This window comes from Pongo pygmaeus, chromosome 3 (genome assembly GCF_028885625.2).
Source record: "Pongo pygmaeus isolate AG05252 chromosome 3, NHGRI_mPonPyg2-v2.0_pri, whole genome shotgun sequence".
NCBI classification, from domain to species: Eukaryota; Metazoa; Chordata; class Mammalia; order Primates; family Hominidae; genus Pongo; species Pongo pygmaeus.
In genome coordinates, this window is record NC_072376.2 from 60,622,975 (window position 1) to 60,744,870 (window position 121,896).

At 41.9% G+C, this 121,896-nt stretch overlaps 2 protein-coding genes across 5 annotated transcripts; both read right to left on the reverse strand.

Moving 5' to 3' along the window:
• Positions 1-39,852: 39,852 nt before the first annotated feature.
• SPMAP2L (sperm microtubule associated protein 2 like) lies at positions 39,853-119,407 on the reverse strand. Of its 4 annotated transcripts, none has more exons than XM_054484674.1 (10): positions 118,783-119,343; positions 103,723-103,848; positions 102,288-102,321; positions 98,498-98,560; positions 86,960-87,088; positions 69,559-69,696; positions 59,870-59,984; positions 47,854-47,985; positions 43,410-43,585; positions 39,853-41,304 (listed from the first exon to the last, which is right to left on the reverse strand). In XM_054484674.1, exons 1-10 carry the CDS (start codon positions 119,273-119,275, stop codon positions 41,190-41,192), a joined length of 1,521 nt encoding a protein of 506 aa, XP_054340649.1. In that variant the 5' UTR covers positions 119,276-119,343; the 3' UTR covers positions 39,853-41,189. The 4 variants fall into 4 exon arrangements, with proteins under 4 accessions (XP_054340649.1, XP_054340650.1, XP_054340651.1 ...); XM_054484675.1 differs by lacking the exon at positions 103,723-103,848 and adding an exon at positions 116,484-116,582 and having other exon boundaries at positions 40,532-41,304; positions 118,783-119,336; XM_054484676.1 differs by lacking the exon at positions 103,723-103,848 and having other exon boundaries at positions 40,532-41,304; positions 118,783-119,407.
• Positions 48,321-51,811, reverse strand: LOC134739415 (glycine dehydrogenase (decarboxylating), mitochondrial-like). Its single transcript, XM_063663669.1, is given in 2 exon segments — positions 48,321-49,336; positions 49,339-51,811. Coding segments are annotated over 2 exon segments (3,060 nt in total). The 3' UTR covers positions 48,321-48,749.
• Positions 119,408-121,896: the final 2,489 nt, after the last annotated feature.

Genomic DNA, 121,896 nt, shown 5'->3' on the forward strand with positions numbered 1-121,896 from the left:
AAAAATTACACATGATCGGGCTCCAAAAATTAGGGAGAGGGAAACCCCTGCCTAATGAAATTAATAAATGTTTAAAACACTGTAAAAAATTACCCATGATCCCACCACACAGAGGTAACGTCTTATTAACCTTAATATTATGCTAGATCATATTGGGGGAAGGCATGTTTTCTATGCATAAATACACATGCAACAGGGAGAAGAACTTAATTCAGAAGCTAGCAGCAGATTGAACCATTGTTCTGAGAGGATGGAAGGATGCTTCCTAAGGAAAAAATTGACTGTCTTGTTCAGGAAAGCATCTTTTTTTTTTTTTTTTTGAGATGAAGTTTTGCTCTTGTTGCCCAGACTGGAATGCAATGGCTCAAATCTCGGCTCACTGCAACCTTCACCTCCTGAGTTCATGCGATTTTCCTGCCTCAGCCTCTCCAGTAGCTGGGATTATAGGCACGTGCCACCACACCCAGCCAATTTTTGTAATTTTAATAGAGACGGGTGTTTACCGTGTTGGCCAGGCTGATCTGGAACTCCTGACCTCAGGTGACCTGCCCGCCTCAGCCTCCCAAAGTGCTGGGATTATAGGCATAAGCCACCATGCCCGGCCTAGGAAAACATCTTAATAGTTTTGGGGGCTGTGAAATATAGGTCTAGAAGATGAGGAAAAAAGAACTCAGTGGCTGTGCACAATAAAATAGCATTTGTCCCACGGAGATTCAGGTAGGATGATGTTTAGGATCCATGGGCACTTGGAGAATGGAGAGGTAGAGGAGAACGATCTGGTAAGGGAGGGCAGGCACAATGTCAGCTGACCCAGAAGAGCACCAGTGACAGGCTGGTGGACTGGGCTTAAGAACTTTAAAATATCAAATGTTCTATTTTCAATGACTATCTATACAGTGCTGGGCTTGCTGTCGCTGTGCTGTAATTGTTTTTTGCTGTCTTCAACCTTCCCAACAGCTCTGTCTCACAAAATGGCCTTGTACTGGTGATGCTTTAGGGAGTTGGGAAGGATCTGCTTGAGCCGCGCTTGCAGCAGGCCATAGACAGTGAAAGTGCTTGCTTCTGTCTGCCTCTTTTCTGGTAATAGCACCTTCACATTTGGGGAACTACTTCTACTTCATGTGGTCATGGTAGAGCCGTTAATCACAGTGCTCCAGATTTCTCCCCCTATGACAGTTAGACCCAGGCTGGCCAATGACAGCGTCATATCCCTTGGCATACATGAACTGAACCAAGTATGGGCTCTCGACCTCCCAGGTTCAAGGGATCCTCCTACCTTAACTTCTCTAGTAGCTTGGGCTACAGGCATGCACCACCATACCTGGCTAATTTTTTTTTTCTTGAGATGGGATTCTCACTATGTTGCCTAGGCTGGGCCAAAGTCCTTTGCCAGAATTGTTGCAATTGGACCTGGAGAGATGGTTCTATGTTGTCACCTTTCATGGTGAGTTGTGAAGATGGAGGGCTGGGGCTGCAGGTAGCCTTTGACTCGGCCTCGTGGAGAAAGCCATTCTGTAAAGGGAGGGAATGAAGCCGGGCAGATGGGAATGAGAAAGTCCCGAGGCCTTAGTTCCCACTCTTCCCTGGGCTACCCCAGCCTTCCTGGCTCTGTGAACTAGTAAATCCCTTTCTCGATGTATCTGTCATTTGTAATAAAAAAGAGCCCTTACTAATGGGAGAGCAAATAAAGGAAGAGAGAAGTGCACGGAGGGAGGAATCTCAGTCCCTAGTGTAATTAAGAATATAGGGGAACCAGAGATTCATAGTAAGAGGTAACCAGAAGTAGCACTAGATTTTTCTCAGCCAATGGGAACTTGAGAAAAATTATTTTTACATACTAAAAGAAAAGATAACCCCTGACAAGTGGAGAATTTATGGACCTCAAGGGATTACATAATTTTTAAAACTATATACAAATGTATGGCAGATATGTTACCCTCTTTTTTTTTTTTTTTTAAAGAGAAAAGGTCTCAGCTGGGCGTGGTGGTTCACACCTGTAATCCCAGAACTTTGGGAGGCTGAGGTGGGCAGATCACTTGAGCCCAGGAGTTTGAGACCAGCCTGGGCAATAGTGAGACCTCATCTCTATTTCAAAATTTAAGAAAAAACGAATAGAGACAGAATCTTGCTTTGTCACCCAGGCTACATAGAATATGGTGGTGCAATCATAGCTCACTGCAGCCTTGATCTCCCTGGCTCAAGGGATCCTCCTGCCTTAGCCTTTGGAGTAGCTGGGACTACAGGCACCTGCCACCACACGTGGCTATTTTTTTTTTTTCTTGACAGCCCAAGCTGGTCACGAACTTCTGGGCTCAAGCAATCCTTCTGCCTCATCTCCCAATGTGCTGGGATTACAGGTGTGAGCCACTGTACCTGGCCTGTTACCTTCTTGGAGACTTTTTGCTACTCTCTCTCAACTCTTGTCCTCATGTGTAAACTTTGTTCCACATCTTCTATTGTCCACTGAAAGGTCCTTTAAAAACCTCATATCAACTGTTCAAATGTATCTTTGTCTCAACTCAATGTCAGAGTGACTAATAACAATTGTGGTAATAATACAAATAATTTGAAACTTCACATTATTTTCCCATGATGGACGTGCTAAGAGGTAGTGAAGTGGACACAAGTCAGGCAAGGATCTGGGACATCAGCCACAGGTTATATTGGCAAGGCAGGAGATAAGATTTTTTGGTTTTATGAAGCCCGGCATTATGAGCCTGGTGAGCTCTATAGAAAAAATTATAGAAACAGAGGAGCAAAGGTTCCTAGAGACCCTCTCCTTTACCTTCACCAAGACAATTGTATCATTACAGATAGTGAGTGCTGCTGCATGAGGAATGTGCTCCTGTAAACAAATTTCAATGTGGCTTCTTAGAAGAGTCTGCCAACTAAACTTAGAAAAACATAAGAAACGTTGATTTGAATCTCAACTTATATAACTCATCCAACTACCAAATGCAATGGCAAACTGACTCATGGTTCATATGAATCATCCCTAGCGTTCTAGATTAGTAATGCAGAAGGCGTTTCTTTCTTCTTTCTTTCTTCTTCCAGATAGAAGCTCCCTCTTCCCACTCCTGTTAAAAAAAAAAAAAGCTCTTTAGATAGAAACTTGGCATTCTCTGGGAGTGAAGAAGGCAAGTGTCCTGGGATAGTGACCCTAAGAGGAAGAATCCTCAGGGGCACAGGAACTGTAATCCAGAGGCATAGTTTCATTTCATGTATTCATGTATGAAAAGGAGACTACATATGTGTATTTATGTAGCTAGAAGGGCAGGTTAAGGGAGAGAATTCTGACTGTCCCCTAGCCCTTCTTCCCTTCTTTCAGTAGTTTTATCTGGGAGATGGCTGCCTGCCTAAAGGCTACGTTTTCTCACCTATTTTATAGTCAGGTTTTTAGCCAGCCCCCAAGATGCCTCCAACAATCTCTGCCTCCTGGTATTCACACCTTTGCATAGTCCCTGCCCACATTGTGCCACAGAATTGGTCTGTGTGACTAACACAATTAAGCAGAAATAATTCTAGGTCATTTCTGAGATTAGGTTCTAAAGGACACTATGCTTTCTCTCTATCTCTCTCTCTCTTCCCCCTGGGATTACTTGCTCTGGGAAAAGCCAGCTGCCATGTTGAGCAGCTCTACATGTTGAGAAGCTCATGTGGCAAAGAACAGAGGCCTCCTGACAACAGCCAGTGAGGAGGTGAGCTCTGCCAACATCCATGTAAGTAAGTGTAGAAGTACATCCTCCAGCCCCTGTTGAGCCTTCAGATAACTGCAGCCCCTTAGCCACTACCACTCAGCTAAGCTGCTCCTGAAATTATTTGATATCATAAATGTTTGTTGTTTTAATCTGCTACACTTTGGGATAATTCGTTATGCAGCAATAGATAACTAGAACATTACGTGTGGCCAAGAAAGTAATATGTGCACTTCAGGATCATGCCTCTAAAAGGAATAAGTATGCTTTCTTGTTTCTCCTTCCCATTTCCTAGAATGTAAGCATAGTAATGAGCCATCTTACCATCAAAGCCACATGGGTGACAGCAACACCTTAGGGTTGGAGGACAGCCATGCAGAAAGAGCCTGAGTCTCTGCATTATTCAGGAAATGCTAGGTTTAGCTGCACTAACAAACAACTTCCAGTCTCAGCATCTTCAAAGCAGTGGTTTATTTCCAACTCCCTCAAATCTGCTGCAGCTCTGGGCTTCTAGAGTTGCAGTTTAACAGTGACTACGTTCTTCTTCTCAAGACAATGGCTTCTATCAGGAGGGCCCTCTACACAGCTACAGGTCTCTCCAGCTTTTGGTAACATCTTCCCCCCCTTGACCCTCCCTTTGACCCAAGCCTAGAGGTGGTAACTGTTGTTAGCCCCAATGCTTCACTATCCCTTGTAGGTTTCCCTTAATATTCTTCATACCTTTGTAGAATTCCTTCATTAAACTGCCTTCAATTACCTCTGCCATCTATTTTCTGTCAATATCCTGACCTATCCAATCCTTCTTCATCAAATGATAGCTACTAGTCAAAACAGCCAATAACATAAGAAATGGAAAGACATGTAAGTCCCAAAGGATGATCTTTTAGATTATAAGCAGAGCGAACATGCACCAGCACCCAAGTCTCACAGTGCATAGAAAAGATATCCCCCTTTGTTGTCATCATCAAGATAGTGAGAAGCAGTGGCATCCAAAATATTTGTGAATCTAGGCCAAATCATTCCAGTAAAAAGCTATTTCACCTACTTATTCCAAAATTAAAGCTTATTCCAAAATATTTTCAATATTCAGTTCAAGTATAATTGACATACCAATTAATTCCTCAGCTGGGCTTCCACTGAGTTCAGGCAGAAAGTTCTAAGTTAGGGCATGAAGTTTGCCAGGTTTCTGTTTTGAACAAGTGTATTAGTCCATTCTTACACTGCTACAAAGGTACTACCTGAGACTGGGTAATCTATAAGGAAAATAGGTTTAATTGACTCACAATTCCACATGGCTAAGGAGGCTTCAGGAAACTTACAGTCATGGCGGAAGGCAAAGGGGAAGCAAAGACATTCTTTACATTGCGGCAGATAAGAGAGAGCTAGCAAGATCAGGGAAAACTGCCTTACCAAACCATCTGATCTCATGAGAACTCACTCACTATCATGAGAAGAGCATGGGGGAAACCAATTCCATGGTCCAATCACCTCCCACCTGATTCCTCCCTCAACACCTGGGGATTACAATTCAAGATGAGATTTGAGAGGGACACAAGGTTCGGGGAGGCCTCCAAAAATCTCACAGGCCACAAAGTATAGCTCACAGCCCAACTCATTGCATGGTAGGAAAAAAAAAAAAAAAAAGAAAAATGAAAGAGGAGGAAAGAGAGAGAGGAGAGAGGGAGGCTTATTAGGTCACAGAAAGAAAGATGACTGTTCAAATGAGGAGACGCCTCTTCTACATTAAAAGCAAACAAACAAAAAGCCTCATTTGGAAGTCCTCCCTGAGGGGCCACAGGTAGAGGACCTAGAGAAAGACAATCTCATCCAGAATAGAGAATGTGACTTTGCTCCAAACACATCAGCTTCCAATAGGGAATCTGCAGTGGCCAAAGGGGCAGCCAACAAGATAATGGAATATGATTGTTGTCCACAAAGATGCCTAGGACAGAAATTCCTGTAGGATCAACAACACAGCTAGGAAGAAAATGAAAAAGTCAGATTCTCCATTCATTTATTGAAATATTCACCAAGGCTGGGCATGGTGGCTCATGCCTATAATCCCAGCACTTTGGGAAGCTGAGGCAGGTGAATATCCAGAGCTCAGGAGTTGGAGACCAGCCTGGGAAACATGGAGAAACCCCATCTCTACCAAAAATGCAAAAAAAAAAAAAAATTTAGCTGGGTGTGGCATTGCACACCTGTGGTCTCAGCTACTTGGGAGGCTGAGGTGGGAGGATTGCTTGAGCCCAGGAGGCAGATGTTGCAGTGAGTCGAGCTTGTGCCACTACACTCTAACCTGGGTGACTGAGTGAGACCTCATCTCAAAAAAAGAAAACAAAGGAAAGAAAGAGAGACAGAGAAAGAGAGAGAGAGAGAGAAAGAGAGAAAGAGAGAAAAAAAGAAAAGAAAGAAAGGAAAGAAAGAAAGAAAGAAAGAAAAAGAAAGAAAGAAAGAAAGAAAGGAAGGAAAAAAATTCACCCATTCTAATCCACAACAAACAATGAAAACAAAATCCAAAATCATGCATACTTATTAGGATACTTTTTGCTACAAGTGACTGAATATTCAACTGAAAGTGGCATATCAGGTTTTTTGTTTTTGTGTAGGTCATTCCAGGTTCAGTTAATTCAACAGCCTGACTAGGCCAGAGCTCTCAGTCATCCTTTCTGGGATTCTCTTCTCTTTCTCCTCATGGTCCTAAGATGATTGCTCCAGTTCCAAGCATCACATCCCACATGACATCATCCAAACACAGGAAAGGTCCTGGCTTTATTTTCAGTCATCTCTCATTTTATTTTATCACAGAGGAAAAGCCTTTTCCCAGAAGCTCCTTAGCAGTCTTCCCTTACCTCTCAGTGTCTGGAGTTGGGCCACATGCCCACTCCATGCCTATAATTGGTAAAGACAGTCAGCACTTGGAAGAGACTGGCACATAGCAGGAGCTTATTAAATATTTGTTGAATGAATGAAAGGTGGATTGGATTACCATAGTTGGCTTAGACCAATTATAGCCCATTTCCTAGAGCCCATTTTCCTAGAACACATTGTTGCTTAATGGCTGAAGAAAACTGGCATTTTCTTATCAAGGAAGAAGGAAGGAACGGCTAATGGGCAGTCAATAGTGTATGCCACATTATGCTATTTCTTAAAGCAGGGAACCAGAGCAACCCATTAAAAGGGCTTATTGTTTTCTAATGGTTACCTTGTAAAAAAGCATTTTTGGATTTAAACAAAATGTTCATGCAAGGGGTATCTCATTAGCGAACAAGTTACACTATTCTAAAGAGAAATGAACTTTTTTTTTCTGCTCCAGCTTAGACATCAGTTCGTACAGATATTCTCCCTGTCTAAACCCCATCTGGGTTGGGTATCCTTCCTCTATGTTATCAGGCACTCTACCTCCCCATGTTACAGCAGTTACCACACTGGATTATATCCACTTATTTATTCTTCTTTCCTGCAGTACAGGCTGTTACGTGTTCACCAAATCCTGTTTCCTTTTCTTGTGTGCTACCTTTCTCAATCCTCTTTGCAGTTAGGTGTGGCCATGTGACTGAGTCTGGTCAATGGAATGTGAGTAAAGTAGTGTATACCACTTCCAAGCTTGGCCATAAAAACTACCTGTGCAATCTCCTGGCTTTCTCTTTCTTAATCTGCTGGCTTAATGAGAAGACTTTGTGGACATACAAAAATATGGAAGGAGGCTGGGACCCTGAATGACTGCATGGAACAGAATATCTGTCTTCTCAGCAATACACACTATTCTAAGATGAACTTCATGAAGAATGCATTTTTTATTGTGCTAAGCCACTGAGAATTGAGTATTTATGTGTTTTTGTTATGGTCATTATCTAACTCTAACGAATACATTTCCTCATTAGAATAAAAACTTACTGAAAGTAGAAACCTCCTCTGTCTTGTTCACCATGCTTTCTTGCCCTAGCACAGTGTCTGTCACATAATAGGCACTTAAGACACTTTTAAAAAATGAAATAAACGTAATTCTCCCAACTTGTATCAAGTATCTACTAAATGCCAAAATAGCTTGAACTTTGTAATGCCATTTAAAAAACCTAAAATATTTCTCCCCAAAATTTTGAGGAGTTAAGTCAAAGACACTGAAAACACAGAGGAACACTCTGCCCCAGCCTCCATTTTCCTGGTGGCAAACTCTTCCTTCCTTACTGGGGACAGCACTTGCTTATGGGTCCAGAGAGGGCATCAGCAGGCACCAGAGGACTCAGGGAACAGATTTTATGATCTTCCCACATTTTCCTGCCCTTTAAAAGACTGGAACCACTCTTTCCTTTGTCTTGTCACCGTGCAGGATTTATGGCTCTTTGTTAATATACTATTTAATCTAGGCCCCAAGCTAGCTTGAGAAATACTTTTAAACTGAGGCCTCTCTTGCAGCATCCACTAATGAGCTTCTGCTTGTTTTCCTCTTTTTAATCTGACTTTGTTTTCAGGAGAGTGTCTCAACTAAGAACCTAAAAGTGGGAAAAAAAGAAAAAAAAAAAGAAATTGTGTTTTCTCCCTTACACTATATTAGTAATTTTTGATATCACTTCATAGCTCAACATAGAAACAAATGTCAACAGAAGAATGGTGAAGTTCATAATTCAGAAAGGAGTTTTATTTCTCTTAAAAGTTTGCATCCTGCAGGGTGGCCATTCTTATGAGCCGGGAGGCGTAGCATCCAGCCAGGGCCCGGAAACAGACACTTCAACAGTGGAAAGAATAAGACAGGAATTTATGCTGAGCAGGGTGGCCAAATATATATATTCAATGAGGTATAGGAGGAGTGATGAATATTTATGAGAGGAGGAACATGCGCATGTGCAACTGAGCTTCACGCCTCTCCATGGGAACCACGTTCCCAAAACGGTGGTGTTAGCATTGATACAAAAATGGAGTGTTCGTTTGTTTGTTTGAGACGGAGTCTGGCTTTGTCACCCAGGCTATGTTGCAATGGCGTGATCTCGGTTCACTGCAACCTCCGCCTCCCGGGTTCAAGCGATTATCCTGCCTCAGCCTCCCCAGTAGCTGAGATTACAGGCACGCACCACCATGCCTGGCCAATTTTTGTATTTTTAGTAGAGATGGGGTTTCGCCATGTAGGCCAGGCTGGTCTTGAACTCCTGACCTCAAGTCATCCACTCGCCTGGGGCTCCCAAAGTGCTGGGATTACAGGCGTCAGCCACCGCATCCGGCCCAAGAATGGAATTTTCAGTCCTCTGAAGTCAAAAAGTGGGGGAAAGGTCATGGAAATCCTCACCGCGCATTCTCCATAGACTGGACAGAGCAAATCTGTGCTCTAATGAGGCGTGTCCGACCTCCCCATACAGTCTTGGCCGAGAACGCAGCTTCCAAGGTTTCACTGGAGTCCCGTTGGCCAAGAAATAGTCCATTCAGTCATTTGGGAGGCTTAGGATTTTATTTTTATTTCTCATTAACAATAAATCCCTTAAAAAGAAGCGCTGAGAATTATCTATTGTGATTGTCCTTTTTGGCAAAAAGGAAGGTAGGAAAAACGCTGCATCTCATTATTTATTTATTTATTTATTTATTTATTTAGAGACGGAGTTTCACTTTTGTTACCCAGGCTGGAGTGCAATGGTGAGACCTTGGCTAACGGCAAGCTTCGCCTCCCGGGTTGAAGTGATTCTCCTGCCTGAGCTTCCCGAGTAGCTGGGATTACAGGCGCCCACCACCACGTGGGCTAATTTTTGTATTTTTATTAGAGACAGGGTTTCACCATGTTGGCAGGCTGGTCTTGAACTCCCGACCTCAGCTGATCCGCCCACCTCAGCCTCCCAAAGTGCTGGGATTACAAGCATGAGCCACGGTGCCCGGCCTGCATCTCGCTTTTTAACTTGTAAGTGGGACTAAGAACTCCAGGGGACAAAGTGGATGGTGGAAATTTTCCCCCAATTTTGGTGTGTTTAAGAGGACACTTGTTAGCGCGTTTGTTGGTCTGTGGATCTGTCTCTTGCTTCAACGATGTTTGGATAAAACGGACCCGGGACTCCCTTTCTTCTAGCTTCTGACTGCCCTCCCATCTCCTCTCCACCTGCAACCTCCAGAATCACCTTCTCCACCATCTCCCGCTTCTGGGGCTGTTGCAGGACTTTTCCTTAGTTCAGCTAAAGATGGGAGTCATTGTCCCACAGCCACAAGAGTTTAGGCTTGAAGACGGTTTGAAGAGTGAGTAAAGCAGAGCTTTATTGGGTGAAAAGGAAAAAAGGGGGAACAGGGACTCTCCGAAAGGCCACAGTTCCTCTTGGTGCTCTTCCTGCCTCGCAGTTTGAATCCCAGGTTCCACACAGAAGAGGAGGGGCCAGGCTCTTTCAAGCTGCAAACTGCGTGAACTTCTCAAGGCGCCACCCTAGCGCACAGGCTAGTTGGAGTTTTTCTGGTAACCCTTCCCACCTGACTGTGTTAGGACCAGCCACACCATTTTTGTGGTTAGCTCCCTATTGCTGACCCACCAACCATGAGCTCCCAGATTTAGCAGAATTATTCAACGTATGTGGAGGCAGCCATCAACTCCATCTGTGGGCTTCCTACAATTACTTCTCTCTGGGCTTCTATTTCAACCATGATGATGTGGCTCTGGAAGGCGTGGGCCACTTTTTTTTTGGTTGAGGGGAAGGGTGTTCCTCAGTCACCCAGGCTGGAGTGCAGTGGCAGTGGGACAATCATGGTTCACTTTAGCTTTGACCTCCTGGGCTTAAGTGATCCTCCCGACTCAGCCTCTCGAGTACCTCAGACAACCGGTGTGCACCACCGCACCCAAATAACCTTTTGTTTTATTTTTGTAGAGAGTGAGTCTTGCCCAGGCTGGTCTCGAACCCCTGGGCTCAAGTGATCTTACTGCCTCACCCTCCCAAAGTGCTGGGGTTGTAGTCATGAGCCACAGCACCTGGCCTACTTCTTTCACAAATTGGCAGAGAAGAAGCACTAGGGTGCCCAGTGTCTCTTGAAGATGCAAAACCAGTTTGGCGGCCACGCCCTCTTCCAGGACTTCCAGAGCCATCTAAAGATGAGTCGGGTAGTCCAGATGCAGTGCCTCACATCTGTCATGCCAGCACTTTGGGGGACCCAGGTGGGAGGATCTCTTGAGGCCAAGAGTTTAAGATCAGCCTGGGCAACATAGCGAGACCCTGTCTCTACAAAAAAAAAAAAAATTTTAATTAGCCAAGCATGGTGGCATGCACCTGTAGTCCCAGCTACTTAGGAGGCTGAGGTGGGAGGATTGCTTGAGCTCAGGAGTTCGAGGTTACAGTGAGCTATGGATCATGCCACTGCACTCCAGCCTAGGTGACAGAGTGAGACCCTGTCTCAAAACAAACAAAAAAAGTTAAAAATACAAATCAAATTTTTTTGCTACCACTAGGATTATTAAATTAGAACCTCTGCAGGTAGGGCTTGGGAATCTATATTTTTAACCAGCTCCCCAAACATTCTGATGCCCAATGAAATATGAGAAACATTGCTGCCTACCTTGCCTATGTTTGTGTGTTTTTCAGTAAGTTAATTGAAAACAGTTTTAGCATCTCCCATTCCATCCCCTTCCCTTTTAACTAGCTAATGTCCATGCTAGGAAACTGCCTAAAAATAGCTTAGGGTTTCCTTCCTGCTGGCACTGGTGGGGGTAAGACAGTTACAGGCTTTCCCTCTCACCTCTGTTTTTATTGTTTGTCTTTCATCAGTCAGCTGCAAAGCATTACTGGCTCCATATCTCACAGGTCCCTGCAAATTTCGTGCTGCCAGGACTTGGCCAATGTTAAGGTAGCTGCTGACTTTCTTTTCATCGCACAAATGACCACTAGAATTCTCATTGTTGGTGAAAGTGTAAAATGATACAATTTATTTGGGAAAACTGTTTGGCAATATCTACTAAAGTTAAATATGTACCCACTCCATGACTCAGCAATTCCACGCCTAGCTGTATACCCAAGAAAAGTTGAATGTGTACATCCACAAGAAGGCATGGACACCAATGTTCACAGCAGCTCATTCATAATAGCTGCAAACTCAAAACAACCCTTCTGGGTTTGTCCAGTAACAGGAGAATGGATAAATGTTATGACATATTTATACAATACTATATGGCAATAATTTAGAAAACAATTGATACATGTAGCAATATAGATGGATCTCAAAAACATGTTATGCAACAAGAGCCATCTGCAAATGAGTATATGCTGTATTATTCCATTCATATGAACTTCAAGAACAGGCAAAGCTAACCCGTGGTGATAAATAAGAATAAAAGCTACTTATAGGTGAGGGGAGGGGGCTTTTGAACTGCACAGGGTATGAGAGAATTTTCTGGGAAGATGGAAATATTCTATTGATAAATCTTGATTTGGCTGGTGGCCTCAGAGGTGTATTTGTGTAAAAATTCATTGAGCTGTACTCTTAAGATTTGTACATTGTACTGTAATTCCAGATAGATGGCTGGATTCCATTGCTATCAAAGGACAGATCTAAAAGCACATGCTTGTTACTTCCCCACTCTTTCTTATCTGAATTTCTTCCACTCCACAGGCCTCTATAGTTTTTTGTGTTCTTACGTACTTGCCAGACATTTCTTGTGGCCACCAGTCTTTTCTCTGTCTTTCTTCTAGAGTTTCCTCTCCTTGCAGTCACCATGAGCAGCACCAAAACTGATCCTCTGTATCCACCCCCTTTGCCTCCAACCAAGGGAGCCAAGGGTAGGTCACTAACTAGCTAAAACCCTGCTTGCTTGGCCCTTCTATAACCTGAAGTAGCTGTTGCCTTTTTGTTTTGTTTTGTTTTTTGAGACAGAGTCTCTCTGTGTTGCCCAGGCTAGAGTGCAGTGGTGTGATCTTGGCTCACTGCAACCTCCACCTCCTGGGTTAAAGTGATTCTCCTGTCTCAGCCTCCCAAGTAGCTGGGATTAAAGGCATGTGCCACCATGCCTGGCTAATTTTTTGTATTTAGTAGAGATGGGGTTTAACTACATTGGTCGGGCTGGTCTTGGAATCCTGACCTCATGTGATCCACCCACCATGGCCTCCCAAAGTGCTGGGATTACAAGCATGAGCCACTGTGCCCATCCACTGTTACTACTCTTTATGGCTCTTTAAAATCTTCCATTTCTATTTCTTTGCCCATTTCCATCTTCTTCACAAATTGGCTCCAGCTTCTGGTGATGAATGAAAACATGTTCTACTTTGGTTGGTAGATTTAATTAGGACTGCTGTGGTTTTGGACACAATCCCAGATAGATTTATCAAACAGAGTGAATGTGACAGCAAAGCAACTTGGTGAGCTGCTAACAGTGGAGGATTTAGAACACCAAAGCTGGGAGGCCAAAATTAAAGACAGTTAAATGAACTGCTAAAGTTGGATGATCAGTGCAGAAGAGAGAGCACAGACGTGTGTAAAAGCCCTCACATGTATGTTGTATCTTAATTTTTCACTCAGAAATTTACAAATGATAAAATTCAGGTTTTTCAGAGCAGAGGTGCCAACATATTTGGACAGAATCTGACTTTTGTTCCCAAGTAGAATGAATGAATCTCTGCCCACAGTTGAATCAACCTAATCCAAAAGGAGAAAAAAAACTGTAAAGCTAAACTACTGAACATTTCTGAGTCACCCACAAAAATGAAAGTATCAGTTAAACAGGAGAAATTAAGGAGCCATTTCGTCTTGGAAGGGGAGTCTGTTCTTGAGGGCATGCAGTTGTCTTTGTAGATTGCTGTTCTTGGATAAAAATAGACAGGGAGAAAGAGCAGTCACTTCTCAAGTGACCCCAACCTGTTAAGAAGGCATGATGCTCTAGGCTGGTGGTGTTTAACCTTGGCTGCATCCTGGAATTACCTGGGGAGCTTTAAAAACCACTGTGGCCTGGATCCCCCCCCAGAGATTCTGATTTAATTGGTCTGGGGTGTGGCCTGGGCATCAGGATTCTTAAAAGCTCCCACATGATTTTAATGTGCAGCCAAAGTTGAGAACCACTACTCTAGATTCTAGAACCTGGACCCAGCAGGGCACCTCATAGGCTACTAAACATTCAATAAATATGTGTTGTAATAGTAATAGTAATAGTAATTTTAAATGTTTTAAGTTGAGATATAATCCACATAACAAAATCCACCATTTTAAAATTTGATTTGCTGATTTTTTGTCCATTTTTCATGTCATACAACAATTACTCCTATATAATTCCAGAACATTCCCATCACTCCTGCTATAGACTAAATATTTGTGTCCCTCCAAAATTCATATGTTGAAATCCTAACCCATAATGTGATAGTATTAGGAGGTGCCTTTGGGAGGTGACTAAGTCATGAGGGTGGGGGCCTCATGAATGAGATTAGTGCTCTTACAAGAAGAGACACAAGAGCCCTCTGCTCTCTAGTATATGAGGATACAATGAGAAGACAGCATCTACAAACCAGCAAGTGGGCTCTCACCAGACACAAGATCCACCGGCTCCTTGATCTTGGACTTCCCATCCTCTAGAACTGTGAGAAATAAATGTTTGTTGTTTAAGGCACCCAGTATATGTTAATTTGTTATAGCAGGCCTATATTAGGCCATTCTTGCATTGCTATAAAGAAGCACCTGAGACTGGGTAATTTTTAAAGAAAAGAGGTTTAATTGGCTCACAGTTCTGCAAGGAAGAAAGCTTCTACAGGAAGCATGGTGCTGGCATCTGCCTGGCTTCCAGAGAGGCCCCAGGAAGCTTACAATTATGACAGAAGGCAACGGGGGAACAGGCACATCACGTGGCGAAAGGAGGAGGAAGCAAGAGAGAGTTGAGGGGGCAGGTGGCACACATTTTTAAATGACTAGATCTCATGTGAACTCAGAGAGAGAGCTCACTTATCACCAAGGGGATGGCCCCAAGCCATTCATGAGGGATCCACCGTTATGATCCAAACACCTCCCACCAGGCCCCACCTGCAACACAGGGGACTACAATTCAACATGAGGTTTGGGCACAACATCCAAACCAGGTCACAGCCAATATGGTTTGGTTGTGTCCCCACCCAAATCTCATCTTGAACTGCAGTTCCCATAATTCCCATGTGTCAGGGGAATGACCGGGTGGGAGGTAATTGAATCATGGGGGCAGTTACCCCCATGCTGTTCTCGTGATAATTAATGAGTTCTCATGAGATATGATGGTTTTATAAGGGGCTTCTCCCGCTTTGTTCAGCATTGCTCCTTCCTTCCGCCGTGTGAAGAAGGACATGTTTGCTTCCCCTTCCGCCGTGATTGTGAGTTTCCTAAGGCCTCTCCAGCCCTGTGGAACTGTGAGTTAATTGAATTTCTTTCCTAATAAATTATAATTACTGCTGGGCAGTTCTTTATAGCAGTGTGAGAATGGACTAATACACAGCCCAAACTAAGACAACTCCAAAGAGAAACCCTATACCTGTTAGCAGTCAGTTTCCATTCTCTCCTCCCCTGAACCCCCAACCACTTATCTACTTTCTGTCTTTGTGAAGTTCCCTATTCTGGATATTTTATATACATAGAACCATGTGATACATTGTCTCATGTCAGGATTTTTTCACATAGTATAATGTTTTCAAGACCCATCCATGTTGTACACCACAAGGTCAAACAGCAACCATTTGGAATCTTTTGGAGGTTTAGAGAATTCAATTCCTTTTCAATTAGGTGTTAAACAAAGTTTATAGGAAGGCATTGTTTTGGACTAGTCTCCTGCACTAGGCTCCAGCAGACCAGACCAAACCAAAATGGAACTGTTTATGTTAACTGAAGCAGGTAAATCCCCAAATGGACCAGCGTTTTCCTGAAAGCAAGAGATTCACAGCAACTAGAAAAAGCCAAGTTTGCCTGAGTCAGCATAATAAGGAAGTCCCCTCTGCTTTAACCCTTATAAGAAGTGACCTGTAGTAAGCTTGTGTTAACCAATCTACTTTTTAAAATTATTGTTTCCTCTGTTCCAATGATGCATTCTGAAAAAAGTTTTTAAAAATTATTGTTTCCTTGTTCCCACTTACAAAATCTATTCTGCCATGCCCAGGAGAACACTCATTCTATTCTATAGATTGAAGTGTTGCCCAATTATAGAATAGCTAATAAAATTCACCTAGATTTTTAAACTAAATGTGTCATAATTTTATCTTTTGACATAAGTTGCTCCATTTGTACCAACAAGTGAGAATTGTGAGTGAAAATCCCACCAATAGTTTTAGATTCTGCAATTAGTAAATAAGTCGTAGACCATCTCCAAAGCCAAGGAAGTTTCAAAACAATAGCAGCAACCTAAGAGGCCCTGTTTATAGGGTTAGATGAGCCTAAATAAGGATAATAATCAGGGAACTTGCTTTACACTGTTGGGGGAAAAAGCCACAGTAGGGCCAGATTTAACACATATGCCAGAGAGAAGGATTGTTTTGCTTTAAGGAGCTGAACAGCTAGCCAGAAGGAAGAGAGAACCTTCGGTATTTTTTTCCTGCTCTGGCCAACATCATCATTCCTTTCATCTTCTCTCATAAGGAATCTACTATGTTGTCCAGTCCTGGTACAAAATACTTATTCCATAAAAGCACATGAGTCTCTAGCCTGACAATCAGAAGGGACTTTCCCTTCAATCTCTCCTCTTTTGTGCTCTGCACTCCTTAATGCTTGGGGGATGTGGAGAGCAGTAAGAAAAACAAAGCCAAAGAATTATGATCCCTGGGTCATTTAATGAAGCTAGTTTATTTATTTATTTATTTTAGAGCCTGAGATTTACTTGGGGATATTAAAAAGTCTGATAAAGTTGATCCAAATTCCACAAATACAGACTAAATGCAGTTTCATTTCAGTACAGTAAACACTGCCAGAGTGGCTACAAGGTGGCAGACACAGGGCTGGGCACTGGGGTCCAGAGACGAATGAGGCCTTGACCCTGCTCTCACTAGATGGGTTCACTTAGCATCCAGCTCCGGAATTTAAGCAGATCTCCCAGGGGGCATGTATGTCCGTCTTATATAGTACAATTAATTACTCTCCAAGTCTGCATGCACCTTCAGAACTGAACTCAGGTTAAGGATCAAGCAGAAGCTCAGATGTGGTTTGAATAAGGATGTTGGCCTTCATGGTTAAAGGTGTAAAACCAGATGTGTATAAGCTCACCCTGTGATGAGACATCCCTGCAGAGCCTCCTTAGCTGGTTTTCACCACATTTTGAGATCAGGACATCTTAGAGTTGCTTACTCAGGAGGCGGAGAGGGAAAGGCTACCTCCTCCTGCCAATTGCTGCACTTTTCATTCCCAGTGGGTAACAGAAGGCTGGGCACCCAAACAGCTTATCTAGGCCCAGCTGTGAGGCTAAGATGACATATTGTCCTCTCTGTATATAGGAAATGCTAGAGGACTAGAAAGGCTGACAATAAGACTGTTAATGACTTTGAAAAGATTTAAAGCTGCAAGGAACTGTGGAGAACATTTGAGTCCTGAGCAGTGGAAGCAAGAGGGGAGTGGTGAACAGAATGGCCACTGGAGCAAAGAGCTTGTTGTCATTGTCCTTCTTCTCTATGGGTATGGTGCCTCCCAGCAGTGGGCCACCCACCTGGGCCCTGGGGCTCCAGCCCACATGAAAAAACCTGGAGCCAAATACTGCCATTGCGGCCTCCCTGCTTAGATGAGTAGAGACTGAATAAAGGTTTCATCAGACAACTCACAAAAAAGAAAGTCAATGGGCTCACACAATCCCCTTTCCACAGAAACAGGGCCTATCTTGGACAAAATTATTAATTTTGGACTGGTTTCTGAGGTCTTTTTCTAACCACCCAATGGGTTCATCTTGCTGGCTGCCCAGATACAGCCAATTTATTAGGACAGAAATTGCAACAGAGAAAGAGTTTAATACATGTAGAGCCACCTAACCAGAAGGCTGGAGCTTTATTATTACTCAAATCAGCCTCCCTGAAAATTTGGAGGCTAGGATTTTTTAAAGATAGTTTGGTGGGTGGGGGCTAGGGAATGGGTGCTGCTGATTGTTTGGGGATGCACTCATAGGGTGTGGAAATGGTCCTTCTGCCCTGAGTCCACTTTTGGGGAGGGGCCACAGGACTAGTTGAGTCATGAGTGGACTCATCAGGTTGTCAGAAATGCAAAAGTCAGAAAAGACATTTCAAAAAGCGAATCTTATGTTCTACAATACTGAGGTCATTTACAGGAGTAGTAATATGGGAAGTTACAAATCTTGTGACCTCTGGAACAATGGCAGGTTATCATTTAACTATGCATACATCTTAGCAGAATTCAAGCCCCTCTTGTAATCCTAACTTTGCAGACTTTAGTTTAGTTTTGGGGAGGGCTATTATTATCCTTGCTTTAAGGTTACACTATAAGCTAAATTTCTCCAAAAATTAGCTTGGCCCATGCCCAGGAATGACCAAGGACAGTTTGGAGGTTAAGGCCAAGATGGACTTGGTTAGGTCAGATCTCTTTTACTGTCATATTTTTCTGTTATAATTTTTACAAAGGCAGTTTCACTTTCATATTTTATTTCTCATCCCAGTCACCCATGGGAGACTATGGCCTTTTCTTTTCCTTATCTTCATCTTCTTCCATTGAAACTTATCTGTCCTATGTCTCATTCCTTCAGTTTCCTTTCAGCTGAACTGTGTTGAGAGGTATCCAATGTCTCCAAAGGTGACCACATATGTGATGGTTGGCATCGGCTGGGAAGGGAAGTCTTATGACTTAGCAGCAGGGACCAGTATGGCCAACCTACAGGGTAGCCACAGGGCTTTCTTGAAAGCTTCTTGGAGAAACCCCAGAGATTGTCAGGGAAACACACCTTCTGACTTCACTCTGTTGAGAAATAACTCCTGCTATCTGGAAGCTGAAATTTTACTAGGGGAGATAAGAACTACATGCAAATAAAATATATGGCCTGTATTAGTCCGTTTTCCTGCTGCTGATAAAGGCATACCTGAAATTGGGAAGAAAAGGAGGTTTAATTTGACTTACAGTTCCACATGGCTGGGGAGGCCTCAGAATCATGGCGGGAGGTGAAAGGCACTTCTTACATGGCAGCAGCAAGAGGAAGATGAGGAAAAAGCAAAAGTGGAACCCCCTGATAAACCCATCAGATCTTGTGACACTTATTCACTATCATGAGAATAGCACGGGAAAGACTGGCCCCCATGATTCAATTACCTCCCCCAGGTCCTCCCACAACCTGTGGGAATTCTGGGAGATACAATTCAGGTTGAGATTTGGGTGGGAACATAGCCAAACCATATCATTCTGCCCCTGGCCCCTCCAAATCTCATGTGCTCACATTTCAAAACCAATCATGCCTTCCCAACAGTCCCCCAAAGTCTTAACTTATTTCAGCATTAACCCAAAGTCCACAGTCCAAAGTCTCATTTGAAACAAGGCAAATCCCTTCCTCCTATGAGCCTGTAAAATCAAAAGCAAGCTAGTCACTTCCTAGATACAGGGGGAGTACAGGTATTGTGTAAATACAGTCATAACAAATGGGAGAAATTGGCCAAACCAAAGGGGTAGCAGGCCCCATATAAGTCTGAAACCCAGCAGGGCAGTCAAATTTTAAAGCTCCTAAATGATCTCCTTTGACTCCAGGTCTCACATCCAGGTCACCCACAAGAGATGGGTTCCCATGGTCTTGGGCAGCTGCACCCCTGTGACTTTGCAGGGTAGAGCCTCCCTCCTGGCTGCTTTCACAGGTTTGCATTGAATGTCTGCAGCTTTTCCAGGTGCACAGTGCAAGCTGTTGGTGGATCTACCATTCTGGGGTCTGGAGGACAGTGACCCTCTTCTCTCAGCTCCACTAGGCAGTGCCCAAGTAGGGACTCTGTGTGGGGGCTCTGACCCCACATTTCCCTTCCACACTGCCCTAGAAGAGGTTCTCCATGAGGGCCCCGCCCTGCAGCAAACTTTTGCCTGGATATCCAGGCATTTCCATACATCTTCTGAAATCTAGGTGGAGGTTCCCAAACCTCAATTCTTGACTTCTGTGCACCCACAGGCTCAACACCAAGTGGAAGCTGCCAAGGCTTGAGGCTTCCACCCTCTGAAGCCACAGCTCGAGCTCTGTGTTGGCCCTTTTCAGCCAAGGCTGGAGCAGATGGGACCCAGAGCACCAAGTCCCCCTAGCATGGGGACCTTGGGCCTGGCCCATGAAACCACTTTTTCCTCCTAGGCCTCCAGGCCTGTGATGGGAGGGGCTGCCATGAAGGTCCCTGAAATGGCCTGGAGACATTTTCCCCATGGTCTTGGGGATTAACATTAGGATCCTTCCTAGTTATGCAAATTTCTGCAGCTGGCTTGAATTTCTCCTCAAAAAATGGGTTTTTCTTTTCTACTGCATCATAGGCTGCAAATTTTTGAAACTTTTATGTTCTTTTTTTCCCTTTCAAAACAGAATGCTTTTAACAGCACTCAAGTCAACTTTTGAATGCTTTGCTGCTTAGAAATTTCTTCTGCCAGATACTCTAAATCATCTCTCTCAAGTTCAAAGTTCCACAAATCTCTAAGGCAGGAGCAAAATGCTGCCAGTCTCTTTGCTAAAACATAACAAGAGTCACCTTTGCTCCAGTTCCCAACAAGTTCCTCATCTCCATCTGAGACAACTTCAGCCTGGATTTCATTGTCCATATCATTATCGATTTTTTGTCAAAGCCATTCAACAAGTCTCTAGGAAGTCCAAACTTTCCCACATTTTCCTGGCTTCTTCTGAGCCCTCCAAACTGTTCCAGCTTCTGCCTGTTACCCAGTTCCAAAGTTTCTTCCACATTTTTGGGTATCGTTTCAGCAATGCCCCACTCTACTGGTACCAATTTACTATATTAGTCTGTTTTCATGCTGCTGATAAAAACATACATGAAACTGGGAAGAAAAAGAGGTTTAATTGGACTTACAGTTCCACATGAGTGGGGAGGCCTCAGAATCATGGTGGGAGGTGAAAGGTACTTCTTACATGGCAGTGGCAAGAGAAAAAATGAGGAGGAAGCAAAAGTGGAGACCCTTAATAAACCCATCAGATCTCGTGAGACTTATAGACTATCAGAAAAATAGCACAGGAAAGACCAGCCCCCATGATTCCGTTACCTCCTCCTCAGTCCCTCCCACAACATGTGGGAATTCTGGGAGAATTCAAGTTGAGATTTGAGTGGGGACACAGCCAAACCATATCATGGCCAAATAATACTTTGAAATGTGGATTTCTTTCTTTTTCTCTCTCTAGGGCTCCTCTCCCTTCCTTCGAGAAGGCTCTTGGCCTCATTGCCTTGGGGAAGGAATGTAGCAAGGGAGAACACAGATAAAGCTTGAAAGTGTTTTTTTGCTCCTTGTTCCAAAAGCTTACACACCCTTAGGGAATCCAAGAGGTGCGGCATTGTGGAGGAGATTAAAGAAAAAGAAGCTGTGTCATCCCCAGACTGGAAAGAGTTTTCCATGGGTGGGGGTAAAAAGAAAAGAGGAGAGGCTGTGGGTTCTAGGAGCAGAAAGGATAGTGCCTGGCTTTGCAGCACGGTCACTATTTAGGAAAGAAAACCCTAGAGAGAAAATGGCTGTGTCTAAGTAGAAAGAATTAAAGGAGCCTCGTCAAAGGCTCCTGCATCCTGGGCAGGCTAGAAAGGCAGCAGGAAGCTGGAGGACCCAAAGGGAACATATGGAGGAGAAGAACACACCCTAGCAGTAACCCGTGTGGACCAGGGCCCAGAGGACCATCCCAATCTGCCTTCCCTCCCATAATCCCCTAACCCCAGCCCTCCAGCCCCACCACTCAACATCTTAGCACCTGAAAATTCAGAAAGGTGTGAGACTGTTTTTCTACCAGCCAAGTGGGGGGGAAAAAAGCTCAAAGTCAGAAAGCAAGCTGAATTATGGAGAATAAAGTCATGCTTTTCATACACCTGAGTTTACGGCCATGATTCAAGGCAGAGAAGGCAGTGTGCGGCACGGGGGAGAAGGATGTAGGTGGCTCTTGTGCTGGAGGAGGTTGGAGTCTGATTGTGGAGAGCCAGTTTGAGTTCTCCTGGATTAGCCAAACTCCCACCACAGGGAGGGAGTTGAAGACTTGGTTCTCTGCCTGAGCAAAACCTGTATGTTCTCAGAACAAAGTGAAATGTGTTATTGCTGATCAATAAGATACTAACAATAAAGCACTTTGTTAAACACCTTCATATATGTTTGTTAATATGGTGAATCCTGTAGTGAGAATTGCTAAGATACAGTGTTTACTTAATAAATAAGCTGAGGGAGATTTGGAACTTTACCTATAAAGGGTGAAATAGATTCATCTGGACAGATTTAATGTTCATGATAGTTAACCAAATGACAAAGTTTATTTTGGCAATGAGTGTGAGGTATTTTTATTGCTCTCATTTAGTTCTTATTCCTTATTGCCTTTGCAAAATAAATAATGCTGCTTCATGCAAAATAAACTTCAAGCATGTTTTAACCTGATTTGTGTGGATGAGTCAAGATTTCCCCAAGAATCTATCCTGCAGCAGTCCCTTCTTCCACTAATTTATTTTTGTAAAAAAATTAATAGACTTTCTTTTCTTTTTTAGCATTTTAGGTTTACAGAAAAATTTAGCAAAAAATATAGAATTCCCATATATACCTCTGCTCCCTACCCCGCCCCCCAATTTCTCTTATTAACATCTTGCATTAGTGTGGTACAATTGTTAAAAACTTGATGCGCCAATATTGATCATTATTATTAACTAAAGTCCATAGTTTACATTAGGGTCCACTCGTTGTGGTGTATATTCTATGGGTTTGAATAAATGTATGATGGCCTATTTCTACCATTACAATATCACACGGAGTAATTTCACCGCCCTAAAAATCCTCTGTGCTCCACCTATTCATTCCTCTCTCCCTTTCCTTTTCCAGCCCTGGCAGCCACTCCAATTTGCTTTTATTAATCACACAAACAACTATACAGCAAATGAAATGAGAATCCAGTGAATACACATTTACATTGTATATCTAACCTTTTACATCAGTTCACATTGTCTCTATCTTTATCAGTAGGCAAGTTTATATTTTTCCATAGCTATAATAACTGTGCATATTATTTTCAATTCTAATTGTGTTCAATCAGCATCACTTCATAGATCTATTCCTATGTACAAGCAGAGTCCACACACATATCATCTTTTATCTTGCCATAATGTCTAAGGATGAATTACCTTATACTTGCTATGATTTTTCAGGATAAACCACCTGCCCTGCAGTTATGAGATGTTTGCTCAAGTTCTAGCTCTTCAACATAAACAACTGGCATTGCCATACAATTTGATTCTTGTGAACTAAATGGTGTCATACAGAAAGGGTCATTTTTCTTCAAAAAACAAGTTTTTGGAGATCTCTCATAATTCAAGATTCATTTTTCCATAGGAATAAATAAAGAGTATGAGAGATGCATTCTGGGAGTACAAAAATCTATAACTATTGGAGGACATTTTTGCTTTCATATTGCTTTTCATTTTTTAGCACTATTTTTAATTTTTCCTATAGTCTCCTAAATTAATAGGCAGTCTCCTAAATTAATAGTACAGTAATAATTTGCCTTATTCATACCATTTTCTCCTATCTAAATTTTATGCTGGACTTTCTGATTTATGGTTGCATTTTTTTTCAGTCTAGTTTTAGCAACATCATCACTTGAATGACATTTTTATAAAATTTGTAAAATCTTTCAAATTATAGTAACAGTCAATATTAGAATAACAATATAATAAATACTAACCTCACAGAATTTCAGATGTCTTTGAATAACCATGGTTCTCCTGACATGGAGAAAGAAGAGGATTACAGTTTGCTAACTGAAAGGGCACTCTCAGATGCTAGGCAGCAATTGAGAACAGTTTACAAGTCACTTCCTTACAGTGAGACTTAAAATTTTTATATCATGCTGCATTACATTACTTTAAATAGAGTATTTAAACTATTTCCACAGCAGAATGCATGCAGCCTGCTGCTGGCCCTGCTGAATTGCATGCACCTTAAAAACAACTAGAAGGAGGTCGGGCGCAGTGGCTCACGCCTGTAATCCCAGCACTTTGGGAGGCTGAGGCGGGCAGATCACCTGAGGTTGGGAGTTCGAGGCCAGCCTGACCAACATGGAGAAACCCCGTCTCTACTAAAAACACAAAATTAGCTGGGCATGGTGGCGCATGCCTGTAATCCCAGCTACTCAGGCAGTGAAGCAGGAGAATCGCTTGAACCCAGGAGGCGGAGGTTGCGGTGAGCCGAGATCGCACTGTTCGACTTCCAGCCTGGGCAACAGGAACGCAATTCCGTCTCAAAAAAAAAAAAAAAAAAAAAACTAGAAGCCTATTTTGTTTCCTTTAGGCTGCAACTCACTTTTTATCTTATCATCCAAATAAACCAAAAATCTCTTTTGGAACATAAGCTTGGGGTTTTCTTTTCTTTCAGCATAAAAAACTCCCAAGGAGCTGGACAACAGTAACTCATTTAGAGAGGTTTCATTCTGGCTATGCAAGCCCCAGTCTGATTCTTGGTTCCTGACTTTCCTCTCCTTGTGAAGTGACTGCATATTGTAGGCAAGGCTGTGGCCCTGGTCTAGCATTTCCCATGCAGGATTTACAGCCTCGCTGCTGAAGGGATGCCCAGTGAGAGACTTTGAAACAGCTTGTTTAGGTAAGTGTAGATGCTGCCGAGTCCCAGCCAGCCAGCCTTAGCTGTGACTCTGCAGTGCCTGGTAGAGCTGCCTATGACATTCCTCAAGTCAGCCCTGCAGACCATCCTACAACAGCCGCTCCATGGAGATCAAAGCTATATAAGCTAGTTTTTTTCTGTTTTTGTTTTTGTTTTTGTTTTTTAGTATTGAGTTGTAGGAGTTCCTTGTACATGTTGGAGTTTAAACCCTTATCAAATAGTTTGCAAATATTTTCTCCCAATTCATGGGTTGCCTTTTCACTCTGCTGATTTTCTTTATTGTGCAGAAGCTTTTTAGTTCATTGTAGTTTCACTTACTTATTTTTTAGTTTTGTTGCCTATGCTTTTGACGTTATATTGTGAAGATGTGGAAACAGCCTAAATGTTCATCTGCAGATGAACAAATAGATAAAATGTGGTATATATATATACAACAGAATATCCTTCAGCCTTAACACAGAGGGAAATCCTGCCTCATGCAACAATATGGACTAAACTTAAGGGCATTGTGCTGAGTGAAATAAGCCAGTCACAGAAAGACAAGTACTGTATGATTCCACTTACATGAGGTATCTAAAACAGTCAAATTTATAGAATCAAAGAGTGGAACGGTAGTTGCCAGCCACTGGGGGGAGGAGAAATGGAAAGTTACTAACAACAGGCATCAAGTTTCAGTAAAGCCAGATGAATACGCTCTAGAAATCTGCCACATTGTACCTATACAGTAGTTCCTCCTTAACTGCAGTTTTGCTTTTAGAGGTTTCAGTTACCCAAGGTCAATCACAGTCTAAAAATAGGTGAGTAGGGTACAATGCAGTATTTTGACACAGAGAGAGAAACCACATTCACATAACTTTAATTACAATATATTATCACAATTGTTCTATTTTATTACTAGCTATCATTGTTCATCTCTTACAGTGCCTAATTTATAAATTAAACTTTATCATAGGCATGGTGTCCTAATTAGGGAAAAGGAGTCCGGCTTGTAGGACCAGGGGAAAGCAAAGAGATAAAGCAAATAAGCCATATGTCTGCCTTTCTTCATGGTCCAGAACATATAAACAAAAACAGGAAGCAGATAAGCTACAGGGCTCCTTTTCTTTATGGCCCAGGACATATGGCCCTCCTGCACAGATAACGTACAGAACTCCCAAACTTCCTGCTTAGCATCAAATGCTTCAATTTTTCAAACACCCCGGCTGGCAGAAGAATGCAAGTTAAGCTCCCTGCTGCTTTGGCATTATCAATCAGCCCAAGTTCCATTCTATAAAATCCTCAGCAAGCCTTTTGACATGGTTTGGCTGTGTCCCCACCCAAATCTCATGTTGAACTGTAGTTCCCATAATCCCCATGTGTGTTGGGAGGGACCAAGTGGGAGGCAATTGAATCGTGGGGGCGGTTACTCTTATGCTGTTCTTGTGATAGTTAGTTCTCACGAGATCTGATGGTTTTATAAGGGGCTTTTCTTTTTTTGCTTGGCACTTCTGGGTTCTGCCACACCGTAAAGAAGGATATTTGCTTCCCCTTCTGCCATGATTGTAAGTTTCCTGAGGTCTCCCCAGCCCTGAAGAACTGAGTCAATCAAACCTTTTTCCTTCATAAATTATTCAGTCTTGGGTATGTCTTCATTAGCAGCGTGAGAATGAACTAATACACCTTTGTTTCCTTGCAGTCCACTCCTTTTTTGCTGGTTCTGCCTGCTGCCTCCTGGCAATGTATTTTCATACTTTCTGTAATAAATCTGCCTTTCTTATTTACAACTGTCTTGGTAAACTCTTTTGTCCCCAATGATATGGGAGTGCTGGGAAGAGAGTGGTCCCTTTAAATGATATGAAAGTGGAGAAGGGAAATGCTGGGTAGAGGAGGGCGTGATCACTGGCCAGGGCTCTACCCTCATGGACCTAGGTGAGAACAGGCACTTCTGCCTTCCTACCCAAATGTTGCATTTTCCAAGATCACCCTGGCCCTATAAAAGCCCGAGACCCTAGCAAGGCAGAGACACAAGCGGCTGGATGTCGTGAGGAACAAGGCAGAAGAAGACACAAGCAGCTGGTTGTGGAGAGCACACTGGTGGAAGAGCACGCCAACAAGAACTGGCAAGCCATTGACCAGCAGAAGGACGCAGAATTTGGCCGGAGCAGTCAGAGACGGCCTGACTCCAGGGGAAAACCATCTCCCTTCTGGCTGCCCCATCTGCTGAGAGTTACTTCCACTCAATAAAACTTTGAGTTCATTCTCCAAGCCCACATGTGATCAGATTCTTCTGGTACACCAAGGCAAGAACCCTGGGATACAAAAATCCCTCTGTCCTTGTGATAAGGAAGGGGGTCTAAATGAGCTGGTTAACACAAGCCGCCTATGTTGTCCGGACAACTAAACAAAAAGAGCAGCCTGTAACACATGCCCACTGGGGCTTCAGCTGTAAACAGCACCCCTAGACACTGCCGTGGGGTCAGAGCCCAACACCCTGCCCATCAGTATGCTCCCCTAGAGGTTTGAGCAGTGGGGCACTGAAGAAGGGAGCCACACCCCCAATGCATGCCCTATGAGGGGGAAAAGAGGCCCTTTCCCATTTCACTACCACCGGCTCAGGTAGTCCTTGCCACCCCACAACAATAGGTAGGTAGGTAATAGGAAAAAACATAATACAGTCATGTGCTGCACAACGACATTTTCGTCAATAATAGACCACATATATGGCAGTGGTCCCATTAGATTATAATATTGTATTTCTACGGTGCCTTTTCTATGTTTAGCTACACAAATACTTACCATTGTGTTAAAATTGCCTACAGTATCCAGTACAGTAACAAAATTCAGTACAGTAACTATACAGGTTTGTAGCTGAGGAGCAATAGGCTGTACCACCTAGGTTTGTGAAAGTACACTCTATGATGTTCACAGAATGACAAAATCACCTAGTGACACATTTCTCAGAGCATATCCCTGTCATCAAGTGACACATGATGTATACATAGGGTTCCGTACTATTCGAGGTTTCAGGCTCCCCTCGGGGTCTTGGAAGGTATCCTCTGTGGACAAGCAGGGACTACTAAAATTAGCAATAATATATTGTATACCTACGAAATCTGTCAAGGGGGTAGATCTCTTGTTTCGTGTTCTTACCACAATAAATAAAATACAATAAATAACTATGTAGATTAACACAGGAACATGAACACAGGAAAATACAGACAGCTTGCATTGAACATCTGAGTTGGCAGATGAAGGCTAATAAAGGAAGATCTTAAAAAAGGAATGACTCCCACACCTTGGAATTATTCAGCAGAGAGTCTGAAGTTAGAGAGCCCCCGTGCGCCTCTTGTGTGAAAAGTCCTCACAACAGTCTATAGCCCTGGCTCCTGGCTATTTCTCTGACTGCCATCTGTCACTGTCCACTAGCTCACTTTGTTCCAGAGGGAAATGGAAAGAGAGCTCAAGGATTTTGTCAATATTAAAGGGACATATAAAAGAAGCCATACGAGATCATACCTCTTATAAATTACTTACTTGGTGAACCCACACTGGTTCTTTGATACTTGCTACTCAAGGTGGTGGGGTCCACATGCCCAGCAAGCAGCCTGTTAGGAGCTGACTTGTGTCTCCACAAAATTCATGTGTTGAAGTCTTAACCCCCAGTATACCTCAGAATGTGACTGCATTTGGAGATAGGGCTTTTAAAGAAATAATTGAGTTAAAATGAGGTCATTAGGTGAGCCCTAATTCGATATGATTGATGTCCTTTAAAGAAGAGGAAATTTGGACACAGATGCACTAGCAGAGGGAAGACTAAATAAAGACACAGAGATTGCCAAGGACAGAGATCTCAGAAGAAAACAACCCCACCGACACCTTGATCTCAGATTTGCGGCCTCCAGAGCTGTGAGGTCATAAAGGTCTGTTGTTTAAGCCACCTGGACTATGACACTTTATGATGGCAGCCCTAGCAAACTAATCCATGACGCTAGCATCACCTGGGAGCTCCTTAGAAATGCTCACTCTCAAGCCCCAATTCAGATCTACTAGATCTCCAGGAGATGAAACCCCAGAACTTGTGTTTTAACAAGTCCTTTGAGTGATTCTTGTGCAGCTAAATTTTGAGCAGCACTCATCTGAGTGGTGGTTCTTGGCTGCACATTAGGGTCACCTGGGCAACTTTTGAAATGAGCCTCACCTTGAGATTTTGATTCACTTGGTCAAGGGTTGCCTGGTCAGGGGTTGTAAGGGTGGACTAGGCTTAAGTATTTATTTTGTTTGTTTGTTTGTTTGTTTTGAGATACAGTCTCACTTTCTAGCCTAGTCTGGAGTGCAGTGGCGCAATCTCACCTCACTGCAACCTCTGCCTCCTGGGTTCAAGCAATTCTCCTGCCTCAGCCTCCCCAGTAGCTGGGATTACGGGCATTCGCCACCATGCCCAGCTGATTTTTGTATTTTTTAGTAGAGATGGGGTTTCGCCATGTTGACCAGACCGGTCTTGAACTCCTGACCTCAGGTGATCCACCCGCCTCGGCCTCCCAAAGTCCTGGGATTACAGGCATGTCCCACTGTGCCCAGCCAACTTAAGTATTTTTTAAAGCTCCTCTGTTGACTGTAAGGTGCAGACAGGGTTGACAATCCCTGATTTAGTGCCTGCGGGCATAGCATAGAAACCTACAGAAGAAATGACTGATCGCAGGTACTTTGGGATAAAGTGAGGCAGTTTACTACCTCTCTAGCCTAAGGAGCTTCTTTAGTAATGTGTGCCTTCAAGAACAAACTGGATATTTTTCTCTAGAGGTAATGAAGCATTCTTCCTCCACCTGCAAATCCTCAGCTTCCTTCTGTGACTTGGGAAGCATCAACGCTGAGGAGGTAAAGGCATTGTCACAAATCAGAGCAGCCTGACCCACCAGATTGGGAGAGGAATTTAGGAATTCTGGATCTGGCAATGCTGTCCTTTTGCCTCATGTGGAACTGGGCATGTGCAATGCCCCTCTCAAATAGCATAAGGATGTACTGTGCTATTTCTCCTAAGGGGTTAGCAAAGCTTATATTCTAAGCTTCTGGGGCTCCTCATTTAGGATTTTATAAACATCCATGCTGAGGTGTAAATGCCTGATAAGGATTAATAAGGTACCTTTTCTGCCTGTGTTTGCATTTTAAAAAGAGGTAAACCTTTAGGTGGTGGGGAAACAACTCTGGAGGTAGAATTTTTATGTTAGCAAACTGGCAAGAGAGATAGGGTTTTGACAGAAAAAAATAGCAATGATAACAATCATTGAGTATATAACCTGTGCCATGCCTGTACTCAGAAGTGTTTCATCCATTGTCTCACTTAATCTTCACAAGCATGCTGGAGGCAAGATCAGAGAAAACTTTTTTTTTTCAGACGGATCTCGCTCTGTTGCCCAGGCTGGAGTTCAGTGGCACGATCTCAGCTCACTGCAACCTCTGCCTCCTGGGTTCAAGCTGTTCTCCTGCCTCAGCCTCTGGGGCAGCTGGGATTACAGTTGTGTGCCACCACTCCTGGTTAAATTTTGTGTTTTAGTAGAGATGAGGTTTCACCATGTTGGCCAGGCTGGTCTTGAACTCCTGACCTCAAGTGATCCACCCGGCTTGGCCTCTCAAGGTGCTGGGATTACAGATGTGAGCCACCACTCTCGGCCAAGATCAGAGAACTTGAATTTACCCCGTCCACCTCACAGTGTACTATGTACATGAACATGACTTATATTTTTCCACAGCCTTCACTACTTTAGGAAACTCTTCTCCAGGATTATGAAGTTGCAAATAACCTTTATTGTTACTATCCTGAAAGTATTCCACCAGTCTCATCAACTTTCCAAGGCTCTGGTGGAAATCCTTTCCTTATAGAGTCTATCAATCCCTTGCCCAATCCTATTCAAGCTGTCCCAATGAAAGATCAGTCCCAGACCAGACCCCTCGAATTCTTATAAATATCCTACATGGCCCTCTCCTTAACTAAATGTTACCAGGACTCCACTGAGACAGCAACAGCCCTCTTACCTCAGTAAGCTGCAAACTCAGCTTTGCTTTGTCCACAGGCTATGTGGTGATGCCTTGAGGAGCCAGCACTGACAGGGCTATTCTTCTTTCCATTTTACAGGTGACAAAATTGAAGCCTAGAGAGGTTAGTTAATTTATCCAAATACACAGATCAAGTAAGTGGTAGGTCCTGCGTTCAAATCCTTTCTCATTTCAGAATGTACAATTATAGTCACATGTCTACACTGCCTTCCCTGAACATCTGAAATCATATGATGCAGTCACTTGTTCTTTCCCCACCAATAGTCAACTATGTGGTAATAATCCCAGAGAAGCTGGAATTTGAAATGGCTTCCTGACTTAGGCCATGTTTTAAGTTTCCTGAAGCCAGGAGTGTGGTGTTTTCCAATGATCCAAGCTCTGGGACATTCCTGCCTGCTGAGATCATTACACAAAAAGAGGTTCACTAGCTGAGGTCTGTTATTGCTTTTCTTTGATGTCTGCCTGCCTGAGTCACACTCACCCTTGCCTTGCCACAGAGCAGCTGCCCACCCACCACCATTATGTCCCTGGTATCTGCAGGGGGGAACATTGAAGTCTACAGCTTCTTCCTGCTCCCCACCATACCAAGCCACCTTTCTCCATACCCAGCCTGATGCCTGCCCTGTCTTGCAATCCTGCCCAGGGTGCCCAGCATCCTGGAAGTCCTAGCAGACCACACCTTGGTAATAGAGAGTAGGCAGGCAGGCAAATGCATGCAGCTGGTGGGTGGGGAAGGTAACTGGCAACCCCTCCCAGATGGAAAAGAAAAAGCAAAGCAAACTATAACAGAGTATGTGTCTTCAGGCTCCCTCCCCTTACTGCCTGTAACATGTCTCTGCTACCAAGGGTGGCTATGGGCCAACACCTCCTCAGACAGGCCCTTAGGAAGTAAAACCCTCTGGGAAGAAGGGGAAGAGTTATGTAAGGGAGAACAAAGGCTAACTACTGAAGACAGCTTGGGACCCTTATGGGCCTGGCTGTGATGAGATGGAGCAGGGACTCCACTTAGGGGCTTGCTGGGCACCCCAAGCATGGAAATAAAGGAAATATTTTGAGTCCCTTCAAAATGCCTGGGAAATACCAGGCACCTAGCTAGGCCCTGCAACCAGCAATTAAAAAGGTTAACAGGCCAGGCGTGGGGGCTCACTCCTGTAATCCCAGCACTTTGGGAGGCCGAGGTGGGCAGATCACTTGAGGTCAGGAGTTCGAGATGAGCCTGGCCAACATGCTGAAACCCCATCTCTACTAAAAATACAAAAATTAGCCGGGTGTGGTGGCACGCACCTGTAGCCCAGCTACTTGGGAGGCTGAGGTAGGAGAGTCGCTTGAACCTGGGCGGTGGAGATTGCAGTGAGCTGAGATTGCGCCACTGCAATCCAGCCTGGGTGACAGAGTGAGACTCTGTCTTGAAAAAAAAAAAGTAAACAATTCAGTAAGCAAGAAGATAATAATAACAACCTGGCCACCAGAGTGAAACCCTGTCTCTATTAAATACACAAAAATTAGCCAGGCGTGGTGGCTCACGCCTGTAGTCACTGAGGCATGAGAATAGCTTGAACCCGGGAAGCAGAGGTTGCAGTGAGGCAAGATCGCACCACTGCACTCCAGCCTGGGTAACAGAGTGAGACTCAGTCTCAAAAAAAAAAAAAAAAGAAAAAAAGAAATGTTTGAGTAAAAAATGTTTTAGTATATATTAACATGTCCATCTTTATACCAACAACGTCATAAAATGTAAGTTTTAATATTATTTTAAGGAAGAAATTAATTATCCAGGAAGGCAAAAGTGCCTTGGGTCCATGAAAGTCACAATGCAGGCTGTACCTGACATCTCCTTTCCAATGTCTCAAAGGCATCTTCTAATCTACGTGTCCAGAACTGAACACATGCTTCTCCACGCTCCTCTTCTGGTCCTCGCCCAGTGTCCCCTAAATCAGTGAAGGGCTCATTGTTGTGAAAATAAACAAAGACCACCCAAATGGGAGCATGCACAGGCTATTTAGTTAGAGCTGGCTAAAGCAAGGGAGTCACCTGCATTTGACAGAAACTTAAAGGCAGTTAGGGGAGAGGGGAAGCTTTACAGCAGCAGGGGTGTGGGGAGGCTTTGGATATGCTCTGATTGGAGGCTGCTTGTGTGGGGAAGTTGAAGGGGGTTAACTAGAACTAGGGGGTCTTATGTGATTGGCTTAGGGAGCATATTTGGCTTTCTCTGGTTGGTCCTGAGTTAGAAGTGGGGGCAAAAACATAGGCACCAATAAAGGACCATTGAGCAAATTCTGACCATTCTGGCATGATTGTTGCAGAGGCTGTGGTTTAGCTTCCTGGCATGGTCACTGCAGAGATTGTGAGGCAGAGTTCTGTTGCCATATGTGGCCTGGCTCTTGTTCATTTGTGTATTCTGAGGTTTAGCTTCCTGGCATGATTGCTGCAGAGGTTGTAAGGCAGAGTTCTGTTGCCATATGTGGCCTGGCTCTTGTTCATTTCTGTATTCTGACTCTCTTTTTCCTTTTTTAAAAAAATGTTTTAATTCCATAGGTTATTGGGGAACAGGTGGTATTTGGTTACATGAGTAAGTACTTTAGTGGTGATTTGTGAGATGTTGGTGCACCCATCTCCTGAGCAGTATACACTGAACCTGATTTGTAGTCTTTTATCCCTCACCCCCTTCCCACACTTTCCTCCCAAGTTCCCAAAGTCCACTGTATCATTCTTATGCCTTTGCATCCTCATAGCTTAGCTCCCACCTATGAGAACATACACTCTATTCCTGAGTTACTTCTTGGAAAAATAGTCTCCAATCCCATTCAGGTTGCTGCAAATGCCATTAATTCATCCCTTTTTATGGCTGAGTATTAATCCATCATATACATATACCAGTTTCTTTATCCACTCATTCATTGATGGGCATTTGGGTTGGTTCCACATTTTTGAAATTGCGAATTGTGCTGCTATAAATATGTGTGTGCAAGTATCTTTTTCACATAACGACTTCTTTTCCTCTGGGTAGATAACCAGTAGTGGGATTGCTGGATCAAATGATAGTTCTACTTTTAGTTTTCTAAGGGATCTCCACACTGTTTTCCACAGGGGTTATGCTAGTTTGCATTCCCATGAGCAGTGTAGAAGTGTTCCCTTTCCCTTTTCACTGCATCCATACAAACATCTGTTATTTTTTGATTATGGCCATTCTTTCAGGAGTAAGGTGGTATCGCATTGTGGTTTTGATTTGCATTTCCCTGATCATTAGTGATGTTGAGCATTTTTTCATATGTTTGTTGGCCATTTGTATATCTTCCTTTGAGAATTGTCTATTCATATCCTTAGCCCAACTTTTAATGGGATTTTTTTTTTTTTTTTTTTTCTTACTGATTTGAGTTCGTTGTAGATTCTGGCTATTAGTCCTTTGTCAGATGTATAGATTGTGAAGATTTTATCCCACTCTATGGGTTGTCTGTTTACTCTGCTGACTGTTCCCTTTGCTGTACAAAAGCTCTTTAGTTTAATTAAGTCCCAGCTATTTATCTTTGTTTTTGTTGCATTTGCTTTGCTTCTGCGTTCTTGGTCATGAAATTTTTGCCTAAGCCAATGACTAGAAGGGTTTTTCTGATGTTACCTTCTATAATTTTTATAGTGTCAGGTCTTAGATTTAAGTCCTTGATCCATCTTGAGTTGATTTTTGTATAAGGTGAGAGATGAGGATCCAGTTTCATTCTTCTACATGTGGCTTGCCAATTATCCCAGGACCACTTGTTGAATAGGGTGTCCTTTCCCCACTTTGTGTTTTTGTTTGCTTTGCCAAGTATCATTTGGCTGTAAGTATTTGGGTTTATTTCTGGGTTCTCTATATGTTCCTTTGGACTATGTGCCTATTTTTATAGCAGTACGATGCTGTTTGGTGACTATGGCCTTTTAGTAGTTTGAAATCAGATAATGTGATGCCTCCAGATTTGCTCTTTTTGCTTAGTCCTGCTTTGGGTATGCGGGCTCTTTTTTGGTTCCATATGAGTTTTAGGATTGTTTTTCTAATTCTGTGAAGAATGATGGTGGTATTTTAATGGGAATTGCATTAAATTTGTAGATTTCTTTTGGCTGTATGGTCATTTTCACAATATTGACTCTACCCATACCTAAGCATGGGATGTGTTTCCATTTGTTCGACTCTAACTATCTCTCTCAGCCTGTTCAGGTTGCTCTAACAAAATACAATGAACTGAATAATTCACAAATGATAGAAATTTATTTCTCACAGTTCTACAGCCTGGGAAGTTCAAAGTCAAGACACTGGAAGATTCAATGCCAATTGATGGCTGCTTGCTTCTTCCAAGGTGGCACCTTTTTGCTGCATCTTCACGTGGCTAAAAATGGAAAAAGGGATGAACTCCCTCAAGCTCTTTATTAAGGACACTAATCCCATTGATGAGGGCATAGCCCTTATGACCTAATTATCGCCTAATGGCCCCACCTCTTAATACTGTTGCACTGGAAATTAAGTTTCAACACTAATTTTGGAAGGATGCAGACATTCAAATTACAGCATTTTGCCTCCGGTTCCCCCAAATTCATGTTTTTCTCACTTACAAAATACATTCTTTTCATTCCAATAGCCCCAAAAGTCTTAACTGAATCCAGCATCAACTTTAAAGTTTAAGTCCAAAGTCTCACGTAAATATCATCTAAATCAGATATAAATGAACGATTACTTTGAGGCAAACTCCCCCTCCAGCTGTGAACCTGTGAAATCGAACAAGTTATGTGCTTTCAAATTACAATAGTGGCCAGGCACGGTGACTCACGCCTGTAATCCCAGCACTTTGGGAGGCCAAGGCAGGCGGATCACAAGGTCAGGAGTTCGAGACCAGCCTGGCCAACATGGTGAAACCCCGCCTCTACTAAAAATACAAAAATTAGTCTGGCGTGGTGGTGGGTGCCTGTAATCCCAGCTACTCGGGGGGCAGAGAAACACTTGAACCCGGGAGGTGGAGGTTGCAGTGAGCCAAGATCACACCACTGCACTACAGTCCGGGTGACAGAGCAAGACTCTGTCTCAAAAAAAAAAAAAGAAAGAAAGAAAGAAAAAAAGACAATAGTGATATCAGCATAGGATATACATTCTCATTCCAAAAGGGAGAGGTAGGAAAGAAAGGAGTAACAGGTCTCAAGTAAGTCCAAAACCCATCAAGGCAAACATTAAATATTAAGGCTTGAGAATGATCTTCTTTGACTCCATGTCCCATCTTCTGAACACACTAAGGTTCACCCAGGTGGGCTCACCCCCATGGCTTTGCTGGGCACAACCCATGGTCAGCAGGGTTTGGAGCCATGTGACTGTGACTCTCCCAGGTTGATGTTGCATGTTGGTGGCTCTACCAACCTGGGGTCACAAGGGTGGCCCTATTCTCATGGTTCCATTAGACACTGTCTTAGTGGGGACTCTCTGCCAACTATATTGTACCTGGGCCCACTGAAGCCATACCTGGGGTGGCTGAGGGGCACTGCACCAGAATTTGTGGAGCAGAAATGTGAGGCAATACTAGGAAGTGGGCCCCAAGGTCCCACAGATGCCCTGGGCTCCTGCTTTGAAATCATTCTGTCCTCAAGGGCCTGGCACTTTGGGCTTGTGATGGGAGTGGCAGCCTTGAAGATCTCCAAAATACCTTTGGGGTCATTCTTCCATTGTCTTGATTAATAGCATCTGACTTCCTTCTAGCCATACTAATCTCCTTATCAAACATTCTCTTGGTCACACTCTTGGTGTTCTCTCTCAACCATGCTTCTCATTCTTTACAACTTGACAAGGCTGAGAATTTTCCAAATCTTTAAGTTCTGCCTCTCTTTTAATTATAAATTCCATCTTTAATTCAATTCTCACTTCTCACATTTTATTACAAGCAGTCAAGAGAAGCCAAGCACCTCCTTCAACACTTTGCTTAGAGATTTCTCCTGCAAATATCATATGAATACAATGTAACCAAGGTTTTTTTTTTTCTTTTTGTCACTTATTAACTTACTTCTCTAGTTTCCACTGCCTTGTTCCTCATTTCCATCTGACACTTCACTAGAATGGCCTTTACTGTCCATATTTCTTTTCTTTCTTTCTTTTTTTTTTTTTTCTTAAGACAGGGTCTCACTCTGTTGCTTAGGTTAGAAAGCAGTGGCACAATCATGGCTCACTGCAACCTCAACTTCCCAGGCTCAAGTAATTCTCCTACCTTAGCCTCTAAGTAGCTGGAACTACAGGCAAGCACCACCATGCTTGGCTAGTTTTTTAAAAAACTTTTTTTTTTTTAATAAAAATGGGATCTCCCTATGTTGCCCAGGCTGGTCTTGGACTTCTGGGCTCAAGCTATCCTCCCACCTCAGTCCCTCAAAGTGCTGAGATTACAGCCGGGAGCCACCATGCCCAGGTTACTGTCCATATTTCTGCCAACTTTCTGGTTCATGACCACTTAAGTAATCTCTAAGAAGATTGAAGGTTTCTCTACAACTCTTCTGAGTTCTCACCAGAAATCGCCCTTAATGCTCCATTCACGGCAATACAGGTTTTTTCTAGCCTGCTCCTCTGAACTGTTCCAGTCTCTGTCCATTACCAGTTCCAAAGCTGTTTTTACATTTTTAGGTATTTGTTACACAGTACTCCACTCCTGGCACTAATTTTCTGCCTCAATTTTTTGGGCTACTATAACAAAACACCAAACACTGGCTAATTTATAACGAACAGAAATTTATTTCTCACAGTTGAGGCTGGGAAGTCCAAGATCAAGCTGCCAATAGATTTGGTATCTGGTAAGGGCTTGTTCTTTGCTTCCAAGACGGCACCTTCTTACTGCATCCTTCCATGGCAAAAAGAGAAAAGGGATGAACTCACTCCCTCAAGCCCTTTTACAAGGGCACTAATCCAATTTATTAGGGCAGAGTCCTTCTGATCCAATCACCTCCTGAAAGCCCCACCTCTTAATACTATTGCATTGAGGATTAAGTTTCAACATGAATTTTGGAAGGACACAAACATTCAAACCAGAGCACTCTCTATCCTGTTTCATAACCTAGAAATCCAGAAGTTATCTTGAATTCTTTCCTCTCTCATTCCCCATATATAACCCATGATCAAATCCCATAAATCCACCTTCTCAAATCTCTCTTGAGCCTGTCACTTCTTACCGTCTCCACCATGGTACCAACAAACTCTTTTCACCTTTCAAATGATGTACTAAATAACCTCCTAACGACCTGTCCACCTCCACTGCCTCCTTCCCAATTTATTTGTCAGAACCATTTCTTCAAAAGCCAACCCTGATCACATCATCCCTGTGCTTAAATTACTTCAATAGCTTCCCTTTGGTTTTAGGATGAAGACTAAAATCCTTAACCTGTCCTCCAGTGCCCTACGTGGTCTGGTCTGGTTCCAATCCTTCAGCCTCCTCTTGCTCCACACAACCTCCTACTTCTTTCTGTTTGAGCCACACTGGCAATCTTTCAGTCCCTGATGCATCCTTCCATCTGCCTCAGGGGATTTACTGGAAGGCAGTTCCGGCATCAAAGGAATAGCCGAAGCACCAGGGTAGGAGTCAGAACAGCTCCAGGGACACAGGTAGTAGGAGAAAAATAAAGTCTCATCAGGGCACCTATATGGGAAATATCAGCTCCATCACCCTTGCTTCACTATGCTTAAGATCCACAGTCCCAGAAGACAGTTCAATGGGTGTGGCTGACTTGGGTTACGTGTCCATACCTCGGCTAGGAAACCTTGAATAAAAATCCCCATAAAGCTTTGAACAACAAGGAGAAAGTAATTCTCCAAGAGAAAATGGGCAGTTCTTATCAGAAGGAGGAAGAATGAATTCAGAGTGATCCAAAAATCAACAAATGTCCACTTAACATGTGTTCCCACTACTTGGAATGCCTTGCTGTATCCTCTTTGGTTAGTTAGTCCTACTCAATTTTCAGTGTTGTACCCAGGTGAGTTAAGAAAACGCCACACTTTGAGACGAATTAAGAGTCCTTTATTAAGCCGGCGGCCAAAGAGACGGCTAATGCTCAAAATTCTCTCAGCCCCGAGGAAGGGGCTCGATTAACTTTTATACCTAGGTTTAGGAAGGGGAGGGGGACTCAAATGTAATAATTCTACAGAAGTAAAAACATGCAAGAATCAAAAGAATCAAAACGGTTACAGAGTGATAAACAACTTAAAAGACAAATGGTTACAAGAAGAGCAATGGTACCAGGTGCAAGGTTCTAAATCTTTTATTATAATTACATATAGGGTCTATACCAGACCCGAACTCAAGGTTTTATGTTGTTATCTCTTGGAGAAAATTCCTGGGAACTTCATACATTGTTGGTGTTGGTACCTTATCAGTTAATTGGGCTCCTTTGAAATGCTGAGGATGTGTTTACCCAGGCCAACTCCTCACGAAAGGGGGTTGGGTGAGGAGCCCTAGTGTCTTGTAAATTAAGGGGTCAGTTGGAGTTTGTCCAGCTTTCCTAGCTAGAGAGAGTCTTATTTACATGAAAAGCAAGGCTAGGTGATTTAAAGAGACAAGCAGGACAAAATTCAAAGTAACAAGTTGAAGTAAAAACAAGGTTAGGCATTTCATCAGCATCCAACCCAGTTGTTCCTTCATTAGAGAAGCCTTCTCTCACCTTCCCATGGGATCAAAGTTCTCTATTCTGTTATTTCGTAACACTATTTCATAGTACTTGCTAGTGTTGTAATTTTACATTTATTGGTGAATATTCTAATGAAATCATCTCTCCCAATAAGCTAAAGAGTCCGTGAGAGCAGAACCCATATCTGTTTGGTTCACTATGTTATCTCCGGTGCCAAGCACAGGGCCTGGAAAAGCAAAGACACTCAACAGACATTCATTTGATGTAAGAATCAAGGCATATTTTCTCCACTGATATGAATGATGCCACCGTACCCTTAGAAGGCTAGCACAGGTAAATTTCTTATTTTTAATTTCAATAGTTTTGGGGATACAGGTAGTTTTTGGTTACATAGATAAGTTATTTAGTGGTGATTTATGAGATTTTGGTGCACTCATCACCCAAGCAGTGTACACTGTACCCATTATGTAATCTTTTATTCCTCACCCCCCTACCAGCCTTCCCTCTGAGTCCCCAAAGTCCATTGTATCATTCTTACGCCTTTGCATCCTCACAACTTAGCTCCCACTTATAAGCGAGAACATACAATGTTTGGTTTTCCCATTCCTGAGTTACTTCACTTAGAATAATGCCTCCAACTCCATCCAAGTTGCTGCAAATGCCATTATTTTGTTTTGTTTTATGACTGAGTAGTATTCCATGGTGTACATATACCACATTCTCTTTATCCACTTGTTGGTTGATGGGCATTTAGGTTGGTTCCATATTTTTGCAATTGTGAATTGTGCTGCTTTAAACATGTGAAACACAGCTAAATTTCTTTTCTTTTCTTTTCTTTTTTTTTTTTGAGATGGAGTCTCGCTATATCACCCGGGCTGGAGTGCAGTGGCGCAATCTCGGCTCACGGCAACCTCTGCCTCCTGGCTTCATGTGATTCTCCTGCCTCAGCCTCCTGAGTAGCTGGGATTACAGGCGTGTACCACCACACCAGGCTAATTTTTGTATTTTTAGTAGAGATGGGGTTTCACCATGTTGGTCAGGCTGGTCTTGAACCCCTGACCTCGTGATCCATCTGCCTCGGCCTCCCAAAGTGCTAGGATTACAGGCATGAGCCACTGTGCCCAGTCACAGCTAAATTTCTAAATAAAAATTTTTGTTTCAAATTCATACTTTATTATATACATTTTATCATCTAATCTTTACAAGAATGCTGCAGGAACCCATTTTCTACATAAAGAAACTGCAGCACAGGGAATTAGGAAGTTTGTTTAAGATCACATACCTGGTAAATAATCCATGACAGAGACAAATTCAGGTTCTATCTGATTCCAAAACTCAAGTTCAAAACTACTATGTGGTATTACCCCTCTGTAACACAAAGACCTTAAAGGTAGAACTCATTCATCTGTAAAATTGGCTTTCAAGTAAGTTCATTTTCATGCAAATCTAGATATGCCCCATAAAAGTTAGTTTAATTTGTAAAATACTGATCTATAGAGAGAATAAAACTCTGGGCAGATGCAATTTTACAGAGAATTTTAATGCTTACCAAACATCTTGCTTTTTCTCTCATTCATGGTAAGTGACTCTGGCATGAGTAAAGGAACAGAGATTGGTGACATCGTCATTAAGGTAACCTGTTCCCTAAATTTCAATTATAAATTGTATTTATAGACTATAAAAAGTATTTCAATTTTTCCAAAAGAGCTTCACTTTTTCAGTGTTTTTTCTAAGTAATAAGGGGATGCTGAAATAACACAAAGAATGATTTCATTTCCCAGGACTTACTGGAGAAGGGACTGAGGCAGGATCAGCTACTGGGGAACATGGAACTCACTGGGAAAGGAAAAGCAAAACCCACAAATATAAGGAAGAGTGTTTCTTCAGGTCAGCTACAGCAATGAGGCAGCCAAGATGCTTGTGAGGAAACAGTAAGGATAACGAGGCAGTCTCTCATTTTCTCATTTATTGCATGCTGGAGTCCTCAAATCTGCTAAAGATTCAGCAACAGGTAACAGCAACAATTGCTATTTAATGATTGTGGTGGTTTTCCCTAAAGGTCTCATTTTGTGGGAGGGGAAGCAAGGGGTGAATGTAAACTGACAGTACCACAACAGGGAACTAAGTCATCTAATATGTGTCCTAGATACATAACCAGGGTCTGACTGTTGTGGCTTTCTGTATTTAACGTCTAAGAGGTTGTGACAACTCCCGGATCCTTTGAGAACACTGTGCTTTCAAAGCAGCTGGCTTGGTTTTAAAGACATCTGGATCATAATACACAATACGCACAGGAGCCCTGAAATAGGGGAAAAAGAAATCAACCTGAAATAAGATGAACAGAGAAGGTGACTAATGTTTCTCAAGCATCCACTGTATGTCATGTACTATGATATTATCCCATTTTATTTTCATGACCTCCACCACAGATGAGGAAATCAAGACTCAGTTAAATGAAGTTAAATGAATGAATTTATGGACAAATCCAGATTTGCATGTCTCTCAGATTCCAAAACCTTTTCTCTTTCCCCAGAAAGTAAATTCAGGAAGTTGCTTAGTCTTGAACTTGAGTTTTGGAATCAGACAGACCTGAGTTTGTATCCCCTATGTATCATTTACCATAACATAATTTGGCAATGTTAAAACAAGCCAGAGTATTCTCTGGTAGACTTAAGAAAATAAAATTTTTGAAGTTGGCCACTCTCAGCACCTTACCACCAAATAATAATTTTGTCACCAGGATAAAACCTTGATAATGCACTTGATCATATTCTTCTCTTTTCTTTATTTTTTATTTTATTGTATTATTCTTTTGAGACAGGGTTTCACTCTGTCATCCAGGCTGGAGTGCAGTGGTGCGATCTCTGCTCACTGCAACCTCCTCCTCCCAGGCTCAAGTGATTCTCCTACCTTGGCCTCTCGAATAGCTGGGACTACAGATGTGCACCACTATGCCCAGATAATTTTTTTGTATTTTTAGTAGAGATGGGTTTTCACCATGTTGCCCAGTCTGGTCTCAAACTCCTGGGCTCAAGTGATCTGCCTGCTTTGGCCTCCCAAACTGCTGGGATTACAGGTATGAGCCAACGCATCTGGCCTCTTCTCTTTAATGAACAGAGAATGAGCTTCATTTCATCTGATGGCAAATTCTTTTTTTTTAAAGGATAAACACATTATAGCATTTTAAACATGTCATTATATAAGACTAGCATATTTCCTTTTCCCTGGGCTCAAGACTTCCACAACTTTTTCTGCCTCTCCTAGGTTTTGCTATTGATGCTTTAAAAGAGGGATCAGATGTTATCCGTCAAGGTAACAAAATTAATTGAGGCTCGGGCAAGTTAAGAGGTCCTCCAAAAAATAAACAGAAATGAGAGGCAATGTTTTTCTTTGTTAATTATATATTCTTATCTATTTGAATTAGGCCAAACACGTACATGATGCAAAACATTGGAAACATACAAAAGCCTATTTACTGAAAAATAAGTCTTCCTCCTATCCCAGTGCCCTAGGCCCCCAAAGGCAACCATTATTACTAGCTTCTTGTATACCCTTCTGAGATACTATAGGCATATGCAAACAAATATATTGCCCATGTCTTTTCTTGCACAAATTGCAACATATTACATGCTGTGCTCTAGAACTTGTTTCACTTAATAATATATGTTAGATAAATAATTCCATACACATACTTATCAGACTGTCTCCTAGATCTTAAGTTTCTTTTTCTTTTTTCCTTTCTCTTTCTTAGAGCCAGGATCTTACTCTGTTGCCTGGGCTGGAGTGCAGTGTTATAGATCATAGCTCACTGTAACTTCAAACTCCTGGGATCAAGCAATGACTTCCTGCCTCAGCCTCCCAAGTTGCTAGAACTACAAGCACATGCCACCACACCTGGCTAATGTTTTGTATTTTTTTGAAGAGATGGGGTCTCACTTTGTTGCCTAGGCTGGTGTCAAACTCCTGGGCTCAAGCGATCTTCCCACCTCTGCCTCCCAGAGTGTTGGGATTACAGGTATGAGCCACCGTGCCTGGCCAATTTTTTTAAAGAATTTTTTGTAGAGACAGGGTCTCACTACGTTCCCCAGGGTGGTCTCCAACTCCCAGCCTCAAGCTATCCTCCCACCTTGGTCTCCCAAAGCACTAGGATTACAGGTGTGATCCACCTGCCCCATCCTAGATCTAAGTTGCAATACCTAGTCCACTAACCTTTTAACTGTAGCCTTATGTTTACGGTAAGAAGACCATAGATGTATCATAATAAATGTAATTCGTTAAGTAAGATGTTTTTGAAATTTTTTTCATATTTCTACAACTCTTTTCATTTGCCTTATTAGGTCAACTTTCTCCATCTCCCCAGAACCCCAGCCCTTCCTGTGCCACTTTAGCCTGAAATTGACATACCTCTTATTTGGATTAGCTAGTTCCTGAATCCTGGGCGATGCTTTGGAATGAGTAGCAGCATAAGATACTGGCCAGTGGGCATCACGGTCAGGTAGATAATCTTGATGAACAGACTTGAACTTCGCTAGAGCTATTGTTCGGGGGCTAGGTTTAGCTATCATGGCAGCAGGAGTTACCTATAGTGGAAACAAAGAGAAACAAAAATATATCCCAAATTTTGCATTTCTCTATGTCTACAGCTGTATCCCTACTTAAGTCACAATCATTTCTCTTCTGGATTACTGCAACAGACACGTAACCGGTCTCTCTGCTTCCATCCTTGCTCCTGTACAATGCGGCCTTCCATGACAGTTACTGAGGGAGAGAATGAACATGTAATGAGTGTGTTCTGTGAGCCAGACAGTGTTCTAAGCTTTACCTAAATCATTCCCACTTAATCATCACAACAACTTCATGAGCTAAGTACTTTCTAAAGCCCAAATCAGATCATATCGCCACCAGGCTTTAAAACCATCCTGGGCCAGGTGCATTGGCTGATACCTGTAATCCTAGCACTTTGGGAGGCCAAGGTGGGCAGATCACGAAGTCAGGAGTCTGAGACCAGCCTGACCAACATGGTGAAACCCCGTCTGTACTAAAAATACAAAAATTAGCTGGGTGTGGTGGCGCGTGCCTGTAATCCCAGCTACTCAGGAGGCTGAGGCAGAAGAATCACCTGAACCAGGGAGTCGGAGGTTGCAGTGAGCCAAGATCATACCACGGCACTCCAGCCTGGCAACAGAGTGAGACTCTGTCTCAAATAAATAAATAAATAAATAAATAAATAAATCCATCCTATTGTTTCCCATCTTGCTAATAATAATACTTAGGCTCAGCCAAGCACAATGGCTTGTGCCTATAATCAATCCCAGCACTTTGGGAGGCTGAGGTGAGCAGATCATTTGAGCCCAGGAGTTCAAGACTAGCCTGGACAAAATAGCAAAACCGCATCTCTACAAAAAAGAAAAAAACATTAGCTGGTTTACATTCCCACCAACAGTGTAAAAGCATTCCTATTTCTCCACAGCCTTGCCAGCATCTGTTGTTTCCTGACTTTTTAATAATCACCATTCTGAATGGTGTGAGACGGTATCTCATTGTGGTTTTGATTTGCATCTCTCTAATGATGAGTGATGTTGAGTTTTATTTTCATATGTTTGTTGGCCACATAAATGTCTTCTTTGAGAAGTGTCTGCAGCACTATTCACAATAGCAAATACCTGGAACCAATCCAAATGCTCATCAATGATAGACTGGATAAAGAAAATGTGGTACATACACACCATGGAATACTATGCAGCCATAAAAAAGAATGAGATCATATCTTTTGCAAGGATATGGATGGAGCTGGAAGCCATCATCCTCAGCAAACTAACACAGGAACAGAAAACCAAACACTGCATGTTTTCACTCATAAGTAGGAGTTGAACAATGAGAAAGCATGGACACAGAGACGGGAACAACACACACCAGGGCCTGTCAGGGGCAGGGGCTGTGTAAGGGGAGGGAGAGCATTAGGACAAATAGCTAATGCATATGGGGTTTAAAATCTAGGTGACAGGTTGATAGGTGCAGCAAACCACCATGGCACATACACACCTATGTAACAAATCTGCACATTCCGCACATGTATCCCGGAACTTAAAGTGAAAAAAATTAAAAATAATAATAATAATAATTTTGAGCAAAAAAAATTAGCTGGGCATGGTGGTGCATGTCTGTGGTCACAGCTACTCAGAAGGCTGAAGTGGGAGGATCACTTGAGCCCAGGGAGGTTGAGGCTACAATAAGCTGTGATAGCACCACTGCTCTCCAGCCTGGGTGAGAGAGTGAGATCCTGTTTCAAAATAATAATAATAATTATATACATATATATATACACACACTTAGTGTATTCTATTTTCATACTGCTATGAAGAAATATCTGAGATGGGGTAATTTATTAAGAAAAAGAGGTTTAATGGAATCACAATTCCATTGGGGAGTGGCTGGGGAGGCCTCACCATCATGGCAGAAGGCAAAGGAGGAGCAAAGGCACATCTTACATGGTGGTGGGCAAGAGAGTGTGAGAGCCCAGCGAAGGGGGAAGCCCCTTATAAAACCATCAGATCTCATGAGAACTCACTCACTATCAGGAGAACAGCATGGGGGAAACCACCCCCATGATTCAATTAACTCCACCTGGTCCTTCCCTTGACATGTGGGATTATTACAATTCAAGGTGAGATTTGAGTGGGGACACAGAGCCAAACCCTATCACTTAGGCTCCTTCTGTGGTCTACAAGGCCCTATGTGATCTGCCTGCTGCCGCACCCCTCTGACCTCATCTTCCTCCCCTCCTCCCCTTGATCCCTGTGATTCCAGCCACACAGAGCTCCTGGACCAGCTCCTTCCCTCTCAGGACCTTTGCACTTGCTAGTTCTCCTTGAAAAAAAACTTCCCTCAGCCTTGGCTTGGCTTCCTCTCCCTCACTCAAGTCTCTAGACTCACATATTACATTCTTCAAGGAGGTCTTCCCTGACCAGCCAAGACAAGTCAGCCTAATTACCTTCTTCTGCAGGACTTACTTAATCTTCTTCATAGCATATGTCAACACCCACATTAGCTCATTTATCACTTTGTTTATTATTGTCTGTATTTCTCCCCATTAGAATATAAGCTGCTCAAGGGGAATTACTTGTTTGCTAAAAGCTAAAATTGGCTCTGGCACATAGTTGGTGCTGAATAAACATATATTGACTGACTCCTTTTGGTATTACTTTAAAAACCATATCTACCAGATTGCCTTTCTGTTATGTTGCTTTATTGGTAAAATATCTAGGATGACATCTACTACTCTCTTTTAAATGTTCACTCAAAAGAATTAGAGTGGGGCTAGCCATGATGGCTCACACCTATAATCCTAGCACTTTGGGAGGTTGAGGCACAAGGATCACTTGAGCTCAGGGGTTCCAGACCAGCCTGGGCAATATAGTGAGACCCCTGTCTCTACAAAAAAATTTTAAAAACTTGGGGGTGGTGGCACATGCCTGTAGTTCCAGCTGCTCAGGTGGCTGAGGTGGGAGGATCACTTAAGCCCAGAAGGTTGAGGCTGCAGTGAGCCATGATCGTGCTGCTGCACTCCAGCCTGGGTGACAGAGCAAGACAGTGTCAAAAAAAAAAAAAAAAAACACCACCACCACAAAAAACAAACAAAAGAATTAGGGTGGACAGCTAACACCACTCTCAGTAGTCTTGAAAGTGTTCTGCACTGCACTGGTGCAGATTTGTTTCGGGTTCTAAGACTATGATTTTCTGCAGTGGTATTCCTTTTTTCTAAAGACCTTAAAAAATAAAATAAACCCAAACAATCCTAGCAATTAAGGAAAGATCTGCATTACTTCCATTTTTACATATCAAAAAACTGAGAATAAAGTCATTTGCCTGACAGTCACAAGTCACTTCAGTAAACTTAAGACACTCGTCCAAAGGTTTCTGATTCCCAGAATGGTTTTCTTTCCTAATAGAATTCCATATGAAATCCTCAGTTTCCTTGAAACAGGGTGAAACTGGTCCCACCTCTTTTGGCAACACGATCATTAGATATTTTTTGAAAACCCAACTGGAATAGGGCACCAAGTTGGCACTGCAATTGATGGTGGGGAATGTCAAGGATGAAGAGGGAGGGAAGCCATCAGAGGTTCCAGGCTCTGTGCTGAGTGCCATGACTTACCTGTTATTGCTCAACACAGCAGACCACTCAGTGAGGACGGCTATCTCCAGAATTCTCTAGCTCACCTTGCTCCACCCAACTTCAAGTGCATCCCAGCTTTAGTACTTTAGCATGTACTCTTCCCTTTACTGGAATATTCTTCTAGATCTTCACTTGGTTGACTCCTTATCAGTCAGGTTTCAGCTCAAATGTTCCTTCCTTAGAGAGGCCTTCACTGACTACCATAGGCAAAGTATCTTACCACCCCACCCCACAGTCATTCATTTTCTGTGTTATTTTCTTCATAGCATTTAGCATGGTCTGACATTATCTGTTGACTAATTTATTGTTTGTCTCCCCTGATTAGCATAGAGCTCCAAGTTGTTCACTGGGATCACTGCCTGGCTCACAGTGGGCATCCAAATATTTGTTGAATGAATAAGGCTCAGGAAGTTTGTCCCAACGTCATAGAGCTTGTAGTGACGAGGCTGCGATTTGAATCCAGCTCCAAAACTGAACTCCAAAGCCCATGCTCTTGGTGCTCTACTCTTTTCCCTCTCTCCCTATCATGTAGCTAGTCTCTCTTCCTGCCACAGACCACTCTTCCCAGATTCTCTTTTCCAGTGACTTTGGGCTATGCCCTGTAGAGGCAAAATAGCACCCTAGGAGCAGCCAAAAAGTGAGCTGAAGGATACCAAGGTAGTGATGGCTTACAGGACGGATGGGCAGTTCACTTCTTTGTCTTTCATAGCACAGACCCTCTAACTTGATCCTTGGGTGGGCGAGCTCTACAATTCTTGGAGTTGCAATCGCACTCAGGGTAGAAAGTGAAATCTTGGTTTGCATCTAGGGGAGAAAAATAAAACAGTACTTGTAAGCATCAAATAATAAACACCATCTAGTTCAAGATTACAAAGTATAATTTGACCTCTGGGCCAGACTCTCAACACTCCAGCAGAAAGGGTGGGAATCTTGCAGTAACCTATAATCACAGCTGGAAGGATCAATTTCTATCTTTCTCAAACTAGATTGCATGGATTCCAACGTAGCTTTTCTTTTTTTTTTTCCAATCAAAATGTTTTTATTAGAATACTAATAAATGCAGATAAAAGAAAACCTCACACAGAAAAAGAGGAAAACACTCAGAAATGTGATTATAGATTAGGCATATTGAAGGAAAAAGAGTTCTTCAGGGTATACAAAATGTAAACATTTGCCCTGGGATTTCCCACAGATGGCACAGTCCACATGGACTCTTTTGGAACAAAAAAAATGTCTATTAGGTCTCCAGGATAGCCTCTATAACGTCTGCAAACTTGCCACATTAAAAGTTAAAGTTCCTAAAACTTTCTATGCAAAACACAAAATGGCTCCCAATCCAGGCAACTGGCACACGTGGAAGCAGAATACCAAAGCAAATCTGTCTTCCAACCATCAGCTTCGACTCCCTCCAGCTACTGTATTTACATTTACCTTGACAGAGATTACAGAGATATACACAGTATATAAAACTCCTACTTGAGGCTGGGGTGGGAGATGAAATCTTTCTTGCTTATCAAATGCTCTGGGGAGAGGCATCAAATCAGTCCTTTAAACTTAGGGAGAGAGGACTAAGAAGAGGCCCTCTTTTGTTCAGAAAATGGAGACTCATAAACTTCCATGGGTGGGCAGGTACAAACCAGGTGCTGATCTCCATATATGTCATCAATCCGGGCAATCATTGGCCAGAATTTGTTCTCTGGTTTCACGAAGGGGAGTGGGAATGCTGCCACCTCTCTGGAATAAGGTCGGTCCCAGTGGGAAGATGTAATGCAGGTCAGGGAGTGTGGAGACATCTTCAGCGGATTGACCCTGGGGTCGATGCGGCCCTCCTCAATGTCAGCAATTTCCTGCCGAATGCTGATCATGGCATCACAGAAACTGTCCAGCTCTGCCTTGTCCTCCGACTCAGTGGGCTCAACCATGAGGGTCCCTGCCACAGGCCAGGGCACGGTAGGGGCATGAAATCCATAATCCTGGAGTCTCTTGGCCACATCCACAGCCTCAATATTTGCAGACTTTTTGAAGGGTCTCGTGTCCAAAATAAATTCATGACCCACATAACCTCTTGCACCCCTGAAAAGAATTCTGTAGTGTTTTTCTAATCGCTTGGCCATGTAGTTGGCATTTAATATCACAGTTTCTGTGACTTGTTTAAGCCCTTGCCTCCCATCATCTTGATATAAGCCCAGGAAATGGGCAAGATGGAACTGGAGCCCCATGGGGCCTCACTGACTGTTCCCACAGGACAGGCATCCTCATTCCGCTTTAGTGAAATGATGGGATGGTTGGCCAAAAATGGGGCAAGATGTTTCTTCACTCCGATGGGCCCCATGCCAGGACCACCTCCTCCGTGGGGAAAGCAGAAGGTCTTGTGAAGATTTAGGTGCGAGACATCAGACCCAAAGTCTCCAGGGTGACAGATTCCCACCTGAGCATTCATATTTGCCACGTCTAGGTAGACCTGTCCTCCATGTTGATGGATGAGGTCACACATGTCACTGATGTTCTCTTCAAACACCCCACTGGTGGATGGGTATGTAATCATGATGGTTGCTAGGTTCTCCTTGTGCTTATCCACCATGGCCTTGAGGTGAACTGCATCGATATTCCCACATTTATCCACCTCCACAGGCTGAATCTTCATGCCTGCTATGTGGGCACTTGCTGGGTTGGTCCCATGTGCTGATTTTGGAATGAGGCAAACCGTTCTGTGCCTCTCTCCTTTCTGATTTAAGTAGGCTCGGATAGTGGCCAGTCCAGCATATTCTCCCTGGGCTCCGCTGTTTGGCTGGAAACAGACCTGGTCATAACCTGTGAGTTCACACAAATCCTTCTCAAGCTCTCGGAAAAGCTGCTGATATCCTTGAGCTTAGTCCAGAGGCACAAAGGGGTGGATGTTTGCAAATTCTTTCCATGTCATAGGTGCGAGTTCAGACGAACTGTTCAGTTTCATGGTGCAGGATCCCAGTGGAATCATGCTGTGAACAAGGGAAATGTCTTTATTTTCCAGTTTCTTCATATACCGGACAATATTTGTTTCAGAGTGGTAGCTGTTGAACACTTGATGGGTGAGGAACGGGCTGGTCCTCTTGAACACAGACCCTGGAATACCTCTGCACTCCTCTCCTATGCTTTCAGCAACCAGTTCTGCAGATGACTCACAACCAAAGATCCACAACAAATCGTCCAGATCTTTTTCATTGACTGTTTCATCAAGAGAAATACCAAGTGTACCATCCTCAAAAAGCCGAAAATTGATCTGCCACTGAGCAGCCCTGCCCAAGACCTCCTTCACTGAGCAGCCACACTGAATCTTCAAGGTATCAAAGAACAGGTCATGCTGGAGTTGATGCCCTGCTCGCTTGAGACCTTCTGACAAAATCAAAGTGGCATTGTGTACCCTCCTAGCAATATGCTCCAGCCCATGGGAACCATGGTAGATTGCAAACATGGCTGCCATATTCACCAAGAGGGCCTGAGCTGTACAGATGTTGCTGGTAGCCTTGTCTCTCCGAATGTGTTGCTCCCTGGTTTGGAGAGCAAGACGATACACTTCTTTCCCAGTGGCATCTCTTGTTACCCCCACCATTCTTCCAGGCATCATTCTCACCAAGCTTTCTCGGACAGCAAAAAATGCTGCATGGGGTCCCCCATAGCCCAGTGGCACTCCAAATCTCTGGGAGCTGCCCAGGGCAATGTCTACCCCAAATTCTCCAGGTGGCCTCAAGATGCACAAAGCTAAAAGGTCAGTAGCACAGCAGGCCAGGCCCCCACTCTGATGAGCTCTCTCCACGAGTTCCGTAAGGTCTTCCACCTTCCCCTCTGTGTCTGGGTCCTGGAACAACACTCCGCTGACATCTTTTCTACTGAAGTCCATTTCACAGGGTAACTTCAGCTCAATGAGGACTCCAGTATATTTGGCTCCAGTCTGGACAACAGCTATTGTCTGTGGGTGGCAACAGGGGTCAACAAAAAATTTCCTCCTCTTGTTGTGTCTGTAGCACAGCTGCAGTGCCTCTGCAGCTGCAGTCCCCTCATCCAGCAGGGATGCATTGGCCATGTCCAGGCCTGTGATGTCACACACCATGGTCTGGTAGTTGAGTAAACTCTCCAGTCTCCCCTGAGACACCTCAGGCTGGTATGGAGTATACTGGGTGATCCATTCTGAGTTCTCCAGTAAGTTCCGGAAAATCGTCTGTGGCACTGAGCAGTTATAATGGCCCATGCCAATATACGATCTCCAGATCTGGTTTTTGCTTGAAATGGCATGCAGAGTTGCAAGGATTTCATTTTCACAAACAGGGTCTTCCATTTTCAAGGGTCTTTTCAAACGGATGTTGGCAGGGACCGTCTTCTCGATCAATTCGTCAATGCTCGCCAGCCCCAAGGTCTGCAGCATCTCTCTCTGGTCTTTGTCCCCAGGGCCGGTGTGCCTCCGAGCGAAGTCGTCTTGTCTGGGCAGAAGGCGCTCCAGGAGGCGCAAGGCCCCAGCCGCGGCGCTGTCCCCGCCGCCACTGCTGCTGTCCCGGCCCCGCAGCGCCCAGCACAGCCCCGATCCCCCAGCCAGGCGGCGGCCGCCCCCGACCCCGCGGCCCAGGCGCAGCCCCCACGCCCTGGCACAGGACTGCATGGCCGCGGCCACCGTCCCCTGCCCCGGCCTGCAAGGGTCAGCCGCGCTCTAGGCCCCTCTCCTGGCCTCGGTCCCCCAGGTGGCGGCTGCGTCCGGCCTGGAGCCCCTTTCGCTGGACCGCCGGCCGGACAGATGGATGGACGCTCGCGGGCAATGAATGGGCGCTGCGCTCAACCAAGACACCCGTGCAAAGTTGTGGCTCCCCAACGTAGCTTTTCAAGAACTTAACTGTTAAACTAAAGGCATTGAGGCAATAGCAAATAACTGATTCAGAGATAAATGGTAATGATAAACTCAGCCAAGAGGCCAGGCTCAGCCCCACCAAAAAAGAATGCTATAAAGCAGCGGTCCCCAACCTTTTGGACACCAGGGACCAGTTTCGTGGAAGACAATTTTTCCATGGGCAGTGTTGGGAAAAGGATGGTTTAGGGATGAAACTGTTCCAACTTGGATAATCAGGCATTAAATTCTCATAAGGAGAGCACAACCTAGATCCTTTGCATGCACAGTTAACAATAGGGTTCACGCTCCTATGAGAATCTAATGCCACTGCTGATCTGACAGGAGATGGAACTCAGGTAGTAATGGTCACTCACCCTCCTGCTCACCTCCTACTGTGCTGCCTGATTCCTAACAGGCCACGGACCGGTATTGGTCCACAGCCTAGGGGTTGGGGATCCTTGCTATAAAGGGTGACTTAGCTTTGTTCGTAATTATTTTTGCCCTTTGGGAATGGGGGCTCATATTATCACAAATCACCATGCTTAAAGTGAATTTAAGTGTCTCTCTTCTAATTGGAATAGATAAGAAAAAGAAGCCAAAGCCAATAAGAAGAAAAGCAGAACCATACATCTCCCCACTAGACTCTCAGGTTATTTTTCACTATCTGAATTGTGGAAATTTGTCCAAATTACATGGTCTTCTATTTAAATTACTTGTATTCAAAATCAAAGCTTACCACAAAACTTTGAAGGAAAATATAATCAATAACTGGAAATAAAATGGGGCTTTAACTGTGGGTTAAAATTCCTTCCTGTGCTGTTTAATTGATGATGATGATTATGATGATGATGATACTAATACTGACAGTGTTTCACATGTTTTATGTGTTAGTCTTGTGTATTAGTCAAATTTTACATGTTTTGTGTATTAATCAAATTCCTTTTTGTGCTATTTAATTGATGATGAAGATCATGATCATGATACTAACACTGACAGTGTTTCACATGTTTTGTGTATTAGTCTATTCTTGCATTGCTATGAAGACCTACCTGAGACGGGGTAATTTGTAAAGTGAGGTCTTGTTGGCTCATGGTTCTGCAGGGTGTACAGGTGGCATGGCTGGGGAGGCCTCAGGAAATTTACAATCATGGTGGAGGGGCAAAGGGGAAGCACATCTTACATGGTGGGAACAGGAGACAGAGCAAAGGGGAAGGTGCTACACACTTTTAACAACCAAATCTCCTGAGAACTCACTCACTATCACAAGAACAGCAAGGAGGAAATCCACTCTCATGATTCAATTACCTCCCACCAGACCCCTCCTCCAACACTGGGGATTATAATTCTACATGAGATTTGGATGGGGACACAAATCAAACCATAACATATTGAATCATTTATTCATCACCTCGGGTATCATTTTTATTTCTAATTCTCTCAGACAGCAAGAGATTGGTCTCTAAGACACCAAGGTATTGTGAGATTCATTAATTTATTTAAGTTTACATGGTAAGAGGTAGAGGTAACATTCAAACTGAAGATCCTACCTCTTTGTACGACACAACGAAGTACTAAGTAAACACTGTAAGCATTTTAAAGCATGAATAAAGCTTTCTCTCCTCTCAGCCTCTGGGAAAATGAAAGAAATATATGACAACCATTGCTTTCAATTAAGGCTTACGATCTAAAAAGACTTAAAATAATCATGTACTTATTCAATTTATTAAACAAATATTTCTTAGTCAATTATAGTATGTAAGACACAACAAGGAATAATAAGATACAGTTCCTTTCCTTAATGTAATTTTCAACTTAGAAAGAACCATAAGGCTGGGTGTGGTGGATCATGCCTGTGACATCAGCAGTTTGGGAGGCTGAGGCAGGAGGATGGATTGAGGCCAAGAGCCTTTTCAGATAACTGTGGATATTCTTCCTCGATACTACAACTTGAAAAATGCTAGTTTCTTAAATGGTAGCTGCAAAAAGTACCATTTGAAACTATGTGAATGAACTTTTTATACTTTATTACCTTACAATCCATTTGCTTATCTTGCACATTGAATGAACCTTTTAGCCATGCATAATTTTGAACTTAATACCTAGGTTTCACACCAGGGATGCAGGAGTGGTTTAACACATGCAAGTCAATAAATGTGATACACCACATAACCAGAATTAAAAACAAAAATCATATGATCATCTCAATAGATGAAGAAAGAGCATTTGACAAACTCTCCAAAACTCTCCAAAATCCAGCAAACTCTCAGCAAAATTGGCATACAAGGGACATAACAATGTAATAAGAACCCTCTATGACAAACCCACAGCCAACATAATACTGAATGGGGAAAAGTTGAAAGCTCTCTGAGAACTGAAATGGGACAAGGATGCCCACTGTCACCACTCCTCTTCAACATAGTACTGGAAGTCCTAGCCAAAGCAATCAGACAAGAGAAAGAAATAAAGCGTATCTAAATCAGTAAAGAGGAAGTCAAACTGTTATTGTTTGCATGACATGATCATTTACCTTGAAAACCCTAAAGACTCCTCCAGAAAGCTCCTGGAACTACTAACAGAATTCAGCAAAGTTTCTGGATACAAGATTAATGTATACAAATCAGTAGCTCTTCTATGCACCAACAGTGACCAAGCAGAGAAACAAATCAAGAACTCCACCACTTTTACAATAGCTGCAAAAAAAACAAAAAACAAAAAACAAAACAAAACAAAAAACCCCACACACACAAAAACAAAACAACAACAACAACAAAACCCAAAACAACAACAACAAAAAAAAAACCTTAGGAATATACCTAACCAAGGAGTCAAAAGACCTCTACAAAGAAAACTACAAAACACTGTTGAAAGAAATCACAGATGACACAAACAAATGGAAACACATGCCATGCTCATGGATGGGTAGAATCAATATTGTGAAAACAACCATACCACCAAAAGCAATCTACAAATTCAATGCAATCCCCATCAAAATACCACCATCATTCTTCACAAAATTAGAAAGAACAATTCTAAAATTCATATGGAACCAAAAAAGAGCCTGAATAGCTGAAGCAAGACTAAGCAAAAAGAACAAATCTGGAGGCCTCACACTACCTGATTTCAAACTATACTATAAGGCCATAGTCACCAAAACAGTATGGTGCTGGTATAAAAATAGGCACATAGGCCAGGTGCAGTGGCTCACACCTGTAATCCCAGCACTTTGGGAGGCCAAGGCAGGCAGATCACTTGAGGTCAGGAGTTCGAGACCAGCCTGGCCAACATGGTGAAACTCTGCCCCAACTAAAAATATAAAAATTAGCCAGGTGTGGTGGTGGGCACCTGTAATCCCAACTACTCAGGAGGCTGAAGCAGGAGAATCACTTGAACCTGGGAGGCGGAGATTGCAGTGAGCTGAGATTGCGCCACTGCACTCCAGCCTGGGTGACAGAGCAAGACTCCATTTCAAAAAGAGAAAAAAAAAATAGGCACATAGACCAATGGAAAAAATAGAGAACCTAGAAATAAGCCCAAATACTTGCAGCCAACTGATCTTTGACAAAGCAAACAAAAGCATAAAGTGGAGAAAGGACACCCTGTTCAACAAATGGTGCTGGGATAATTGGCTAGCCACAAGTAGGAGAATGAAATGGGATCCTCATCTCTCACCTTATACAAAAATAAACTCAAGATGGATTAAGGACTTAAACCTAAGACCCAAAACTATAAAAATTCTAGAAGACGGCAGGACACGGTGGCTCACGCCTGTAATCCCAGCACTTTGGGATGCTGAGGTGGGCAGATCACCTGAGGTTGGGAGTTCGAGACCAGCCTAACCCATATAGAGAAACCCCATCTCTACTAAAAATACAAAATTAGCCTGGTGTGGTGGTGCATGCCTGTAATCCCAGCTACTTGGGAGGCTGAGGCAGGCAAATTGCTTGAACCTGGAAGGCAGATGTTGCAGTGAGCCAAGATCGCACCATTGCACTCCAGACTGGGCAACAAGAGTGAAACTCCGTCTCAAAAAAAAAAAAAAAAATTCTGGAAGATGACACTGGAAAAACCCTTCTAGACATTGGCTTAGGCAGGGATTTCATGACCAAGAACTCAAAAGCAAATGCAATAAAAACAAAGATAAATAGCTGGGACTTAATTAAACTAAAGAGCTTTTGCACAGCAAAGAACAGTCAGCAGAGTAAACAGACAACCCACAGAGTGGGAGAAAATTTTCACAATCTATACATCTGACAAAGGACTAATATCCAGAATCTACAATGAACTCAAATCAGTAAGAAAAAAACAAACAATCCCATTGAAAGGTGGGCTAAGGACATGAACAGACAATTCTCAAAACAAGATATACAAATGGCCAACAAACATATGAAAAAATGCTCAACATCACTAATGATCAAGGAAACGCAAATCAAAACTACAATGCGATACCAGCTTACTCCTGCAAGAATAGCCGTAATCAAAAAATCTGAAAACAGTAGATGTTGGTGTGGATGCAGTGATCAGGGAACACTTCTACACTGCTGGTGGGAATGTAAACTAGTACAGCCACTGTGGAAAACAGTGTGGAGATTCCTTAAATAACTAAAAGTAGAACTACCATTTGATCCAGCAATCCCACTGCTGGGTATCTACTCAGAGGAAAATAAGCCCTTATTTGAAAAAGATACTTGCACATGCATGTTTATAGCAGCACAATTCAGAATTGCAAAATCATGGAACCAACACAAATGCCCATCAATCAACAAGTGGATAAAGAAACTGTGGTATATGTATAGGATGGAATACTACTCAGCCATAAAAAGCAATGAATTAACAACATTTGCAGTGACCTGGATGAAATTGGAGACGATTATTCTAAGTAAAGTAACTCAAGAATGAAAAACCAAACATTGTATGTTCTCACTGATATGTGGGAGCTAAGCTATGAGGACGCAAGGCATAAGAATGATACAATGGACTTTGGGGACTTGGGGGGAAGAGTGGGAGTGGGGTGAGGGATAAAAGACTACAAATATGGTGCTGTGTAGACTGCTTGGGTGATGGGTGCACCAAAATCTCACAAATCACCACTGAAGAACTTACTCATGTAACCAAACACTACCTGTACCCCAATAACTTATGGAAAAATCACAAAAAAAGAAAAAAGTTGAATGAAGAAATCAATCAAAGGACCAAGGAAGAATGGATAAAGTACAATTGTTTTATGCACTGTAAAATGAGTAAGTTGAATGAAAATAAAGTGTAAAAGGTAAATTTATAAAATAAACACTTTAGGGGTAGCTATGTAAAAAAAATTATTTAGGGCTCTTAAAATTAATTGTTAAAAACTCCTGGAATTATAAATAAAATAACAAAACTTGCAAGCCAAACTTAAAAGCCTAAGAAAAATCAACTTTTAAATTTGAAAATTTAAAAATGAGACTATTGATTATTTATAGCATACCTCTAAACAGTCTTTTCTGCATATAAAATCCATGCTCAAGGATACCTAAAAAGCTTACATCATCGGGTGTGGCAGTTTTTTTTAAGTGCCTATAAATTCTTTGACACTTCTGTCAGTTGAGAGGTGGGGTTTGTGTCGCTGCCCCCTTGAATCTGGCCAGACTTGTAACTACAACAATAAACAGAGTATGACTGCTGTAACGTTATGTGACTTCTAAGGCCAAGCCATAAAAATCATGCAGCTTCCACCTGTTCTCTCAAAATATTCACCCTTGAGACACTTCATATTAGTATATTCCTTCTCAGAACAGCTCTCCTGACAAGAAAGGTCTAAGCCACATGGAGAGATCATATGAAGGAACTCCTACAGATATTCCCAACTGAGCCTATCCAGCTTTTAGATTATCCCAGCCTGGGCACCACACGCAGGTGTTATTGTGGACTGACTGTTTGTGTCCCTCTGAAATTCACATGTTGAAGCCCAAACCACCAGTGATTGAATTAGGAGATGGGGCACTTTGGGTAGTAATTAGATTTGGATGAAGTCATGAGACTGGAGCCCCCATAATAGAATTAGTGTCATTATAAGAAAAGGAAGAGAGACCAGAGATCTTTCTCTCTGAGAACCTACAAAGAAGAGGCCATGTGAGTATACAGCAAAATCCTGGTTGTCTGCAAGCCAGGGAGTGGGCCCTCACCAAGAAAAGAATATGCCAGTATCTTAATCTTGGACTTCCCAGGCTTCAGAACTGTGAGAAATAAATATCTTTTGTTTAATTTACCCAGATGATGGTTTTAGGTTACAGCAGCCCAAGCTGACTAAGACAAGTGTAAAGGAGCCTCCAGATGATTCCAGCCCCCCACCATTTCAGACACCCACGGCTTACAGATTTCCCAGCTGAGGCCCCAGACATCATGGAGCAGAGAAAAGCCATACCTGCTTTCCCAGTCAGAATTTCTCAGTCATAAAATCCTTGAACATAATAAAATCATTGTTGTTTTATGCTAAGTTTGGGGATGGTTTGGCATAAAGCAACAGACACCTAGATGAGAACTTTAAGTCTGGGTTCTCTGTATTGGTTTTAGATTATCTGGAGTTTGTTTTCCAAACTGATTATATTTAAAGGCATTAATGATCCTATTGCTAGTGGTGAAAAAAAATACACTGTAGTCCATGGCGTGCAGTGGCAAAACAGAAAGCAAGGCTTGGGTGATGAAGCAGCTGCTGCAAGCAAACATTTTAGTGAAATAAGTGCAGTAGGATTGCTTGGTTGCTTCTAAGTGAACTGAAGAACTTGAGAAAAGAAAATGGTAAGTTCAGGCCTTTAAAATCCAACTGTAGGACAGGTGCAGTGGCTCACACCTGTAATCTCAGCATTTGGGAGGTCAAGGTGGGAGGATCGCTTGAGCCCAGGAATTCAAGACCAGCCTGAACAACATAAGGAAACTTTGTCTCTACAAAAAATGTAAAAATTAGCCAGCTGATTGTGGTGGCATGCACCTGTGGTCCCAACTATTCAGGCCGGGGTAGGAGGATCACTTGAGCCTGGGAGGTCAAAGCTGCAGTGAGCTGTGATCACATGACTGCATTCCAGCCTGGGGGACAGAGTGGGATCTTGTCTTAAAAAATAAAAAAATAAAATCCCATGGTAATGTCCACATACAGAACCAGAAAGCTTCTATGACTTCCCTAAAATTTTGAAAGCCTTATCTTCTAATAGCACAGGGCTGAACATTCTGAAAACCAGACCCAGAATCTAATTTTGTGAGTGGGTGAATTACAGTGAAAATTGAATTTCCAAATTTGAACAGTCTTTTATGTTAAAGTTAGATCAATGATTGGACAAGAGTGGGGCCTTCAACATTGGAATGGGGATATATGGGCAGATTCCAATGAAGCTGGGGACTTTAAACCCCAAAATATTGCTGACCCTCCCTTGCTATTAGAATCAACCTTTCCTCTATCTGAAGAGGTTAGACCCTCCTTGCCTAAAGAACCCCTAGAGGCTTCCCCTATCATAGACATATTCCAGGGAACTGCTGACTTGCCCCTATTATACCTCATTGCTTCTAGATGTATAACCAGACTCAAGTCCCAGCTGCCATAACAGCATTCCACAGGCTTCTTCACCAGTTCCCACAATTGCTGAAGGGCTAATCTCTATAATAAATCCTGTATTCTACAACATCCATAGTGGTTCTGCTTCTCTGATCCAATCCTGACTGATACGTTAGGCATGGAGGAAAGAGTCAGAAAAGTTCATTTGATAAGAGGGAAAAATAAACAGGAAGAAAGGAAAACACATCTAGAAAAAGAGGGTAGGTAGCATGTTACAAGTCAATTAGGAACTGTTTCTTCCACAAGGGCACACTTACTTTTCTTGAAGGATGATAGTTTGGGTCTGTGCCTTTGGCTACTGAGAGTTGTAATATCCGGGGAGAAGGATCAGAGATTCGAAGAGAATCTCTTGCTGAGTTATCACTAAAGGGTCTATATGCAAATGGAAACATGAAATATTATAACTGTTGGATGGAGAAACAACAATTGGATTTTCCATTGCTACAATCAACTTCTAATCGATTATATACACTGCTTCTATCTTAGGAACATCTATCCCACAGTCATGCTCTTTCTATCAGACTGGTGTTTCTTAAAATTTTTTTACTATGATCCACAGTAAGAAGTACATTTTTTCAGCACAGTGGCTCATGTCTGTAATCCCAAAAGGCATCCCAACATGTCTGTAATCCCTCTGCCTTGAAAGGTGGAGGTGGGAGGATTGCTTGAGGCCTAGAGTTTGAGACCAGCCAGGCAAACACGGTGAGATCCTGTCTCTACAAAAACTAAAAAAATTAGCCAGGTGTGGTGGCATGTGCCTGTAGTCCCAGCTACTTGCAAGGCTGAGGCGGGAGGATCACTTGAGCCCAAGAGGTCAAGGCTGCAGTGAGCCAAGATTGCATCACTGCACTCCAGCCTGGGTGACAAAGTGAGACCCCAGTCTCAAAAAAAAAAAACTGTACATTTTATATTGTGATACAGTATATGTAAATGTGTGTCTGTGTATCTGAAACCAAAATTATTATGAAATAATACTTACCCTATACAATGCATTCTAATTTTTAAATTTTAATTTAATTTCATCATTAAAAAACTGGAATTGATTTTATGATCTGATACGAATGAATTGTGACCTTCATTATGAAAAACACTTCATTTTATACCAATTCCTCCTCTTAAATCTCTGAAATAAAAATTCCAGTCACCACTGAGGGCCCCTCTGCAATGGCCAGTCTCCTCTGTAGTATGATTTGAGATAGTGCTAGTCATAACTGCCAGCCACTTGGCCAATTTTCATAGGCTGCTCCCTACATATTTCTTTCCCTAATCAAAAACCTACCAATTAAATGACAAACCTATGAGCCTAATATGGAAAATATTTTTTTCTCAAATAAATACATGATTACTCTCTAGGGGTAGGCTATTAGTTTGGGTTTTGTTTTTTTGCTGAGATACAATCAACATACCAGAAAATTTACCCTTTTAAAGTATACAATTCAGTGGTTTCTAAAATATTCACAAAGGTATGCAACCACCACCACTATCTAATTTCAGAATCCTGGGAACCACTAATCTACTTTCAGTCTCTATGGATTTGGATCTATGGATTGGCCTATTCCGGAATTTCTTTTTTTTTTTTTCCTTTTTTTTTTTTTTTTTTTCAGATGGAGTCTCGCTCTGTCACCCAGGCTGGAGTGCAGTAGCACTATCTGGGCTCACTGTAACCTCTGCCTCCTGGGTTCAAGCGATTCTCCTGCCTCAGCCTCCCAAGTAGCTGGGATTACAGGCACACACCACCATGCCTGGCTAATTTTTGTATTTTTTAGTAGAGATGGGGTTTCATCATGTTGGCCAGGCTGTTCTCGAACTCCTGACCTCAAGTGATCTGCCCACCTCAGCCTCCCAAAGTGCTGGGATTACAGGTGTGAGCCACTGCACTCGGCCAGGAATTTCAAATAAATAGACTCATATAAATATGTAGCCTTTTGTGTCTGCCTTCCTTCACTTAGCATGTTTAGAAGATTCATGTATCAATACTTCATTCTTTTTTATGGCTGAATAATATTCCATTGTATGGATTGCCACATTTTGTTTATCCATATCCATTGATGAACATTTGAATTGTTGCCAGTTTTTGGCTATTATGAATAATGCTGCTAGGAATATTTGTGTACCAGTTTTGTGTGAATGTATGTTTTTAATTATCTTGGGTACATGTCTAGGAGTCTAATTGCTGGCTTATATAATAACTCTATATTTAACATTTTGAGGCACTGAAAAACTGTTTTCTATATTAGTTGCAGTATTCTACATTCCCATCAGAGATGTATAAGGATTTTAATGTTTCCACATCCTCAACGACATGTTTTTTTTTGTTGATTTATTATTTCTTATCATTATCCTTGCCATTCTTATAAGTGTGAAGTGGTATCCCATTGTGATTTTAATTTGCATTTCCAGGAAGGCAAATGATGCTGAGCATCTTTTCATATGCTTCTTGTCTATTTGTATATCTTTTTTGGGTAAACGTCTATTTAAATCCTTTGCCCATTTAAAAAATTGGGTTATTTGTCTTTTATTGTACAGTTTTCAGGATTATTTTTATATATTCTGAATATTAGTCTCTGATCAGATATATAATTTTCAATAATTTTCTCCTATTTTGTGGGTTGTCTTTTCACTCTCTTGGTAGTGTCCTTTAATGCATAAAGGTTACTTTTGATGAAGTCCAATTTATTTTTTCTTTTGTCACATGAGCTTAGATATGACAACAAAAGGTCATAGCTAAGATATGACACCAAAGGTCATATCTAAGAAACCATTGCCTATCTCAAGATCACAGAGAACTATGCCTGTGTTTTTCTCTATGAGTTTTATAGTTTTAGCTCTTATATTTAGGTCTGTGATCAATTTTGAGTTAATTTTTGTGTATGATGTAGGGGTCAAACATCATTCTTTTGCATGCAAATAGCCAGTTATCACAGCACCATTTGTTGAAAATACTATTTTTTCCCCATTAAACTATCTTGACACCCTTGCCAAAAATCAATTGCCCATAAATGTAAGGGTTTACTTTTGAACTATCAATTCTGTTTCATTGCTCTAAATGTCTATCCTTGTGCCTGTAACAAATTGTCTTAATTACTGCAGCTTTTCTGTAAGTTTTGAAATGAGAAACCGTCTTCCAACTTTGTTCTTATTCAAGAATGTTTTTGGCTATTTGAGTTCCCTTGCATTTCTATATGAACTTTAGGATCACTTTATCAATTTCTATGAAAAAAAGGAAGCTGGAATTATTCCTTTTCTTTTTTTTTTTTTTTTTTTTAGACAGGGTCTCATTCTGTCACCCAGGCTGGAGTGCAGTGGCACCATCACATCTCACTGCAGCCTTGATCTCCCAGGCTCAAGCAATCCTCCAGCCTCAGCCTCCCAAGTAGCTGGGACTACAGGCTTGTGCCACCATGCCCAGCTAATTTTTTTCTTTTTTGAGATGGAGTTTCACTATTGTTGCCCAGGCTGGAGTGCAATGGCGTGGTCTCGGTTCACTGCAACCTCCACCTCCCAGGTTCAAGCAATTCTCCTGCCTCAGCCTCCCAAGTAATTGGGATTACAGGCGCACACCACCACTCCTGGCTAATTTTTGTATTTTTAGTAGAGACAAGGTTTTACCATGTTGGCCAGGCTAGTCTCGAACTCCTGAGCTCAGGTGATCTGCCTGCCTCGGCCTCCCAAAGTGCCGTGATTATAGGTGTAAGCCACCATGCCTGGCCTAATTTTTTTTTATTTTTAGTAGAAAATGAGGTCTCATTATGTTAAGCTCCTCTTTTCCTCCTTCCCTATTCCCTGCAACAGCCATCTTACTTTCTGTCACTATGAATTTGACTACTCTTGGTACTTCAAATCAGTGAAATCATACAGTATTTGTCTTTTCTGTGACTGGCTTATTAAACTTAGCATAATGTCCTCAAAGTTCATCCATACTGTAGAATGTGTCAGAATTTTCTTCCTTTTAAAGGCTGAGCAATATTCCTTATATGTATAATTTTGTTCTTTTTGATACTACTGCAAAATTGGTTTTCTTAATTTAATTTTCAGATTGTTCATTGATAGTAGATATGCAATTGATTTTTCTGTATTGATTTTGGATTCTGCACCTTCTTGAACTAATTTATTAGCTCTAATAGTCTTTATGTAGATTCCTTAAGATTTTCTGTATACAAGATCATGTCATTTCTGACTTGAGATGGTTTTACTTCTCTCTATCCGATCTGGATGCCCTTTATTTTATTTTTATTTTTTATTTTTTTCATGCCTAATTGCCCTGGCTAGAATCTCTAGTATGAGACTGAATAGTAATAGTGAGAGCTGACAACTTTGCTTGTTCCTGATGTCAGGGGTAAAGCATTCAGTCTTTCACCATTAATTATATTAGTTGTGTGTTTCTTGTAGATTCCCTTTATCAAGTTGAGGAAGTTTCCTTCCACGCCTAGCTTGTTTAGCATTTTTATCATAAAAGTATCTTGAATTTTGTCAAATGCTTTTTCTGAGTCTATTGAGATGATCATGTAGTTTTCGTTTATTTCATTCTATTAATTTAGTGTATTGCTTTGATTTTTGTATTTTGAGCTCAACATATTCTCACATTCCTGGGGTAAAGCCAATTTGGTCATGGTGTATAATTTTTTTTACATTTTGCTGGATTCAGTTTGTTAGTTTTTGGTATGAATTGTTGCATGTACATTTGGATTTGGTTTGCTAGTAGAGTATTTTGGTGTGGATTATAGCATGTATATTCATAAACTATATTGGTCTGCAGTTTTCTTATCTGGTAATCATCTTTTCTGGTTTTAGTATCAGGATAATACAAGTCCTCATAGAATGAGTCGGAAAGTGTCTGATTTTTTGAGAGTTTGAAGGAATGGTGTTAATTATTTTCTAAATATTTCGTGGAATTCACTAATAAAGCCATCTGGTTCTGAGCTGTTCCTCGTAGGAAGCTTTTTATTAATTCAATCCCTTCACTTGTTACAGATCTGTTAAGATTGTCTATTTCTTCTTGAGTCAGATTCAGTAGTTTGTCTTTATAATAATTTGTCCATTTCATCTAGGTTCTCTCATTTGCTGGCTTTTATTTGTTTGTTTTCTCATTTTATTTGATTTTCTGAGAAACTCAAAATCAGGGTCTTGCTTTGTCACCCCGACTGGAATGCAGTGACACAATCACAGCCCACTGCATCCTTGACCACCGGGGCTCATGTGATTCTCCCACCTCAGCCTCTGAGTATCTGGGACCATGACACATGCCACCATACCCAATTAATTTTTTAATTATTAGAAGAGATAGGTTCTCACTATGTTGCCCAGGCTGGTCTCAAACTCCTAGCCTCAAATGAGTCTCTCGCTTCAGCTTCCCAAAAGTGCTGGGATTACAGATGTGAACCACCATGCCCTGCCCCTTTTTTTTTTTTAATATAGGCATTTACAGCTATAAATTTCCCACTAACCACTACTTTAGCTGCATCTCATAACCTTTGGTATGTTATGTTTTCAGTTTTATTCATATCAAAATGATTTCTTCTTTGACCCATTGGTTGTTTAGGAGTGTAATTAATTTAACGTATTTTTAAATTTCTAAATTTCCTTCTGCTATCCGTTTCCAATTTCATTGAACTGGTTCAGAGAATTGATTTTCTATGAATTTAATCCTCTTAAATTTATTGAGACTTGTTTTATGAGTTAATATGTGATCTATCCTAGAGAATGTTCCATGTACACTTGAGAAGAATGTGTATTGTCCTATTTTTGAGTAGAGGTTTCATAGACATGTGTTAGATATAGTTGGTTTCTAGTGTTGTTCAAGCCTTCTATTTCGCTACTGATCTTCTGCTTGTTATTCTACCCATTATTAAAAGTGGGGTATTGAAGTGTCCAACTATTATTGTTGAATTCTATCAGGTTTTTGCTCTGTTGTTGGGTGCATGTATGTTTATAGTTGTTATCTTTTCTTTCTTTCTTACTTTTTTTTTTTTCTTGTAGAGATGAGGTCTTACTATATTACCCAGGCTGGTCTTGAATTTCTGGCCTCAAGCAGTCCTCTCACCTTGGCCTCCCAAAGTGCTGGTGTGAGATACTGCGTCCAGCCATAATTGTTATATCTTTTTAATGGATTGACTCTTTTATAGTATAAAATGTCCTTTCTCTGTCTTTAGTAACAATGTTTGTCTTAAAGTCTATATTGTCTGATATCAGTATGGCCAATCCAGGTCTTTTTTGGTTGGTGTGCATGGTATATCTTTTTCCATTTTTTTACTTTCAGTCTATTTGTTTATTTGAATCTAAAGTATGTCTTTTGTAGACAGCATATAGTTGAGTGAATTTTTATCCATTTTTTTATCCTGTCTTTTTATTGGAGTGTTCAATTCATTTACATTTAATGTAACATACATTTAATGTAATTACTGATAAGGTAATATTTATGCCTGCCATGTTGCTATTTTTTATGTTATATTTTTTGTTCCTTTGTTCTTTCATTTCTTCCTTCTTTTGTGTTAGATATTTTCTACTGTGCCATTTAAATTTCCTTGTTATTTATTTTATTACATTTTAAAAATTATTTCCTTAGTTGTTTCTCTGTACATCTTACAACAATCTAGTTCAGACTAACACCAAATTAATTCCTATGGTATATAATAACTTTGCTCCTATATAACTCTATCCCCTCCCTCCTTTGTACTTTTATTTATTCATTGTATGCCCATCAACATAAATTTATAATTATTGCTTTAGGCAATTGTCTTTTATGTCAGGTAGAAGAAAAAGAGTTACAAACAAAAATATATATACATATTTACATTTTAATGTAATTATAATGTACTATATAAAATGTGCTACATTCTATATTTACCTATGTAGTTAATTCTTTTTGTGCCCTTTATTTGGATTTCAGTTATTGTCAAATGTCTTTGTTTTTTTGAGACACAGTCTCACTCTGTCACCCAGGCTGTAATGCAGTAACATAGTCACTGCAGCTTCAACCTCCCAGGCTCAAGCAATTCTCCTGACTCAGCCTCCTGAGTAGCTGGGACCACAGGCATTCACCACTACACCCCAATAAATTTTTTATTTTTAGTAGAGATGAGATCTCACTATATTGCCCAGGCTAACTGTCCTTTCACTTAGTCTGAAAGACTTTATTATTTCTCGTAAAGCAGGTCTGCTGGCAATGAATTCTCTCAATTTTTGCTTATCTAGGAATATTGCAATTTCCCCTTCAGTTATGAAGGGTAATTTTGCTAAATAGAGTATTCTTAGCTTACAATCTCTTTCCTTCGGTGCTTTATTTTATTTATTTATTTATTTTGAGACAGAGTCTCACTCTGTGGCTCAGGCTGGAGTACAGTGGCGCAATCTCTGCTCACTGCAACCTCCACCTCCCTTTTTAATGAACTGCCTCTTTTATAATATAAAATGTCCTTTCTCTATCTCTAGTAACAATGTTTGTCTTAAAGTCTATATTGTCTGATATCAGTATGGCCAATCCAGATCTTTTTTGGTTGGTGTGCATGGTGTATCATTTTCCATTTTTTTACTTTCAGTCTATTTGTGCCTATTTTTTAACTTTCAGTCTATTCTTGGGCCTCCGTCTCCTGAGTAGCTGGGATTACAGGCATGAGCCACCACACCTGGCTAATTTTTATATTTTTAGTAGAGATGAGGTTTCACCATGTTGGCCAGGCTGGTCTCAAACTCCTGACCTCAGATGATCCACCCACCTTGGCCTCCCAAAGTGCTGGGATTACAGGCGTGAGCCACCACACCTGGCCAATCCTTCAGTGCTTTAAATACGGCATACTACTGCCTTCTGGCCTTCATGGTTTCTGATAAGAAATCACTTCTTAATCTTATTGCAAATCATTTGTATACAAAGAGTTGTTTTTCTCTTGCTGCTTTCAAGATTTTCTTTTTGTCTTTGGCTGTCAACAGTTTGATCACAATGTGTCAAGTTCTGAATCTCTTTGAGTTTATCCTATTTGGAGTGTATTGAGTTTCATGGATGTGTAATATTTTTCATCAAATTTAGGATGTTTTTGGGCCATTATTTCTTCAAATATTTCTCCCACCCCTTGATCTCTCTCCTCTGCTATGGGATGTCCATTATGGCTGCGTCGATGCTCTTCAAAGTGCCACACAAGTCTCTGAAGACGTGTTCTTTTTACTTCATTTTTTTCTTTTCTGTTTCTCAGACTTGATAATCTTAATTGACATGTGTTCAAGTTTGCTGATTATTTCTTCTACTTCCTCAAATATGCAGTTGAGCTCCTTTAGTTAATCAACTAAAATATATGTCACAAAGTCCAGGCTCATATCTGTAATCTATTGGACAGCCCTGTATATCTTCACTAAGCACTTGCTTTTTTCCTTCACATAATTATAACAAACTTGGTGATCTGCTTCCAATTCGCAGAAGATTTAAAAAGTGGTTGATTAGAGACTATTCCCTTGACAAAAAGAGAAATGACAGAAATAACTATGAGAAGCAAATATCTCATAATTTGAAAGCACAGAAGTCAGACCATTTAGCCTAAGGAAAATCTTGACTTTATACTTAAACAGCTCCTGAGAGGTTTTCTATATTAAAGTATTATAAAATAGTTGATGTTCATAATAAAGAGCTTAAGCCAATGAACAATGGTTACATGTATGTTCAAGCAGCAGAAAAGTCTACTTAGAAAAGCAGGGAAATATAAACTTAAAAAAATACAAAATGTTTTAACACTAAAGAGCATTTATTTACATGCAACATCAAACTGAGGTCTCAAGAAGTGGCAATAAAGTATTCCTTTGTTTATAACTATAGACACATTACCAAATTTATGTGTATACATAACTACCAAATTGTATGTATTTGGTACAGCAGATTTTATTAAATGAATTGATAAATAAGTAATTGAGGAAACCTTGTGGGAAGAATTGGGCCTTCTTTCACAGTATTCTATGATGCAAAAGACTCAAGCTGTCTAGTTCAACCTTTCTCTGAATGTAGGAATCTTTTTAAAATCCATGTAAAGTCACAGCTCCAGCCTGGGCTTGAAAACTTTCAGGGATGGGGGTGGAATGCTGGTTCACTTACCGTTACTGGACAGTTTCCATTACCCGATAGCTAGTCAGAAAGATTTTCCTCCACTAAGCTGACGTCTGCTGCCCTGTCAATGTTCTACTTCTAGTTCTAAGATTAACATAAAGTAATTTTACTTTCACCTCTTCTTCCTCTTCCAGATGTCAACCCTTTAAATATTTTAACACAGCTGTCACCACTTTCTTATTCTCTTTTTTAAACTAAACATGTCATTTCTCTTAATTATTTTTCACATAACATAGTTTCCAGAAGCCCAATATCTCATTTCCCACCTTCTGAATAGTCTGAAGTTTATTATCATTTCTTAAGGTATAACATCCATAACCGCACATACATGCCCAGTGTGTTCCAACTAAAGCAGCACACAGTAGCCCTATCACCTCTCCATAACTGTACACTGTGTATATTCCACTAATGCAGCCTAACATTGAATTAGCTTTTCCAACAACCACATCAGAATCTTAGCTCCCATGGAAAATGTACCACCTAGTGGTCTTATAAAGACAAGGAGAAATTCAGCCTTCAAAGCAAAAGGAAGAAAAAGTATCAAAGTCAGAGAGATACAGGAGAACAAATTCCACAAATTGCAAAAACCTGTGGTGTTTTAGTTGCATATTTCCTTTTAACTGGCTAACAATGGTAAGGTTTAGTATAAATTTTAGTTTCACCACAATTTGAGTCAAATGTAATTACTGAAGATGATCTTCTGATTACCTACAATTGCTGCAAATATTTGATTTTTTACCTGATGCTTTGGAACACAAGTGGACTTTTAGCTCATGAAATTGCACACACTAAAATTAGAACAAAAATACTGAGACATCTGGCCAGCTTAGATTAGGATTTACAGAGATTCTCAAGATACTCCACCTATTTAGTAGACACTGTGTTTTGAATCCACTAGGCTGTGACAGCCTCTGAATCCTTTTGGAGGGTTGTCTAAACAACGCAGGAGGAGTGATCTCCCAAATTACAGACTCTCTTCCACAGCTGTAGTAATATTGATCCCTGCAAGTTGTAGAAGAGAAAAGAAGTAAACGAAACAAGTATGATTTCAAATTATCATAGTATTTTCCAACATTGATCCCCAGGCCTAGGGGAGCAGGTATGACAGTTTATTATTGATGAGCTATTTTCCACGTGAGGAGAAATTAATTGCTTTAGAAATGGTTACACCCATCAAGTTTTCAACTGGCTTCTATTATACTCAAAACAGATAGTTTTCTCAAATAAATGACGTCTTTTTTTTCTTTTTTCTTTTTCTTTTTTTTTTTTGAGATGGAGTCTTGCTCTGTCGCCCAGACTGGAGTGCAGTGGTGCAATCTTGGCTCACTGCAAGATCCACCTCCCAGGTTCAGGCCATTCTCCTGCCTCAGCCTCCCGAGTAGCTGGTACTACAGGCGCCAACCACCACGCCCAGCCAATTTTTTGTATTTTTAGTAGAGACAGGGTTTCACTGTGTTAACCAGGATGATCTTGATCTCCTGACCTCGTGATCCACCTGCCTCGGCCTCCCAAAGTGCTGGGATTACTGGCATGAGCCACCACGCCCGGCCGACATCTTTTTTTTCAATTGAGACAGGGTCATACACGGCTCACTGCAGCCTCAACCTCCTGGGCTCAAGTGATCCTCCTACCTCAGCCTCCCGAGTAGCTGGGATCACAGGCATGTGCCTCTATGCCCAGCAACTTTTTAAAATTTTTTCGTAGACATGGGGTCTCACTATGTTCCCCAGGCTGGTCTTGAACTCCTGGGCTCAAGCAATACCCCTATCTCAGCCTCCCAAAATGCTAGAATTAAAGGCATGAGCCACCATGCCTGGCAATTACATTTTCCAAATAGACCAAAAGATATACAGATGAAGAGAAAATTTGCTGCTTTTAAAACCAAATACTTCCTTTAGCATCTATATAAATAAAATTTTTTACTACATTTCTATTTTATAGGACGAATTATATTGATACTTTGCTAGATAACTGAGTTTAGGAATACATTCTACTTGATGTGCACAGAGTAATCATTATTGGGGCTCGTTAACTATGATTTTTTAGGATAAATAATAATATTGTTCTTCTTTTATTTGTCTATTTATTATTTTTAGAAGCAGGATCTTGCTCTATTGCCTAGGCTGAAGTGCAGTGGCACAATCATGGTTCACGGCAGCCTCAAACTCCTGGGCTCAAGCAATGCTCCTGCCTCAGCCTCCTGAGTAGGGGGGACTACAAGTTTGCATCACCATGCTGGGCTAGTTCTTTTGTATTTGTACTGATGGGGGGCTCGCTATATTATCTAGGCTAGCCTTGAATGCCTGTGCTCAAGTGATGCTCCCATCTCAGCCTCCCAGAGTGCTAGGATTACAGGCATAAGCCAGCACACCCAGCCACCATTGTTCTTCTTATCAACCCTGCCCTTCAATCTTTCCTTATCAAAATACATCATCAGTGGAAAAGGAAGTGACATTGACTGCGCCCCCAGACCCAATGTTAACTCAAATTGCAGTCCCACTTTTGCTTCTATTACAAGGACCTCTGTTCCTTTAGGACGTTCACAGATACAGATCTGCATCCCTCTGCCCAGGCCTCTTGTCTGCTGGTTGCAGCTGTAAACATCCTTTACATCTAGGCTGAACTGGTGTCTTGTAAGCCTCAATCTGCATATAAGACTGTATCCCCCTTGCTTGCGACCACCCAGTCTTGAGGCCTGTCCACACCATCACACATATCTTTTGAGGGGGCTGGAGGCTGCCCAGCCCTGACTCCACTGCCCGACTGCACTGACTCACCACCCACACACACACACACACACATAGCCCAGCTTAAACACGCAGGAAACCTCCAGCCCCTACCTGGGATTGGCCTTTTGAAGGAAATGGCGGTTCCATTTGGGAATTAGAGAAACAGAAGGAAGTGGTGATTTTGAACAATAGGGCACACTGCGGAGACCTTAGACTCAGGCAAGGGGGCCACAGTGGTTGGGAAGAAGGTGATTATGCAGCCAATGAGCGGCACAAAGGCAAGATGTGCTTGGACAGTAGAGCTGAGGGTAAAGGCCCAAGCAGTGAGTGAGAGATACAAAAAAAAGAAGACAACAGAGACAATTGCTACTCAACATTCTCTCAGGTGGGAATGGCAACCACCAAATGCCAGGAAAATCTGTACTGACCATAATACTTATGCCTTATGCTGCCAACACCTAGAAGTACATAGGTGTTCTATAAAATGGAGAAAATAAACAATGTATGGTGATTATGAAGACTAAACAAGACAAGTGTATATGTTATTTTATAATTCACAAAGCACTATTCAAATGATTCCATTAATCAACTTGTATATTAATTTTAAATTTCATATTTGTGTATCTTTTCCTTATAGATGCTGCATATTAACAGAATGTACTGCTGCTGCCCTTATGTGCTTCTCCTCCTCCCAGAGTCATCCACGCATCCAAGTCTCACAGCGCTGTCAACGTAGCAGGTACTCAGTTTTTTTTGTTGTTGTTGTTGTTTTCTTTGGAGATGGAGTCTTGCTCCGTCACCCAGGCTGGAGTGCAGTGGTACGATCTCGGCTCACTGCAACCTCCACCTCCTGGGTTCAAGGAATTCTCCTGCCTCAGCTTCCCAAGTAGCTAGAATTATAGGTGTGCACCACCACCCCCAGCTAATTTTTGTATTTTTAGTATAGACAGGGTTTTGCCACGTTGGCCAGGCTGGTCTCGAACTCCTGACCTCAGGTGATCCACCCGCCTCAGCCTCCCAAAGTGCTGGGATTACAGGTGTGAGTCACCACTCCCAGCCTCAAATATTATTTTAATATAGAGTACACTGCATTTTTCTCATTGTAAAAGAGACAAATATTCAGTATACAAAACTTGTAAAATAAAGAAGTTTAAGAGAGAGAAACAAAAAGCATATAGTAGTCCACCATTCAGAGATAGTAATGGGTAATATCTTGGAATAATTTGAGTCTTTTTTCCCTCTATTTATACACTCAAAAAATACTTATTGAGTACCAGGTGCTGTGTTAGGAGCACTCACTAGGAGAGAGTGGAGAATAGGATAATCACCGCTTTCTTGCAGCTTGTTCTCTATGTCAAGGGGAGAATACCAAATGTAAAATACAGTCAAGCACCATGTAATGACCTTTCGGTCAACAATGAACCACCTATACAACAATTATACTGGATTGTACTGGAGCTGAAAAATTCCTATTGCTTTGTGATGTTGTAGCCATCATAACATCATAGCGCAATGCATTACTCACATGTTTATGGTTATGCTGCTGTAAACAAACCTACCAACACATACAATTATGTACAGTACATAATACTTTTTTTTAACTTCCCTGTAAAATCCAGTTTTAAACAGTACATAATACTTGATGGTGATGATAAACAACTATGTTCCTGGTTTATGTATCTACTATATGTTACGGGTTTATGTATTTTTATTGTTATTTTAGAGGGTACTCTTTCTACTTATAAACAAAATTAACTGTAAAACAGCCTCAGACAGGTCCTTCAGGAGGTATTTCAGAAAAAGGCCTTTTATCATAGGAGATGACAGCTCCATGCATGTTTTGCTCCTAAACACCTTCTAGTGAGACAAGATGTAGGGGTGGAAGATAGTGATATGAATGATCCTGACCCTCTGTAGGCTTAGGCTAATGTTTGTTTGTACCTTCTTTTTCTGCCAGGTCCTGCTCTGTCACCCAGGCTGGAGAGCAGTGTGATCATAGCTCACTGCAGCCTCAAACTCCTGGGCTCAAGCAGTCCTCCCCTCTCAGCCTCCTGAGTAGCTAGGACTACGGGCATGTGCCACTATGCCCAGATAATTTTTTTAATTTTTTTTAGAGATGGGGGTCTTACTATGTTGCCCAGGTTGGTCTTGAACTCTTGGCCTCAAATTATTCTCCCATTTTGGCCTCCCAAAGCATTGGGATTACTGGTGCTAGCCACCATGCTCAGGCGGGCGGATTGCTTCAGCCCAGGAGTTTGAGACCAGCCTGGGCAACGTGGCAAAGCCCTGTCTCTACCAAAAAAATCCAAAACAATTAACCAGGTGTGGTGGCACACACCTGTAGTCCCAGCTACTTGGGAGGCTGAGGTGGGAGGATCGTGTGAGCCCAGGAGACTGAGGTTACAGTGAGCCGAGTATGACTGCACTCCAGTAAGGGCAACAGAGCAAGACCTCTGCAAAAAAAAAGTTTTAAAAGTTTAAAATATTTTAAAATAGAAAAAAAAATTATGTTACAAGGATATATATCAAGCTGAGTCCCGTGGATTAAAAAATAATAATAATAAGGATATAAAGAAAAAAATATTTTTGGATAGCTGTATAATGTGTTTGTGTTTTAAGCTAAGTGTTATTATAAAAGAGTCAAAAAGGTTTTTATTTTTTTTAAGTTAAAAAGCTTATAAAGTAAAGGCCAGGCGCGGTGGCTCACACCTGTAATCCCAGCACTTTGGGAGGCTGAGGCTGGTGGATCACCTGAGCTCAGGAGTTCCAGACCAGCCTGGCCAACATAGCGAAACCCTGACTCTACTAAAAATACAAAAGCTAATGGGGTGTGGTAGCGCATGCCTATGGTCCCAGCTACTCGAGGGTCTGAGGCAGGAGAATCGCTTGAACCTGGGAGGGGGAGGTTGCAGTGAGCCAAGATTGTGCCACTGCACTCCAGCCTGGGTGACAGAGCAAGAGCCTGTCTCAAAAATAAATAAATACATAATAAAAGTTTAAAAAAAGAAGCTTATTGTGAGCTAAAGTGAATATATTACTAAAGAAAAATTTTTTTCATAAACAGTATAACTTCAGTGTACAGTGTTTATAAAGTCTACAGTAGCATGCGGTCATGTCCTGGGCCTTCATGTTCACTCACCACTCACTCACTGACCCACCCAGAACAACTTCCAGTCCCACTAGCTCCATTCTTAGAGAATGTCCTATTCAGGTGTACCATTTCTTATCTTTTATACCATAGCTTTCTGTGCCTTTTCTATGTTTAGATACATGTAGGGACCAGCCCCACAGGGTCAGTGAGTCTCTCCCCGTGTGTGGCAACGAGAGAGTGTAGAAATAAAGACACAAGACAAAGAGATAAAAGAAAAGACAGCTGGGCCCGGGGGACCACTACCACCAAGAGGCGGAGACCGGCAGAGGCCCCAAATGTCTGGCTGTGCTGTTATTTATTGGATACAAAGCAAAAGGGGCAGGGTAAAGAGTGTGAGTCATCTCCAATGATAGGTAAGGTCACGTGGGTCACGTGTCCACTGGACAGGGGGCCCTTCCCTGCCTGGCAGCCGAGGCAGAGAAAGAGAGAGGAGACAGAGAGAAAGACAGCTTACGCCATTATTTTTGCATATCAGAGACTTTTAGTATTTTCACTAATTTACTACTGCTATCTAGAAGGCAGAGCCAGGTGTACAGGATGGAACATGAAGGCAGACTAGGAGCGTGACCACTGAAGCACAGCATCACAGGGAGACGGTTAGGCCTCCGGATAACTGCAGGCAGGCCTGACTGATGTCAGGCCCTCCACAAGAGGTGGAGGAGCAGAGTCTTCTCTGAACTCCCCCGGGGAAAGGGAGACTCCCTTTCCCGGTCTGCTAAGTAGCGGGTGTTTTTCCTTGACACTTTTCGCTACCGCTAGACCATGGTCCGCCTGGCAACGGGCATCTTCCCAGACGCTGGCGTTACCGCTAGACCAAGGAGCCCTTCTGCTGGCCGTGTCCGGGCATAACAGAAGGCTCACACTCTTGTCTTCTGGTCACACCTCACTGTGTCCCCTCAGCTCCTATCTCTGTATGGCCTGGCTTTTCCTAGGTTATGATTGTAGAGCGAGGATTATTATAATATTGAGATAAAGAGTAATTACTACCAACTAATGATTAATGATAGTCATATATAATCATCTCTAAGACCTATATCTGGTATAACTATTCTTGTTTATATTTTATTATACTTGAACAGCTCGTGTCCTCTGTCTCTTGCCTCGGCGCCTGGGTGGCTTGCCGCCCACAGATACACAAATGCTTACCATTGTGTTATAATTGCCTACAGTATTCTGTAACATGCTGCACAGCTTTGTAGCCCAAGAGCACCAGGCTATACCATATAGCTCAGGTGTGTAGTAGGCTATACCATCTAGGTTTGTGTGAGTGCACTTTATGATGTTTGTACAACAACTAAATCACCTACGGATGCATTTCTTAGAACATAGCCCTGTCATTAAGTAACACATAACTGTAAGTAGTTGTGGTGAGTACTATGAAGGCATCAACTATTCAGCAGAGATAGAGGCTTCCTGGGTAGGTTCATGAGAATGTTGAAAGTTATGCTGAAGAGAATAGTCAGGGAAGGTCTCTGTGAAAAGCTGAGACCTAGGCTGAGACTTAAAGGATCAAAACCTCTCAGTGACTTAAAAATGGGGAAAGCATTCTAGGCAGAGGAGAAAATGAGAAAAAGGCCTTGGGATGGGAAATATCTTGGTATGTTTAAGGAATAAACATTTTAAAATAAAAGTAGGATGACAGTATATATACAGTTTTATGTTCCAATTTTTCACTTAGTATTACAGCATAAATCCTTGGGTCATGAAATACAAATGGTAATATTTTTAAAGTAAATACTTTGGTAAATTAAAGCACTTAGAAGAGACTTCCACTTCCAGGCATGACAGAATAATAGGGATTGGGTTTATCCCTAGAATAAAGACATCTCCAGTAACTTTTTTTTTTGAGACAGGGTCTTACTCTATCACCCAGGCTGGAGTGCAGTGATGCAATCATGGCCTCGACCTCCCAGGCTCAAGTGATCCTCCCACCTTAGCCTCCTGAGTAGCTGAGACCACAAGTGCTTACCACCATACCCAGCTAATTGTTTGTATTTTTAGTAGAGACAGGGTTTCACCATGTTGGCCAGTCTGGTCTCAAACTCCTGACTTTGAGTGATCCACCCACCCGGGCCTCCCAAAGTACTGGGATTACAGGCATGAGCCACCACACCCAGCCACCAGTCCCGTTTTTTTAAAAAAAAACTTAAAAGCAAGCCTCAAAAACGGACAAAGGATTTGGATGAACATTTCCTCAAAGAAGGTATTCAAATGCCAATAAACAAATGAAAAAATGTTCAACATCAAAAATTATTAAGGAAATGCAAATCAAAACCACAATGAGTACTACTTCACACATAGGAGGACAGCTTTATCAAAATGATAATAACAAGTGTTGGTAAGGATGTGGAGATATTGGAACTCTCATTCATTACTGGTGGGATTATAAAGTGATACAGTCACTTTGGAAAACAGTCTAGCAGTTCATCAAAAAGTTAAATATAGGGTTATCATGTGAAACAGCAATTCAACTCCTGCTATATATTCAAGAGAAATGAAAACATACATTCACACAAAAGCTTGTACACAAATGATCATAGCAGCATTACTTTTGCCAAAACGTAAAAAGAGGCCAATGTCTAACAACTGATGAATCGATAAATAAAATGTGGCAAAGCCATACAATTAAAGATTACTTAGCCATAAAAACAAATGTACTTATACATGCTACAACACAGACGAATCTTGAAAATATTGTGCTAAGCAAAGGAAGACAGTCACAAAGAACAACATATTGTAAGATTCCATTTATATGAAATTACCAGCATAGGTAAATTTATAGGAACAGAAAATAGATTAGTGGTTGCTTAGGGCTTGGAGAAGTTGAAGGGGAATAAGAATTGACTGCTTATGAGTTTAATATTTCTTTTAGGGAAGACAAAGTGTTCTAAAATTAGATTTTGATGATAGTTACACAGTCCTGTGAACATACTACCCAACTCTAATTTATACACTTTAATTTTTCATTTTTAATTTTTTTCAGTACAGAAATGGGGTCTCACTATGTTGCCAGGCTTGTCTTAACTCCTGAGCGCAGGCGATCCTCCCACTTCAGCCTCCCAGAGTGGGATTATAGGCATAAGCCACTATACTTTTATACTAAATTATATACCTTAAATGAGCAAATTATTTGGTAAGTGAATTAATCACAATAAAGCTATTTTTTTTTAAAAAAAGAAAACCTCAGAAGATCAAACTGTTTAGAAATAAGGTAACTACATCCCAAAACAAAGCTCAAGAATATTTATAGGAATACAAAAACATCCAGGAGCCAGTATGGTAAAATTCACAATATTTGGTACCCAATCAAAAACTACCAGGTATGCAAAGAAGCAGTAAATTATGACCCATAATGAGAAAAATCAATCATTAGAAACAGCCGCAGAAATGATATATTATAAAATTAGTAGGCAAGAACATTAAAACAGCTATTGTGACTGTATTGCGTATTTTCAAGAAGGCAAAGAAAAGATTGAGCATGCTAAGTAGACACAAAACATAAAAATACCCAAATGAACCTCTAGAGATTAAAAGCTACAATGGATGAGATGAAAAATACTCTGGGTGAGACAAATATTACACTGTAGAAGAAAAGATTAATGAAGACATAGAGAGAAATAAAACACAGAGGTGAGGAAACAGATTCAATGTGCTGTAGGAAAACTTCAAGCAGTCTAATACATCTAACTAGAACCCGCAAAGAAGGAGAAGCAGAAAAAATATCTGAAATAATAATAACTGAAAGTTTTCCAAATTAGATGAAAATCGTAAATTTAAAGATCCAATTTTAATGAACCCCGAACAGAAGAAACATTAAGAAAAAAACATTAAGATATATGACAATCAAATTTTTAAAAACCAGAGACAAAGAGAAAAATCATTAAAGCAAAATAACAGTCAAAGTCTCATCAGAAATAATGGAGATAGTGAGGCAATATTTGTCCATCTGGAGTTCTATGCCCACCAAAAATAGAGTTCAAAATGAAAGTGAAATAAAGAATTTTAAGATATGCAGAAGCTGAAAGAATTAATCAGCAGCAGACCTGGACTAAAAGAAGTATAAGCTGGGCATGGTGGCTCACATCTGTAATCCCAGCACTTTGGGAGGCAGAGGTGGTGGATCACTTGAGGTCAGAAGTTCGAGACCAGCCTGGCCAACATGCTGAAACCCTGTCTCTACTGAAAAAAAAAAAAAAAAACCATCAAAATTAGCCAGGCGTGGTGGCGCGCACCTGTAATCTCAGCTACTTGGGAGGCTGAGGCAGGAGAATCACTTGAAACCATGAGGCAGAAGTTGCAGTGAGCCAACATCGTACCACTGTACTCCAGCCTGGTGACATAGCAACACTCCATCTTAATTTAAAAAAATTATTATTAAAGAAAGTCCTCCAGGAAGAAGAAAAATACAAAATGAAATGTATAGATTTAATAGATCTACACAAAGGAATGCAGAGTATGGGAAATGGTAAGAATGCGGGTAAATATAAAACACTTTTTCTTATTTTAAAAATCTCCTTAAAAGATTTGACTATTTAAAGCAAAAATAATAATAATATATTGTAAGATTTATAGAAGTAAAATGTATGATTACAGTGGCACAAAGGCCAGAAGTAGGGAAATGGTAATATACCATTATAACAATCTTACACTAGGCCGGGCACAGTAGTTCATGCCGGTAATCCTAGCACTTTGGGAGGCCAAGGTGGGCAGATCACAAGGTCGGGAGTCCGAGACCAGCCTGACCAACATGCTGAAACCCCGTCTCTACTAAAAATACAAAAATTAGCTGGATGTGGTTGCGCATGCCTGTAATCCCAGCTACTTGGAAGGCTGGGGCAGAAGAATCGCTTGAACCCGGGAGGGAGAGGTTGCAGTGAGCCAAGATTGAGCCATTGCACTCCAGCCTGGATGACAGAGCAAAACTCCGCCAAAAAAAAAAGAAAAAGAATCTTACACGATACATTAAGTAGTATAAATTAAAGATAGAAAGATAGACTGTGATAAGTTGAAGATGCACATTATAAGTTCTAAAGTTCTAAAACTAAAAAACAAAGTTATAGTGAATAAGCCAATAAAGAAGATAAATTGAAATAATAAAAAATTATTAATTTAAAAGAAGGCAACAGGTCGGGCACAGTAGCTCATGCCTGTAATCCCAGCACTTTAGGAGGCCAAGGCAGGTGGATCACGAGGTCAGGAGTTCAAGATCAGACTGGCGAACATGGTGAGACCCCGTTTCTACTAAAAATACAAAAATTAGCCAGGCGTGGTGGTGGGCACTGTAATCCCAGCTACTTGGGAGGCTGAGGCGAGAGAATTGCTTGAACCCGGAAGGCAGAGGTCGCAGTGAGCCGAGATTGTGCCACTGCACTCCAGCCTGGGCAACAAGAGCAAAACTCCATCTCAAATAAATAAATAAGCAAATAAATAAATAAGAAGGCAACAAAGAGGGGAAAGGGGAACCGAAAAAAGATGGAATAAACAGAAAACAACAGCAAGTTGGTAGCTTTAAACCTGAACATATTAGTAATCACAGTAAATGTAAATGACCTAAATATCTCGATTTAAAAACAGAGATTATCAGATTGGATAAAAACCAACATTTGCCTATAACAAATGTACTTTTAATGTAAAGACACAAATAGGTTAAAAGTGAATGGATAAAAAATATATGTCATGCTAACAATAATGAAAAGAAAGCTGGAATAGATGTATTAACAACAGGCAAAGTAGATTTCAGAGTAAAACATATGTTACCAATGATAAAAAGGGTCAATTTGTAATAATAAAGGGGTTAACTGTATCCCTTATTCAAAATGCTTGGGACTAGAAGTGTTTCAGATTTTGAATTTTTTGGATTGAGGAATAAATATGTATATACATAATGAGATATCTTGGAAATAGTCCCAAGTCTAAACACAAAATTCATTTATGTTTCAAATCTACCAAATACATATAGCCTGAGGGTAATTTTATATAATAGTTCAAATAATTTTCTACCTGAAACAAGGTTTGTATATATTGAACCATTTTATTAACTTTCATGGATGTCCTTGCATGGGAGTGCAGAAAGGTGACTGGGAGCATCTACTTTCCCTTATGGATGATGAATAAACTGTGTGCTGTGTGCTTGGGTTTTGACCATGACCCATCACACAAGGTCAGGTATGTAACTTTCCAGTCAACACGGAAAATGTTTTGGATTTGGAGCATTTTGGATTTCAGATTTTTTTATTAGGGATGCTCAACTGTAATTGTAAAGTTTTATGCGTTTAGTAACAGAGCTTCAGAGTACATAAAGTAAAAACCAATAGAATTGCAAGGAGAAATAGACAAATCCACAATTATGGTCAGAAATTTCAATATGCCATCATAATAACTGATAGAACAAGTAAGTAAACAGAATATCAGTAAGGATGTATAGATAACTTGAACAAGACTACCAACCAACTTGGCCTAAGTGACATTTATAGAACACTTTACCCATTACAGCAAAATACACATCCTTTGCAAATGCACACCAAACATTTATCAAAAAAGATCATAATCTGGGACATAAAAAAAGTTTCAATAATTTTGAAAGGACTAAAATAATGCAGAATATGTTCTTTAGCCATAGTGGTATTAAATTAGAAATCAATAGGAAGACATCTGGAAAATCCCCCATATATTTTGGAAACTAAATAATATACATCTAATATCCATGGCTCAAACATGGTATCAAAAGGGGTATTAGAAAGTATTTTCAACTAAATGCAAATTAAGGCACAATATATCAACATTCGTGGAATGCAGCTAAAACAATACTTAGAGGAAAATGCATCACACTAATGACTATATCAGAAAAAATAAGAAAGGTCTCAAGTCAACGATCTCAGTTTCCACCATAAAAAACTAGAAAAAGAAAAGCAAATAAAATACAAAGGAAGCAGAAGAAAGTAAATAATAAAGATCAGAGGAGAAATCAATGAAATAAAAAGCAGTAAAATAATGGAGAAAATCAATGGAACCAAAAACTCATAGATCTCTAGCCAGAATGACAGCAAAAAAAGACAGAAGGCACAACCTACCAATACCAGAAATAAGGGGTTGAGGGGATCATCACAGGAGGTTGGATAGATATCAAAAGAAAAGTCAGAAAATATATGAACAACTTTATGCCAATAAATTTCTTTCTTTTTTTTTTTTAATTAAGTATTTATTGATCATTCTTGGGTGTTTCTCGGAGAGGGGGATGTGGCAGGGTCATAGGATAATAGTGGAGAGAAGGTCAGCAGATAAACACATGAACAAAGGTCTCTGGTTTTCCTAGGCAAAGGTCCCTGCGGCCTTCCACGGTGTTTGTGTCCCTGGGTACTTGAGATTAGGGAGTGGTGATGACTCTTAAAGAGCATGCTGCCTTCAAGCATCTGTTTAACAAAGCACATCTTGCACCGCCCTTAATCCATTTAACCCTGAGTTGACACAGCACATGTTTCAGAGAGCAGGGGGCTGGGGGCAAGGCCATAGATCAACAGCATCCCAAGGCAGAAGAATTTCTCCTAGTACAGAACAAAATGGAGTCTCCTATGCCTACTTCTTTCTACACAGACACAGTAACAATCTGATCTCTCTTTCTTTTCCCCAAATTTCCCCCTTTTCTTTTCAACAAAACCGCCATCGTCATCACGGCCCATTCTCGATGGTCGCTTTCTCTTCCGAGCTGTTGGGTACACCTCCCAGACGGGGCGGCCGGGCAGAGGTGCTCCTCACCTCCCAGACGGGGCAGCCGTATGCCAATAAATTTCAAAACAGATGAAATTAATAAATGAGCTGGGTGCAGTGGCTCACGCTTGTAATCCCAGCACTTTGGGAGGCCAAAGTGGGTGGATCACTTGAGGTCAGGAGTTCAAGACCAGCCAGACCAACATGGTGAAACTCCCTCTCTACTAAAAATACAAAGAATTAGCTGGGCATGGTGGTGCGTGCCGTGCCTGTAGTCCCAGCTACTTGGGAGGCTGAGGTGGGAGGTTCGCTTGAGCCTGGGAGGTGGAGATTGCAGTGAGCAGCCATCATGCCACTGCGCTCCAGTCTGGGTGACAGAGCGAGATCATGTCTCAAAAAAAAAAAATTTCCACATTGTGGCTTCAATGAAATTAATAAACTATCTGAAAGGCACACACTGCCAATGCTGACTCAGAAAGAAATAGGTCATCTGAATAGCCCTGTATCTATAAAATAAAATTTATAGTTTAAAAACCTTCTCACCAAAAAACTCCAGGCCCAGATGATTTCATTGGAGAATTCCACTAAATATTTAAATACCAATAAATACCAAGTCTGTATACTCTCCAATTGATTCTATGAGGACACCATTACCATAATACCAAAACCAGACAAAGTACAAGAAAACTACAAATCAATATCCCTCATGGACATAGATGCAAGAATTCTAAAGTTATATTGCATCACATACATACTCAGTGTACATAATGTCTATGGATGCTTTGGTGCTATAATGGCAGAGTTGGGTAGTTGTAACAAAGACTGTGTGGCTAACTTTACTATCTGGCCCTTTCCAGAAAAAGTTCGTTAACTTTTTACTAAAGTTATATATTGAAAGGGATAGAGAAATGGCCACCTTAAACTAGTATTTTATCTGAAACCAAACTTCAGGTAAATAATAATATCTTCATCCTTTTCTTGTTACTTTAAGCTCCCTCACTGCCTGTACCCATCTCCTTCCCCTCCCCCAACAGTCTTTCCTCAGAGAGCTAACTTAGCTTAAATCATTCAACCAGTAAGCATCGAAAGCAAATTCATAATGAGCATCAAAAGCCTTAACAGCAGGCCAGGCACTGTGGCTCACACCTGTAATCCCAGCACTTTGGGAGGCCAAGGCAGGCAGATCCCATGAGGTCAGAAGTTTGAGACCAGCCTGGCCATCATGGTGAAACCCTATCTCTACTAAAAATACAAAAAAAAAAAAAAAAAAAAAAAATTAGCCGGGCATGGTGACATGTGCCTGTAGTCCTAGCTTCTCGGGAGGCTGAGGCAGGAGAATATCTTGAACCCAGGAGGCAGAGGTTGCAGTGAGCCAAGATCACGCCACTACACTCCAGCCTGGGTGACAACACAGTGAGGCCCTGTCTCAAAAAAACCAAAACAACAACAACAAAAAAAGCCTTAACAACCTTCTTACCTTTAGACGCAGTAATTAACTCATGCAATCAAGTTCATGGATATAATTAAAAATTCATGAAAGTTTCATGCACAAGTAAGTTCATTCACAAGAACGTTACATATGCTACAAAATTGGAAATATACTATATCTCTAACAATAGAAGAATTACCTGCTTAATAAATTATCTACTCTTCCTAAAAAAAAAGTTTAAAAGGATTTTTAAGCACAAAAAGCACTATATAAATTATATATTTATTATCTCAAAATCTTTAAATAGGCTATATATGTTAAATACACACATAGTAAAAAAAAAAGACTAGAAGAAAATATGACAAAATTGTTTCTCTGAATTGTAAGCCTACAGTAGATTTTTGTTGCCTTTTAAAATATATTCTTATTATACAGTACAGAATTAAGTAAAATAAAGATATAAGGGAAAAGTCTAAAATAATATGAAGCAAATGTGATGCACATATACCGCAAATGGTATTCCAAATGGTTTTAGGTAGCACTTGAGTGAATTTAGAGGGAGTGAGTGGTATTGAGTTTTACTAGACACATGTCATTTAAATACAAATACTGAATAAATAATTTAATGGTACACAAATATGGCAGCTTGTGAAGACAATATATTGATGGCTCAAGTCTGGGGAACACATTTTAAAGGAGAGAAGATCAAGGATTTTACCAGAAAGAAACCACATATAAACACACACACACACTAAAGATTCCTTTTGCTTTTTTTTTTTAAAAGAAAGGGCAAAAGATACATATGTGCATAATTTTACTTATTTTTTTCTGGAAGAAATCATAAGAAAATTTAGGATACTTTTAGGAAGAGAGAATAGGGAAAGGGAAAATTCAGCTTTTTTCTCCTCCTTGATCCCTCCAAAATAAATATAATCTCTTCTTTATTCAACTCCAAAGGCTTCTTAGTTATTACTTTAATCCAGGCACTCCAGCCTGGGCAACAGAAGAAGACTCCATCTCAATAAAAAAAGAAAAAGAAATTTGATTCCCAGTATGGTGGTGTTGGGAGTTGAGGCCTAATGGGAGGTGTTGGGTCATGGGGACGGATCCTTCATGAATGGCTTGGTGCCATTCTTGGTAGTGAGTGAGTTCTCACTCTCTTGAGACTTGATTAGTTTTAACAGGAATGTGCCCATGAGAATGGGTTGTTATGAAACCAGGATGCCCATTGGTTTTCCCTCTTTGCACATGCCTGCTTTCCCATTGACTTTCTTCTTCATGTTATGAAGTAGCATGAAAAGCCCTCACCAGAAGCCAAGCAGATGCCAGCGCTATGCTTCTTATACTTCTCTGTTTATAGAACCATGAGCTAAATAAACCTCTTCTCTTTGTAAATTACCCAGCTTCAGGTATTCTGTTGTAGCAAAATATTTGCTGAATTAAATTTAATAGTAACATGCCACCAAACACAATGATAAAATGTCACCAAACATGCAAAGATCATTTCTATATTTTCTAGAAAGAAGATAAAATTAATCATGTACAACTGGCATTCTTGTGTTCAAAAAAATGAAGTGATCTTCATTAAGAAATTTGAAAATATTATTTAATTCATCTTCTTGAATAAACTTGTGCAAGTAAATAAATACACCAATGATTGTAGCCTGTAAATATCATTCTGAAGCAAATATCCACCTCAACATTAGATTAAAAAGCAGGTCTGGCCAGGCACAATGGCTCATGCGTGTAATCCCAGCACTTTGAGAGGCCCAGGTGGGTGGCTCACTTGAGGTCAGGAGTTTGAGACCAGCCTGGCCAACATGGCAAGACTCTGTCTCTACTAAAAATACAAAAAGTAGCCAGGCATGGTGGCTAACACCTGTAATCCCAGCTACTGGAGAGGCTGAGGCAAGAGAATTACTTGAACCCAGGAGGTGGAGGTTGCAGTAAGCCAAGATCAGGCCACTGCACTCCAGCCTGAGTAACAGAGCAAGACTCTGTCTCCAAAATATAAAAAGTAATTCAGTTTCAAACATGCTGGCCAAGTATAGTGGCTCACATCTGTAATCCCAGCACTTTGGAAGGCTAAGGCAGAAGGACTGCTTAAGCCCAGGAGTTCGAGACCAGCCTGGGCAACATAGCAAGACATCATCTCAATTTTTTAAAAAATGATACAAACTTGTTGAGTTGGAGATTCCTGTAGCACCTTCCCACAGAGGAAGTCAATACTTCTGAGATAAGGAGAGAGGTTTAGGCTGGGAACAGGAATTGGAGGTCACCACCACAAGAATGGAGGCAAAATTCCTATGAGAGGACAACTCCACCTTTGGGAAGAGTTTAGAGCAGGAAGAGAAAGAAGCCAGGGACAGGACATTGGGCAACAATGGCAAAGAAAGAGAAACCCACAAAGGATATTGAGAGGGCAAGGTGAAGAAGATAGGAGGGAAGCCAGGACGGACAGTATCACTGAAGCCAAGGTGAGGAGAACTTAGAGTAAGGAGTGGCCAGTCCTCGGCAGGAGTCGCAACAGGTGATTTCAGGTATCTCTTGAACTTCTACAGTGTCTTTAATTCTAAAATTGGAGACCCTAACTTGAAAAAATAATGGCTTCTGTAGAATTCTTCAATGATATCTTGAAGAGATGTCTTCCTAATTCTGGAAGTATCCTTGTATAACACCTTCACTTCATTTTTTTTTAATCCTCATAAACCAAAGCATTATAAGATATTACAAGTCTGCAATAGTTAAATATCAGATTTTGCTCTGGAAAAGCTTACCTGTAGCATCAGATTGGAAACAGATATAGAATCCCTAATTCTCAATAAATTTTGACTGCACGTTGAACAATTTGTGGCTTTTAGATAAAAGTTCTATGTCCGTTTTTCCTAAGAACTCCTGATAAAGGCCGGGCATGGTGGCTCACGCCTGTAATCCCAGCACTTTGGGAGGCCAAGGCAGGCAGATCACAATGTCAGGAGTTCAAGACCAGTCTGGCCAACATAGTGAAACCCTGTCTCTACTAAAAATACAAAAAATTAGCTGGGTGTGGTGGTGTGTGACTGTAATCCCAGCTACTTGGGAGGCTGAGGAAGGAGAATCGCGTGAACCTGGGAGGCGGAGGTTGCAGTGAGCCAAGATCACGCCATTGCACTCCAGCCTGGGTGACAGTGCGAGACTCTGTCTCAAAAAGCAAAAAACAACAACAACAAAAAACCTCCTGATAAAGTAACATGATAACACACAGACACTAACCTGTTAGGTACATAGTGGCAGGAAACTTCCTTGGGCTGGGCAAGGTTCTCAAGTCTTTTGGTCAGCTGAGCCTTCAAAGCACCCTGGGAAACAGGGCGAATAGGATCTTGATTTCCCCAAAACAGTTTTCTGTTAAGAAGCATACAGATAAAATGGTGAAAAAAAAAATTGATTGCTAATGAAAGTATAAAAAATGACTTTTTTTTTTTTTTTTTTTTTTGAGACAGTCTCGCTCTGTTGCCCAGGCTGGAGTGGAGTGCAGTGGCTCGATCTCGGCTCACTGCAACCTCTGCCTCCTGGATTCAAGTGATTCTCCTGCCTCAGCCTCCCGAGTAGCTGGGATTACAGGCACGCACCACCACACCTGGCTAATTTTTTAGTAGAGACAGGGTTTTACCATGTTAGCCAGGCTGGTCTCAAACTCCTGACCTCAAGTGATCCACCTGCCTCAGCCTCCCAAAGTGCTGGGATTACAGGCATGAGCCACTGCGCCTGGCCAGAAATGGCTCTTGATGGCTTTTATACTGACTTTACTTCATTTTAAGAACTATATCACAGAATCTTATGATTTCCAAGCATCTGAAATGAATATAATATTTATGGAAGTTAAACTATTACTGTTTAATCTGCTGTCTTAAAATGTGGTGACCAAAAATGAACCTACCAGAGATAGTTCTGTTTCTGCCATCAAGTAAACCCTGTGGTTTATACTCAGTTTGGCATAAAATGAGCATTCTAACGATCTACACTAGCCTCCTGTTTTGAGTGAAGCCCTGTACTGGGTGGTTAGAAAATAAAATAGTAACAGAATAGTATTAATAGCTATAATTTGTGGAATACTTACCCTTTGCCAGGCATTGTGCTAAGTACTTTACAGATATCAGTTCATTTAGTCTCAACAGCCCTGTGAAATAGGGAGGATTACTGAACATGGGATGAACAGAAAAGGAGAAATCAGTAAGGAATTAACCTGAAAAGTCTTCATGGAAGAAAGTAAAAAGCACAGACTGCCAGAAATGAGGCACATTCCACGTTGGGATAACAATGGGAAATGGAAATGACCAAGGCTTGAACCAGGAATATTTCGGGGGAAGCAGAATGTCACATTGGGAGGTAATTAAGCAACACTGCTGAAATGGGTAAGGAGGGCAGGAGAAGGCCTTGAGATGGAGGAGTAAGAAAAAGATACAGGCCAGGCATGGTAGCTCATGCCTGTAATCCCAGCACTTTGAGAGGCTGAGGCAGGAGGATCACTTGAGACCAGGAGTTAGAGACCAGCCTGGGCTACATGGTGAAACCCAGTCTCTACAAAAAAATACCAAAAACTTAGCCAGCAATGGTGGCAGCATCTGTAGTCCCAACTACTTTGGAGGCTGAGGTGGGAAGATTGCTTGAGCCTGAGAGGTTGAGGCTGCAAGGCTGCAATAAGCCAAGATCAATCACACCACTGCATTCCAGCCAGTGTGACAGAGCAAGACCCTGTCTCAAAAATAAATAAATAAATAAATAAATAAATAAAAACCTCAGTAAACTTTTTATGACTTCACACATAATTAAATTTGCCCAACTGAGTTAATCCTTTAAAAAGACCCCAGGTTTTCTTTTTTCAGCTTTGCTTATATTTTTAGACATAATCTTTCTTTCTTTGCTCTGTAAACATCAGCCAGAATTATTATTAGAAATATGAATTAATATCCCTGTTCCCTACCTTCTGCTGATTGCATTTTCTTTTCTTTTCTTTTTTTTTTTTTTTTTTTTTGAGATGGAGTCTCCCTCTGTCACTCAGGCTGGAGTGCAGTGGCGTGATCTCGGCTCACTGCAAGCTCCACCTCCCAGGTTCACGCCATTCTCCTGCCTCAACCTCCCGAGTAGCTGGCACTACAGGCGCCCGCCACCACGCCCAGCTAATTTTTTTTTTGTATTTTTAGTAGACACAGGGTTTCACCGTGTTAGCCAGGATGGTCTCAATCTCCTGACCTCATGATCCTCCCGCCTCGGCCTCCCAATCCATTTTCTAAATATGGCTCAAATCTGTCCATCTCTCCTCATTCCCACTGCTCCTTCTCTTGTCCATACTCCCATTATGTCCACTCCTTTCTCTACGCCACTGCCTAAGTGATCTTTCTAAATGCAAACTTGATCAAGTCAAGAGTGTCCACCTCTTCAGCCTATCTATTCTTTCAGATCATGTGTTAGTCTTTTGGAGATTTTTCCTTGCATAGTTTAGTGTTGTACAGAAGAGGTGCTCAATATTGTTTGTTGGCCTTTTGCCTCATTGCCCTCCTGAAATCAAAATAGGTCACCATCAGCTCTACTGGAGCCACCTGCAAAAATTTGGGCAGGGATCTCGCTCTCATCGAGTCTGTTCAAGCCAGCATGGCCTGATATGGAAATATGGCCTCCATACATACTGTCAGTGTTTCCGTCAGTATGCAAAGATATTGGTTTTTTTAAATTGACTAAGTGATCTTCCTTGAATGGATTATGTGAGGCATCTACCCAGTGAAAGAAACCATGCTAGATAAATTAGATAAATTTAAAAAAAAATTTTTTTTTTAAACCACAAGAAAGGCCGGGTGCAGTGGCTCATTCCTATAATCCCAGCACTTTGGGAGGCTAAGGCAGGTGGATTACTTGAGATTAGGAGTTCAAGACCAACCTGGCCAACATGGTGAAACCCTGTCTCTACTAAAAATACAAAAATTAGCCAGGCATGGTGGCATGCACCTGTAATCCCAGCTACTTGGGAGGCTGAGGCAGAAGAATTGCTTAAATCCAGGAGGTAGAGGTTACAGCGAGCCAAGATAGCACCACTGCACTCCAGCCTGGGTGGCAGAGTGAGACTCTGTTTAAAAAAAAAAAAAAAACTACAAGAAAAACCACACAGTGGTTTGATGAATGAATGAATGGTGAAAACTGGGGACTCACCTGATGGTGACATGCAGCACATATTAGAGAGGAGAGAAAAACCACAAGGAGAATAAAAAGCAAATGCCGATGTTTAGGCCTCAAGTGAAGAGGGCCAGAGGAAGGAGATCCACATGGGGAAGACAGTAACTAGGCTCCCAAAGAAAGAAGTAGTGGGCAGGCTGGGTGCAGTGACTCACACCTGTAATCCCAGCACTTTGGGAAGCCGAGGTGGGCAGATCACCTGAGGTCAGGAGTTCGAGACTAGCTTGGCCAACATGGTGAAACCTCATCTCTACTAAAAATATAAAAATTAGCCAGGCGTGGTGGCACATGCCTATAATCCCAGCTACTTGGGACGCTCAAGCAGGAGAATCCCTTGAACCCAGGAGGTGGAGGCTGCAGTGAGCCAAGATCACACCACTCCACTCCAGCCTGGGTGACAGAGCGAGACCCCATCTCAAAAAAAAAGAAAGAAGTAGTGGGTAGAGGTGAGAGAACCATGTAATAGAAGTCAAAGAGGGGAAGAGTTTGAGAGAAGGATGCATGAAATATATCAAACCAAATATATTTTGATAAACCATAAAATATATCAAAAAGCATCAAATATAACTTAGACATCATAAAAGGATGAGCACTGAAAAAAATCAAAAGACCATAGGATTTGGCCAGGCCATTATCAGTGGTAATAACAGAGTGAAAAACATGTCTTTGGATAGGGGTAAATATAACAGCTCAGATGGAGAGAGGCTAGGAGGGTCAGGGATTAGGAAGCTGAGGTAATGTGTATATATATACTGGGTTTGCATCCAGTTTCAAATTCAAAGCAAAAGTTACCTTAGACACAACAATGAAATCAAGTGCATAAAATATGGTCCAAATGATGCCCTCCAAGAACTGAACCCTCATGAGATTATTAGCTGCTTAAAAATTTTGGCCACAAGTAAATATATAAACTTACTATGTACCCACAATTTTTTTTAATAAAATAAAACAAATTTTGGCCACAAGAACTAGAAAACACTGAGTATGAACAAAAGGCACTGAGGATAATGTACAAAGCAGGATATTTGGCTTAAAGTAAGTTAGAAGGAAAAGACCAGTGGGGTGAGAAAGAACAGAGACTCTACAGTCAAGAAAAATTTGGTGGCTGGGCGTGGTGGCTCACACCTGTAATCCCAACACTTTGGGAGGCCGAGGTGGGTGGATCATCTGAGGTCAAGAGTTCGAGACCAGCCTGGCCAACATGGTGAAACCCTATCTCTACAAAAGTACAAAAATTAGCCGGGCATGATGGTGGATGCCTGTAATCCTAGCTACTCAGGAGGCTGAGGCAGAAGAATCACTTGGAACTGGGAGGCGGAGATTGCAGTCAGCCAAGAACATACTACTGCACTCCAGCCTGGGCCACAAGAGGAAACTCCACCTCAAAAAGAAAAAAAAAAGAAAACTTTGGAGGTAAACTTCATCAGGAAGTGGGGAGGCTAACCAACAGGCTAAAGTAGCATATTACTTACAGATAATGTACCACTTTACTGCCAGCATTGTAAAAATTACCTGTTTAGCAGTTACATGGCTAGTAATATCAAGAAAATAAAAATGTAATCCTCTATGGTCCATATCCAGGACTTGACCCGAGGATAGGATCTTTATCCATACCACACCTGTCTGATGGAGCCATGAAACAGAACCAAGTCTGACACCATCACAATTACCCACAGAATTCTAGACTAATGGAACTAGAAGGATTCTTGGGGGTTCAGTGTTCAATCACCCCATTCTGCACAGCTAAAACTCTAGTCTGTTTCAGATTTCCAGATTTAGAAAACACAAAACAGCTCTCATTTCCATTTCCAGAGTTTTATTGCTCTGAAATTTTTATAATCTCTCCCATCATAACAAATATCTATTTAGCTTTCATCTCTTTAAAATGCTTTATGTACTTTTTGAATTTAGAAATCAGCCTTCAAACTTTCTTTGCCAGTCTAGTCTGGCCAACCACAAATTCCTTGAATGTTTCCTCATAGGATCCATCTTTCTTTTAATAATTTTCTTTGCTGGCCTTTGAGACTCTCTCTTTCCTGGTTCTCTTCTAGCAGCTCTGTTTGTTTTTTGTTTGTTTGTTTCTTTTTTTTTTTTTTTGAGACAGAGTCTCCCTCTGTCACCTCTGTTACCTGGGCGGGCATGCAGTGGCACGATCTCAGCTCACTGCAACCTCAGCCTCCCAGGCTTAAGCAATTCTCCTGCCTCAGCCTCTCAAATAGCTGGGACTACAGGCACATGCCACCATGCCCGGCTAATTTTTGTATTTTTATTAGAGACGGGGTTTCACCATGTTGGCCAGGCTGGTCTCAAACTCCTGACGTCAAGTGATCCGCCTTGGCCTCTCAAAGTGCTGGAATTACAGGCGTGAGCCACCACACCCGGCCTCTCTCTGTTTAGCGTTTCTTTCACAACTCAAACAATGGCACGTGCTCCAGGCTTCCAATCTCTTTAATATTATTATTATTTTTATTATTTAGAGATGGAGTCTCTCAGTTGCCCAGGCTGGATTGCAGTGGCACAATCTCGGCTCACTGCAACTGCCACCTCCCAGGTTCAAGCAATTCTCCTGCCACAACCTATCTCAAGTAGCTGGAATTACAGGTGTGTGCCACCACGCCTGGCTAATTTTTGTACTTTTAGTAGAGATGGGGTTTCGCCATGTTGGCCAGGCTGTCTCAAACTCTTGACCACAAGTCCACCCATTCCAGCCTCCCAAAGTGTTGGGATTACAGGCATGAGCCACTGCGCCCATCCTTAATGTTATTTTATTATTACTAAATACTGGCAAATCCCAAATGAGTCTCTCCAGTTATTCTCAAGTAGTCTCCTGAGTGCTAAATCCATATTTCCAGATACTTACTGAATGTCTCAAAATCATCTGCATGACCTAATGTATCTCCCTCCCAAACCTATCCCCCTCTTGTATTTTCTTTCGCAGTCATAATAGCGTTTTCTACCTTATTTCTAAAGACAGAAAACTAGAAATCATATTTTACTCCTTCCTCAGACTTCTATAATTCATTTGTCACTAGGTCCTGTCCATCTGTGTTTTGACTCTAACCTTTGTCTCAACCCTTAAGGCCAATGTTTTAGGATAGGCTATCATTATTTCTCTCCTGCATTATTTTAATAGCCCCAAATTATCTTCTTGCCTCTGGTTTTCCATGCCATCAAAGGAATTGTGCCTTTCTAAAATAGACAGGGTGATATAATGGAAAGAAATGGGCTTTGTGGGCAATGGATGTAGATTCAAATCCAAGTTGAATTGGGTAAATTACTTAACTTTTCTAAACTTTACTCCCTAATCAAATAATGTCTCCAATTTTTCTATTGGTTTCAAATAGGGTGGGTTGAGTGTTCCAAGATTTTGACGGTTCTTTTTTTTTTTTTCTCCTTTTTTTTTTTAATTAAGTATTTATTGATCATTCTTGGGTGTTTCTCGGAGAGGGGGATGTGGCAGGGTCATAGGATAATAGTGGAGAGAAGGTCAGGAGATAAACACATGAACAAAGGTCTCTGGTTTTCCTAGGCAAAGGTCCCTGCGGCCTTCCACGGTGTTTGTGTCCCTGGGTACTTGAGATTAGGGAGTGGTGATGACTCTTAAAGAGCATGCTGCCTTCAAGCATCTGTTTAACAAAGCACATCTTGCACCGCCCTTAATCCATTTAACCCTGAGTTGACACAGCACATGTTTCAGAGAGCAGGGGGCTGGGGGCAAGGCCATAGATCAACGGCATCCCAAGGCAGAATTTCTCCTAGTAGAGAACAAAATGGAGTCTCCTATGCCTACTTCTTTCTGCACAGACACAGTAACAATCTGATCTCTCTTTCTTTTCCCCACATTTCTCCCTTTTCTTTTCAACAAAACCACCATCGTCATCATGGCCCATTCTCAATGGTCGCTTTCTCTTCAGAGCTGTTGGGTACACCTCCCAGACGGGGCGGCCAGGCAGAGGTGGTCCTCACATCCCAGCGATGGTCGGCCAGGCAGAGGCACTCCTCACCTCCCAGACGGGGCGGCCGGGCAGAGGCGCTCCTCACTTCCCAGACGGGGCGGCCGGGCAGAGGTGCTCCTCACTTCCCAGACGGGGCGGCCGGGCAGAGACGCTCCTCACTTCCCAGACGGGGTGGCAGCCAGGCAGAGGCACTCCTCACCTCCCAGATGGGGCGGCCGGGCAGAGGCGCTCCTCACCTCCCAGACGGGGCGGCCGGGCAGAGGTGCTCCTCACTTCCCAGATGGGGCGGCCGGGCAGAGGCGCTCCTCACTTCCTCCCAGACGGGGTGGTGGCCGGGCAGAGGCGCTCCTCATCTCCCAGACGGGGCGGCCGGGCAGAGGCGCTCCTCACTTCCCAGACGGGGCGGCCGGGCAGAGGCACTCCTCACTTCCCAAACGTTGGGCGGCCGGGCAGAGGCTCTCCTCACCTCCCAGACGGGGCAGCTGGGCAGAGGCGCTCCTCACTTCCCAGAAGGGGCGGCCGGGCAGAGGCGCTCCTCACTTCCTCCCAGACGGAGTGGCGGTGGGGCAGAGGCGCTCCTCACCTCCCAGACGGGGCGGCCGGGCAGAGGCGCTCCTCACCTCCCAGACGGGGCGGCCGGGCAGAGGCGCTCCTCACATCCCAGACGATGGGCAGCTAGGCAGGGACGCTCCTCACTTCCTATACGGGATGGCAGCCGGGCAGAGGCTCTCCTCACTTCCCAGGTGGGGCGGCCGGGCAGAGGGGCTCCTCACATCCAGACAATGGGCGGCCAGGCAGAGACGCTCCTCACTTCCTAGACGGGGTGGCGGCCGGGCAGAGGCTGTAATCTTAGCACTTTGGGAGGCCAAGGCAGGCGGCTGGGAGGTGGAGGTTGTAGGGGGCCGAGATCACGCCACTGCACTCCAGCCTGGGCAACATTGAGCACTGAGCGAGCGAGACTCCGTCTGCAATCCCAGCACCTCGGGAAGCCGAGGCGGGCAGATCACTGGAGGCCAGGAGCTGGAGACCAGCCCGGTCAACACGGCAAAACCCCGTCTCCACCAAAAATACAAAAACCAGTCAGGCGTGGCGGCGCGCGCCTGCAATCCCAGGCACTCAGCAGGCTGAGGCAGGAGAATCACAGGAGCCCGAGGCAGGGAGGTTGCAGCAAGCTGAGATCAGGGCAGCACAGTCCAGCTTCGGCAACCGAGGGAGACCGAAGAAAGAAGGAGAGGGAGACCGAAGAGAGGGAGGGGGAGGGGGAGGGGGAGAGAGCAAGATTTTGACAGTTCTAATAATATTCATTAACATCTCTCTTATCAGTGTATACCTCTACTCAATATATATGTGTGTGTTCCTATCCATGAATAAGAGAGAATTTAATGCATACTATATTTTTAGTTTTAAGTCTCTTAAAACTTAGTCTTTAGAGCATAGCAAAGTTGCAAGATACAGCATTAATATACAAAAGTCTACTGATTTTTTATATGCCAACAAAGAACAATTGGAATTTGAAATAAAAAACACAATGCTGTTTACAGTAGCATTGCAAAAAATTAAATACATAAGCATAATTCCAAAAAAATACATATAAGATCTCTATGAGGAAAACTACAAAACTCTAATGAAATAATCAAAAAAGAGCTATATAAATGGAGAGGTATTCAATATTCGTGGATAGGAAGACTCAATATTAAGATATCAATTATTCTCGGCTTGGTTTATATATTCAATGCAATCCCAGTGAAAATCCTAGCAAGCTACTTCATGGATATTAACAAACTGATTCTATAGTTTATATAGAAAGACAAAAGACCCAGAATAGTCAACATAATATTCAAGAACAAAGTCAGAGGACTAACACTATCTTACTTCAAGACTTACAAAGCTACAGTAATCAAGGCAGTGTGGTATTGGTGAAAGAAGAGACAGATGAGTGGGATAAAATACAGATCCTATAAATAGATCCACACAAATATAGCCAAAGGATTGCAGGCAATCCAATCAAGAAAGGATAGTCCTGGCCAGGCACGGTGGCTCATGCCTGTAATCCCAGCCCTTTGGGAGGCCGAGGTGGGCAGATCTCCTGAGGTCGGGAGTTCGAGACCAGCCTAACCAACATGGAGAAACCCCATCTCTACTAAAAATACAAAATTAGCAGGGCGTGGTGGTGCCTGCTTGTAATCCCAGCTACTCGGGAGGCTGAGGCAGGAGAATCACTTGAACCCAGGAGGTGGAGGTCACAGTGAGCTGAGATTGCACCATTGCACTCTAGCCTGAGCAACAAGAGTGAAATTCCATCTCAAAAAAAAAAAAAAAAAGACAGTCTTTTCAACAAATGGTGCTGGAACAACTGGACATCTACATGCAAAAATAAATAATCTAGACACAGACCTTGCACCTTTCATAAACTAACTCAAAATGTGTCTAGATGTAAATATAAAATACAAAAATATAAAACTTTCAGGAGTTTTATAGAAAAACACACAGGAGAAAATCCAGGTGACTTTGGGTTTAGCAATGAGTTTTTAGAAACAACACCAAAAGAATGATTCACAAAAGAAAAAATCAGTAAATTGAACTTCATAAAAATTAAAATTTCTATTTTGTGAAACACACCGCTAAGAGAATGAAAAGCTAAACCATAGACTGAGAAACAATATTTGCAAAACAAATATCTGATAAAGGAGTGGCATCCAAAACACACAAAGAACACTTAAAACTCAACAATAACAAATAGCCCAACTAAAAAATGGGCAGAAACTGAACACCTTACCAAAGAAGATATACAAAAAGCAAATATGCTCAACATCAGTTCATTACAGAATTGCAAATTAAAACAATGAGATACCACTACACACCTATTAGAATGGCTAAAATCCAAACGCTGACAACACCAAATGCTGACAAAGATGGGGAGCAACAGGAACTCTCCTTCATTGCTTGTTAAAATGCAAAATGGTACAGTCATCTTAGAAGAGCTTAGTAGTTTCTTACAAAGTTAAATACACTCTTACCATATTATCCAGCAATTTACCCAAATTAGCTAAAAACTTAAATATACCAAAAAAACCTGCACGTGAATGTTTATAGCAGCTTTATTCATAATTGACAAATATTGGAAGCAACAATGATGCCCTTAAATAGGTAATGGATAATCTTTGATACACCTATACAACTAAATAGTATCCACATCAATAGAATATAATCTTAAAAAGAAATGAGCTATCTAGACAAAAAAAAAAAACCATAAAGGAACCTTAAATGCATATTACTAAGTAAAAGAAGCCAATCTGAGAGATTACATACTGTACAGTTCCAACTATACGACTTTCTAGAAAAGACAAAACTACAGAGATAGCAAATAGATCAGTAGTGGCCAAGGGTTTGGAGAGGGAGGAAAGAGGAAAAGAAATAAATAGTTGGAACACAGGTAATTTTTAGGGCTGTGAAACTGTCCTGTATGATACTATAATGGTGGATACATCATGCATTTGTCAAACCCATAAAGCCGCACAACACAAAAAGTGAACCTTAATGTAAACCATAGGATTTAATCAGTAAAAACATATCAATATTGGCTCATCAATTTTAACAATTGTACCACAATAATGCAAGATGTTAGCAGTAGGAAAAACTAGGGGGAGGGGTGGTAAATATGGAAACTCTGTACTTTCTGCTTAATTTTTCCATAAACCCAAAACTGCTCTAAAAATTAAAGTATATTAATTTTGTTTAAAAAAAAAAAAAAAGCAATAGGACAGGGATGGTGGCTCACGTCTGTAATCCCAACACTTTGGGAGGCCAAGATGGGAGGATCACTTGAGCACAGGAGTTTGAGGCCAGCCTGGGAAACATAGGGAGACCCCCGTCTCCACAAAAAAATTTAAAAATTAGCTGGGCACAGTGGCACACACATGTGGTCCCAGATACTCAGGAGGCTGAGGTGGGGGAATCACTTGAGCCTGGGAGGTCAAGGCTGCAGTAAGCCATGATTGCACCACAGCACTCCAGCCTGAGCAACAGAGTGAAACCCTACCTCAAAAAAAAAAAAAAAAAAAAAAGCAATAGGAGATCCAAAAAATATTCAAGCTTGACTCAGGAGCCAAAGAAGAAAAAGGGGAGTCCCTTGGCCAGGCATGAAAGGACTCAGGGTCCAGCTTGCTGGAGACCCAGAGGACAGATGTGTTCTAATAAGAGGCTTAGAGGTATCAGGATTAGTGATAGTAGCCTTAGAGATACAGGCAGCAAGGCTGGACTTGGAGAATGCACAAAAAGTTTCCAAGAAGTGTGGAGTCACACTCTTGAGCAGTGGTTCTCAAGTCCGTCTGCCTATGGAATCATCTGGGGAGCTTTTAACTCCCAAAGTCTAAGGCACACCCCATATCAACTAAATCAGGATTTTTGGGGAAAGCACTCAGTCACTATTAAAGTTCCCCAGGTGATTCCAATATACAGCCAAATTTAAGAACCACTGACCAAGGGTTAGCCTTTTTCATGCTGACTACAATGAGGTGACAATATTGGTTCAGAGGATCTAGTTAAGTAGAGGTGGACGGATAAATAATACTTACCTGTTTTATGTAATGAACACAATAATCACAAACAAGACCATACAATATTGCCTTACCTGTCTGGAGTTCCCCATTGCTTTTTAGGCTTTGAAAGATTTGGGGTTCTCTTCCTAGAAAAACTAACAAATAGCAGCTGATTAAATCAAAGAGAATGCTTAAAAAATGTGGTTACATTAGATGACTCCTACTCAAACAAATCCCATATGAGGGGGAAAAAAAAGAAGAACTAAAACCAATGCTATATTTAATGTGATTTGAAGAGTGCTGAAAGGCTCAAAGTATCCAAACATTCTTTGGACCCAACATTCTCACTTCTAAAATTACTAATATAGCACACAATAAAATTAAGACAATAAATTATGCAACCAAACAAAGAATATATTATCTCCAGAACACCCGAGGTAAAATGCACACTTGTTAACAGCAAAAACCTCAATCAGTCTGTTAAGGTCATTTGTAGATGGCTTGGTGGCACTGGATTCTGAAGAGATTGTACAGACAAATTTCAGGCAGAATATCTGGCTTTGGAAAAACTATGAAATAGGCAAAATACACTTTTGGTACCACTCAATCCCCTCTGTGCCTCACTCTGCTCCCTTGAACCTTCCCTAATTTTTCTTAATCCACTTGTAGCAGAGAGATTTTGTGCCCTCCAAGTGTCCATGTGTTGCCCTACGTTTCCCAGCCTCCTTTGCAGTTGTTTGGAGTGACATAACTGTCACGTCCAATTTCAGCAAGAGGACTGGGTATCACATAAGAGCTAGTGTGTCTCTTCCACTTTTCTCTTTCCCTGTTGCAGGGACCTAGAAGCCACATATCCTAGACAGCAGAGCTACAAGGTAGAGGAGGGCCAATCAATTCACACTAGACTCTGGCAGGAGGGAGAAATAAACATTTATTGTGTTAAGTCATTGAGAGTTCTGTATCTTGTTTGTTAATGTAGCATTATCTATCCTATGCAGACTAATACACCACCTATGTTGTGGTGACTCATATTACAACTGTGTATGGCCTTGGTTGGAGTCTGAAGGGCCCAATACATAACAACTCTTTTGGTCTACCATCTTTAGAAACCAACTGAAAAATAGGCACAGGAGTAAGACAAATAGAATAAAAATACTATCTGTTATTGACAAAACCATATTGAAATGAGTAGTTTGAATCCCTGACACCCCTGAATTGAACTGACATCCCAAAGCTGCAGGCCTCCTCCTGTAGGGGCTAAACCTGCTATATGATAGAAAGTAGATCACAAAGACCCTCGTACAGATTGATGCACCATTTTACAGGTCACTGTAGACAGGCAGGCCCCAAAGAAAAAGGGTCCCAGAAGGGACCAATTCTCTCTCCCAAACCTATCAAACAGATGTCACTCCTACCCCATGGAAAGTCTAATTAAAGAAAGAGGCAAGAGGCCAGGAGAATTACTCAAAGGAAATGCTTCAATGTATAATGAGGGAGGTGATAAGGAAAAGCATCCCTCTAACACTTGCCTGAGCTCTTTAATGGGCTCCAAACTCTTTTAGAATAAGCCCTAGCCCTGGTGTCAGGTAGGATTCAGTCACTGACACAGCACATACAAGGCATGATGTGAAATGGCCTTCCTAATTAAGTGGTGATTGATGCACCGTGGGAGGAGGCAGCAGGGGAGAGGGGGCTCAATAGTCAGCAGCTCCCAAGGTTGCACATTTGTATAACCTCTCAGCCTTTTTTTTTTTTTTCTGTTAGAGATAGGGTCTCACTATGTTCCCCACGCTGGAGTGCAATGGCATGATCACAGCTCCCTGCAGCCTCAAACTACTACCCAAACTCAGCCTCCTGAGTAGCTGGGATTACGGACATCATACCGGGCTAATTAGGCACAGCACATTTGCATAAAAACAAACTTTTTAAAGGATACAGGGATAGATAATGGAGATGGCACAATTTCCTTACATGATGACCCCGAATTAACAGATCAAAGAGAAACAAGAAGCAGTAAGAAATAACAATAATGAAAAACTTTTTTGAAACCACACTCGTCACAGCCTTTTTAAGTGTAAAAATTTACGAGACACAAACTATCCAGTCACAGTAAAGCTTGCTCACTCAGCATACATTATTTATTTTAAGTACTGTGGTATTTTGAGTGGATACCTGGTAATATTCAGTAAATATTAATTCTACCCGCTGTACTCCTCAGCCACCTGACAACCTTGGGAAAGTGACATAATTTTGCTGAATTTCATTTTCTCTCGGTAAAATCTAGTTGATACATCTGTCCTATCTACTTTTCAGAATTCTTGTGAGAAAACCTATTTTTTAACTGAAAACCATTACACAAAAATAAGGTTAGTAGTATTTGCTGCCTGAATAAGGAAGGGGGGAAAAAACCAGAAGCATGGTAAATACAGCCAGGTGTGGTGGTTCATGCCTATAATGCCAGCACTTCAGAAGACTGAGTTAGAAGGATCACCTGAGGCCAGGAATTTGGGACCAGCCTGGGCAACATAGTGAGATCTATCTCTACAATAAAATTTTAAAAATAAATGTTAAAACATAAAATACAAAATAAGCCTGAATAATAACCATACATGTAAATGAGCTAAACAATAACAATAAATATGGATGGTTTTGACCCACTTCTTTAAAAAGTAGACGAAAATAAAATCTGGTATTATTTACTTTTCACCTACATGAACCATTGATATGAACCCTTGGTATTTCTCCCTAATGATTTTATAGGATGAGTATCTTTTATCCAAAATGCTTGGGACTAGAACTATTTGGAATTTTTGATATTTTCAGATTTTGAAATATCTGTACATACATAATGAGGTGTCTTGGGGATGAGACCCAAGTCTAAACACAACATTCATTTATGTTTTATATACATCTTACACACATAGCCTGAAGGTAATTTTATATAATATTTTAAATAATTTTGTGTGTGAAACAAAGTTTGTGGTAAGTACTTATGTGTGAAATTTTCCACTTGTGGTGTTATGCGCATGCTCAAAAAGTTTCAGATTTTGGAGCATTTGGGATTTTAGATTTTCAGATTAGGGATGCTCAACCTGTATTCTGTCTCCTCTTCTAACTGTATCTTAGCCAAACAAAGGGTAAGCATCGGTTTTCAGGAGGCATTTATTGTTGTGCATTATATGCACATATACACATATACTTTTTTCTTTTCTTTTTTTTCATAAAGGGCACTTTCTTGAAAAGTCGTTAGCTACCTTACTTGAATTAGAGGCAAGGGAGATTGGGATACATTGAACTAGAGCTTCACAAAATCTGTGATTCGAGATTGTCAATGCAGAATCCCAAATCCCTTAAAGGTTCAGATCTACTAAGTAACAAGTCAAGTACCTAGCAAACAAGTGAAAAACTAAGTGAATAGAAGTGTTCTCCAGCTAGGCGCGATGGCTCACCCCTGTAATCCCAGCACTTTGGGAGGCCGAGGTGGGCAGATCACGAGGTCAGGAGATCGAGACCATCCTGGCCAACATGGTGAAACCCCATCTCTACTAAAAATACAAAAATTAGCTGCGTGTGGTGGCGCATGCCCATAATCCCAGCTACTCAGGAGGCTGAGGAAGGAGAATCACTTGAACCCAGGAGGCAGAGGTTGCAGTGAGCCGAGATCATGCCACTGCACTCCAGTCTGGGGAACAGAGCGAGACTCTGTCTCAAAATAAAAAAAAAGAAAAGAAAGAAAGAAAAGGACCTTATGACAAAGGGAAAGCCTAGGAATGTCCTTTTTGAAAACCCCAAGATAGACCCACGTCAAATGAATCTGCCCCATCCAGATTGGCTGGCCTATTAGTTTACGTCTGTGAAAACAGTACTATAACTATCTCTTACCATTTCCTTACAAAGTCACAGGAAACAGGATTTGCTAAAAGAAAACAAAAGTAAAAGCAAAAATTAGATTCAACAGGAATCAAAGATATGATTAAGATAGCATCACAAATTAAAAGAGAAAGGAGTTAGAAAAAAATATTTAGGGAAATGGCCAACTGAAATATATCATACTATGTACCAAAATAAACCACAGGTAAATCAAGGAGTTAAATATTTTAAAAACTGAATTAGAGGAAATAAGAGAATATCTACTTGATCCCTGGATTTTAATCTTCCAGAGTTAAAGCTGGCAAAAGATATAAAGGACAATATAAATAGATTAAAATACTTAAAATTTCTGTGTCAAAAATTAAAACTTAAAGATGACAGAAAAATTTGGAGGAATATTTGGCAATAAATATGATAAAGGGTTAATAGTCTTAACATTTGAAGAGTATAAATGTACAGATTATAAGAAAAACACTAAGGTAAGTGTCAAAATTAAATAGACAAAGGATGAGAACAGAATTCACATATGAAGATATATAAAGGGCTAATAACAAACATAAGTAAAAGTTCATCAGCACTACAGGAAAGGTAAAAAAAAAAAAACAGAAAGAATGCTCAAACTTGCTTATAATCAAAACAATGCAAAAAATGAGATTTTTCTTTAAACTGGCAAATTGGCAAAATTTTTTTGCAAAGTATAAAGATGTTGGAAGGGTAAGATGAAATGAGTCCTTCTGTGCATTGCTGGTAAAACTCTAAATTAGTATATTTTATGAAAAATAATTTGATAGTGTAAGTCAGTAATGTTTACATGCCTTAGTCCAATTCTATTTACAGAAATCGACCCTAAAGAAATAATTCAAGTGTGGGCAAAGATTTATGCAGAAAAATCTTCATCGTGGTATCTTTAACAGTGGGTAATTAGATAATCCTGAAATGTCCAAAACAGAAGAAATGGTTAAGCTAATGAAAAATCTCGTTTAGAAGCTGGATTTTTTTTTTTTTTAAATGTGGAAAAATGTAGGTGATCCCATAGGCCTTATAATGATGGATTGCTCCAGAGTCTTTTCTTGGGAGTTTTTAATCCTATCTAAGAGTTTTGAAATAACATTGTCTAGAATGTTTTTGGTAAAGAAAAGTGGGTGCGCTACAGCATCAGACAGACATGGCTCAAACCTCAGTTTTGTTGCTTACTCCACTGTACAATCTTGGGTAAATTAATTTCTCAGGGATTTAGTTTTCCCTTCTCAGATATGAGGATTAATAGGTCTGTGTAAAGATTAGTGATAAACAGCCCGGCGCAGTGGCTCATGCCTGTAATCCCAGCACTTTGGGAGGCCGAGGCAGGCAGATCAGCTGAGGTCAGGAGTTCGAGATCAGCCTAGCCAACATAGTGAGACCGTCTCCACTGAAAATACAAAAATTAGCCACTCATAGTGGTGTGCACCTGTAATCCCAGCTACTCGGGAGGCTGAGACAGGAGAATCACTTGAACCTGGGAGGCGGAGGTTGCAGTGAGCCACGATTGCACCACCACACTCCAGCCTGGGCAACAAGAGCGAAACAACTCCATCTCAAAAAAAAAAAAAAAAAAAAAAAGATTAGTAATAAAACAAGATTAGTGTATACATGTACATCACTTACATATATATATAGCATCTTGCATATAGAGTAGATGAATGGTAGTTACAATTATTGGTTACAACTTCAGTGTATCAATGGCTTAAATAGAGCACTGTAGGAAACACAATTAACTATTCAACGAACTTGTGATTTGGCTCCTATAGGCAAGCATGGTGCCAGTATCGAGAGAACACAAATGAGGAAGGTCTCTCTTCTCAAAAGTTACGCTCCAGTGGGAGGCAGGCTATGAATTTAACAAAAAAAAGTAAATGGAACTTTTAAATTCAGAACTAGCATGGTTAAACAAAAATGTTTAAGTAATTGTTAAGGAAGTGTTTACTATTAAGGGTTCCAACTGCTTTTTTTGTTTGTTTTTTTTTTGGAGACAGGGTCTCTCTGTTGCCCAGGCCAAAGTGCAGTTGCGCAATCATCACTCACTGCAACCTCCACCTCCCCAGTTCAAGCGATTCTCGTGCCTCAGTCTCCCGAGTAGCTGGGACTACAGGTGTGTGCCACCAAGCCAGGCTAATTTTATTTTTTGTAGGCAGGGTCTCGCTATGGTGCCCAGGCTGTTCTTGAACTCCTGGGCTCCAGCAATCCTCCTACCTTGGCCTCCCAAAGTGCTGGGCATGAGTCACCACACCTAGCCACGAAAATTATTAGTAAAATGTTAAACCTACTTTGTAAACATGTACTCACATGTATTTTCATTGGTTTGTGTTTCTACCCTCCGTTCATTTCTAAAAGGATTCGAGGTTGCTTACATAAACAGACTACAATAGGCTGTGTCTGTTTTTAGATGAAAAACCCAAGGAAAGAGAAAAATAGTCAGGAGAAGGGAAAGAAAAATAAGGGAAGCATAGATAATAAAGCCTAGCATAGTCGTATCAGAGCATTCTACCAGGGAAAGAAAGACACCAGCTGTTCCTAACATTGGAATCTTTTAGGAGGGTGGAGCAGGGGCTTCATCACCATATATTTCTTTCTTGTGTTTGTTTTCTCTCTCATAGATTAGTCAATCACATGCAAATGTCAGTAGCCCGGCCGCAGACTGTAGGATTTACACTGACACAGCTGCGCCGGGCGGGTCTGTGTGGACAGCGCTGTCCTCAGTGGCATAGGACGGGCTCGATGGCCCCGGGCATGCTGGCCACCACCTTGCAGACAGTCGTCTCGGGGACACAGAAGCGCAGCCTGCGATGGGCTTTCCTGTTGAGAATGCTGCCGTTGCTGAGCTTTCTGGTCAGTGTTGAAGAGGATGACGTAGTTGTGCAGGTCCACAAGCGGGTCTGGAACTGCTCCACAGTCTCCCTCCCGCCCTCGGGCCAGGTGGCGCTCCAGAAGGCGGAGCCAGAGCGCGTGCGGCCGGCATCCAGGCCACCAGGGGGCGCAGGTTGGCAGCGGCTGGAGGGCTGCGGGGCTCGGCCTAGCGGCGCCCAGCAACTCGAACTGCGACACACGTTGAAATTTAAAAAAAAAGTCTCTCGGATGAGGTCTTAACTGGTGTTATACAAGGAGCAGCAACATAAATTATAAAACGTTGGTGGAAAGCCAAATAGAACCCTGTTTTTTTCACGTTTTTTCCCCTCTTCAAAGTTTACTCCTGATTTGTGTTGCATGAAACTAAGTTAAAAAAATAAAGTTTCCAGTGAAGTATTATAAATGACTGAGTATGAGGCATGATTTTCCCCAAAAAATTATTCTTCAGTAAAGGTTACCTTATATGCAAGCTCTTAAAAGAACCCATCTTAAGAGGTACTTTCTCAATTGCTTTATTTTCTCAACAAAGAACTGGGCAAGGAAAACGTATCGGGGCCGGGCACAGTGGCTCACACCTGTAATCCCAGAACTTTGGGAGGCCAAGGCAGGCGGATCACTTGAGCTCAGGAGTTCGAGATCAGCCTGGCCAACATGGTGAAATTCCATCTCTACAAAAAATACAAATATTAGCCGGGCGTGGTGGTTCACACCTGTAATCCCAGCTACTCGGGAGGCTGAGGCACGAGAATCACTCGAGCCCAGGAAGCAGAGGTTGTTGCAGTGAGCCTAGGTAGGGCCATAGCACTCCAGCCTGGGTGAGACAGCGAGACTCCATCTCTCTCTCTCTCTCTCTGCCTCTCTCTCTCTCACATACACACACACACACACACACACACACACACACACACACACACTCTCAATATATGCTAGAATGGGAAAAGTACAGAGTTCTCCCTACCAAAATTAATACGTTAAGCGAAGGAAAGGAATAAGAAATTCAAAACAGATTTAGTAATTATTCTTGGGAATATAATCTCATAATCCTAAATGCTAGGTGTTGTTCTAAAGCTTTAAACATTATTTTATTTATTTATTTATTTTTTTGAGACAGAATCTCACTCTGTCACCCAGGCTGGAGTGCAGTGGTGCAGTTGGCTCACTGCAACCTCTGCCTCCCGGGTTCAAGTGATTCTCGTGCCTCAGCCTCCCAATTAGCTGGGACTACAGGTGCACACCACCACACCTGGCAAATCTTTGTATTTTTAGTATAGAAGGGGTTTTGCCATGTTGGTCAGCTGGTCTCGAACTCCTGGCCTTAAGTGACCATCAGCCTCTGCCTCTCAAAGTGCTGGGATTACAGGTGTGAGCCACCATGCCCAGCCCTAAACCTTATTTTAAAAAGCAAAACATGGCCGGGCGCGGTGGCTCACGCCTGTAATCCCAGCACTTTGGGAGGCCAAGGTGGGCGGATCACGAGGGCAGGAGGTCGAGACCATCCTGGCTAACAAGGTGAAACCCTGTCTCTACTAAAAATACAAAATATTAGCCTGGTGTGGTGGCGGGCGCCTGTAGTCCCAGCTACTCAAGAGGCTGAGGCAGGAGAATGGCGTGAACCCAGGAGGTGGAGCTTTCAGTGAGCCAAAATCGCACCACTGCACTCCAGCCTGGAGACTCCGTCTCAAAAAAAAGCAAAACATAAACACAAAACGCAATAACCACATAGTGATTGTATTGTAAAGGTAAAAGTACACCTACAGGATGAATTTTTTTTTAAAGTTCCTACTTTTACATGACATGAATGGGTTCTGATGGCTTGTGATAATTTCCAGTCACAGCATCAAACACAGGTTCAAAGGGACCCTGTCTTACTCCTAATAAAATAATGGAATCTAATAAAATAATGGTATCTAGGCAATGAACAAGACTGGTTGTTAAAACCATTAGGTGAAAGGTGGATTGGAACTAACGTTGAGGGATCACGGCTGACCTCACCTGAACCCACTCATCAATCTTACATTCCCCAAAGTGGGAGAGCCAGAGGCATGCACCTTACTCAAAGTGTGATGCTAGAGGAAGAGCACGTTCAGCACTACCTATCAAAGAACGTTGCCAAAAATAATTTATTCTGAGTTGAAGCAAGCCTCTTAATCTGCAATATGGGATATTTTACTGAATTTTCCTGACAAATAAATGGTGTTTCTAAAAGGGAGAGAGGACAAGGTCTATTGATGAAGAATAACAGAGACAAACAGACTGTAGGGGAGAAAACATAAGTTATTTTCTTCCCCTTTTTAGGATCTTAGTTGAGACACTTTCCTAAAAAAAAAAAAAAAATGTTAAATTAACAAAAGAAAAACAAGCAGAAGTTTGTGAACATGAGCTGTACCCATCATGCAGGAGAGGTCTCAGTTCAAAAGTATTTCTCTCTCAAGGCAGGGGTTTGGGGGCTTTGCTTAAGTAGAATTTTAACAAAGAGCCATACATGCTATACAGTGACCAGAGAAAGGAGAAAGCAGTTGTGGTCTTTTTAAAGTCAGGAAAATGTGGGAAGATAATAAAATCTGTTCCCAGATTTCTCTGTTGCCTGCTAGTGCCTTCTCCAATAAGGAAGAGTTGATGTCCCCGCCACCAGGCAAATGGCGCCTGAGGCAGAGCATTCTTCTGCGTTTTCATTGTCTTTTACTTAACATTCATCAGTATTTTGGTTTCCTTCAAGACCTAACTCCCAAATGCAATGTGAGGCTCTTGTTTAATTCCTAATTTGAACAAATCAACTGTAAAAGTATGTTTTTGAGACAATTAGGGAAACATGTATTTAGTGGGCATTAAAGAATAATTGTGGCAGGGCATGATGGCTCATGCCTGTAATCCTAGCACTTTGGGAGGCTGAGGTGGGAGGATCATTTGAGATCAGGAATTCAAGACCAGCCTGGGCAACCTAGGAAGACTCCATCTCTATAGAAAAAAGAAAGAAAGAAAGAATAATTGTAAATTTTGTTTGGTGTAATTATGACATGATAATTATGTGGCTTTTTAAAAATCCTTAGCAATTAGAGATGCGTACTGAGGTATTTATGGGTAAAATGACATGGTATCTGGCAGTTTCTTTAAAACAAATTTGTCCTATAGGATGCCCAAAAATTAGGGTTGGGGGGTGCCTAGATGAAACAAGATTCAAAAACAGTGTTAATTATTGAAACTACGTAATGGGTACATAGGGGTTTATTATAATATTCTCTATTTTGTGTATGTTAAGAAATTTCCATAATAAGAAAATCTTTTACGTTTTCTATCTCAAATAACTTAGAAATAAAAATAATGTGCCCTTAAAAACTGTGTTAAATTACTCAAAAAATGACTCATGATGTCAAATATGCAAGTGAAAAAATTAATAAAACTGTTTTCCATGAAATATGACATTAGGAATAAATATTTCTAAATTATACCATTTATTTTAATATGTTACTTTTATTTTTTAATTTAAATTTTTGTAATACAATTATAAACATTTGTCTATTTTAGCTCTATTTTTTAAAGTTTATATATTCAAGTTGGCAAAAACATTTAAATGTTGTTATATTCAAGAATATACAGTAATTGCACTTTGGCAATATCTTGTTATATCAAATTAAGCAGTTATATTAAAATATAGACTCTCAACATTTGTTCATAGTGATTGGCCAGTCTAGCCACTTCATTTCACTAGAAAGGAAACAGACACACAGCTATGACGTAACCAAAAGTAAATCCCAAGTTTCCTAACTCCTAGTCCAGTGCTCTTCGCAACAGAACCAAATTTCCTCTTCTACATATGCTCCAATTGAAATCCCCAGGATGCAACTGGAGCCATGACTCCTGGGCACAACAGTGTTCAAACATTGAAATTTCTTTGGGGACAGTAGGGAAGAGTTGACACATCCAATCCATCCTCATTGACTGATTTTCCTGTAGTAGAATTCCGGTATCACTTTCTGTCCTCAAAATATTTCCCAGCCCACTCTTCCAGAGAAAATAGCAGCGGTGCTTCTTTTCTCCCATTTAAGGGGCTTGACCTATCTTGTCACTAGTTCACAGGCTTTGGATGAACTGATGGGCTTTTGTCTTTCTTTCTTTTCTTTCTTTCTCTCTTTTCTTTCTTTCTCTTTCTTTCCTTTCTTTCTCTCTCTTTCTCTTTCTCGCTCTTTCTTTTTCATTCACCACTGATCAGGAGGTATTATATGGCTTTTTTTTGTTTTGTTTTGTTTTGTTTTGTTTTATTTTGAGACAGAGTCTCACTCTGTCACCCAGGCTGCAGCGCAGTGGTGTGATCTCGGCTCACTGCAACCTCTGCCTACCGGGTTCAAGCGATTCTCCTGCCTCAGCCTCCCGAGTAGCTGGGATTACAGGCGTGCACCACCACGCCCGGCTAATTTTTGTATTTTTGGCAGAGGCGGGGTTTTGGCATGTTGCTCAGGCTGGTCTTGAACTCCTGACCTCAGGTGACCCACCTGCCTCAGCCTCCCAAAGTGCTGGGATTACAGGCGCGAGCCACCATGCCTGGCCCACGATATGGCTTTGAATGCCGGTCCTCCGCTATATGCATGGAGACAACATACCAAGTCTCACATTCTTCATCTGTAAAATGGGGATGCAAATAGTACTTACTTCAAAGGGTTGTCTTAAGGATAAAATGAGATTACATTAAATATTTAAAACACTCAATGAACATAAGCTACTATTAATATGACCTCAGTAACTCTTGAGTGAATCTAGAAAGTGTTCAGGAATGGCCATATGAATGACTTTTATGCTGACTTTACCCATTCATTTTAAGCTTTGGAATAGAGAAGGATAAAGAAACTTAAATCCCTGTCCAAGGTCATGCAGCTTACCTTTCAGGTAGAAAGACAGACAACAAGCAAGTAAATAACTTCAGATAGTGGTAAGCGCTGGGAAGGAAATAAATCAGTGTGACGTGGCTGGTAAGGCAGAAGGAGGGGGTGCCTACCTTAGGGAGAGAAGTCAGGGCCTTCCTGAAGTAGCATGGTCATGAGACTCTCTAAAAAGCTTTCAGACTCTGCTTTAGAAAACACTACATTAAGGCAGCCACAGTGGCTCACACCTGTAACGTCAGCACTTTGGGAGGCTGAGGCAGGCAGATCACTTGAGGTCAGGAGTTTGAGACCAGCCTGGCCAACATGGTGAAACCGTGTCTCTACTAAAAACACAAAAATTAGCCGGGTGTGGTGGTGCAGGCCTGTAATCCCAGCTACTCAGGAGGCTGAGGCAGGAGAATCGCTTGAACCCAGGAGGCAGAAGTTGCAGTGAGCTGAGATTGCACCATTGCACTCCAGCCTCAGCAACAAGAGCAAAACTCCATCTCAAAAAAATTAATAAGTAAAAAATAAAAAGAGGTTATTGTTGCCACTTAACTCAGAAAAATGAAGTGCTTGTCCTGTAGGATACTCCAGTACATTTTACTTTGTATGCTATGGATGTGTCATTGTTGTGGATATATTCAGCCTCCCCAACCACATAAATAGTTCTTCAAGGAAGGAATCCATGTCTTATTCATCTACAGCTCAGTACCTACACCATGAACATAGTATGTGCTCAATAAAGTTCAGCAATAACAGTGATGATTAGGTGATGATACTATTGTTAGGTGACAGAATAATAGAACCGATTCTATAAATTTTTAAAATTTGGCACACAACCAAAATGCCATGTCTTAGTCATCTTTGCACTCCATAGGACACAGAAGAGTGACTTAGTAGTCGCTCAATAAATGTTGGATTAAAAAATATCTTATTGAGTGAGTGGAGGCACGGGGATGTGCTAATTATTGCCCAATGTTTACACCACTTTTTGTAAATATTATATAAATATACTTAGTGTTTGTTGAGCTTTACTAAAGGAATTAATGTAAAGACTTACTGAAATTGACAAGGAAAATCTAGAAGACAAATTGAGAAGGTAGAAGGCTTTAAAGTAGTCTTTTCTTTTGTTTTGCTTTTTTGAGTCTCACTCTGTTGCCCAGGCTGGAGTGCAGTGGCATGATCTTGGCTCACTGCAACCTCCACCTCCTGGATTCAAGTGATTCTCCTATCTCGGCCTCCAGAGTAGCTGGAATTACAGGCATGCGCCACCATGCCTACCTAATTTTTGTATTTTTAATAGAGCTGGGATTTCACCATGTTGGCCAGGCTGGTCTTGAACTCTTGACCTCAGGCGATCCGCCTGCCTAGGCCTCCCAAACCATTATAGGCATGAGCCACCATGCCCAGCCTAAAATAATGTTTTCTAAAGCAAAGTCTGAAAACTTTTTAGAGAAAGTCTCATGACCACATGACTTCAGGAAGGCTGCTTTAGGTAGCATGGACAGGAAAAGCCCTACAAAAGATTAGCTTTCCCACCTCTTAACAACAGGCTGAGAACCAGTAATAGAAATTAGCCATGAGAGAATCCTGGGAAAACAACAGGCATGCCAGGTAGAGAGAACCACAGATGCAGACTCTGAAGCAGGGCAAGTATAGGGGTTCACCTTTTGGAGGAACAGAAAGGAAGCCAGTATGACTGAGACCAAGTGATCAGGAGGGCGAGTGGTAGGGGATGTCAGAGAGCCTGTGGAGCTCTACACACTGCTGCAGGAAGCTTGGATTTATTGTAAGAGCAATCAGAAGCCACAGGAAGGACTATAAGGGAAAGACATGATCTGATTCATTTTTAAAATACCCACTCTGGCTGCGGTAGCCATGGGGCTGCAGGGGACAGGAGTAGACACAGGCAGACTTGTCAGGAAACTCATGTAGAAATCCAGGTGAAGCAGGGCATGATGCACTTTGGGAGGCCAAGGCGGGCAGATCACAAGGTCAGGAGATCAAGACCATCCTGGCTAACATGGTGAAACCCCGTCTCTACTAAAAATACAAAAAAATTAGCCAGGTGTGGTGGCGGGCACCTGTAGTCCCAGCTACTTGGGAGGCTGAGGCAGGAGAATGGCGTGAACCTGGGAGGCGGAGCTTGTAGTGAGCCGAGATCGCGCCACTGCACTCCAGCCTGGGCGACAGAGCGAGACTCCGTCTCAAAAAAAAAAAAAAAGAAAAGAAAAGAAATCCAGGTGATAAGTGACCACAACTGCACAACTGGAGTGAGTGTGTTAGCAGCAGAAATGAATAAATTCAGGAAATATTCTTGAGATAAAACTGATAGAACTTTCATTGGGTGCATTGTACTTGAAGGTGAGGCAAGAAGAATAGATTTTCTTTAGCTTGAGCAACTTCAAGATATTTTCTCAGATGGGGGAGACTGAAGGAAGAACAAGGCTGGAAGGGAAATCAAGACTTCTGTTTGAAAAAGTATAGTCAATTTGAGAAGCATATGATATATGCAAATGGAGATGTCCAGGAGGCAGTTGAATATGTAAGTGTCAGACTCAGAGAAGAGAGAGAATATAAAAATTTAGAAGGCAGCAGCATAGAAATGCTAAACTCTTGAGTGAGTGTGGTTATGACCACCTAGGGGTAAAAGTGTAAATATTTTTTAAAGGGGTCAGGACAGAGCCTGCTAGAATTCAAGAATTCAGAGAGGGTTCAGCAAAGGAGCCTGAGAAGGAGCAACCAGTCAGGTAGATGCTAAACTAGGAGACTATGGTGTCACAGAGGCCACGAGAAGGGAGTAGCCAGTTGTGTTAGATGCTGCCAAGAGGTTTAATGAGATAATAATACTAACACATTGGCTGGGCGTGGTGGCTCATGCCTGTAATCCCAGCACTTTGTGAGGCTGAGGTGAGCAGATCACCTAAGGTCAGGAGTTCAAGACCAGCCTGGCCGACATGGTGAAACCCTGTCTCTACTAAAAATACAAAAATTAGCCAGGCATGGTGGTGCACACCTGTAATCCCAGCTACTCTGGAGGCTGAGAGAGGAGAATCACTTGAACCCAGGAGGCGGACGCTGCACTGAGCCAAGATCATGTCACTGCACTCCAGCCTGGGCAACACAGCAAGCCTCCATCTCAAAATAGTAATAAAAATAATAATAATAATAACACTACAACACTACTATTACTACTAGCTAACGTCTACTGAGCACTTACAATGTACCACATCTGTTCTAAGACCTTTATGGGTATTAACTCTTTGAATCTTTTTGACAATGCTAACGATAGAGAAGAAACCATTGGATTTGGTAACACAGAGGTCAAATGAAGAGATCTTTCATTCAACAACAATTAATTCCTGACTTGTTCCAGGCAAGCTTGAGGCACTGAGGATGAAAGACAAAGGTCCTGCCTCCATAAGAGCTTAATGTAAACAAGTAAACAAATAGATATATCATACAGTCTGATAAGTGTCTCAAAGAAAATGAGCAGGCCAAATAATGCTCTTTTTGGTACCCCATGAAAAGGAGATGACAAGTTATTTGAAAGAAGAGTGCCCTGGCAGAGGAGAAAGCAAATGAAATAATGATCCTGAGCTCAGAGCAAGGATGCCCATGTGCCTGCAGAGCAAAAACCGACAGGGGAGTAGTAGGACATGATGTCATGGACATATCAGGTCAAGTTCAAGGTGAGGATAGTGACAGGCTCAGATCAAGTGGGGCCTTGCAGGCCTGCTAAGGACTTTAGAGCAGGGGTTCCCAATCCCCGGGCTGTGGACTGGTTCTATCTGTGGCCTGTTAGGGGCCAGGCTGCACAGCAGGAGGTGAGAAGCAGGCAAGCAGGCATTACAGCCTGAACTCCGTCTCCTGTCAGATCAGTGGTGGTATTACATTCTCATAGAAACACAAACCCTATCATGAACTGCGCATGTGCATGTGAGGGATCTAGCTTGCGGGGTCCTTATGAGAATCTAACTAATGCTTGATAGATTGATCTGAAGTGGAACAGTTCCCCCCACCCCTTGAAAAAATTGTCTTCCACGAAACCCGTCCCTGGTGCCAAAAAGGTTGGGTATCCCTGCCTTAGAGGTGAGAACCCTACCTGAGGTGAGAACCCATTCTGGAGGGTTGAGATCAAAAGAATTGCATATAATTTATGTTCTAAGGGACTTCTGTGACCAGTGTAGGTACAATGAACTGGGGATGGTGCAAGACAAGAACCCAGCTGGAGGCTACTGCAGTGGACCTGTAGCAGGACGAGCCACAGACAAAACCCCTCAGATACCAAGTTAAAGAAGGAAGGGCTTTATTCGGCTGGGAGCATCAGCAAGACTCATGTCTCAAAAACTGAGCTCCCTGAGTGAGCAATTCCTGTCCCTCTTAAGGGCTTACAACTCTAAGGGGGTCTGCATGAGAGGGTCATGATTGATTGAGCAAGCAGGGGGCACGTGACTGGGGGCTGCATGCACCAGTAACTAGAACAGAACAGGACAGGGATTTTCACAGTGCTTTTCCATACAATGTATGTAATCTATAGATAACATAACCGATTAGGTCAGGGGTTGATCTTTAACTACCAGGCCCAGGGTGTGGCGCTGGGCTGTCTGCCTGTGGATTTCATTTCTGCCTTTTAGTTTTTACTTCTTCTTTCTTTGGAGGCAGAAATTGGGCATAAGACAATATGCGGGGTGGTCTCCTCCCTTCGACCAGGCAAGAGATGATAGTGGCTTACAAAGATGATGACATTTTAAATGTTAAGAACCGGCCATAGTCAGGATATAGCTCAAAGTTACAATTTGCTAATGGTTTAAAGTCTGAGTGTAAGAGAAAAACAGGCGCCAAGAATGATGCCAAGGTTTTTAGGCACCTGGATAAATAAATGGTGGTGCCATTTGCTGAAATGGGAAACAATGAGGGAAGAGCACATATGGGTGTTGCAGGAAGACTTCATTGGTGGGCACATTATGGTTTTTTTGTTGTTGTTGTTGTTGTTTTTGAGATGGAGTTTCACTCTTGTTGCCCAGGCTGGACTGCAATGGTGCAATCTCGGCTCACTGCAACCTCCACCTCCCGGGTTCAAGGGATTCTCCTGCCTTAGCCTCCCGAGTAGCTGGGATTACAGGCATGCACCATCATGCCTAGCTATTTTTTTTGTATTTTTAGTAGAGATGGGGTTTCACCATGTTGGCGAGGCTGGTCTCGAACCCCTGACCTCAGGTAATTCACCCACCTGAGCCTCCCAAAGTGCTGGGATTACAGGCGTAAGCCACTGCGCCCAGCCCACATTATGTTTTACAGGCCAAACTGATACTCAAGCGGGGATGATAAATCAAGGACTGATTATAAAACTTGAGTTTAGGGGAAAAACTGAGGCTAGAGATAATTTGGGAAGTTACCAGAATATAGTTAACAGGCCATGGAACTGACGACCTCACCCAGGGAATAAGGAAAGTTCTAGAAGAATGAATCTGAGAGGACTAAGCCATTGGTCACTTCAACCTAAAGGCTGGGAAGAGGATTAAGCAAAGGAAACCCACTAAAGAACAATCAGTAAGGTAGGACAACAGAGGTAGAGGCATTCCAGAAGTCAAGTAAAGAAGACTTCTAAGAAAATAAGAGGTTAATGTGTTAGATGAGTAAGATGAAGATGAATAATTAGCCATTGAATTTCACAAGGCAGAGGTCATTGTGACCTCAACAAAAGCCACTGCAGCTAAGTGGAGGGGATGAAAATTTAAGTGGTTCTCTAGAGAAGGGGGAAAAAGAGGGAAAGAGGACATGGAGATAATGACTTGCAGGCAATTCAATTAAGAAATTTTACCTCTAAAGCAGAGCAAAGAAATCATTGTACCTGGATGGGCACATGGGGTTCAGGGAAGGTTTGGGGTTTTTTAAAGATAAGAGTTATTGTGCATTTTGCTGTTGTCCTTGTTGTTGTTTGGTTAGTTGGTTTTAGTTTTTGTTTTTGTTCTTGAGACAGAGTCTTGTTCTGTTGCCCAGGCTGGAGTACAGTGGCATGATCATATCTCACTGTAGCCTCAAACTGCTGAGCCTGAGGTGATGCTCCTGCCTCAGTTTACCAGTAACTGGGACTACAGGTATGTACCACCATGCATGGTTAATAATTTTTTTTTTTTTTTTTTTTCGTAGAAACGAGGTCTCACTATGTTGCTCAGGCTGATTTTGAATTCCAGCCTCAAGTGATCCTTCCACCTCGGCCTCTCAAAGTGCTGGGATTACAGGTGTGAGCCACCACACCCAGTCCATTGCACATGTTTGTATGCTGATGGGAATGATCTAGTAGAGGAGAATACAATGATGCAGGAGAGAGAGGCTAATTTTAGGAGCAAAGAGCTTAAAGAAGTTAGATGGGATTGAAATCCAACATATAGATTGAGGGAATGGCCTTTAATAGGAGCAAGGACAGTTCATCCATTATTAACAGGAAAAAAACTAGAGTACATACGTATAGATGCTGGTATTTTGGTAGATTTCATGGTGGAAAGATATGAAGATCTTTCAGAATTTCTTCTATTCTCAGTGAAGTAAAAAGCGAAATCATCAGCTAAGAGCAAGGAGGAAAGGATGCATAAGGTTGAGGAATGAGAGCACTCACCATAAATTCTGGGACAGCTGGAAAATAAATTGACTGGGGAAATACAGTATGACTGGCAAGCAGCACTGAGAGCCCACTTGAAGTTCAGAGGCATGGATTTAAAGGTCAGTTAGCATAGTTGGCATAGTTGTTTGCCTTTCTCTTGCCATTGTCTGTTATTCCAAGTGCAGGCAAGAGTTGGATTTAACAAGGCAAGAATGACAGAGAAAGAGAGAATCAAGGGAGTGATTCCATTGTTGGTCCATGGAATATAAGGTGAGGAGAGACAGCAGGACATAAGATAGTGATATATAATGAAAAGTTAGTAGGATCAATGGATTTGAAGTCCCTTAAGCTGAAAATTTGATAGGGGGTTCATGGAGGAGTGAGCTGGAAAGCTAAGACATGGTTAGAGATTAGAGTGCTTGAAATAGTCTGGAAATGGTACAGCAGTTAACAATGGCTTTGATAGTGGGTGCCTACGCTGGGGTGAAGGACAAGAGCTTTCCAAGTGAGGACGTCAGAGAACTGAGAAGCCAAATGGATCATCCAAGTGGATATGAAATCTCCATGCATGATGATAGGAGTGGCGGCAGAGAGAAAAGCAGTAAACTAGAGCAGTTTTGGGAGAGTAGAGGAAAGAAGCCTAACCAAACGTGTTGAGAATGAGAGGTGAAGAAATTGAGTCAGTGAGTATAGACAACTCTTTTGACAAGTTCTGCAATGAAGAACAACAGAGAAATGGGGGTGATGCTGGTGGAAGGGGAGAGTCTGAAAATGACATGGGGTCAAGAGTTATTTCAAGATGGAAGATTCTAGAATATGTGTATGCTCATGGAACTGATTAATTAGGGAGAAATTGATGCTGTAGAAGAGAGAGGATAACTGCAGGAAGAAAGTTCTTCAGGAAATGAGAGTGGTATCTAAAGCATAAGTGAAGGATTTTGCTTTTCATTTAAAAAAAAAGGCACAATTCTTCCCTGAAATATGAGAAAAGGCAGAATTCATGGGTACAGATGCGGGTAAAGCAATAGATCCATTGTAAGAAAATAAGGGATTTCGTGATTGATCACTTCTATTTTCTCAATAAAGAATGAGGCAAAGTATTCAGCTGGGTGGGTGGGGGGTCAAAGGTGTGAAGTTTAGAGGAGAGTAAGGCAGTTAGTCATCTTCAGAGACTGGGAAAACTAACTTACTAAGGGAATAAAGTGAGCTTGCCAGGCAGTGCCGAGTGACCAATTGAGATGAAATTGAAATAAACCAGACAGTATGACTGTGCAATTTTGCACAGCAAGAGTCAACTGCTGGGGTGTAGGAAGCGAGTAGATGGATGGCTGGGTTTAATCAGGATTGAGGTTTTGTCAGAAGTATGATGGATAACCAGAGAGCCAATGGAATGGTGGAAGACATAAGGGAGCAACTGCAATGGCAGACCATGGAGTCGAGGCTGGGTAAGGAGGAGTCAGTGAGAACATGAGATAAAAATTGGTTTCCCAAATGATTGGCGGTCCAATGAGGACAAATAATTGCTTTGGGTTGGGTCATTAGTGAGGGGTCATAAATGAGTGGGTGGGGTCAGAGCAAGGATGTTTATACCCAAGTCCCATCTGCTCTGTTACCTTGTGAAGGTGGTGAGGACTGAGCATATCGTGAGCACTTTGTAGATGCATACTCTTTGAATACTTGCTCAATGAATGCTTTGTTTCCACATGTGACCATATGCCAAACACTGACGAAAATATCCTCCCTTCAAGGATCACTCTCTTTAGTTAAAGAGAAAGATGAATGGTGAAATACAAGATCTTAAGTGCTCTAATAAGGGTAACATTCAAAGTGCAACCCAGAGGGATGCAATGACTAACTGTAGAGGCGAATGAAGAAGGGCTTCAAAAGGAGGTAACAATAGCTCATTAGGTGGCAGTGGAAGAGAAGAGATTCAGTTTCTCTCATTATCAGGGTGTCAATTTCCCATCGGAGTCTCTTGAAACGCAAGGGCTGATGACTGCGAAGCAACAGGTACATGACACGAGTTCTTTTCAATATGGCAAGCTCTTGCATGCAAACCTCCACCTTAGGACCCCCGGTTCTAGATGGGGCGTGAGTGCTCAGCGCGTGGGGAATGAGGCGAAGGGAGGAGCAGGAGAGGGGATGAGGGAAGGGGAACACCTACCACCCAGGAAAGACAGCTGAGGCCGTGGCGGGGCTCTGGTGATCAGAGATGGGGAGATCATTACTGCGGCGCTGGGAAGCAACTCGGTTTCCTTGGCCTCGCGGGACTTGAGGGGCTCACGTGTGTGGCGGAGCTGGCGGGGCTCACGGGCCTTGAGGAGTTTGGGGGCTGCATGGGGCCCATGGAGTTCGTAAGGTGCACAGGAGTCCCGGGGCTTGTGGGGCGCATAGGGAGCGTGGGGCTCATAGGACTCGTGAGGCTCATCACATTCCTCGGACTCGTCTCGCTGGTCTTGCTCCCTGACCTCCTCGGGTTCCTCGGGATTCTCGTGTTTCTCGGGATCCTCGGACTCCCCAAGCTCTCTGTGAGTGTCGAGAATCCTGAGCACAATGGGCTTCTGGAAGACTTCGGAGCAAGTGGATATTTCTGTTGAGACCTGCCCATCGGTCACCTCGGACAGCGCAGATGAACCTAGAAACTCTTGGTTCTCCATTCGCGCCAGAAGCTTCTGTCGCGCGCGGCGTTCACCCTCCCGACTGGTTGCCCAGGCGCAGTTTGCTCTCTGCGCGATTCTACAGGGGCTGCCGGGGCCACTCGAGCCCCGCCCCGCCTCCAGCCCCGCCCCCAGCCCCGCCCCGCCCCAGCCCCACACAGCCCCGCCCCGGTCTAGCCCCCGAGCCCCGCCCTAGTCCCACACAGCCCCGCCCCGGCCGGACTCAGCCTCATCTCACTCCGCCTTCCTGTGCGTTGTACGGTTGCCAAGGGGACGCACCGCTCTCCAGGACCTTCTGGGCGCATCCGGGGGCGGAGAAAAGCCAGAGACAGGTCGGTGGAGATAGGAGATGAGATGCTGACCCTGTTCCCCGTGTCCAGAGCAAGGATTCTCGCCTGCTGTCGTTCGCGGAGGCCCTGGGGTAGAGCATGTCAGTTTCTAATCTAGTTGGGGCGCCCCTCACACCCCAGAGGCAATCTGTATAGAGCTTGTGCCCAGAGGTTCCTGAACACAATCTCTATACAGGCTTTTGTCCCCTAATCATGCTGGGAGAGGATGCCGGGACTGACAATGTTCTAAGGCCCTCAGTTACTAATACTGATTTCCATCAATTTCTAGTTAAATGCACGACCATCAGAATGGAGCGGGGGCGGGGTGCGGGGGGTGCGGGGGAGGTGGATCCACCAGTGCGACATTTGACATAAGCTTACATTCAAGAAGAGTCTCAAACTTGAATGTTTTACTTTATCTCCACATGAAGTTCTATACACAGTCACAAAGAAACACTGACTGGATTAAAAGAAAAATATATTCATCTACAACTTGTGTCTCATTACAGGGCTCACTACTGAAGTATGCTATAAGCTACTTTTTATAAAGGGCTGTAATTATCTTGTGAACAGTACAACTGTGTGCTGTGTTCTGTGGGTGCGTCCATTAATTTGGTAACTGTGGTATCTTTTAAATATACCACAATTCTTGTAACCCTGTTTTTGGCATCCTCTCTTTTTTATCACTTATTATACCAAGAGACTTTAAAAACGTAGGTGGCCTAGCCGTCTCTCAATCCTTGAGGAGTGCTTTCAGCTAATTTTCATGGTGGTGACAGTGTGATAGAGGGGAATAGAAGTGGTGGAGTTTTACTGATGTGTTTATTTTCAAGGGAAGGGACTAGAGGTGTTAAGGAATAAGTTGTCTGTTAAAATATATAGTAAACCCAAGTACCCCTTTTGCTCGTTACTGGGTATTCCTTGTATGTACTTAATCTCATAGATGCTAAGAAAAGTTAGAAGAGAAATATTTTGGATTGTGAATGTTATCTGGAATGGTACTAGGAGATTCATTCTAGCATATGCGTATATGAATCAGGGAATCTCCTTCAACCTTACTTTGATATAGATGTGTGTAATATTGTATGGAAGTTCAGGAAATATCCCCCAAAACTTGGAAGGAGAAATAAAGCTACTCTCAGAGAGTTTTAACGCAACCTTTAAACCAATCAGGGAGGAGTTATGTAAATCCACCTTAAAGAGGCAGGATGGCCCTTAAATCAGTAAAAGTAGTCCCCGGCTACATGAAATGTCTTCGAAAGGCCAAAGAACATGTCAGTTGAATGAGGGGGATTCAGGCCACTGTGAATGTACAGAAGGAGCATCATAGAGGCTGTGCCTTCTCAAAAACTGCAGAAAGGAGGGGATCTAAGCCAATAGACTGCAATTGTTACAGCCTATCTTTTAGGCCCACTTGCTATGAATGTGGTACCACTATATATCAAAATATTCATGTTCAGCTTTCTTTCTTTCTTTCTTACTTGGGACAGGGTCTGGCTCTGTTGTCCAGGCTGGAGTGCAGTGGAGCGATCTAGACTCACTGCAACTTCTGCCTCTTGAGCTCACACCATTCTCCCACCTCAGCCTCTTGAGTAGCTGGGACTACAGGCGCATGCCACCACGCCTGGCTAATTTTTTGTATTTTTTGTAGAGACAGGGTTTTGCCATGTTGCCCAGGATGGTCTCAAGCTCCTGAGCTCAAGCGATCCACCCACCTTGGCCTCCCAAAGTGCTGGGATTACAGGCATCAGCCCCTGCACCTGGCACAGGCAGCTTTCTGACATGACTTGCTTCTCAAGGAGTCTGCTTATTGGGAAAGATTAGTAATGATCACACAGAATGAATTTTTTCCCAAGTCTGTCTTAGTTCATTTTATGTTGCTATAATAGAATACCTGAGACTGGGTAATTTATAAAGAACTTATTTCTCATTGCTCTGGAGGCTGGGGCATCCAAGTGCATGGCTGTGGCATCTGGTGAGTCTTTCTTGATGCAGCATAGCATAACATGGTGGGAGGGCAAATGAACATGAAAGACAGAGAGGCACCAGGGGCTGGACTCATTTTATAACAACCCACTCCCACCATAATGACATCACGATAAGGTCATGGCAGGCCACCCAGGCCCATCATCATGTCTCTGGATTCTGCAATGGCCTCCGAACTGGTGGAACTTCTGACTTTTACCTTTGATCACCTCCAATCATAACACTCCAAACCATTTTTTTTAAATCCTCAAGCTTTGCATTATAAGGTGTTCCATACTCTGGTCCTTTTTTCTCTCTCTAGTCTAC

Coding starts and splice junctions, on each gene's coding strand:
- SPMAP2L (XM_054484674.1), bottom strand. CDS start 119,275: ATGGAGAACCAAGAGTTTCTAGGTTCATCTGCGCTGTCCGAGGTGACC. Junction 98,561..102,287: donor TGTGACTTTGTAAGGAAATG/GTAAGAGATAGT, acceptor GCTATTTGTTAG/TTTTTCTAGGAAGAGAACCC. Junction 47,986..59,869: donor ACTATCATCCTTCAAGAAAA/GTAAGTGTGCCC, acceptor TTTCTCCCCTAG/ATGCAAACCAAGATTTCACT.